A 112,647-nucleotide genomic window follows, 5' to 3' on the forward strand; every position below is an offset into this window, starting at 1 on the left:
AAGTCAAAGAAACTGCATATATTTCTTGTCTTTAAAAACGCTCTGCAGAGGGGAATAAGCACTTTAGTTTAATTTCGTCTTTCCTCCTGCTCGTCGGAGGGAAGAAGTGAAACAAAATGGTTTAACTGTGGTTCTCTCCTCTGTGGTTCAAAGTGCTGCCATAAATACAGCCGTCCTGTCCCATAGGATATGCAGTATAGTAGCTATAAGACTGTGTCCCATGAGACAGTATCAGACTCCTGCAAGAATTAATGAAAAACTTTTTGATTAAAGCTATTTCCCATAACTTCGTTAAAATATAATTAGAATGTTACTGGCTGAAGTAGTTGTGTCGTCAAAGTGTTCCAGTGTTTCTGTTCAAAATGTCTCCCTGCGATGCAGAAATCCTTCCGCAATTAAGAGGTTGAGATGTGAAGGAGGCCCAGAGGGACGAGGAAGTGTGTCTTATCCACTCCAGTGAACCTCTTTTTGGTTTTGACAGGAGTACACCTGTGGGACAGACGGCAGCGAGGATGTCGCTCTGGTCTGGTATTAATGATTCTCCCCAGGTCACGGTGGTACCTGTGTTCAACTGATTTGTCAAAGCGTCATCTTAACAGATATTAATAAAACATTTCTCTCTCTAGATCGGAAATCATAAAAATGGGGATGCTAGGAAGCTAATGAGATAGAAACAGATCGAAAAAGCGATGCAATGGTAAATCACATATGAGTTACAGCTGCAGCTAGGATTCATTGTTGTGAATGTTAAACAAATCGGCATACTTCAGTAATATTGGTTTATTTCACTCTTTTTTTAAAGGAATACTCTGACATTAGGGAACAGCTAACCTACATCATCAGCCCAGTCGCCAGGAAAAATGTTGGCATCGTACGTTTCTGCAAACCATGGTTACGTTGAAAGCTGTTTTTCCATTCGGCCAGATCAAGTGACGTAGCATATTCATCAGTTTTCATTCATTCATTCATTCATTTTTGCCACTACTTGAGTGCTTCTTTCTCTTAGTAGGCCTACTCTCCACTACTCAGGTGTAATTCATACTGTGCAATATTTTCAGGTGGAGTTTCATTTCATTCTCACTGTGCAATATAATTTTCCACTTTTCCACATAATTTTGATACTTCCTTCTATTTAAATGGTTCATATTTTGTTACACTTTGTTTAGCTCTTTTTTTTCTGTGTTAGCTGATGCCTCTTGTTTTTTGCATTATCCTCTTTGCTGCTGTACACAGCAAATTTCCCCACTGCGGGACTAGTAAAGGAATATCTTATCTTATCTTATCTTATCTTATTTCTCTCTCCGTCTCATTCATTGAAGGCCCTTTCAGCCACAATGCAACAACAGTACCACTGAACTCTGAAACTAATTATTTCCAATGGCTTGCGCCGCGACACGACAGCCGAGCAAAGCCAAACTTTAGTGTGAAAATTTGGCATAAATCAGGAGAAATACGGGAGTATTGTGACACAGGGAGGAAACCAGGTGAGGGCGATGAAAAACAGAAGTCTTCATGGGAAAATTTGAAGGGTTGGCAAGTGCGGCAATAAATCCTCCTTCATGAAGGTTAAAATGTGCAGTTTGTGTTGAAACTGTTTTAGAGAAGAGTTGATTTAATAATGTTGAAGGTACAATTTATTGCAGGACTGTTGTATTAGACTACATTAGTTTAACTATAAAGTGTAGATTTCAGCCAAATTGGTAAAAACAGTTGTATTTATGATGATGCAGTTTTTATATTCTTCAAATGCTAATATACAAAGTATAGCTAAAATAGATTGCACCTTTTGGCTGACTTTTATAGAGCATTGCATTAGTTCAGACAGTGGCTCATCCATAAGCCAGTAACATCATTCTTGTTCATACTTTTATTTTGGGTGTCTACTAGATGTTTTACATACCTTAATGTCCAAAACACATTATTTTTCTCATACTGTGTGTCTGAATATACCTGTCTTCACCCTCCGTCTGAAACGCTCTGTTTTAGAGCCTGTCTCTTTAAGAGCCCCTCCTGAAAAAGTCCAGTCTGCTAGTCTGGTAGTTCTCAAGCTGTGGGCGGTTTATTCAAATGAGCCTGCATTTGACATAGGAAGGGGAGCCAAATCTTGTTTTTCTGATCTAGGCAGCCCACAAAAACTGACTGGGTTGTCTTATTTCACAGTTTGTGGGTTGGTAGGCACTCCAGATACCAACATGTATGAGCACAAGCACTGAAAAAGTGAGTTTTTCATGATATGTCCCTCTTAACTCAGACCTTTATGCCAGTGTAGTTAGCTGTTACAGCTCCATCCACCACCCAAACCTGCTCCTATACTTTGCTAAGCTTCTGGTAGTGTTGATTTGACCAAGATTTAGTGTTGGTGCAAAATCCTCGTTGCTGCTAGGAATCTTTGAAATCTCCCTCAAAGAGCAGAGCCTGTTTGGCCAAATACCTGTACCTGTAATTTTATATCTTGTGTTGAAATCATTCATGCATTTGTATTCACTTTGTTCCTCCAAAGGGCACAGTCAGGACTAATTAGTTTGCATTCGGTGTGATTCAGCGGATGTCTGTCTATATATGTGTATAAGTGTATATATTTATAAATGCTTATGTAAGAGTGTGCGCGGGTGTGTTAATGCAGAACCAATGAAGTGAATCCCTGCATTGTTTCACACCACAGAGGTGAGCTAACCTTCTGCGAGCTAATTAGGCTTTGCAAGAGGAGAGATAATGAGAGGGAAGCACGGCACATGTGAAAAATACATGACTCTCCCATTTACCGACAAATTAGCTGCCTAGATGGTGTGTAACTCGAAACAACAACTGGTAAAGGTCAGAGAGGAGACACAGCTAGATGGATATCCTCAGGTCTTCCACCGCTGCCTGTTTCTCCTCAGACGCCTGGTAATTCCTTTACCTGTGGGGCCTAATTAGTCATCAGTGAGGATGCAGAAGGGCTGGAGGAGCACAGACATAGATGTTTTTAAGTCCTCTGCCACCTCCACTGGAGCTGCTGGATCATAGCATCGCCACCAGTGGCCGGCACTCATTACAGCCCAGGCTGTGCTTCAGGACAAGAGCTGTGACAGGACTCACATTCTCCAGAGGTGAGGAAGAAGAAACAGTCCGCTGTCATTTATTCATTTCACAAAAGTCATTATCCCGGCCTGCATAGCTGTTCCAGACTGAAGTCCGGGAGACCGCGGAGGGCGTGTTCCTGATGGAAGCGGGGTGCTGAAATAAAAGATTATTCACTGATTGTGTGAAAAGTTCATTCCTGAATAATACATCTATCTGCCTTTTGAAATGTCATTCCTCTGTGAGAAAGGATTTGATAACACAGAGAGCGACAGGTTTAAATTGATTCAAAAATGTCTCGGGAAAATGAGCTGACAACTAAAAATTTAAACTTTTAACACAAACTTAAGTAACGCCATTTCCGTAGTCATTTTAACCCAAACCAGGATCTTTTCCTAAACCTAACTAACGTGTTTTGTTGCCTAAACTTAAGTTGTTTCCTGTGCGAACAAAAATGTACACGTGTTACTGGACATTCGTAGGAAAATGCATGAAAAATGAGGAATAAGATACAATAGGAACCGTTGTATTGGGATACTTTGACAGTATCAACTGCTAGCATCTAAACATCTGTGACTCAGTAGCGGTGTAAAACGTGCAAAATCTACAGTCACAGTATCAGTACCACATGACTTATCAAAAGCCTTACAGGTCCTTTAATAGCTTACAGTATGTGAAAATTGTGTTATTTTTGTGCTCTTCACAATGAATGAAAAGTATTTTATCATTAATTGGGATTGATATTAATCAGTCTGGGCTGTAACCAGCTGCAGGAAACACTTTTACACATATATTCCACATGGATAGTACATTGAATTAAATCCAATGTGTAGTATTTTTTGTTTAAATGAATGAAAAACAACAACAAATAAAAGCATATACATGATGTTCCTAATGACTTAGTGATCAGCAGTCCGACTTTGGAGATGTTAACAGCTCCACTGTTGTTACTGTATATTAAACATCCCTGTACTGGGTTCAGAAGGGAATTTCTCTCTTTTGTGATGAGATTAGACTCCGTTCCAGTGATTACTCAGAGCTCACAACTCAACCTGCAGGTGAGAACCATGCCTGTGCATATCTTTGCATATTTAAGCCTGAATATTTAAATACAGAACATTCTAATCACTGAATATTTTTCATGTCCTTGATGTTGATACCGTGATGTTCGTGGCGGCGCCTCACTCGTGTTCCTGTGAGGCTGCCGAGAGCGACAGAGGAAGATGTGTTCCTGAAAACAGGAGGGGTTTAATGTGGACTCATCAATGCATACTCATTTATGATTATTGTATTATTCTGTAACTCAACGCTTCCTTAATGAAATAATAATTTATTAAGCGCGAGATTTACTGGTTTTCAGAACTACGTTTAATGCAGTACGTTGAAGTCTCTTTTCACTGCAGATGAAGAAGAAGATGTTTGGGGACCAATGAGATGGAAAAGTGATGATGTTAACCAAACCAAACCAGAGTCGGTACCATGGTGTGGCATTTTAATTCGCCACTGTTACTTAAATAAAGTTTAACTTCCATTATAACTTGTGTTAAAGGTTAAATCTGTGACCAAAATATAAAAAACAGAATCACTTTACCAGGATAAATCACAAAGAACCCAGCATCTCTCTCAGTTTGATTTTGAGCAGTGGTTTTTGTGTGCGTTGTAGTCAACAATGTCAATGTAAACTGTACTAAAATAGACCTATATTTCCAGTCCTTAATAATTCATGCAGGTTGCTCAGGATGTCAATAGGATTGTCCATTAATTGTAGAGTTGGTTGTTCGATGTGTCTTTGACTGTTTTATCAATGCAGTCCATTTACCACAGACTGCTGCCTTCCCATGTATAAGTGAAAGTCTTTAATCATGCATGTCTACATACATCAGATGTATGTGGTTAGAAAAAAATCCCATACTGGGTCCTCCTCTCAAACACATTCACATACTGAATATCAACAACCTGAGAAAAGCCACAGGGGCCCATCTATCAAGAAACGTCACTAAGCCGCTCAATAACCTATTTATAATGCGAGGGGGCTGTCTGTGTGAAAAAGTCAGCTCTCACCAGGGACCTCGATGCAAAGCGACGATCCACAAGCTGCTAATCAGCCTCACCAGAGCATGGTAAGAAACAGCGCCAAGATCAAGGCTCCATAAATCACCTCATACGTCACCTCCTCCTAAATTCTGAAAGTTAACCGAAGCAGTGGGAGGTTAGCCTCCAGCTCTCTCACTGTTGCTCTCTCACTGTTGAATCAAGAAGTGCAGGAAAAGGAGAAACCTCCTGATTCCAGTCGGAGCCGGCCCAACACAGGAAAGCGCCTTGTAAATATATTCTCTTTGATCCGGCCGGCCTGGCGCAGTTTGACTGAGATCCAAGCAGGCATTAGACGACAAAGGGATCCGAGTGAGGACAAGCCACATGCATACCGAGCTCTGAGGAGGCCAGCTGATCGCGCCATCTGGCCTTCCCAAGCAGGCTTGTGCTCCTTGAAGAGACACTCGACTGATCTGCTAGGACTCAAGGAAGTAAGACTTTGGAGGGATGACAGAAACCTGCAGCAGATTCTGGGTGAACTCACACAGGTTTCAGGGATTAATTCAGATGGAAAATTTTTAAAAATCAGAGCTGTTTAAGCACAATTTGTTCAACTCTGTCTTCTCCAAATTACATTCCCATACAACGAAACTGAATTCTCCATTATGCATCAAGGGAAACGTATTTTGTTGCGGATTACGGTGGCCCTTTTAAACAGTTTTAAACACGTGGTTAACAGAAATTGAAACAGAACAAAACAAAAAATGCAACAAAACAACTGGTTTAGGTTTAGTTAAAAAAAAACGCATCACGATTAAAATAAGTGAACGTTGACTTTTAGTTTCACAGGGGACACAAGTCCAGTTACAATCAGCTGTAAATTTGTGTCCCGTGTTCACAACGTTAAGTCACATTTGCACTGTACAAACGTAGTAATTTTAAGCCCAACAATGTTATTTTTCCTAAACCTAACGTAGTGGTTTTCTTCCCTAAACCTAAGCATTTGCTTTTGTTTAATTCACAACATTAAGTACGTGCATACATGCGACCGAAAAGTGACGCTGAGTGGTCTGACAGACCGTCCGTATGTGACGAGTTAGAATGAATTCCACAGACTATCATTAGAAACGTATTTCTGATATGTCAAAAAAACAAAACTAAATCCTCCACAAAATGTTTTTCCCTCGTAATTCACAATGCAGTCTCGTTGTATGGGAACGTAAATTTTAGGTGACAGGGTTGGTTTTGTTATGACACTTGAATAATGCTGATTTTTAATAATGGCAATTTAGGTGCATACAGCTTCTATGACAGTTGCGTGAAAGTGTCTTTGTTTAGGTACATGACAATGTTCAGTATGTGAATGCACAGAGCTTCCATGAAGCTTTTTGAAGATTGAAACTGGAGATTTGCAGGTCCAGGATTTCAGTCTAAAGGCTCTAGTTATTGACACGAAAATAAGGATTATTTGTTTGACTACTTTGTTGAACTATTTTTCAGCCAATTTCCTGCTTCAGCAGCAACATTACTGTGGTAAAGATTTTCCTCTGCAACAGCATGAGACTGCAGACTTTCCGGAGGTCAAACTCATTCTGAGGGGAGCACAAACTACAGGTTTTATGGTGAAGCAGCTCATGTTGGGGCCGAGGCTCCTGCAGTTTGCTGGGGATTGATTTATAAACTGAAGCCCTGCAGGAAACCTGCTGCTGTTTTGCCCCTCTTAGATCTTTTCTCAGACGGTTTTGTTTAGATTATTGGGATTCACCTCGGTCTATTACTGCTTGTGTTATTTTAAAATGACCTCAGTGCACTCTCCGAAGGCAAAAGAGCTCTTTAAACTTCTCCCTTTTTATCTTCTAGTTCCTGAAGCAGCTCACAGAAAGGCTGCAGTGTTGGACGTCGTCACTTATCAACAACACACAGTCGATTTATGCAGTCAATAATCGTTTTATTCTGTAGAGTCATTGCTGTTTCTCGGGCACTGGTGGGGGTGGTGGTAGTTTAGTATTCCCTTCATTAATCATCTTAAATTATGTGTTAGTAAGTCCAACCATCATTCGTTAAAGGTGGTATTATAAAGCCAGGACCATTTTTGGAGATCCACAGAGGTGCAAAGTGTAGATGTCTGCCCACTACCTGTAGACTGCTAGTCCGCAGGCATGTTTAAATAGGTCTGCTGTGAGAAAGTCTCATGACAACAACTTTAATTGGGAGTAATGACCAAATGAAGTTTAGATGTTTTTCTGGGAGGTCTACAGGTGTCCAAAACAGGCTTGATATCTAATAAGTCTCCATCCATCTTTTGTGCACATTTTCAGTTTGCGTATTAGAGTGGAAAAGGTACAAATTTTAAATAATGCGGGAAAAAAAATATTTTCGCTGATTTTCTGGATATTCATTTAAAATATGTGCTATATTTGGACGGAAACCTAAATAAAGTGTTTCGGAGAAAATGTGTTAAAGAAGAAGAGGATAAATAATCCACATGACATGACACAACAATTTGTGTGTAACGTAATGTGCATAAACATGGATACATATCAAGCCTGATTTGGAAAACTCTAGACCTCCAAAAAGAAGTCCCAGAAAAACGTCTTAACTTATTTTGGTCATTTTAAGTTGTCTTGAAACTTTCTGACAGTAAACTAATTTGAAATGTCTGCAGCCTTTCCGAACCAGTAGCGGGCAGACATCCATGTTTTGATCCTGTCTTGCTTGCTGTGGATCTCTAAAAATGCCCTGGCTTGACATCTTTATATTGCCTTTTCTTGTACGTACAGATGACCAAAATGAGTCATGACCAGATGTCCAGGTATTGAACCTCTGTTGGGCGAGATACAGGTCTAATCAAGATGTGAACTTTTATCACTGATTAGTAATTAGTAAGAACCCAGAAATCCTCCCACCTCCCTTTTTTTCCCCTCTGGAGCGAGTATGGTCCAAGATTTTTTATTTAATTTTTTTATCCCAGCGAGTGAGCCTTCCAAGCGTGGGCGTCTGCTGGAGGCGGAGTAATCCTCCTTGGTCTCCGAATCCAAACAGACCCAACATGAAAGGAAAGTGCAATTACCCAGCCTTATTCCACATCAATTGGACGCCACCACCAATAAATGTCTCTCCCTTCTGACTCAGTTGTCTCCTCTATATCTGCGAGGGACCATATGGGCTTTTTCTTTGTTTCTGGGACACAGTGAGAAAAGTCACAGGTGAAAAGTAGGTTTTAAATAACAGGGATGGATTGATATATCACTCTGACATACTGGTTTTAAGCCACAGTATATGCCAGAGTTTCTCCGTACCACTGAAGAAGTGAAGTGAAATTACTTCACGAATCAAATTTTGCCAGAAACATATGGGCACAAAATACGCCTCAGTGACTTCAGCATAAACAAAATACTACTTTGTCACTTTGTCAGATATTAGATAACATGTACGATACACTGTCTTTATTAAAAATGTAATGAACGGTTCATTAATTACTTTACATGCTTACATCCTATTTCAATAACTTTATTTTTAATTTAACATATTAATTTTGCGTGATGCACCAGGCATATTCAGAGTTGTATTTATTCCCTTTTTAAATACAAATAAGAATAATTTAAACTTTAAAAAACACATCTCTTAAAGATATGATTTAATAAACCAGACAGTTAACAGAAATCAGAATTTGATTGGAAATGGATATAATAATTTACAGATTTACATAATTAGATTATCTGAATATTTGAAATGAGTCAATGGATTGATTATGGGGCCCGCAATTAAATTAAATTAAAGGGGTAAGGCATGTCGTTACACTAGGGCAGAAAAAGCTATTAGAAGGGCAGCTGTTAAAAGCAGCAGATTTAATGGACTGAATGTTTAATTGTTGGGCTGAATGTTTTATAAAGCTGATTAATTGTCACCTGGACAACAAAATGCAGTGAACCAGGAAGCCTAAACAGTAGCATGTACATTCAGTAGCCAGTTTATTAGGTACACCTAGCTACTGTCACTACGACAGTACTTCAATAAATCCTGGCTTCATGAAGGTTTTAATGGACAGTTTTTGTTAAAAGGTATTGATTCAACTTTTTGATAATTTTTTTATTTTGTTTTATGATGAATGAATGTACAAATGAACGATAAAAACTGGTATGGTATATGTAGCCTACAGTATGAACAATAGACCAATATGTATACAGCACTGAATATATGTGCGGTATGAACAAAACCAAAATGTAATTTGTAATCTTTCATTTAGCATAAGCTTGTCATTTGTCCCGGGAATGAATGCCAATTGTAATCTTTCCCTCTAAAGATAAGCAAACTATAGTCACTTCACTCAGATAATCCTGGTTACAACCTTCTCTTCTCATATTGCTTGGTGTGAATTACCATTTTAAATCTAAAACCTGTCACACTGGTCAATGTGCTCTGACATTGACGGCCCATTTCCACAACTCATTCATTCTGCTCTGTCACCTTTTAGCTAAATATAGTTCCCAGTTTCTGCCCCGAAGTGTCCGTCTGACGGGTGATGAAGGAATATTCTCTGCCACTCCATCAAAGTGACATCCACTGAGAGATCACACAATGGCTGCTTTCCATTAAATATGTATCATATTCTAAATACATTCCTTTCTATATCCAAATGAAAACAGCTTCACGGTGAACCAGAGATTTCCATAAACATGTAAAAAGTCAAGGATTTTGCAGAACTATTTCATTTCACAACAAGTGTTTCACTCCAGAACAAACCCACTCTGTATTCTCCTCTCACATCTCCTGCATACGGATCCTCAAAGACATAATCCGCCTACACCCTGCACAGTTTATGACAAATCATCCTGATGCATTCATGGCAAATTCTCCCATCCTGAGAGGCCCTGAGAGAGCTGCAGTCTACCGTATATTAGCACCAGTAACATCCTGCTTTAGCTCTCGCTGAACCTTCAGTCCAACTATTTCAACATCAGTGTGTGTGATTCACTTTGTTATGTTGTTGCTAAATTGGTTGTCCTAAAATGAAAATGTAATTTGGACTGAAAGATAAAGACGACATAGCCTTAATGTCAAATGAATGTAAACACATTTGTCATATATCAGATAACATTATAAAGATACCAAAGTCTATTGTGACTCTCTATTTTAGAAAATTATATTTGTACTTACATTGTGGAGCATATTATTACATTACTGATGAAATTACATACGGTTGTAATTGTGTCAGAGGAGGCACACCTGATAATTATGATAGGTAATGATAGTTATTTCAAAGTAATAACTCTGTTCAGCTTTCCATTTGGTGAAAGGCAAAGTCTCTGACTTGGACATGATATGGGAGTTGTTGGTCTTGACTTTAGAATTACATGTGACTTGCAAAACGGGCTAAATGTGTCCCACGGTCACATGTATGCTTTGAATACAACAAAGGTTCATTCACCTCAAGTGTGCTGGGGTGCACTTTAAAGTTGCAATGTGTAAAATCTGGCCACATGCTCCAAACACATAGGGGTCAGCATTTCACCTCTACTACTGGATCCATATAATCTAAATTTGCAGTTATCAGTAATTTAATTTAGTTATTTATTTATAGAGTTTGTTTAAAAATCCAAAGTGGCAGAAATGAGAAAACAAGGGGGTGGGGTGGCTCCAAGAGACGGACTACAGCTAACACTGGCACAGCTGCAACTTAACCTCAAGACTACAAAGTAAAGCACTATACTGTATATATTGAATGTGTAGTACAAGACACAAAACACACATTTTGCAGAAAGAGTTCTACCTTATTGTTCACTGAAGCAGTGAAAACAGTGAGAAAACAGAAATTTTACCCAGTTTCAGCAAATAGACGTAAATATTCATATTATAAAATATTCAACAACATCTGTGTTAAAAAAAAATGCCTCTTCTTTTGAAGCGTTCTGCAATCACATCACATGTGAGCACACACAACTGTCATGGAGGCAGAGAGATTTACTGTGGGAGGGACGACCAGAACATCAAAGGCTTAACATGCATGCACCGCTCCGATCCCACATCTTATGCAAATCATCGTGCAGGCTTTTACATCCCCAACACAAGACACACACAGAGAGAGAATCACAGGATGCACCGGAGAAGACGTGAGGATGAGGATGATGATGTAACTGTTTGGAACATGCAGGCATATTTCTGAGAGGGGGAGAGAGAAAAAAAAGACCTCCCCAATGTGGAAAAAAACAACTGAACATTAGAGATAAAGTGAGGAGTGACCTGGTTTATTTAAAATCTAGGTAGCTGCTTTGATCAAAAATTGACACTTGGAGACGTTTTCAAGCCACGTCTGGCACTTGAGGTAGGTGATGCAAAGATATTGACTTATCAAAGCAGTGCCACATGGGCCGAAGAACCTCCCATGAAATAATTGCTCCCCAAGGCTTCTGTCATTTGCTACTGATTGTGAAATATTGTACGATCCACTGTGGATAAACAGGAAGGATTTGAAAGTGTTTTATAATATATGCTCTATTCTGGCAGGCAATTCATACAAAGCATGCCATAAAGAGATGTTATTATCTTCTGAAAGCCATCCAGTGACATTTCCCTCTTGTATTCTTCTCCGTTAGTTTTCTCTCCAGCATTTTTTTTTTTACCATCGTGAAAACTCTCACTGAATATCTATTGTTTGCTTGTTCTCTAAAATACTAAAATCCCTGTTTAATACAAATACAACTGAAAGAAAGTATAACACACGAGAGAGAAAAACTGTGATGAAATCATGGCTAAACAGAGCTGAAAATACACTTTAATTAATTTCAATTATTTAATAAATGTTAAAATAATGACCTTTCATCTTCTACTCACTGTGCATTGTGTTGGTTCATTGCATGAGGCACAATCCACAGTAATTTAATGGAACCGCTGCCGGCTAATAACCAGGAAATTATGCCCGTTTGCATTGTGTACAGTGTCATCCCACTGATGATAGTTCAGTGTTGCTCAATAGAGCTTGATTTCACTTGAGCTTCACATTCCTATTTCCAATTAATGTTTTCAGCTCTTGCTTTAAAAGTTATTTTACGAGCCTTCAAGCAATAATTATTGGTGCATCTTTTATTTAATATACTAGGAATTCCTGCACAATATTGTCTTGGAATAGAAATAGCATTTCTCCTAATGTTGACACGCAAAAAAGTTATGAAAATGTTCTGAAAGGGATCAGGTATAAAGTTTAGAAATCCTTAAAGAACCGTTATCCTCAGGGATAGAAGTACTTTGCGCTCTAATTGCTTATCCCTAATTATTTATAATTCATGTAATTTGTTTATCTTGCTTTCGAGGCCTTTGTACAAGCCTTGAGCTTCCAGCTTCTCCTACACAGGGTTATTTATGTACATGTATATGTGTGTGTATTTATATCTATATATGTAGGTGTAGACTGAATGTCTGCAGCCACAGAGTGACAGCAGCAGCAGATTCAGCCACTGAGCTGCTGGGGACTAGAAGCATTTCGCCAGAGCTCACACCTCAACACAAAGTCAAAGTATACAGTATGTACACATACTGTTTGTTGGAAGAAAATAGATGAAAACACTTCAGGTCTCACCTATATGCATAAAGGGAGTTGCAAACTCAATTTCGTTGTACCTGTACAATGACAATAAAGGAAATCTAATTTAATCTAAAGGTGGGTAAAGCGTGAGCGTGCAGACATCTGTATTAATTATAATTGAGGCATATTGTTGAAAAAAAATCATAAAAATCCATTTGCATCATAGCCCTGAATTCACCCAGAGATGTTAAAGGGATGGCTACAATATAAATCGACAAATATCACTGCAAAATTCATCAGAGCCCTATTTGTGTGTATGCACTGCATTTGTAACATATCATACCATAGACGTACGTCTTTTTTATTATTATAAATCTAAAACAAATACATAATAATAAGGGTAAACATGTACTAAAGTATGAAACATAGCTATCCAGTTTGTTGGTGTGGTCTTTAAATAATCTTTAAAACCACTATGTGTACAATTTAGGGCTGTCAAAATGAACGTGATAATAAAGCGTTAACGCAAATTTGTTTTAACGCCACTAATTTCTTTAACGCATTAACACAACTTGCGATATTTAGGTTGTAGTGGGCTCAGTTTTAAAGCCAGAGTGAAAATACTGGCATCATATGAAACTACAAAACCTAATCAATCCATTGGTACCAACCATGTCCTTGTCACGAAGGAGGTTAAATTACGCTCCAAACTTACGCTAAATTTTGGCGAGGAGAAAACTTTTCAAAGGAGTCCCTTGACCGCTGACCTCAAGATATGTGAATGTAAATGGGTTCTATGGGTACCAACGAGTCTCCCCTTTACAGACATGCCCACTTTATGATAATCACATGCAGTTTGGGGCAAGTCATAGTCAAGTCAGCACACTGACACACTGACAGCTATGAGGGTTTCTGGACAATATTTGTCATTGTTTTGTGTTTTTAATTGATTTCCAATAATAAATATATAGATACATTTCCATAAAGCAGCATATTTGCCCACTCCCATGTTAATAAGAGTATTAAATACTTGACAAATCTCCCTTTAAGGTAGATTTTCAAAAGATAAATGTGCAATTAATTTGCGATTAATTGCAATTAACTATGCACACTCATGCAATTAATCATGATTAAATATTCTAAGCGATTGACAGCCCTAGTAAAATGATTATGTAAATATATAATCTTTATAGATTTTTGCATGGGTGCACACATGGTTGTTTTAATACTACCACTGGAGGAAGTTTTTAAATTCTACACATTGTGCCTTTGGAAAAATCCCAGCACATTACATTGAGATGAGGTAGATCAGGATTTAAAACACAGGTTAGAGATAACTCTGGTCTTAGAAGTCTCATGTCGGAGAGGTTGCAGACAGAAATCCCTCTCTGACCGTGAGAACAGTTTAATTGTCTGTTTTTGTTACAGTACATCTGAGTGCCAGCTGGCTCTCAGTGTTGCATTAGATGAAGCTGAGCAGTGATCTGTTCTGAGAGGAGACATAGATGAGATAATTACAGTAATACATTACACCTAATCAGTCAAGTCCTGTTTTTACCTTCCTCACCGCCTCAGCAGGTCAAACTCATTCAATCGAAATGAAAGAGTTCACATCCTGCTGTTACTGAGGACAAGATTCAAGAAGGTTTTCTGATTGCATCTTCATTTCTTATTTGCGTCACTGTATCATATTTCTGTGCTGCTCTCTTCCATTGTTGTCTTCATTGCTGTCATCACTCTCCTCAACATTGTACGTAGCCATAAACCAGTTCATCGCAAAGACTTGTTGGGGAATGTTTTTTACCCTGAATCTAGTGTCCCAGGAGTGTTTTCTCTCCAGCTGTGCACTAAGCTTGATAACATGGAACCAATCGGTTGTAGATGGTTGTAAAAGTTTAGGATTACAGTCGTGGTTGAAGACAATGAAGTAGGATTTTTTAGATGCCTAAAGGTACGATTTGCTGGGAAGCTTTCAGGAGGGAAAAGTCCCAATAACTTCTCGTTATGGTCCCAAACAGAGCTGCCTTAAAACGTCCCAAACATTAAAACTGAGAAATAATATAAATAGTAAAAGTTTTCAAATCAGTGTTTTCTTCCTCACTATCGGATTGGAAATGAAGACTTAATATATGCTAATTAATTTCATGTTTTGAGTGTCCCATCTGAAATATTGTAACTAAGCAACATTCTGCTGATATAGCAACCTCTGCATTGTTGTATCCACCATTTCGTCAGATCTTTGACCAAGCAAATATTAACAAGCGTCTATTTATTTTCACCCCAAATGCTGTTGTGTGTAGTTTTTATGAGACTAATGTTTAGGAAAACAACGTTCAAAATAACTGTTGATTTCACGATTCAAGCCCTTTATTGTCATTGTGTAGTACAACGAAATTAGATTGTGACAATCCCATAGGTGCTAATGAAAAGATAATACAATAAAAAAAGAGATAGTGCAATATAAATATAAAAAATATAAAAGATAATACAATATAAAATAAAAAAATACAATATACAATATTGATGAGATGACAGTTTTGCCAGATTACAGTTTTGCCAGATTATTGCATAGAGTGTCCGTCAGATAATTATATTATTATTGCACAGCATCATATCATTTTTGCACAGAGTGGTCAGCATATGTTATTGCACATTCCACGGTTAGCCTACATACAGTATATGCTGTGTGTCTTTTTACTTTTTTTGCTTGTATGTTTCCATCCATCCATCCATTTTCATTCACTTATCCAGGGCAGGGTCACGAGGGCAGCAGGGTAAACAAAATACTCCAGGCATCCCTCGCCTAGCAATGTTTACCAGCTCTTCCTGGGGAACCCTGAGGCGTTCCCAGGCCAGACGAGATATCTACTGTATAATCTCTCCAGCATGTTTCTGAGTCTCCCCCGGGGCCTCTTACCAGTTGGTATATGTTTCTAGTTACTGTTTCTTACTCTCCTAGAGTCCAGTTTCCTCGTTTCTAGGCTATACTAATTACATTTTTCAATACCTTTGACCAAACTCTTGTTTAAAGTATCTCTTGTTTTTCTGATTTGTAATCTTGCTCATTGTATATTTTGTCGTCTTTATCCTTTATTGGAGGTGTGATTTTACTTATTCCTTAGCTGTGCTCCTACTGTGTTTTAAATGTATTCTTTATCTCGGAAATAATAGTCTTAACTATTAATTTCTAAAAATGTTCCCAGTTGTTTTTTGCGCTTCAGCCTTACTCAGATCACACATACGTGATAGCGTAATAGTGGCACATGCAGCTGAACTCAATTCATGTCTGTAAATAACTTAAATTCTTTCCCTTATTTCACAGTTTTCAGTCTCCTCAACATGTATTCAATTTATCATTCAGCTTGTTTACATGACCTCTCCTTATCGCACTAATGGGTTCATTTCTATTATTTGTTGTGTTTCATAAGCACATTTTATATTCCACTCATGCTGCATCATTGATCTTATCCATAAGGATCAATAAAGTTTAATCTTCTTTTACATAATTTTCTCCAAACTCATTACATAATGTGCAGAATCCCACCAAATGTCTTTCAGTGTTTTCCTAAACAACATCAACATACATTACCGGTGGATTTGTGGGAGTCGCTGCTGGCTGGTTGCAGCCTCACGATGCTCAGGTCAACTCTTTTTCCATTCCAAGTGGTTGCTATGCAACTACACGATCGGGCGCCTCAAGACCCAAAGTAAACAAGCTTTATTCTGTCTTTGCAATGATAACTCTGAGAGCTTCAATACAGCAGCAGCTTCAAATGCTGTGTCATCTCCTGTTTATTTGCTGGAGGGTATACGGTTTATACGGTAAACATCTCAGGATGTCGAGAGAATTAGTTCTCGGCTAAAAGCTCAAAGTCTGTCGGTATTCGATGATGCTTTCAGAGTGAAATTCAAAGTTCAAAACTAGAATTTCAAGTAGCTCAGCTTTAGAGTGATATTCATACAATAAGAGATGACATTCACATCAGCACGCCACCAATCTGCATACAATTACATTACGAGTCGGTGGAGGTGTCATTGTAAAATTCAGACAAATCAAAGTGGACGTTTTAATGGAACCTCCCTTTGACTTTCATCCATCTTTTAACTTTTCCTTCAATCCAAGTGACAGTTGATGCCACCACCTGTCTGCCTTTAAGTAATGACCCGAGTGAAGTCATATAATCAATTTGATTTTAAGCACTTTGATTAAGGCTAGTTCATTACTGTATATGTGCAAACATGCAATACAGCATGTGCAATAAATGAAATGAGGTGATGAGTCTGTTCTGAAGGGGCTATGAATACCCACAGGTGCTAATGAATGCATTCCATTAATAACAACAAGACACCTAATGCCTTTGAAGCATCAGAACGAGAGCGTCCTCTATTCACAGCCCATTTCCTGTCGGTGTGTTGTTTAGATGCAAAGGCTGAGAGGTCAAATGAGTCACAGTGTGCTCTGTGGCTGTAAAAGATATACTTGTGGAACCAAGAAATGGAGTACACTCATCATGAACTCTGAGTTATGATGGGCGAAGAGAATTTTAGAAAAATCTTTTCCTTGCTGTCTGCCACACAAAAAAGATCGGAGGTGAATTGAACCACACATTTTTTCAAAAAAAAGTTTAAAACTGTCTTTACGTTTTTTTTACACTGGTGCCATGCCAACAGGCTTCTGCTACCCATCAAGTCTTTAAATATAAGAGGGGCTTATAGAAGTCAGGTTAGGGCTTTTATTTGGTACAGGGTAACACATTTATAGTGAAATTTGCAATGACATTGTTATTTTAGCTGTCTTTTTTGTTATGGAAGTTATTTTGTGTTTTTCTTGAATTGTGGTGACGTGTTTTGGGATTTCAGAATTGTTTTTTCGTTTAGTTTTTGTGTTGAATGTCTTGTGCTTCGTTGTGTTTTTCTTTGTCTTCTAACATCTTGGGATCATGTTGGAAATAAGTGTTTTCACTTTAACATTTTTTGTTTTCTTTGTCTGATAATCCATAAATAAAACCAAATCAGTCAATCAATCACTTCTGACCTTTAAGGGAACTCTATCCAATTTGACCCTATTGTCCTAAAGGAGAAGCAACCCTATGTATAGTGCTCTTCTTCATATCCTTTTTGCCAAAAAATGGAGCTAACAACAGCCAATAGTAGCCACTGCAGTAGACTTATAATATGGCAGCAGGTATTTTGACATGTCGAAGCAGATACAAATAATAAGATTATGGCTGAATCCAAAGTTTTTCCAAATTCATGACTTTGGTATAGTGCATGATTCACCAGTATGGCTTCCTTGTACACATGAATGGAGCTGAGCGATCGTTAATTCTATCAGTTCCACCTGCAATCATGGGCTGATGTGACATGACAACTACAATGCATGCATGTGCTCTCGCCTAAACACATGATCTGCACCATCTTATTCTATCCAAGAGTATGAGTGTGTGTAAATTCACTGTGCATTCCCCTGAACAAAACCAAACAAAATGAATCTCCCATTTTATTGTCTATGAATGGCCACAGGTGCAACTGAATGGCTCTCAATTGACGCCAACAAAGGCCGCCATTCTCTCTGCTGCCTCAGAGTGAGAGCATCTGCCAATTACAATCCATTTCCTTCCCTTGTGTTGGCACTCCACACTCAGCTCCAGCTTCCTGCATTTAGCTCGAGTCTGTTTATGAAAAGAGAAGCTGCATTCCTGCTTGGAAATAAAAAAAATTTTAAAAAAAAGCTCCCCAGAGGCTGGAGCGCTGCGGGGCGTTGAGGCAAAGATAGCTCTCGCTGTGGAAGAGGAGCTAGAGTGAGCACTCTGGGGTGAACTCTGTTTGGGAAGATTGTGATAACGTGAGCATGTAAATGACAAATAAAACACTAGAGAGCTCAAACCACTGAAGTCCATCAGGGCCTGAGGGATCAGTCTGTGTAATCTTCAGTGGGGACTTCAGTGACATTCAGCTAATTGCTTAAAGGTCAATTTCTTTAAAACACATGTGTCAATTAATCAGTACACTTAAAGACAAGTTATTGACCTCCACCTTAAGCTGTCTGCATACAGTGGTAGCAGCAGGTGTAGACATCAGGCAGCCAGCAAGAGCATTGGACAGATTAGGAGAAGACGGGGCTATTTTATATAATAGTCTTTCATCACAGATTAACAGACTGCATGTGTTTTGGCCTAATACATTTTCAAACATGTCAAAATCAAAGACATAAGTAGTAAACATCAAAATGATTTATATGAAAAAAAAACTCAAGCATTTGTTTCCTTGAGCGTTTTATGAAAAGAACTACAACATGTGATTTGTAATTTCTTTCCTACTACAGCAGGAAAAGCACAGGTGTAAATATTGTGCATGTTTGCTCACTGTCACTCTCACCGGAACACTTAGAGCCATCGTTAGTGTTATTAGTAACTACTCTGGCAACTCAAAATGTCTGCTGTGAGAAAGGCCTGTTGTGTAGCATTTAAAAGCAGTGAAAGCAGTGAAAAAGCTGCTTTATTTAAAGGTGAAATATGTGTAAGATCTGGCCACATGCTCCAAGCAAATAAGGGGCAACATTTCACTTCCACTACTGGGTCCATACAATCTAAATTTACAGTTAAAATTTTAAAAAAGCAAGCAAAAATATAACCAAACTGATGAAACTCTGAGAGCCGGTCAAAATAACACTGCTATCTTATAATGTTCATGTGGCGTCGGCCTATAGTTTATGTTATAGCTTGCTTAGCTCAGTTTTAGCAAGACCATATAAAAAAAACAGCCATATCAAAATCATATATCGACGCCATTTAGAATGTTTTTCGGTATGGTTTGTGTTGTCATTAGTTGCACTAAAGATATGTTTTGTTGTTCGGTCCGTGTACGTTTTGGTAGTTTGTTTATTAGTAGCAGAAACAAGAAAACATTTCGTCCTCCCGCCGGTCATCCAGCGCTGAAAGTCCATCTCCCAGAGCTGCCGCATGCTCTTCTTGCAACTTTAAACCCAAATAAATATTTATTCATTATAAATGTATTATCAAAAACGTTATTCATCATATATGTTGAATTTTATGATTGCCTGTATAAAAACATCACATTTCCTTCTACATTTTTTTGTGCACTAACTAAAAGACTCTAGATTATACAAACTTTGTAATTTATTATTATTTAGCTCTTTCCAGGCAACTTTTTAGGCAATTCTAAGAAATTAAGCAGAATTATTAAAATGAAGCAACATATTCTCTTGGCTCCTTGGCGTTACGCCCCTCGGTCCCTTGGCGTCAATGGGCGTCACTTTATTTACGGCATCAAAACCACTATAGTTACCCATGGAAGCACTTTAGGTTTAGTCAACAAAACCACTATAGTTAGGTTTAGGAAAGAATTACATGACTGGACTTTAAATCTTTAAGTTTTTACAGTGAAAATGAAACTGAACATTGTGAACACGGGACACGAACGAACAGCTGATTGTAACATGACACGAAAGCACAGGACACGACCAGCGCTCTCCTGGATGAAAGCCTTGTGTTTGTTGGACCCGCCCACCCGGTGTGTCTCTTTTCACTCTTTAAACTACGTCACCCTGGTAATGAGAATGAGCTGAATAAAGTGTTACCAAGACCTCCATTAAAATACACAGTTATGCTGCTTTGCCAAAAAAATATTTTACGATGGGGTGTCTCGGTTTTAAAATGTTTGCTGTATTCAGCGACACAAAGTGAAATTCAGAAGAATGCAGACAAAGTTGATGAACGGAGGCACACAGACACTGATTGGAAGTTTTACTGTGTGCGCCACAAATTGAGGTAACGATGTGTGAAATGTTTTAACTGGAGCAAAACACTGCAGTTATGTTTCTTGACTCCATTTTATTATATACAGAGACAATGGAGCAACACTGAGAAAATACAAAAAAACACTGTGAAGCTCCTTAAGAAATCAGCGTGTCTGAGTTGTCAAATACAGACATAGAGAGGGTGTGTGTGTTGATACAGTAAAGATCTTTGCTGTCAGTTGGGGAACCTGAAGTTTAGCTTTGAATTGTATCTGAAAACATGCACATTGTGTCCTCCAGAAACATGAGATTGTTTTCTCCAGTTTGCCTCTCCGTGTTAATCAGTACAGGTGGATTCACCTGTGTGCTGCCTATTAAAAGTTCTTCAATGTGAAGCTTTTACACTTTTGCCATTCCTACACTCCAAAGGAGAGGAGGCCCTTGATTCTCTCCTATTTTCTCAGTCTGTCACATTGCACTGATGTTTTAAAGTTTTGTCTCCAGAGCCCTGGGTGTGTTGTGTTAAAACGCCTCCATGTGAGAATAAAGCTGTGGAACATCCATCTGCCTCTGTGAGCGTCTCTGCATCTGGGTTCTCACTCTGATGAAACTGTTACACAAGAACAGTCAGAAAGCTCCTGTTTTACACAGAGCAGAGTTTTCTTTTTTTAGAGGTTCACACCTGGGGCCTCATTTACAACATGCTCTGATCAAATTGCACCTTAAATAATGACTTGTTCAGAGACCTTTATTTCTAAAAACTTAATTTCCATGAAACTCGATCATCAATCTTAAAACAGAACTTGAAAACCATTACGTTATTCAGGCTGTTCTTATACACCGTTGGTAGCTATACCTACGAAAAGTAATGCAGTGTAATTCATATATATCCCACAAAATCATTTTGTATGCAATCCACGTAATCATGAACCAGAAAGCCCAATGGATGCGGAAGATCTTCATTTTTGTTTCATGCGCCACTGAGTAACTCTCATAGGAATGAACGGGATCCCGCCTCCAACACAGTATCCAGTTCTCTTTATACATCCATGTTAATTACCACGACATTAAACGGACATTCTGCGTGTAATGAATACACATTTTAGCCTTTTCGCGTGTCATTTGTGCGCCACGCAAACGTTCGCAGTTAGGTTCAGGCAAGAAAACTACTAACTTAGGTTCAAGCAAGAAAAACAATTACGGTAAGGGAAAACGTCAATGGGCTTAAAATAAGTATGTAAACTAAGTAAAATATATACGGAAACAATGTAACACTACTTGGGAAAATAAGACTCAAACGTCAATAAAAAACGTGACAATAATCATGTAACTTACAAAACAAAACGACGGTCAACAGCGGTTTTGAACACCAGTCTCCTGGTTAAAAGTCCTGTGTTTGTTGGGCCCACCCACAATAAATGGTCATTCTCACTTTTTATACTACATCACTAGCTCTGAGCGTAGCATTTATATGCGTGTGCGTTTACATTGCACTCAGTACAGACTACATGGCGTACAAATGATGCGGGAATAAAGATAAGCATACTTATTGCCAGTTAAACGGCTTATGCATTATTGTCATTGTACCGTCATCAACCTTGTTTCCAAGAGCTAGCTCTCCACCTGATGCCCAGCTCAATGGGAGGTTTGAACCAACAACCTTTGGGTCACAAGACTGTCTCTAATCTAATTACCTCCCCATCAGCAGAACAAACACAACAATATTGAAATGAAGCACATTGTTTAGTCTGTGGGCAGTGCCTCTTCCTCAACAGGGCCACACATTGAGCTCTCTGAGGTGCTCTGACTTATTTAAACTTTTTAGAAATCCCAACAGCTTCACTTTTCTGTGCACCTGGGTGATTAAAAAGCAGCTTAATGGAGCCTCGGGTGAATGCGATGTCGAGTTGAGCGGGGGCTCTTGAGAAAGTAGATAAATGCTCCTGCCTGTTATAGACTCTTGTTCTGCTCGCCACTGAAGAGGAGGAGATACTTTTCCCTGCATTCAGTGTGCATGCTTGAAAATCACAGCGAGGGCGAGATTTCCCTTGTTTTCTTCTCCACTTCAGCTCAGATTGTTTGTGCATCTCGCTCTCTAAATTGCAGTGTGGAGAAAATTGCTTCGACTGCTTTCCAAGGAAACCATTAGATCAAAACCTTGACTCGATGTGCCACAAAGGCCGGAGCGGAGAGAGTAATAGACCTGAAGCAGCTAATCCACACGATCGCAATGATTACCTTTTTATATATCAATTCAGTCTTTATTTGAAATTTTACCATTTTAACATGCTGAGCACACACAGCAGCTTCTCACAGACATCCAGAACAACCAGCCGCCTCCTGCTGGCTAAGTAACTCTAAGTAACTAACTGTAGATAGTTTACCAGCCAAATGTCTCTGATTTAAGCTAAACCTAATGTTTAATGATAGCAGAGTTGGAAGACAGGACATCCATGCTGTGTGATGAAATAAACAATGAAAAAGTATAGCAATATTGCTTAAGTAAAGTGAGCAGATACACAATGTTTATCTGAAAGTGTCATACAATGTGTTTTCTTTTCTTTTCTTTTGAAGTTACATAAGGGGAATTTTAAAGGGAACATCAGATAATGTTGGTTTGAATGTAACCAGTTGAATGCAAGTGTAGCCTATACTATTTTAATTAAATTCAATTTATTTTTAAATAGCGTCAAATCATAACAGAAGTTATCTCGAGATGCTTTTTATATTTTACATGTCTGTATGTGAGTAATTTACATGACGGTCATAATTCCGTCCTCAGACTGACATTACAGTCTGGAGGAATAGAAATGGAGAATAAGATTGAAAACAGTCTAAATCCCAGCTGAGTCTCAGAGTCACAGCTATCAGGATGTGTATCTTCATGGGTGCAGTCATTTTCTGAAATGTTGATGTCTTTCACTTCTAAATCACTCCTCCTCAAAAATCTGGAGACAGAAGAAAAAAAAAACTTACTTGGGATACTTTCTAAATTCTTTAGTGTTTGGGAAAAATCCTCCGAGCAGGTTGGTCAATCAGTCCCCGGCTGTCAAATAAATAATCAATTGTTCCCTGACCACCTGAGCAGGAGACTTTTAGAAGGTGAAGCCTAATTGGTTAAAACCAGAGGTGAGGAAGAGTATATCAGATCGATGAGGAGTTGTTAAGATCATCCGGTCAATAGAGGAAGTAGAGGAGCTGATTCTTTGCATTGATGTCTTCCACTTCATATGAAGAACCTGAGGAAGAGGAGGCCCGAGGGGATTGTGGAGTTGAAAGAGAGCGACTGGTGGGAAACGGAAAGTCTCTCTGCTCCCAAGAAACTACTGGTAGAATGTAAAGATATCTGGTTTTATATATCCTCATGTAGTCATTTTGCACTGACTGGAGGATATATAAAAGGTGGAGGTACGTTTGCATTATATAATCTATAAGGTTTTACATGTTGATAAAATAAGCATTTTGTGTGATTCCCCAAATAATCCTAATTGTAAAACAGGCCTGAGTTACCGCTGTATTTACTAATATATCTATTAATGCTTTGACTATTGATATTAGATATTATTTAATAAACAAAAATGTTGAAACCTGATTAATTATTTGTCATTTTTTCTTTATAAATGATTTAATCATTCTGTGGCTCCAGCTTCTTAAATGTAGAAATTTGCTGCTTTTCTCTGTTTACTGTTGTAAAATATCTCTTGAGGACAAAACCAGCAATTTGAAGATCTCTGATGGGCGTATTTCACTATTTTATGCCATTTTATAGCAAAACAATGAATAAAAAAACAATCAAGAATAATAATCCTTAGTTGCAGCTACAGTATGTGAACTAATTCTTAAAAATAGAGAATGTAACTTCACAACATCACAGATTGTTCTTTTTATAACACAAACTACATCTGGCTTGAAACTAATTGCTGTCGTGGCAATGATGACTTTAAATGAAGACGTGGACATTTAATAAAGTGATGTTTTTGATGGATTATTTCCAGGAGGAGACATTTTATCAAAAATGTGTACCAAAAAAACAGAGTGCAACATAAACACAATAACGTCACAGTTCAAAAGTTTCTTCATTTGTAGGATTTTTAAGTTTTTCATACGTCACAAGGATGAACCTACAGGAAATGACTTTCTCTGGGGAGCAAAATGAGCCCTGATATCTTCAACTGTGCAGGACAAACTGAAAGGAGAGAGGACAACAAGACCACAAGCAACAGGCTTAAAAAATTTTATCCTTCATATTGGAAGGAAGGTTTCTTGTACAAATCTCTGAGCTGAGAAAACATGTCTGTACCAGATAAAACTACAGTACAGTAAGACTTTATCCTTACTTGCTGCTGTTCATGTAGGTTTTGGGGTGAAGAGAGCCTATCTACAAGCTACAGGGAGCTTTAAAGGAACACTTTGAAATTTGGGTAAATACATTTATTTGCCTTTAAACTAACAGTCAAATAAGAGAATCAATTTAATCTTTGTGCATCCAGTCAGGAGAGAAGTCTGTAATGTGTTTGTTCTAAACTAGACCAAAAAAAATAAATCAGTGAACTGGTCCTTTTTTGGCTGGACCGCAGAGGGCCAGCCCTACAAACACAAAAGTCTGTCACTGAGTGACTGACTGAGTGATAAAGTTACACAATTGGTCAGCTGAGTGTTGAAGTTTCCTCATTCGCCGTTGCTCTTTCAAAGTGTAAAGATGTAAAAACATTTTCCAGCAGTTCCACTCACAGGTGCGAGTGCTCCTCTATCCGGTGACGGAGGGAATCTAAGAGCTTTCCATTCATTTTCTGTGGAAAGCAGGAGAAGCAGTCGCCCAGTGCATGGTGGGAGTGTTGCGGTGAATTGGAGAGGGTCTGTATTTGCACAAAGTTGAAAAATGTCAACTTCATGAATATGAGCCCGTCCAGCGCGACACACCCGGCTCACGAAACTTGGACCAAGCTGTCAAACTAGGCGATCTAGTTCTAAAATGAAACGAGATTAAGCAGTGGCATAATGTTTTCAGAAGAAGATTTTGGCCGGTTGTTTAGACGGAATAACAGAAAGTTTACGAGCAGGACACTGTGTTGTTTCCTGTTTGAAACGGCAAGCAGAAAATCAGGGACCAATCAGATGCATTCCACGAGCGGGTACGTCACCGCTTGAACAGCCAGTTGAGTGGAGCAGCACGTCCCTTAGTGTCCTCGCTGGACTTGGTGGACATGCACCGCTGGATTTAACATTATAGACGTGACCACTGACTAATAGTGTAACAATTTAGCCCTAAATTCACAGACTGATCATACACGGTCCAGACATACACTTGGTTTTGACCGAGTCTTGTTAACCTGCTGCCACTGAAATGAAGGTTTTAAGATTGCTGTGTACATGACAGGTTGACTGACTTTACAAAACTGAGGTTGCAATATTGTGACATACAGTATAGTGTAATAGAACACTGTGGCCTGCACAGCTGAGTGGTGAGCAGAGTTAACGAGACCATTCACACAGAAATGAGTTTGTTTAAATCTCAGAGGAGGAGAGACAGCAGAGAAACCTGCAGAGTGTTGAATTAACAGGAGTACAGTGGGAGGCCAGGTGTGTGTGTGAGAGTCTCCTTTAACAAATGCTCATAGTTTCCCTCCTATCTGCCTCCAGGGGCAGTGATAGTCTTGAGGTTAGTTCAGGACACGGTCCAGTAATAGAGAGGTTGTTCCTAAAGACTATATTTAGTATGATGATGAGGAAAAATGCCACAACATTTATTCTAATCGGTGTAAAGTCTTGAAATCACTGCGGACATACTTTGGGGAAATATCTACAGTACAACTTGGGTTTTCTTTCCAGAAAAAGTTTGTGGCATGTACGTTTCTGCAAACCAGGGGATCCGTTAAATGTTGACATTTCTGAACCAAAATTTACGCTTCATATCAGCCTCATATCACGCTTGCTGAAACGCACAATGCCGACCACGTGGTTAACGTTGTAAAACAATTGGTTAGGTTTAGGCAACAAAACTACTTGGTTATGGTTAGAAAAAATATTTAATTTTATTTGTGTTCAAATAATAAAGTAACAACATAATGTAACAACCATAAATAAATAAATAACAAATACAATTAAAATTCAACTTGTTATGAGTTCATAGATAGCAAATAGATTGAAATTAAAGCTCTGATGAAAAAAAGTGCTATCCTCTGGGATTTGTTTTGTGTCATTTTAATTCCTAATAAAATTAAATAAGAGTGTGAAACAGGGATTGTGCTCAGTCAAACTTTCTTAACCATAAACGTGCTGTAGCTACCTGCAGCGATCCATTGTTCTGGGTACAGAGTGATAAACCTCTACAGTATCTCCACCAGTCATATAGCACCCATATATATGATATACTGTAAGTGCAGTGTGCATTAGTCTCAGGGGAGGTTGTAATGTTTACACAGATTCACGCCACACTTTACCTCCTGCAAACGACTCTGTGATGCTGTTAATTGGCGCAGCGATGAATGTGGCCACCATGCTTTGTGTGTGTGAGTGTGTGTGTGTGTGTGTAGGATTTTGTCTGTGTGTAAAAGTGTGTGTGTGGGGTGGAGGTTGACAGCCGTTGCCATGGGGACGGTTAATACCAGGGCTTTGGGAGATGCTCCTCTGAGTGTCGTTACTCCCAGTTCATGACTGTTGACACCATCTGTAGGCTTAAATCCATCTGACATGGATCACACTCTGCAAATGTTGGCTCTAGAGTTCTTAAATCACCAACACACACACACACACACACATACACACTGCTGTTACTTTCTCGGTTTGCTGAAATAAGAAAAGTCAAATGTCTCTATTCATGGAAATTTGTCTTTTCTCATGCAAATTTTTGTAGAAATTCTTGTCGTTTGACAGAAACATTTGTTGTAAAAAGTGAAGTAATCTGCACGTTTTCCTCAAGAATACGTGGATTTGCAAAATGTAGAGGGTTGAAAGTTGCTGGAGGTAATTTTGATTGCCTCTTCAGATCAAACAAGTTCAAAGTAACACAAATGAAGAAGACTTGTCCACATTATTGGATGACCTAGTACAACCAAAGGAGCCCAAACACTGTTTTTGGGGTTCTGAGATGCATTTTTATGACATCTAAATTTAATCATAATTTAGAAAAGTTACATACTGCAGATTTAAGCAGCAATAAACACCCTGTGAGATAATGTGTATGACAGTGTAACTGCAATCCGGTCTCACGGGAAGATGTATAAACGACATTACACTGACATTCCACGTGTCATGAGTACAGCATTTTAGCCTTTTCGTGTGTCATCTGTACTCCAACATCAAACATCAAACATCTGCAGTTAAGTTCAGGCAAGAAAACCACTTAGGTTTAGGAATAGCATCATGGTTGGGCTTAAAATAAGTTGGTAAACTAAGTAAAACACAGACGAAACAACATAACACAACTTTGGAAAACTAACTTCACTAAAAAACATGTGACAATCGTCTCCTGGTTAAAAGTCCAGTGTTTGTTGGACCCATCCACCTCCTCACCCGCCCACTATAAGTGGTCTTTCTCGCTTTTTATACTGCGTCACTAACTCTTACCGTAGCATTTATACACGGATGCGTTTACATAGCAGTCAGTATAGGATACATGATGTACAAATGACAAGCGGAAAGCAAGAAAGGTGTACATATTGCACGTTAAACGCCTTGTGCATTATTGTAGCATTCATACACCTGTTCGTGCAAACAGGCTGCTAACAGACATGCATCTTTCTAACAGCTGCAATACTGTTACTTTGTATAATAGCAAATACAGACAATGCAAACAGTGGAGTTATGACTTGCTGCAACAAGTGCAGAACTATAAAAGCATTACTCATCGGTTAGTCTTCATCTTCAAAGACTTCTGTGAATATATGCTGTTTGAAAATACAAACAGTGAAGTATGTCTTTCTACAGTAAGCATCCAAACAGGGTTATTGTAGAACAAAATAACGGATGGATCATCAACTTGTGAGGATGCTGACATTTTTGCCTCTCTCTTTTAGCGAGCCAATAAATAGAATTTATAGAAATAATTAGAATTTCATAAAAAGGCGATATAAAATAAAGTTTTAGTTTTCTTTTGTGGCCTCCAAAAATGTCTTCCTCCTGGAGCTGAGAGACGTTTTTGTGTGTTTTGGTTGATGAATTATTGACTTTTCCTCTCTCTACGCCGGCCTCTCTGCCCTGCGTCACACAGAGCAGTAATAACCTGAAGCAACAATATTGCCAAATCCATAAAGGGAAAGGATTGAGAGTAAATGAAAAGAAATAAATAAGAAATGTTTTAAAGACAGGAAGGTAAAACTCCTGTAAGGTTTTTCATCTCTGAGGTGCAATCTTCTCAAAGGTTAAATTCACCACTGTCATATAATGATCGCTGTAATGTTCAAGCTAATTGTGATTTAATGGTGATGAGCAAAGTTGAGGTCCTGTGTTTTATGGCGCTGACATACTGACAAGGTTCAATACTAAACTGATTCACAGCAGCCATGCTAACTGTAGATGGCAGCCTTTGATTTTGCAGTCGTGGCGGACGGTTGCTGTCAAACCCAGCAGCGCTGAGGGTATCATGCAGCACAGCGCTGCTCTCGCTGTCATTCCACCATGACTGTCGAGACACATGAAGAGAATTGGTAGCTGCAGCTCTGAAAAAAAAGCTGTGACACTTGTTGATCCCTCCACTTAGCTCCTTCTACAGCATCGAACCACGTCCACTGGGTCGCCCCGTACGAGGGAAATCTAGTTCATCCTCGGTGCTGGCTCAGACTTAAACTGATCTGCTGCTGTAACCTCACAGCTGTCAGCGTGTTCAGCTGATACGGAGCTGGGACGTTTAAGGACAGTGGTACCAATTAGGATCACACTAAAAATATGGATTTGCACAGCACTGGTGGTCCCAAGAGAAAACTAAATCTAGTGCAGTGGTAGATAGATAGATAGATAGATAGCAATGCCACCGTGCAAAAGTAGAAGTCCTGCATTTTAAAATTGTATTTGCATAAAAGTAAATATTAGTATTTGCATCTTTTGAGAGTGGCTTTGCCCCTAAAATGATGAAATTCTAGGCCTGCTTACGGTAAAGTATAAGCCTGCCATTACACACTGTGATAGTCTGTCCCTCAATAGTTCTTACTGAAGACTTAAATCTTTAAGTGGGTCATACTGTAAATATATATTTTTATTTTATTTTTAGTAATTTCCTAAAACAGATGGTCACTGTAGTTTTTAGCAATCGTCACTCAAACGGGAGTAAATAGTGGATTTGTTGGGGACTATTTTCAGTGGCGGATTAATCCATTCTTGAAGCTCTACTGGCAGCAGGATGGTGTATATCAACTCGTTCTCATTCCCAGGGCGTCAAATACCGACGCTTTGTCACGGCCATCGATGTTCGATACCGCCGCACAAGGCACCGTTTAGGACCAGTATGAGACACACCAGGCGTTCCATTTTCACTGTACAAACTTAGTCATTTTAAGCCCATATATGTAGTTTTTGTTCCCTAAACCTAACTAAGTGGTTTTGTTGCCTGAACCTAAGCACTTTTTTGTTTAGATCACAACATTAAGCATGTGTTTACTGCAACCAAAAAGTGCCGCCGACGGGTCTGACAAAGCGTCAGTATGAATACATCATCCAAACAGCCTTTTTTTAGTGTCTCCTCTTGATGAACTGCCCTGAGTTTGACTCTCGGTGCTCCTGCTGCCGTAACACCGTGTGGTAAAACACCAGCGATGGAAAAATAAAATAAGATTCTGCAGTCTCCACACCATGGACTTGGTTAATGAGTCAATAATATGGTTTTCCTCTTCTCATTTCACACATCTGAGCTCTCCGCCCACAGATAGTGACTGAAATAGCTGCCATCTAATGGTCCTGAGAAAACAAACAACACATCGCAGCCTGTTGTCTTCTGAGAGTCATTTCTCCTCAAACTGCGAGCAGCGAATAATCCGTTCCTGCACCACAGGAGGGGCCATTGATACCAAATGAAGTCATATATTTACTATATCAAAATGAATAATCAAGTATGTAGCACTGTGGAGAATATCTGCTGTATTTATTTGCAAGTTTACAGAGTATCGCAACAGATTTTCATGATACTGTGTCCATCCCTGGACATCCAAAACCTCATTTAGTTTGCTCCAACTAATGGCGATGCAGGGAAATCTATCAGCTCCACAACCTGATAACAGCTGTGAAGCAGCCACAACGGTCACGCTCGAAACCAGTTATGTGTGAAATTGTGTTTGAAAATAATCCATTATTTTAATCTGCTCGGAGTAACAGATTGGCAGGATTCACCACAGCTTTAAAGAAAAACCCAATACAGTGAGTTTCATCTACTGAGGGGCAAACCTCACCAAATACATGAAACTCTCATATTACAAATCCAAGGAATTAATTGCAGCTATCAGAATCAGAAATACTTTATTGATCACGGGGGAAAATTGGGGCGATACAATTATTCTTATATAAACATAAAGAAATGTGAGAAAATAGAAATAAAGGAGTAAGTAACATGTGAATCATGTACATAATAAATTAATATAAGAAATATGAAATATGTACAAATATTTGCATTAAGATTTGCAAAGCTACTGTTTATTTGCATTTTCTCACAAACTAAATAAAATATGATGGAAGGGATGTAAAATTTCTGTATTACCCAATCAAACATATTACCTTTTGTTGTACAATATATTCCCAACCAAACAAGCGATCATTTATTGCATAAACAGGTGTGTTTTTTAGCCATGCAAGGCTCATTAAACCACTATGTCACTCTTATCTTGTAATTTTGAGTTAAACTGTTCTTGTGTAGTTTCTATTTTTATTTGTATTCTTATTATTACTTATTTTATACACTTCAAATTGTATTTATTTCTGTCCTTGTGCTGCTGCAACACCTGTATCCGCCCTCTAGGGATCAATAAAAGCTCATCTTATCTTATCATCAGAACAACATTTCTATTTGTCCAATACTTTGGTTTATGACAAATACCTGCAGAGCTAATTACATTCCTATCAGCCTCAGCTGTACTTGTGTTTAGTGCTAATTAACAAGTGTCAGTACGCTAATACACTAAACCGATTATCAAACATAAGTATTATACCGTCTTTACATCAGCATGTTAGCATTTAGCTGAAAACACCACTGTACCTTATTACAGCCTCACAGAGCTGCTAGCATGGCTGTAGACATTTATTATTCCATAAACATTTTATTCACGGTCTGTCTCAGAGAATAATTTGGATAAGGAGCACAACGTGTTCCTGCAGCACCCCGAGTCCCCCGTCTGTCACTCCAAACTGTGCTTAACAAAATGGGTGTAGTAATGGGAATGTTTTGCTAAGAAAAAACCCCCCACTGTATTCAGACTTATTCTTTTTTTTGCACATGCTCAGTACAGTTACAGATTCAAAGTGTAAACTTTCCAATTCACTTTCATTTCAGACAGAATGAAGACTAGGATGTGAACTTTGAACTTTATTCATCGTCACATACAGGAAATTTGACCTCTGCATTTAACCCATCCTGAGTGTTTTGTGAATGGCACTTGGGGCTCAGTGTCTCGCTAAAGGACACTTGGACATGCGGACAGTATAGGAGCCGGGGATCAAACCGCCAATCTTGTGATTAAAGGACAACCCGTACTACCCATTGAGCCACAGCCGCCCCACATACTGAAACCATACTGGCCACCGGCTGACTGTATCTGCAGCTGCAGTGTGAGCAGATGGAAACCTGAGGCCACTGACCGCCTGACATTTAACATCTGCCACAATTGCTGTAAGGAAGTTGTTGGTGACAAATGGTCCTTTGATTTGATGCAAACAGCATTTTTGCATCGTCCTGCCATGGGACAAAACTCACAAACAACATACTAAGAGATGCTCTGTGTTATTGTTTGCTTTCACCTGCAAGGACTACAGACAGAAATTAGCTAGTAGCTAAGCATATTTTCTGTCTTTTGAGATTGATGTCTTTTTGTACATGGTCCCTGGTGTAAATATTAAATAAACTAAACAACGGAAGAACTTGAATCATCCAAAAAATCTTCTGCAACTTACATTTCCAACAGACAGGTTTATATTTGACTGTGAAACAGGAGGTAGTTTCTTTATTTTGCCACAAGGAAACCAGACTGTAGCACCAGATACAGAGCAACATTTCAATTGCCACATGATGAATATAAAGCCCAACATCCACTCTCCTTTTAGGTCTGGTTTGGTTTTCAACTCCTCTGTAATATCTGGTTCTTTAGATGCTGAATGCTCCACTGTTCACTAGCTATAGTCACTAACTGTGTCTGACTGCTGTTTGGTGCTGGGCAGGTAGTGTTCAGTGGGCTTATCAGAGCTTGTTTGGTGAACACTGCTGCTTGCTGCTACTGGAAACACGGTCAATGAAAGCGGTGAGACTGAACCATACAGTGCAAGTGCTGTAAAACCAAAACAAAGGGGCTAAAAGAGGCAAAAAAAACTAAAGCTGCAGAGATGGTGACATCTTATTGGTTTTATCAGTACAAGTGAGCCTTTCACTTAGCACAGGCTCATTTGAGTCATTAATATAAACATAATTTTGATTAATGGTTGTTGCAGCAACATGAAATGTCAATATGTCAATATTTGTATACCTGGAGTGGGTTGTGCAATACTGTTAATCTGTTGAAGTGTGAAGATGAAGATGCACAGGTTAAACTAACAGTTGGGTTTGGTAATGGCCATATCAAACTATAATGATAAAAGGACATTTAGAGTAAAATATGCCGTACACATTAAAACAAATGAGTCACTGCAGCATCAGGAACACTTTTAAAAGGCATTTATTGATGAAATACACACTTAGGTTTTGACAAAAGCTTCTGTAGTTTTGTACGTAAGAAAATCCAGCCCCATTCTAGACCCCAAACTCCTTGAATTCAATGTGGCAATGGAAACCAGTTCAATACATGTGCAATAAATAACAATAATACAAAAGGAGGCAAGGAAAAGGACACCTGAATAAGTGCCCGTGTTAACCTGAAAATAAAAAAAGACAATTGTCACAGAAAAAAAAGAAGAAGGGGGAGGAAAGAAAAGAGAGAGAGACAAGACTAAAATAAAATCCAGTCGTTTTGTATTTCGGGTGCATTAGTGTGTGTTCTGAGATTTCCTGGTCACCCCCAGGACCAGAAGGCATTTAGTGACCTGAGGAACTGACTGGAAAAACAGTAAAAAATAAAACGCTGAAACCTGGAACCATCTGAGAACCGTATATTGCACATCTTCCTTGCAAATACAATAACCACATCGCCAGATTCACATAATTTAGTTTTTTTTTTTTTTTTTTTTTTTGCGCTTGACCTAAAAAATTAGACACCTATGTGTTTGTTATACACAAACGGAGCATTGACATGAACACACCTGGAATAATACAAATTCAATTGGAAATTCATAATTTAAGCCGGTATAGGTTCCACAACAAAACAAAAAAAAAAGAGAGAGAAATACAAATTTGTGGACAAAAAATGAGAGCAAAACTCTTTTCAAAAATTCAAAACTACTGCAGAAGTCACTTTTTCAGCATAAATAAATAACAATAATAATAATAAAAAAAAAAAAAATTGGACAGATTTATTGACGACATCTGCTATGGCTCATGGGGGGATGCAACTGTGAGGTTTGATAACCGATTTCCCAATTTATTTGGGAATTACTGAAACAAACAATCTCAATCTAGTACGCAAAAGTCAAGGGGAGTCATTTTCAACCAAAAAAGGACTTTGCAGATCCTACCACCAGTGAGCAATCTCTAGAAGCAACAGTGACGATCCCGAAGGGGTAAAACAATCCATAATTTAACCAGTCATTTGCTGCACCACCCATGGACATGATTCAGCGTACAGAGCAGCCTTTTGGAGCATCAGCTGCAGCAGAGCAGAGCAGAGCAGAGCCACCCCGGCCAGACAATACAGGTTTTTTGGAGTGTGTTTTAGTCCATGTAGCCATCCGAGTGACCCCCAAGGTCTCCTTCTCCGCCACACAAAGCCTGCCCGTGAGATTACCGCGCTTTACAGAGGACTCCGAAATAAGGGAGAGAGTGTGAGCTGGGCAACAAAGAAAGCTATCACACTCCCAGAGTGGACACTTATTACAGCAGAGTGAACATAGAAGAGCCGTTTTAAAGTTGCCAAGAATGATTCTGCTGCCAACAAGCTTGAAATGAATGTTGCTGCCGTTTAGAGCTTCTGGGATGTACAGAGACGAATAAATTGTTTAGTCGTCTTCACATCACGGTGGTGGGGTGTAATATGATCCGCTAGTACTGAAGGGGAAACCACCCCGAATCAAAATGTTCACGCCTCACACGGATCCTCGCAAGAGATGAACAAACAGGCTGACAGGTGTTCAAGGTCAAAGCAGAGAAGATGAGGCCGAGAGCTGAAGCTCCGACAGATCACTGCCTCCCCCCACGCGGGAGACCTTTCAGAGACATTACTGACCGCTATCTGCAGCGAGGCAGAGTCAAGCCTCCTGTAAGCCTCTTAGCTTGGCCGTCAAGCGTAGCAGCACTGAAGTCTCAATGTCAGTGCCGATTTTTTTTTAAAGAAGCGCGAACATCGATCCATTCTGGTGCACGGCGATGCATCCCGCAGTATTCATACATGCACTCTGGTGCTGAGAAGGTCAACTTTGGGAATTTTTGTTTTAGTTTTTGAGGCAAGTCTCAATCTGAATCTAAGGCGGCGCCTTTAACAAGTGTGAGTTTCACTTTTGAGGCAGGAAATTGCAGCTAGCACACTCAATTTCTCACCATTCTATTATTCTTCACAGCATCAACCCCGTCACAGTCTATGACTTATTAAAATTCCCTCTGTTTGCTTTCCAGAGCAAGCCGAGGCAAGTGGGTAAACCAAACCCGACAAATCAATAGCAACAAGGGGAGGGGGAAAAAACAAGCCTGTATCTGCACAGCGAGACAGCTCTGACAAGAAAAGACAACCAAGGACTCGAGCACGAACGAGTTCAGTGCAAAGACGTGTGGTGAAAAATAAAAAGGCGATAGGAGAGCTTCGCCACACAGTGCTTTTCTGTCTCTGACTGAATCTTTCTTAAAGAAGTTTGAACGAGGAGTTGTTAGCACCAAAGGAAGCACCGGCGCCAGAGACAGACGAGTTCTGACCGTCACTGTGGCAAAGACTCCCCGCACCCACCCTTTCCATCAGGTTCCCATCCGTCACACATGATCACAAGTTCAATACTCAAAAAATACACAAGGACAAAGTGAAAGGCTCTGTTCACACTGCAGCACTTTGTGTTGAATCTTTCTCACATCAGATTTTTTTTTTTTGCGGCAAAAAGATAACTGTTTTACTTTTATTCTGGTGATTACAGGAATTTTGCTGTTAATTATTAGTTCTGCAGAACTGATGGTAACTCGATTAAAATCTCTGTGTGCACATTTTCTCTTTTGCAACCGTTTTGTCACCGTGTAGGTAAAGGTGCATTGTGTAGGATTTGGCGGCATCTAGCGGTGAGGTTGCAGATTGCAACCAAGCGAAGCGTTTCCCGTGTGCCAAGCGTGTAGCAGAATTACGGTCGCCGATGCGAAAACTTGAATAGTGTTCTATCTCTAGTCATCTAGAGCCAGTGTTTGGTTTGTCCGTTATAGCTACTGTAGAAACATGGCAGCCGGCTCCGTGAAGAGGGCCCGCTGGTTGAGTCAAGGTAACACGCAAAGTGCAAACCTCTCGCGAAATGGTTAAGGTTATGCATTGACCTTAGTTTTTGCAAGTTTTCACAGAGAAAACAAACTTATTAACGACTTATTAATATTATATTCCATTTCTACCAATAGATCCCCCTAAATGCTACACACTGGTCCTTTAAGAAAAGGACAACAACATGTTTTCCTCTTCACAGCAATGAGGAAAAAATCTGATGTGAGGGGAACATTTCACACAAAAGGTGCAGCAGTGTGAACAAAACAAAATGGGTAAAAAGAAAAAAGAACATGCATACAGGTGTAACGTTTGTTTCAATGCCAGTCGTTCTAAACAGTACAACGCAGTGTTCTGCATGACACAGAAATGTGTGTGTTGATGACATCTGTTTGTGTTTGTAGTCACCGTTGTTGTAGTAGCACCTTGTGTCGGGCGCTTTACAGCTTTATCACCTGAGGAAAAAGCTTTATGTACATTTACATCATAAACAGACTGGAGGTGAGAACACGTGAACATGACGAGGCCTGAAGCGAAGGTCAAAGACTGAAGTTACAGATTGCTGAATGACAAAAATAACATTAGGATGGCTGATACCAGGCTCAGACTGCGCATTCCCCAAAAACCAGATCACTGTGACGTTGACCTCAGGTCTTTAAATTGACATGTGTATAAGCTTTTAAAACACCAAGTCTGCACTTACAAAGACATAATAGCGCACATTATAACATTACTTTTGTGGGGATTTTCACCAGGTTCTAACACAATACTCTTCCATGAGCTGACAAGCTGGTAGGGCTCATTGTTTTTGGTTTTTAATCATTCTTAAGAGTAGATCTGCTTAACTTTATGTTAAAAACACCAATTTCTGATGTTTTTTGTCTGTTTCTACTCATTAAAAGGTTCGCTGTTGCAAAATGCAATCACAATATTCACAGAAATAATCTGGAGAAATCATAACGACTCAAAAGTGATTGAAAATGCTGAATGTTTGTGCAGCAAATTATATTTTTATAACCAAATTTTCACTCTAGACCTGCAAGCAGGCAGGTATACCGACTCAGTTGCATTATTAAACCCATACGTTGCATGATTTTAGATACCAAAAATGTAAACCAAAAACAATGAACCCTTTACATACAGTAGGTTACTGGGCCTTAAACATAAAGGTTACCATAAGAAGAGGACGATCAAAGACTGCAGGAGGAGTTTTGGTTGAGCTGGTTCGGTACAGACCTGTAGGCTTTAAAAAACACACGTCATAGCTCCTTATGAGGCAGGGTTCCTACACATTTCTCCACTTCCAAATCCTAAATTCTCCAGATATCTTGGATTTAAGCATTATGATAGATATACAAATGGTGGACATAACCGACTTTGCTTTGAAGATCACGATACAAAACTGCAAATATCACAGTACTGGGTATGACCAGTGGATTTCCAACCGGCTTGTTAACCAATTTCAAGAAAATTGTCAAATTGGATATATTTTTCCAGACTGTTGGAGCCTAGTGATGCATAGGAACCCTGCATGTGAAACACACAGACAAAACAGCTTGTAGTGGGCAGATAGGGTAAATAATAGTTTAGTTACAGACAGGTCAGTGAGGTAATACTACTTGAGGTCTGACATGGCGTTCAGGGATCCAGTTGTGGTAACATTAAAGACCGTTTAGCAGTTTTCTTTGAATGCTGAGAGTTAAAGACATGTTGTTGTTGTTGTTGCTTAACAGAACAGTTTGTTTGCTGCATCACAGAGTTAAGAACAGCGTGTTTCTTGAGGAACAATCCTCCTCAAGATTAGAAACATACATGTATTATAAGCACCAAAATGACCAAAACAGTAGTCATTTTATTCAGTTTCATTATCAAAATGCTCAAAAAAACCTCCCTGTGTGAAACCTGAATTCGCGAGTTCTCAAAAATACTCGGACATTTGTGTCTTGCGGAGTCAACAACATTGAACACTGGCTATCCTGCAACAAAACAAATAATCCCAAGTTTTATACTGATTTTGTGACAAACATAATAATATCCACTTGACTTTCGGAAATGTCCTTAAACACAGTGCATATCTGCAACTCCAACTGGCAGTGAGAAGTAACTGAAAAATACCCCATAAACACAACAACGTCACGTCAGTAATCTACACTCATATCTTATCAAACCGGCCCGTCTGTCATGCTTCATACCGAGGAACAGAAAGCTTGTAGTTTATCAGATTTTGCTCTTTACTCACAAATGTTAATCCACTTCTTGTGGGAGAGAAAATGTCCATACTTTCAATTTAATTTGTCCAAATAGGATAACATGCTTTACGCTGTTGTAGCTCCACTTTGTCAATGACTGTTTACATGCACAAAATATTCAGTTTTTTTGCCCTTATTCCGAAAAAGACAATATTCCTAAACTACTGAAAATGAATATTCCACTAATATTCCTGTTTGCGTGCAGCCGTGCATTCTCTGATTAACGTAACCGATGGTGGACTTGTTTGACCGTGCCAACACAGCCTCCCTCTTTCATTCCTTCAACCACCTTCTTGAAAAGGTTGGCGTTGCGATATTTGCTTATATCCAAAATTCTGTTGATATCCAAGTCTTACATAATATTTAAAAGTAGCTGTGTTTCTCCTTCTGACCAGAAGTGTGGGCTTTTCTTTTGGGCATGCAATCTCTGCAAACTTTCGGCTAGTTGGTTTGTGTACAACCATGGATGTATAAAGAGAATACTGGATACAGCGTTTTGGAGGCGGGCTCCCGTTCATTCCTATGAAAGTTACTCAGTCGCGCGTAAAGCCAAAATGGCTCAAATGCCGAGTGATAAAGTGCCCGGATCATCCAGCGATCTTCCATATCTATCGGGCCCATAGAGCAGGCGCAGTAGCGTTTCCTTTAACGCTGTCTCCCAGCCTCGGTCTGGGTCTAATTGACATGAACGGAGGAAGAGAAATAACTCTGGATTCAGCTATTAGTGCATTTTACAACTTTTAGGACCTAATGATTTAAATAAGGGCTATTCCAGTGTTCATACTGGGAAGTTGATTTACCTCAAGCATCTCTTTCCCAATGTAAGTCTATGGGAAAAAGTATTTTTGGGCCCAATAGCATCACGTGACGGACACGGAAGTTGTAGTACCGCCGTTTGGCCACTACGAAAATTAGCTTCAAAGCCCAGCGCTCTTCCGGGGGGCATGTGTGCAACACACAGAGCTGGACGTAAACCGACCAAAGGCCGTGTGTCACAAACTGACGTAAAAAAAAAACACAATTGAGACGCATATTCTGAATGTGCTGTATACATGTCTAAAGAATGATCCTAAAACCGTAATAATATCGGCATATCCCACCTGTCTTAAAAGAAAATGCTCCATTAAAGAAGCCTAATTCAGAATATCCAAATGGAATAGGCCGTTTATAGTGGAGTATTGTCATATCTGGAATAATAGTGGAATATTAGTGTGCATGTAAACATGATCATTGAGGATGTTAAGACAAGAGAGACTGGTGTGTATTTTAAAAAGCTGCAAAAAATCAATTCTATTGCAGCCTCAGGGGAGTTTTGCAGTGAACACGTAGCAGAATGAAATGCATGGTATATGAGGGGTGCAGGGTGCAAACAACATCTGCTGCTAGCAGCTCAACCCAAAAGCTGTAAACATGTGGGAGTGTCGGTATTCGCCTGCTGCTGCTGCTGCTGAGAGACTGCAGGAACACAGGGATGGATGTTAATAAGGACTGCATGGTGTGAAACCTGTAAAAGGTTCTCTGCCCGAATATTGCATTTTTATGTCTTGCGGGCATGTTTGAGTGTTTTGTGTAGAATTATTAAGACAGAATTGGTTGATAATAATGTCCAAAAACAAAAAGACAACGTAATGACTCTGTAATGTATTCTATGGAGGCAGGTGAGATGAGGAGCATGGGGGGGTGGGGGGGGAAGCTTTCTCCTTAAAGTGTTGTAATGCTATGAGGGCAATGTAACATACACACACATGGCAGAGGATTTGATATATTTGTTTTGTGTCTTTCTCAGACATCATAAAGATGCATCTATATATTTTGATACTGATAGCGAGTCTGTCTTTAATTTATCGCCCCACATATATAGATAGCACTTCTGGGATCTACTCTCTTTTTTAACAGTCTAAAGTCTCTCTTACTCTCTTCAGTCTCTCTCTCTCTGTAATGACATTTTATGTACAATATTGGTATATAGAACATAAATTACTACACAAAATTGTTTAGCCTATTCACAATTGACAATCATCAAGAACCCAATAGCAAATTAGACAAAGCCAACGAAATGAAAATAAAAAAAGGACAATTTACTTGATAAACAGCTTAAACTTGATGCCTGTTATATAACTTTTTCCATATACTTTCTGTGCTCCCAAGACGTGTCGAGTGTATTGTTGAAGAAAAAAACCCCAAAAAAACACCTTTTATATAAAAAAAACATTCCTCCTTTTGTCTCAGTCATTGTCTCAGGAGGATGAAATCTGCATGAAGCTCAAAAAGACGGTCACGTGATTCCCGACATCTTGTTTGCGTGTAAACTGAGCACCAGTAGTGTCTTGGTTCCATGTGTCTCTTCTGTACAAAAGTATAAATATATGCTTTCTCTCCATTAGTTTTTTTTTTCTTTTTTGTTTTGTTCACATATCTAGGATGTAGCGGACAAAAAAAAGGTTGTTTTAGTTCCTAAAAACACGCCAGTGTTGCCGTATCTGTGCTGGAGGTTGCCAGTTTTTCTTGTAGTCGTCCCCGCCCTCCCCCTCTTTAGATCCCGATTTGCTGGCTTGTGTTGACTTTTACCGTCGTCGGGTGTTTGCTTGGTGTTGGTTGATCGTCTTTGCATAAATAAAAAAGGTTGCGGCACAGTCTGCGGCCACTGGGCCAAAACAAAAAACAAAAAAAAACAACCGTTGTGTCCGTTTTAGCTACAGCAGATCCATCTTGGGTCTGTAATGGAGCAGGAGGGGGGATTTCTGGAGGGGAAACAAAAACACAACCTCAGTATGAGCCGTTTGTGTGAGACCATGTTCGCTAAACCTCGCTACCACTGTATATAAAGATGTACGACGCGTCTCCGCCTCCTCCCACTGTAGAGCTGAAATGCCAACAATTCACAATTCACAACTACTAACTACCACATTACACGCATGACTTACCTTAAATCTCCATCTTGTCACAACAACAAATTTCAAAGTGTGGTCCTTTCCCAAGATTTCCTCGTTGCATAAAATGTCCAGCTGTGAAAAGACGACAAAAGAGAAAATTATTGAACAATTTCGGACCTCAAGAACGGTGAGCAACACGACTAAACTAAGATAAACACCCGTTGGAGGCCTCTGCTGTCTGATCAGCGTGAAGCAGAAATCAAAGTTGCACCACTTGACGCTGCCCTCTCTGCTCTTATGTTTTCGGTCTGAGTTATAACAATGGCTGTGGAGAGGTAGTTTATTTGGACATGTGGTTCTGGCTCTTGTGCAGCAGTGAGGCTGTTTGGGAGAACACACAAGTTCAATAGTGAACATGAGGCTGATTCCCCACATCTACCGCTCCCCCTGTGAAGTCAACATTGATATTCTGCTGAGCAGCACCTCGCATCTGCATCTGCCAATCAATACTGGAGAGGGAGAGGGAGAGAGAGAGAGAAGGCTGGGAGCGAACACTGCCACAGCGCCACCTGCTGGCTCTGACTAGATCAACACCAGCCAGCCTTTATCAGCACAGACAGAGCGGTGGAGACTGTCCAGGTCTGAGATTAGCAAGATACTAAAAATAATCCAGACGAAGAGCTGCAGAGCTGCGATTTCATCTTGAAAGGCAACGAGGGCTTTTGTGTAAAAATAAAAGAAATTTGAGGGGGAAAAAACACCCTGATCCTTTTTAATTTCCTTGTACAAACCAGAAAGTTGTTCATCACAGGAAAATAAACGCACAAAAGAAGAGTAATGACAATTTTTAAACAAAAACGCCCCCCAAAAAATCACTTATTTTAGCTTCTCAAATGTGAACGTCTGCTGGTTTTCTTTGTCTTCTGTGATAGTAAATTAAAGATCGTCAGGTTTTTGACTGTTGGTGGCACAAAACAAGAAATTCTCATTACATCCCAACAGCAATCAATAAAAGATCCAGTATCTGTGGCTGTCGCAGGACCTTAATAAACCTCCCTGCGTGCACTCATTGCAAGTCACCATCTTCCACCAGCTGCTAGATTGACAGCTGTGAGTACTAACAATAGCCATGCTTGCTGTTAACATTCACTGTGGTAATTTTGGGGGAGTGGCTTTGGAGGGAGGCCTGAAAGGACGGACTGTCAGTGTTGCCGACTTGGTGACTTACTCTCTAGATTTAGTGACTTTTGGATCTAGTGCTGATAGCAACTTTCATTGGAAAAGAGTTGGCAACACTGGGCTGGGTTTTTTGGCTGGATAATTTGTTTAAATCTAGCGTACTCTTGCTAGTTTCTCAAGATTACCGACCCTATCTTGAATCTTTTGATTGTTGTATTGAAAAAAATCAGTGGTTGCAGCCCTAAAAAGATTGATTGTATTTATATTAAGACAGAGATAGAGGCATTCTCTAGTTCCCAAACTAGGGTTCAGGATCCCCCAAGTGTGCATCAGGTGAATCTGAGGGCTCACAAGATGCTTAGCAAGAAAAGAAAGAGAAAGACAAAACATTCCTGCTACACAAAATGTAGTTAGTTTTTCTGACTTTCCAAAAATATTTGCTTGAGAGAGTTTAACCTCTTGAGGACTCTTCAAATGAATCAATGAAAGCAGGGATCATCAGTCTGTGATGTATCATAACTGTCTAAAAATATGACGGTTTTGAATTTTTCAGATAAACTTAAGGTTCCTTTATGAGTTGAGAAAATTCTTCTACATCTTAAGCTAATCAAACTTTTTAAAACTCTCGTTGATTTTCTGAAAAATTTATTTTACTGATTAGCTAAAAAGAGCCACGAGCCAAGAAGGTTGGAAACCACTGCTCCAAAATGTGAGGATCTTGCAGATCTTTACATAGTGTAGATTATAATTTTTACACTATCTCCCACACTTTACTGACATCAAGCTTTTTAAAGAGGCTGGGCGTTCCTTCTATTCATGTATTCACTTCCTGCAGAGACGTTTAGATGTGTGACAGGACGACAAACGTGTTGAATGAGTAAAAAGCGCACTGTTCTCTGACAAAGCCGAGTGTTGTAAAGCTCTGCGCTCGGCTCGCCGCTGAAAACAGAATCGGTGCGAACAACAGCTTTTAGATCGGACAACAATGGTGGTGCGATGGAGGCCGACGATATGATGGAGCCTACCCACTCATCTCTGTGACAGCCGGTAAAAAAACGGAGACGGAAAATAAAAAATAGAAGACGCGAAGGCGTCTGTGATGATTATTCACGGCGTTCTAAAAAAATCCATCTGTCAAATTTATCGCCCACCCTTCCCCCTGCTGCTCCGAACGGGGCGGCGAAGACAATAAATAGAAAAATTACCACATCTAGATATTATAAGGGCTCGTTTCCTGCTAAATATAACAAAACACAAAACGCCTTGTGTGAGTCAGTGCGGAAAAGTATAATTTATGTGATGAACTAAACTTTCTGATACACACCGGCCAGCTGGTGCGTCCAAACAAGTTAAAACAAACACCAAGAGTTACAAAGATTTGTTCCAAATTGCGACAAATACATGCAGTTTCTGTCAGGCTTTAATGAGCACAAATACGTTTGGTCACTCTCATCTTGTCCCACCGCCCACAGAGCCTTTGATTAAGAATAATTAATGATCTGAGGTGATTCTCTGATATTAAAATCATTCATTTCTTTTTGGTTAGTGAAGAAGAAACTTAAAAAATGCACTGTGCGGTTTGACCATTTCAGAATTGTAGCAGGTGTTATCTACCGGTTAATTTAAGGATTATTAACATGCACAGAACTGTAATTTAGCTGGAATATAATCCTTTAACGACAGAGGGAAAAAAACAAACATTTCCTCTTGAATAAGTTTCTTTATCTTTGTGATCTTTGTGGTTTTAAACCTTCACTAAAACTACATGCATCATGTGACGGATCTGGCCCTGGGTTTCCTGTTTCCTGCCCCGCTGTGTGTTGTTTTCTGTACCTCATTAAATGATGTCAGGTTAAGCTTTTTGGCGATGAACTTCTTGAGGTGGAGGACTGTGGCTTGTGCTGAACAGCGGATCCACTTGCGCTTCAGACCTCGTAGCTTGCTGCTGTTGCACTCCAAGCAGATGCTGACCTGTTAGAGGAAACACAAGCAGAGAGCAGACGATGAGCATCCTGCTGTGGGAAACAACAGCCCTTAAAACCAAATACAGCAGGGTTAGAGACATGAAAACACCAATAAGACTAGCGACGCACAATAAATTATCAGCTGATAATGGAAAAATAATATCATTATGTATTATTACGATAGTGAAATTACAGCAGATAAAATATCGGCTGATAATACAAGGCTAAATTGCTTTCATTGACTTAACAAGTGCAGCGTCCTCACACTCGACCCGCCAACAAACAGAGAAGAAGAACAACAACAAGCCATTGTAGTATTTGAGGATCTATGACTAGCAGTTGTCTCTCCATTTTTCATCCATTCAACACTTTTAATTTTTGATGTGTAATGAAATGTGCAGCCTCACGAGACCACTAGCTCGGCTCCCCACTTTTAGTCTCTTCTGAAACCAAAAAGTGGGGAAACAGCAGGAGCATTGCTGCTGTAGCTTGCAGCTAAACATAAGAGATGCAGTCGTCTGCTGTCAAAAATTGGCCCGAGAGTAACTTATCATTACCTCTAATCTTTCATGAAAACAGACTGAAGGATAATAAAAGTGTTATGATAGCTGGCACTGGTGCCGATTGTACCGCACGTCCCACTGAACCCCGTATTGTCTGTTTGTGTTTCGTTTATTGGCTTCTTTCATGCGGCGCTGCCATTGGCCCGTGCTCTTTGTTTTTCCCCCTGGGCTGACACGGTAGGTGGTTTTGGCAGTCGATGGTTGCAGGAGTCAGAATGCATTACTGCCACTGATCTCCTGCCCCCACATATCAAAAAACAGAAGAAGAGGACAGACGCTGTCACACTCCCTCTGTCTGTGTCTCTCTCTCTCTATTGAGACAGGAAAAACTATCACCGCCCAGGTTTCTGCTTAAACTCGGAAATCATCTTAAATAAACACCAGGTCTATAAGCAAAGAGCAGCGCCGTAATATATATGTGCTTTCCAGTGGCGCTGCCGATGAGGGAGGCTCCTAATGTGATCTGGACTCCACAGCGGCGGTTTCATTACATTACAGTACATTAGTGGTGTCTTTATGGAGCCAAAGAGTCCTGCTGCTACAGCTGATGCAATAGAGAGGCATATCAAGAAAACATCATATGTGCCTTTTTGGTGTCACGCAGAGAAAGCGTCGCTCTGCTTTACGGGCTCATTACTGAGTCCCGAAGGCTGGCAGAGGTCTGAGGCAACACGTCTACTGGTATTGTTCTTCTTAACTCTCGTGTGTAAAGGAAAAGCTTTGCGTGGGTGTTGAGTTTCGATCGCTGAATAAAATCAGGCTTTGCGAGTTCAAGACTTGAGTAATAATTTAGAGCAAAGCTGCGTTCTCCAATTTCTCCGAAGTCGGCTCTTAAACCCAAAATAGCTGTTTATTAAATTTACACAATCTGGTCTCACCACATGGAGATCTTATCAGGATTTTATAAGAGCCTGAAGGTGACCCTGTCTTGAAATTTCAAACCTCCAACTCTACTACTTCCTGCTGTGTTGATAAAGTAGCTTTCTCTGATTAATTGTGACTCTATTGTAATCCTTTTTTTGTTTGTTTTTAATGGTGTGTCGCTGCTTTCATTAGCTCTCTCTGGCACTGCCTCGCGCCCCAAGGTCACACTCCAAAAGGTCGTCCAGAAGACAGCGGGGAAGTGTCCTGGAAGTCGTCCATGCGTGCAGCTTCGCCTGCCGGTTCTTACATCCGAGTGGCTTCTACATCTCCACTGACATCATGATAGTGGAGGAGGCGGGATGCTTTCTGGGACAATTCTCTCCCTCTTCTTCATTCTTCGTCATTGCAGCCGATGCTATCGCTCCTCTGGACCATCTTGTTTTGTATTTTCCAATCTTCTCTCTTCACCAATCTCTGTTTTTCTAATAAAGTGCATAATAACATCCTCTGTTCTCTACTATCTAAACTAGACTACATTCTGGAAAATAAAATGGCTTTGAGGAGCTTAACAGCATTAAGTTATCTGTCCTCAATGGTCTGTTTACCATTTTACAGCTGAATGAAACCCACTATCAGGATATATGTCATTTGATGTTGGTGCAAATGATACAGCAACAACAAAACTCCCAACTCTACAATACCAACTCTGTGTCAGTGGCCCTCGACATCTGATACCAACACACCGAGGCATCCTTTACCGTCCATATTAGACGGTCAGAGCAACTGACGTAGTATAAAGAACAAAAAAGTCTGCGTAGGGCGGGCGGGAGGGAAGGCTGAACGGGTCAAACAAACACAGGACTTTCACCGAGGAGACCAATGACTTAGTTTCACAAGGGACACGACCAGCGTTGACTTATTTTACTGTAGTTTTGTAATGCAACTTCCATACTTTACAAACGCCAGTCACGTAAGAAACGTGCCCAAACCACAACCTTTTCCTAAGCCTACCCATGTACTTTTGTTGCCCGAACCTAACCAAGTAGTTTTGTTGCTCAAGTAAACCTAAAAACTCAGTAAATCTACGTTGGAAGTTTAATTTGAAGATAGACTGTATGCACGTAACAAGCGAAAACTGACATGCCATCCTTGATACGTCCAAAACGGACACTAGAGGGAAACCTAGAGGGTCATAGTTTGAGGCGTAGGGCCACTGACCAGGCTGCCGTATTTGACAAGTTGGGAGTGAGAATGTGTTGCTATATCGTCCGACCCTACTTGTTACCGGAGCATTTTCCTAAGTTCAAATTCTTCCAAAAAACATCTTTGTTCTGACAATAACCTGCAGCTTTAGTTTGGAGATTAAATAGTAAATGTGGGACTTCTGCAGTCGAAAAAATCTAAGGTAGTCTTCCCCTGGTACCCTGGTTTATATACGAGGTGCTGTAAACTGATGGCACCTCCACAAACCTTTTATTCTTACACAGAACGAGATGTTAATGACAGGATTTTACAACTCTGTGAGGTTTATCACAGCAGCAATCCTTTTTATGCTCCGTCTAGCTGACTGTGGGGGTGATCACACTCTTGCCCGAGGACGTTGCATTTCATTGTGGCACTTCATTCTCACTGTAATGAATGAGGACACGCAGTGCTATTGTCAGTTTCAACACAGTTTATGGAGGCTATTGTCTCCCTTTCGATCTCAAAGATCCCTTCTTTTATATGCTTTTATATCCGGCATACTGTATTGTATTCCATCACAGTCCTTTCTCTTCACCATCCTCTCATTTCAGTCATTTCCTTTCTGTCTGTTCTGATGGAACTCACCTTCTTAATGTTCACCACTCACTCCCACCTCATCACCCTGCAGTGCCTGGTGACTTTCTCCCTCTCAGTCCTGCAAATCTCTCATTTCCATCAGTCATCTTGTATTCCTCCCTCCTCCTCCTCCTCCCCCTCCTCCTCTCAGTGACATTTGACATGACTGCATTCAGCTCACACAGAGCACCGTATTAGTTATTCTGAACGCATTCTGCACCTCTGCTGAATATCCAAAGGGCAAGATCTCTACCCTCATCGGGGCAGCCTGCCTTTCACACATGGCAGTAAAGAGATGCTTGATTCAACACGACTGGCTTGTTTTTCAAATCTGCCTGTTGGGTTTTTGTCCTCTTAAAAAACGACTAAAAAACAAATTTTCTTCAGCAGCCTGTGCAACATTGCAGTGAAGACGCTTTGTGTTTCTGATCGCGTCTGTCCAGCACAACAATAACACTCGGTGCATTGTTAATATTAGTTTTCAGGGTTTGGGATTGAGCCAGAATACTAATGAAATCAAGAAAATGTCCCATTTCCATTTTAAACGTATTCAATGGACGGCAGTGGTGTGGCACTGTGTGTCTGTCACTAAGTGGATCTGTACAAATCAAACAACCACACAACACCGAAGACAAAAGACTCCAGTAATTGTAAAACAGCCTGCTTACTCACATGGGGGCCACTTTTATAAAGGCAATAATGGATGTTCAGGCTTTTAAGGCAACTGTACCCACAATTACCACCAACAGTATTTTTGTTCCTGACAGAAGGCTTTGTACCCAACAATTATTTTATCCAATTTGCTTCTTCTAATCTCTGCTGAAACACAAACCAGTGTGCACTGCCCCCCAAATCTCCTTCTATATTATAAAATTGGTTCATTATTAGAGGGTTAACCTAAATTACATAAAAAAAAACACATTCTCACTTAAATCTACCCATGCAGATAGTATTTATTTACTCTGAATAATCCTAAAACCTCACTGTCACCAGTTTTTTCATTGTAATTTTGGGAACCGTTAAAGGCACAATGAGTAGGATTTGTCAGTTGTGGTTTGTAATCACAACATTCAAAGTTGGCCCCTCCTCTCCGGCTCAACAAGTGTGACGGTGCGTGACTAAAGGGGTGGTTTTGGACGCAAGCGGTGACGTCGCTTCCCAGCATTGGACGCTTGATGGGCTGCTGTTCCCATCTTTGAAACCGGAAGCAACATGGCGGCTCGTTTCGAGACTTTTTTCTTGTAAAATTGTTCACTGAAATGTGTTTCTGAAAGCATTTGAGGCGTGAAATAAGTCATAAAGTTGCTGAATCTGTCTTCATTTTACATCAAAAATGGTTAGTTTAAAAGTTTTTTGAGAGTTTCCAGAGGCGGTGAGTTGCCGGACGCTCCCGATTTGTAGCCTAGACCTCAGCTTGACAATGAGGTGAGGTGAATATACGGTCCGTCTCTCAAAATGCAACGCTGCGCTACCAGACTGCTTACATAGACAATGAATGGGAAAAGTAGAAATGACGGATCCTATGGAAACGTACCATTAGGGTGCTCGCCAGCGGGTGAAAGCCAACCCCAGATTCTCTCTCATTTTGGAACGAGTTTTGTCTGCTTGGCATTTCGCCTCGCTATATTTGTGGGCATCCTCCTGGATGAGAGTTTACGATCTGGCACCTGGTTGCTATGTTTTTATAGAGGTTGACACTCATAAACGTCCCGAACACAGCAAAATGAGAAGAAAAGAGAAAATCCTGGCAGAGGGCTGCAGGGTCTCTGCAGATACAAACACCACCACACACTTCTAGTGGATGTTTCCTGAGGAAAATCCTACTCATTGTGCCTTTAAGCCAGGTTCAGCTTCTTTGATAAACGTTTTATATTTGCCAGAGTCCTTTTGCTTTTTTTGATTAAACACTAATGTCGGTTTGAAAACAGTTTAAGGTTCATAGGGACCTTTTTTATTTGGCAGAAAGTAGCTGCTGTTGACAGCCAGGATTAGTCAGCGTAGCGGGGAATAAAACACGCTGTTGAATTCCTTTAAAACCCAGGCAAAGAAAATCAAAACTATCTTCATGGTCACTAGGGGACGGTAATTTTTTTTGTCATCTAATTTAGGCAAACCAAGACATTTGAAGAGTCCCTCGAGAGAGGAAATGAGAAGCAGAAACTGCTGTCCATTATTAAGCGAGGGCTTACCTGCTCGTCGCTACGGTGATAGTCGTTGTCCTCTTCTGGTTTCTCCTCTCCTGCCTCCTTATTGGCCGTCTCCTCTGATTTCGCGTCACCTGTGCAGAAAACCAAAGAGAGGAGGAACGATGAGCTGCCATGTTGTAAATTCAGAATACAAATTAGTATTTGCTCCCCAGTAACAGATCTAAACATGATGCACATATACACAGTAAAAGCAAAATCACAAACAAGTCTTCAGTGTGTAGTTCAAGTGCACTTCATTAGTTTATGCTGCAGTCAGTCATGTGATCACGCAGCGTGTTTTTCTCATCGTGCTCATTAACTTAAGTCAGGAGGCTTGAGCTTAACTGACGTCCACAGTGCTGTTGAAAAAGAGACTTGTCAGATACATGTTTGTCTCTCTGCAGTATTTAAACAGCCTGTGCCTGTTGGAGCGTAAAAAACACCTCCTGCAGAGTTCCATTTATAAGGTAATTACATGTCCGAGGGTGTCACCGCATCCTTTATACGACTTATCCGCTGTCTGGGCACGTCTCTAATACGGGGCAACTTCTTACCAGAAAAAAAACAGTCATTCTCCACACTGATTACCCTACATGAGGGCTGGCATCAGCTCTGCCCTAATTGAGTTTGTCTGGTTTTGTGCCTTTTCAAGAAAATGGAGGCAGATGGAGGACATTAGAGAGAGCAGCAATCTCTGACGAACATACGTTTCTCACAGTCTCACGCTCTACTGAGGGTAATGTGTTCAGAGTAGTGCAAGAAAGGTGAGGTACTGTTTAATAATACAACACAGAGCTTCGGGGTTGGAGCTGGAATAAGCCTGAATGATGCAGTTCAGTACACCTCGAGGAGACTACTTTAAATGAGATTATGTGAAAAGAAAACAAGGTTGTGTACATTTTATAAGCCTGTTTTGCAATCTGAAAGTACCTTTAATTATTCAAGATGATCTCCAAAGCACCCCTGAGCCCCAACTACACACAGGTCACACATTATGCCCGACTTCCATTAACATACTGACTGCGCCACAAGGGGAATAAACACTCTGGATCATCACTAAACACCATTGAAAAACAACTACAGGGCAGAATTGCAGCTCTCTAATGTCAATAACGCTTCAATTTAACTGTAAGTATAAGATTTCACTTTGCTGGGTGTAATATATTTTTTTAATTAATTCAGATTTTGACTCTCACAAACCGTCGTTTTGGTCTCCAACCGGCAAAACGTAAATTACAGCTCATTGCGTCCGAATAGATGCATACGACTGTTTATTCACACAAAGTCATGTTGAACGATAGTACACATGTTGGGTATGTAGTGCATAGTAGGCAATTTTTGGACGAAGCCATTTGTGTGCAAAGGCCTTTAATATTTGAGTTTCCACAGCTGTCTCACTTTCTGCGTTAATCTGGCGTCTTGTGTGCACGTAAACGCAGTGGAAGACACCTAACCAACTTCTAAAACCCTATGAAGCAGCTGCTACAAAGTCCAGGACAAGTGTGGTTATATATATATATATATATATATATATATATATATATATATATATATATATATATATATATACGCATTTTATGGATTTTCTTGTTGGCTGTAATACTGCAGCAGTATTGAATTTTTAGATATGAAACTTAGTTATCAAAGTCCAAATTGCGGCGCTGTGACAAAATTGCGGCACAGACACGTATTGCTTTTCTGTAACCTTTAAAAACAAAGCGTCTATTCTTCCAGGATTCAGTGGATGTAATAACACGGTGTGTGTGTGTGTGTGTGTGTGTGTGTTAGTGTGTGTGTGTTAAGACTTCAGCACAGGGTACAGATGGGATTGCGTTCAGCCCTCTGTGACCATTTTCCGTTCGGGCTAACTGTCACCAATTCCACTGAGTGTTAGCGGGAGAGGTCTGGGCTCGCTCTCGTGTCTCCAGAGTCGGCCTCGCTGATTGCTTATCAAGAGGGGCTCGCTCTTATTGTCGCGGCTCACCTTCAAACAACCCTGGAGTATCTCAGCGACTCTAAACACAGATGAACACCCTGTTTGTGTTTGAGGGTAATGGGATGATTGCTCCAGTCCGGGGATTTTAAAAACTGAGCAGTCTCGTCTCCGAAAGACTTTCTTTCTGTCTCGCGATCGCATTTGGGATCTCTGACATACAAATCACAAAGGCACATACAATGACAAGTGAGGCTACATTGGGAAAGAGCTGTGTGTGGGAGTTTATATTGTCATGAAAGTGCACTCCGCAGACTCGTCGCGGCACCGTGTCCCTCCATTTTCTTGCGTTAAGTGCTCAGGAAATAAGGCAATTTAGAGGAATGAGTCTGTTGTGTGCTGGTGGAAACCTAGTTTTTGTTTTTGTAAGTGTCAAGTAGCTGGCAAGAAAACTCAGTGTATGAAAAGCAAAGTTGTTGTTGTTAATGTGATGTCACATCATTGGTTGAATGTCGGATCTAGGGTGTATTTTACTGTCTCTTTGTAACATCTTAGGGACACTCCAATCCTGTCATTTGAGTATCAAACGCTTGTAAGCCTGAAAGGTGGCTCTGAAAAGTTTGTTTGGGTGGTGATGGCTAATTTTTGCCAAAGGACTATCTAACACACATTTGATATAACTTCGCTATTATTTAAATACCATTTCAATTATTAAACATTTTCAGTTCCCTGTTGAATAAAAACAAAAGGGCTGTCCTCGGCCACCTCTTCCCAACATACAGCGAGCAAGCGAACGGAGCGTGAAAAATTGTCCAGATATACTACAAGCAATGTCACTTATATAGAGAGAGTGATATTGATTAACTGTCAGTTACTGTTAGCATCGATTTTAACCAATAAAATAGGTTACCAGAGATGTGCTAAGTCTCTTAGAAATAAGTCATTCAGCATGAAAAAATCATAATAAACAACTAATCCACTAAAGGAATCTTAGTCGTCTAAAAAGAGAGAATGCATTCTCACTAAGCTACAAGCAAAGTTGTTTGGTTTCCGTTCTTGAAAAGCACATGTTGGCATTTCTCTGCACGGAAGACTCCAGTAATTTTATCGGACTTTACATTAACAGCATTGACATTTCCGGTCCTGAACTCAGCTCTGAGGAATTAGGAGGTGCTGCTCTGTCCTGCGTGGTTAGCAATGTGCCACATGCAGATGTATTTAGAGAGGACCCAAGAGAAAGTTTCTATTTCCGAGGGATACTGGATAAATGAGACTGTAATTAAGTGTAATGAAGTTCAGCTCAGCTGGCAGGGGCAACATTAACAGAGTGCCCACTGTCGCCTGTAGTTAGTGTTGTGTGATCTCTGCTTTACCATGCGTTAACTTTAGTTTGCCGTTCTTAAATAAGACCTAATGAGGAGCATTAATTTCCTCTGACTGGAGAGCGAAAAGTTACTTAACCCCCCCGTGAGGATGCTGGATGCACAAACTCTCAATATAACCTGTCTGAAGTAATTCAATTCAAGAGATGCTTTTGGCCTGGTTAGTGAAAATCAGATCTATGTGGGAGAATATGCATTTTAGTGTCAGCTGGCATTAAACGGTCTTAGTTCCTGCAATTATGAAAGGACCGTTGTACTAAAGCGATGGTACCACATCAGCTTCGGCTCAATCTCTGAACCCAACAACTATCGGTGTGACAACGGATAAGCCTCTGGAGGCAATGGGCAATATTTCTGGGGTTCTGGTGTAGTCAGCAGATATCCGGGTTATGATTTCTCTTCCGTGCGGTGCTCATTGTTTACAGTCCGATTAGCAACTTGAGATGTGAGAGTGGAGTTGAGAGACAACGTCTTCAGCTAATTTCTATAAACTGATATCTGCATATGAATGCGGATACATTTTTAAACTACCTCCGCCAATCAGTCAAGTTGCAGTTTGTATCCAAAATGTCATCACAATGTTATTTTATCTTGTTAGACATGTGTTTGAAATTGTCATAAATAGCATATGAATTCTTGAGTTATGTCCAAAAACCTGTTTTGTGAGTCAGTGACCTTTGACCACCAAATTCTAATCAATTCATCGTTGAGTCCAAGTGGACGTTTGTGCCAAATTTGACTTGGGTCATATTATTCAGTCCAGACAGTGTCTTAAATCCTTTGGAACAAGTTATACTGCAGCTACTTTGGTCCATCTGTCATCATAAAACCAATGAAATCCTGTGATGTCTGAACAGGTGGCGTGTCACAATGCAGCAGCACCTTCAAATGAGGAGTATCATTCATTTTGAAGAAGGTCCCTCGCAATGCAAGCTTTCATCGGATGAACAACTGTGTTTTATAATGTTATTCCTACATGGATATATACTGTAGGTAAAGATAGGTGATGGTAATGTGACGTGGCATGTCATTTAGCTTCCGGTGTGAAGAGCTGGGAGGGGGAAGCCAACCCTTTAGACCAGCTTTGAGGTGGATCAGACGATTGACTTATTTTCTCAACAGCACTTGAGTTTGACGGCAGCTTTAACAACTCACAAAACACACAGAACTCAGTTATCAATACGAGTGAAATATGTCAAAAGGCTGATGGGAAAAAAAGCTTCAAATGCACAAAACTCTTTATTGATCCAGGAGAGAAAACATCCTGGTCAATGAGCCTCCAAATGAAATGAAACCACATTTTGATTTCCATACATTTTTTCTTGTGTGTCAAACATATTTGTATTGCTCCCCAAAGCTAGAGATATCTGTTTGTGTTTTAGCACACTGAACGGAAATCGACGTTGAAATGCAATCACTGGGTTTCTATTTCTGTTGGCGTCTGTGCAAAATGATCCTTAAAATGTGTGTGTGTGTGTGTGTGTGTGTGTGTGTGTGAGTGAATGTGTTTTTGTGTGTGCTGTAGCTAAACCTGACGTCAAGCATCGAGGCACGGGAAGCCGGAGAGCAGTTCCACTTCCATTTGAGCCTTAATTACCAAAATCAGAGAGGGGGATTAAGCGAGCGATTAGGCCTGCCGGCATGACAGCCCTCTGGGCACACATTTACGCCAGCCCCTTGGAAGTGAGCTGGGACGGAAAAGCCGTCGTGCACAACAAGCGAGCCAGGGACTCATTCTGATTGGCTAAATTACCTTCATTTTTACTGCTTAATGGCTTCTGCTGTTAGTTGTTGTCTAATGTGACTCATTATGATTCGGGGGCTTCAGTCCTTATATATATATAGTACAATGACGAGATGCTCACACTGTCGAGGGGACAACTTCTCCTTGAAACAAGCAGTTTTGTGACCGCACATCTACAGTGTTTAGTCCGAAAATGTGAAAATAGGATGTTTTTCCACCGGCACGGTTCAGCCAGCTTTAATCGTACCGAGCTGTGCCGAGCATGAACGCATGCGTTTCGAAATCGTACTAAGTATATTTGTGTAATTACTAGTCAAAATATTTCCTAACACTTAATATAAGACACAATCACCTAACAAGTAACCTTTCAGTGAGATATAGGGACCAGACATTACATTTGAGCATTACAGGCTTATTATGATACACAACACCTCCTAATACGAGAGAAATATAGCTCAAAATGAGGTTTCCCAGTTAATTTCTTTTTATCTTGAAAGACCTAAATATTACATCTTATTTCAAGAAATCTTACCAAGCAAATTTTTCTTGTTCCATTGGCAGATTTTTTACTTATTACAAACAAGATCTCCATCTCCCTGTGTTAATTGCTTCTTTACTTATTTTTGAAGTGGCCTTTTTTCCATTGAAAGATGGCGTTGCTGTTTGTGTTACCTTGTGAAAAAATATCAATCCCCTGGTTCACAGTCTTTGTATGAATCAAACCAAAAATCTGAGGAGGATTAAAGCAGGACGCTGATTAGAGGAAATGTTCTCCTTGAAGCCTTTTCAAAGGATCGACAAATCCATTACAGTGAGTCCGATAAATAAATCAAAACGTTCGCTGTAGATATCCACCCTTAACACTTTGCATCAAGTATAAACCAAGCTTTGGTGAGCCCACACTAAATCAGATATGAAATGTAGAAAAACAAACAAAAATGTGTGTTAAACTGTGTTCATCTCAGGAGCATTCCCTTTGTAGGACCTTAGTGTTTTCTTTTCTTCCTTGTTGGTTTGTTTGATCACCTCAGCCAAGTAGACTCCCACTGCTATTTGGAGGACCTTCAACACATAACTCATATCCCATAATAAAAGGTAAACAACACCTTTTGGCATGCTGTGGCCCACATGTCTGTTATGTACTACCTTAAGGTCATATTGAACAGCGGGACGTAAATAAATCAAGCTACTAAAGTTATTGGATCCACACAGCGGCTGTGCCTCACTGAAACAAGTATTTAATCCGATAGAACCAAGACAAAACAGCTGAAGGAGGATGTGTGTGCGGGGAGGACCGTACCATTACGTTGATCTAGATGAGTCTTCATGTTGCAGAGCTCTCCTTTAATGTCTCCAGGAACCTCCATCCCCAACTTCTGATAGAACTCCCGCTGCTTTTTTATCTCCGCTGTAGAAGAGAGAGAAACATTAGATATCATGGTGGCTTTACTCAAGGTCACTGTCACTGGGTCGTTAAAATTTAACGGTGTGTGTGCACTGAATCATGCTTCATTAGATCTCTAAGCCAAGTAATGACTGCAGGAATATATTATTCAAATGCATTTCTTTCTCAGCGATGCCAAGCCAGTTTGTGAACTCATACAGACATCAGTAGGTCACAGTGAAAGATCTCTCGTGGGTTGCATCATAAAGAGAGACGACACTTACCCTCTTGAAGTCCCGGTACCAACTTGTAGACAATGTCTTGCATTGTTCTGTCATGGCTGGAAAAGAACAAGAAATTGGTTAGTTACCTCATTAGTAGGGCTGCACAGTTAATCTAATATTACCACAATCACGATTTTGGCCTCCCACAATTAAATTAATATGATCGACTGCAAATAGTGGCATTTAAAATATGTGCTCAACTCGCTGCATATCAAATTAAGCACTTCATAAACTAAGAGCCAGCCACCAGGGTGTGATCGGGATGTGTTGGCTTCACTTTTGGGGGAGCTGTCATGCCGCTGTGCGCGCATCCTACAGCAGCAGCCTGTGAACAACTTTACTGAAAGTTGTGGCTGCAGTCCAGAGTAGAAGAGTAATAAACTGTATATAACTAACAGAATATTGCACCTATTTTTTAGATTGAAACAATGAAATGCCACCTGCTCTGAGAGGCCGGTGTGCAGCATATGCTCCGTCAGTCACAGTGTTAAATGTCTTTTCCCTGCTCGGCAGTGCAGGTGATACAGGTGCACAGTGTGGGGGCTCGGGTCTCGCCATCAACACGTTGGCGCCGTTTGACAACCGGCCAGCTAACGGACACGACACGTTGGGTTTGTTGCAATGTTATGGAAGAAAAACTCTCCTGTTTGTCTCCCCTGCTGTCCTCTGGGAGAGTCATTGTATCTGCTAGATGGTGCGGAGGCTCCAACAGGCAGCGAAACACTGACCCCTGCTGGACAGAGCTGGTAGTGTGTCCTCACAGTTTGGAGGTTTTAACACCATTACTAAGATCTGCTGTGTGCTAATGTGACACTGTTATGCTCTGTTGAATTAAGAGAAACCTTTAAACTCTGCTGGAGAGATGAACGCTGTTCCTTTTAAAGATGTTTCATTAACTGGGGTTTTAATGAAGGTGGTGGAGATCACTGTCTGACACATTGCTCCCATAGGTTTTCCTTTTTATTTGTCACCTGTCTCTAGGTTTATAGGTATAATATGGTCCTTTGTGTTACTGTTTAATTGGCATATGTGCTGTATCTGTGTTTCCTTTCTTACAATAACACTGAAAAGGAGATTTTAATCTCAGTGAGACTTTCACCAGGTTAAATAAAATGTACGACGACCTCTCCAGTCCACTAGGTGTCCCTGTGTCCCTGAGCCACACCTGGACTGGTGTGGTCCAGAGGATATAAAGCTCCCACAAAGCATCTCTCTTCTCTGGCTGACACAGCTGCTGTTTTGTTTTGTTTGTTACAGACATTTTCACACATCCATACACACTTACATGACCTGTTTGCTCTGTTCTTTTTATAAATAGATATGATTCATTTTTTAATCTCATACATTTTTAAACTTGTCTGGTCTCCAGACTTAGTTGCAGCTTTTGAGCCTGGCTGTGACAAAAACAGTCACTGTAAAGACGTGACAAGTTTACTTATAAAGCAGCTTTTAACAGTAAGGCAGTTCAATTTGCTTGCTAAAGCAAGAGTCGCTGAAATTAGTAGTCCCTTTAGGATTATAAAACAAGGAAATTACTTTTTTTTATGTATTCATCCAGCAGTGGTGCATCACTGCAGCAAAAACCCCAAACCAAAAAAATCAAGAATTAATAAAGAACTTGCTCGGTCATTTAGTTAAGTCATTAAATTAAATATTAACCATTTACAGACACCAGCTACTAGTGTTGTAGTACTCGAGATCGGTCTCAAGACTACTTTTTGAAGGTCTCTGTCTCGGAATCAACAGCATTTTTACTCGGTCTTGTCTCGGTCTCAGACAAAGAGGACTACTTCAAGACCAGTCAAGACCACAACTGTGGGGATTTCACTAAATGACCTGTTTATTGTCTGGTTTATTTGTTATCATCATTACTGTGGTTTGTTCATAGAAAACAAAGGAAAACTCCCACATAAAATTCCCCTTTGCAATGCCTTTTATCAGACATTTATCATGCTACACTTAGGCTAATACACACATATGTAGTATATATGGCAATAAAAGAGGTGAATGAAGAGGAATCTTCATTTGTGGTGTTTTTATGGGAATCTGTATTTTATCGTAAGTGTGTCATGTCTTGGTCTGAAAGAGGTCTAAATCCCTCAAAATGTCTCGTCTCTGTCTCGATCCACTCTAATCTTGGTCATGGCTTTGTCTCAATTTCGGTGGGTTTGCCTACAACACTGCCAGCTATATTAACTAATTTCCTTCCCAGAGCTAAAGAATACAAGGCTGTTCTTTGCAGAGTAACACGGAGTATGATTGTGAGGTGATTTTACTGTCTTATGTGTGTGAAGTAATAAAACGGATTAAAACCATCGAAGGAAAGCCACACTTGACAGTACGAGAAGCCGGATTAGTTCTGCTGAGCTGATTCTCTGTGAGGAGACGTCTCAGTGTGACTTTGAGTTCAATCTCAAACATCAACTTTGATCAGTCTTCCTGATGAGCAGATGGTTTTTATCTGTCATCTGACGGGTGTTTTGCCTTCAAATCACTTGTGATGTTTCCCAACAACTCCAATTTCCTACAAACAACGAGGCAATAAAAAACAAAAAACAGCTGTGCGGCGAGCTAATGTGTCTGAAATGGAGCATTTCCTGCAAAACAATGAGTGTGCAGACAGCGCAGTTTAGGCGGTAATGACTAAATTGCTGGTGCACATTAAGTTTGGGTGTCGCATTAATCAGACATTAATGCATGAGCGCTCAGAGGGGCACGAACGACAACATCAACATCCCTTAGAGAGGAGGATTCAGTCTGGAAGAGTGAACTTCACAAAAGCAATAAGAAGAAGACTTCACTTCCCAAAATGTCACATCTTCATTTCAACCTGAAATGATGAAATTCATCATTCAAAGTACAGACTGAAGTCTGTGTGGAAATTACAGGTAAGGAAACTTTTTTCATTTTAAGTGGTCAATTATTTCAAAGAGAAGGTGACATTTTTAATGTTTTTGAAGCAAAAATGTTCAAATATTTCCCAGTTGTGCTCTCTGAGGTCCACTACAGTTTCTCAATACTGTGACTGTGCTCAGTTGAAAGCTGTTTCACACCAAGCACAGATTTTTGTCTGATAAATTCACGCAAATTTATAAAAACTGATTTTGTGGGTTCTTATGAATGCTTGCACACCCCTGCAGGACATCAAATATTCAGACGGACCACAATGGGCCGTCCCCTTCTCAACAACCAATAATGTATGACAAACACTTCGACCTCAACAACCAAATTAAGGACAATATATGGCTTGAGATCGCCCAACAGCTGGGATACGATGAAGATGGTAATGTAACTGATATGCACTTGCTAATGTTTTATGTTGGTCACAGGACGAGGCTAGCCACAACAGCTAACGTTAGCATCACATTTAAGGTCCGATTAGTTTATGCATCATGTAATTAATGTTAGCCTCTTTGACATTCTCTGTCTGGACAGGTTTTTGTTGTGTGGAGTGGACACGGCACTGTTTAGGAGGAAACTCATAGACGAGTCTGGTGTGCAAAGCTGTCATGAGGAAAATATGCACTGGTGAGAAACGGCTCTTACCGTGCTCAGTACATCGAAGTGTGTTTACAGGTGTTGGGGAGTACGACCGCATATGTGAAAAAAGTTGTAAATAAAGCCTTTAGTGTCTCCGGGGGGGCGGTGTGAAAAATGCTAAATTACCTCAAGTAATGTAACTTGAGTCAGCATCGTTTGGGGCTGATGACTACACGTCTGAAAATAAAAAAAGCAATCTGGAGGTGTGAAGTTAGAAAGAAGTGAGGTTAACCAGACCTCTAGCTCATCTTCTCTACTCCAGGTTACATTAGCTACTACTAGCACAAAACACCTGAATCTCCAACCCAAACTGTCAGCAGTTGGGTTGCATTGTGGGTAGTGTAGGCACCAGGTTCAGTAAAATCCTGTTAATTAATGTTTGTTTAATAGGAAAATCTGCACACTCTCCATGATACGATCCACTATAAGATTCAATCCACGGATTGGGCAGGCCGGGTCATAAAATGAACATTTCTGATAAATAGCAGCTGGGTTGCCGGTGGGTGAAATAATACATTATTAATGAGGAAATATTAATTACATCCTCTAATATGTGGACATATTTTAAGCTTCATTTTTCGTAATGAGAATTGCTAAAAAAAGAAGAACTTTGACTTTAAATAAATGCTCATCTATTTAAAACCAGCCTACTTCAATGTAATATGTCATCACTCTTACATACATCCCACAGGGACCGGTATGGAGTGTCCATGCCGGGTGCACGTCTCTAAACTGGAGAACATTATTCCTTCGGGCGGGTGGCACATCTCTAGTGGCATTCACTTATTAATTGAACCTTCTTATGTTCATGTATCTATGCCTATAACAATACAGACACAGACACAGACCACTCTCAGCAGAGTGACCTCAGAGTGGACATAAGATGGTAAGAGGCGAGCAGCACTTTGTTCCTTGGTAGTTTATTGTTTACTGGCAGTGAACTGCTGATGCCCCCCAGAGGCAGCGAGCAGCTCCCTGCACACTGATGGAGCTCTGACAAAACCTCAGTGTGTGCGTGCATGTGTGTGCACGTATATGTTTGTGAGTGAGGAATGCAGAATGAAACCTAGAGAGAGGAGAGTGTTGTAGGTAGTGAAGGAAAATAGAAGAGGACTGAAAGACAGCAGCTCATTGTACCTGTGCGTGTGCGTGTGCGTGTGCGTGTGCGTGTGCGTGTGCGTGTGCGTGTGGTCTGCGGCGGCTCCCTCACTCACCCGATGTACTGCAGTGGATGGCTCTGATGAATAACAATCCTACACGTGGGGCACGTGTTGTTTTCTTCCAGATACTTCACTAGGCAGCTTCTACAGACTGGAGACACACACACACACACAGAGGAGATATTGTTACTCTCCATATACAGATATATTAATTAATTGGCCAACAATGCTACTGTGTATTTAGTACGTTATCAAATGTCACTGATCGCAGTCACTCTTGATGATTTCATGAATGACAATCACATATTCAGCATTTTAAAATCTCTCATCATTTCACTTTCAGCTGCAAAGAAAGCAAACTTTACCATCGATGGCTCGTAATTAGAGCCCCACTGACAAATTGGCCGGCTGATATCAGCATATCAAAGATCATATCGCGGTATATATCGGCTGATATGTAACAATAAATGTCAGTAAAGAAGAGCCAAACATATCTTTAGGGTCATTTAGAAACAATGTCTCCAATACCCTGTTTGTCCACCAGAGAGCACTGAAAGGCATGGGACGATGTGAAAATTTCATGCCAGGATTATTTTGGCCAAAATCATGGAGATTCAAGATATTATCCCAATAATCATCAAAATAAAACTCTGAAAATAGCACTTAAACATACTGGAATCATGTTACCTTACTTGTTGTTAAGAAACAAATATTTGTATTGCATCACAGCTAGGACTCATCTTCTTTTAGTGAACATACATAGTGAAAAAACAAACAATCATAAGGTCTCCCTGCACAAATAAAATAAAGGATACATTTTAAAAAAGCAACATTGTGACTCTGTTCTTTCTTACATGATAATTTCTGTATTTTTAAAACCTATTTTTCACTTCTCTACCATGATAGCGAGCTAGACAGCTTTTCCAAGTCCCTCGTGACAACATTCACGATCATCCCGACAGTGGAAATTCCCCACAATCAACTTATTGTGAGAGTTTTTTTTAATCAAAATCCGCAATAAAATCCTAGATCATCCCTTCCCTAATGACAAGTTTATTTTTACACTATATTCCAGATCATATTTTGGTCACAATTCGTTAATAAGCAAATTATCGTGCTTAAATTCTAAGCTATCTTGAGTTTTGGTGAGGATGGCTGAGCATGAGCAGCCGCAGAGGGATACAATCTGACGGGCACCCCCCTGGCTTAAAAGATTGCATATGGAAGCAACTAAGAAGTTGAAGGGAAAAGCGACGTGGACACAAGCCACACTGTGTGCTAGTTGTTATGTAATTATGGATCATTACAAATACGCTATGTTTTAGAAGTAGCAAGTAATCACACAGAGAGAAAAAATAAATCATGTATAGAAATCAAACATTTCAATGAGTCAAGATGCATCGATAATCGTTTTATAATCGCATCTTAGCCCTCTGAATTGAATCGAGATTCCCAACCTTAGTGGCGCTCTGCTTGTAATGTTGGTGATTTAAAAGTTGAATTTGAACCTATGATGATGAGAGCATCAGCTGAATTATTTAACTGTGAATGTTGCTGATAGGATCTGCGTTTCATCTTCAGGCGCCGTTTAAAAATAGTTGTATCAGGTGCAATGCTTGTTGTTTAAGAACATAGCTTTTATGTATTTACTGTACACTGATAGAACGATCACCACACACTTATTGATTAAAATGTCAACTCTTTCTCCTATTAATTAATTAATTAATCTATAAAATGCCCTTCACAATTTTCCACAGCCCAAAGTGACTCGTTCAAATTGATTGCTTTGTCTGACCAACGGTCCACACCTCAGGATATTCCACTTAAAATGATATAAAAAAGAGAAAAGCTGCGAAACTTCACATTTGAGAGGCTGGAACCAGGGAATGTTTGGGATATGGTGTTATTAAATTAATCTTCTGTCAATCAGTTAACTGATGAAACGACTACACAGTGAAAAAAAATAAAGCAATAAGAGTGTGAACGTGACAATCCTGCAGAAAAAGATGTCCACACTGATGTAATGAAAACAAACTGTTGACTGTCCAGATCACTGCTTTCAAAGCTGTTACAACATTTTGATGAATAATCTAACATCATAAATGATGTTTAAAGATAAATGACTTGACCTTTCACCTATGGAAACCTTCAAGTGTGACACATATTGAGAACCAGCACTGCCCACGTGCCTCCATTAGATCCTTCTCCACCTGACAGTCTGAGTTTTATTGCAGAGGTCTGTCTGAACAGCTGCAGTGGTGACGTGATGTGAATCTCTTTGTCTGATGGTGGAGCCCCTTTTTTCAAAGTGAGAGGGAGAATCAAAGCGTCTCGTCTACTCTGATGTTTTACAGCGAGCAGAACGGCTTCCATCTGTGGTAGAAGAGCTTCCTCTAGTGGACAGACGGGGTGTTACATCGTCTGGGCTCATCTTACACGTCTAATACAATTTGATCTTTCATAACGCTGCAGGCTCTCGTTAACCATGTAGGTGTTCGGTTCTGTATCTTGTTTAGAGCTAATTAGTGTTGATTTAATCTGCAAACAATAGCAGGAGGGAACAGCTTATTGTTTTGGTTTGTGAATCTAAAAGATGCAGTCAAATTTTCCACTTAAGTACTTGTTGTTTGGATTGATCTACAAGGTTTTTCTCACTTTAAATAAACAAAAAGGTTTCACGTTGGTCTGTTTCAGTCGGACCAGAGAGCGATTGATTGGTCCACACTCCAGTTTGATTAGATTAATCTCACCAACCCAAATTAACTGTACCAGGAGTTCGATTAAACAGCTCCCAACACAGTGATGGGTGGGGTGTAGGGGTCGTGAATGCCTTCAAGCTCAAAATCCAGACTCCGTTCATTATTTTGCAGCATTATTATTTCACAACAAGATGTTGGTTCATGGCCCAGAGCTCATATGAGCATGAAAGGGCACTTGAGGTAACAGATGAGGTAATCAGGCTGAGACTGTTAAAGCTGAAGTAGGCGACATTGGAGCAAATATGATTTAAAAAAAGATCTTTTAATAAAACGGTTGCTATATCGTGATATTAGTACATGAAACAGGTAACCTGAAAAAAATCATGTGCCTCAGGTGTCCTCAGGTGTCCTCAGGTGTCCTCCAGTGCTCCTAACGGCATCTGCAAGATTTTTCAGACCGGAGGCAGACAAGCAGTCAGAGCTGATCTGAGTACTGCTGTCCATCTGCTGTGAGAGCCGGCTGTCAATCACTCGTGAACGCCGACCAAACGGTCAAACTAGGCAGCGCAGATCAAATATGAATCAATATTATGTTACGTTAATGCCTATTTCTCGCCTCTAATGTTTTCAGAATCATCTTGTAGTGCACGGTTTAGCTCTAAAATGAGAAAGTTTGTGACGCCGCCACCATTGTGAAATCTGGTGAAGGAAGTTCCTGTCACATGACCGGAGCACAGCCAATAGGAACGCTCTCTCTCTCTCTCTCTCTCTGAAATGACCTGGGATTGGTGAAAGTCTCCCATCACAGATTTTTTAAAGCCTGAAAACAGCCATGAGGAGGTGCAGAACTGTAGTTATCTCTCAGAACACTTGCATTACAATATGCTGAAAGGTTATTATGGAATTTTTGCCCATTGATGCCAAAAACATATACTGCCTACTGAAGCTTTAACTCAGTGACGTCTTGAAAAATGCCATTAAAAGCCCTAGAAAGAGATCACATGACCACACTTGAGGCAGGGTGGTTGAAACATTCACTCCAGTCTGGAGAGGATCTGCCTCCCCTCAGGTGCAATCACTTCCACTGATGAGAGGTTATATATGCTGCCTTCCTCCTTTTGTTCTTTATTGTTGACCTCTGACATGATGTGTAAGCTAAAACCTCACACATAGACCGAAAGAACTAATAAGAAATCTGCCTCTGTAGAGTAACGTTAGATGTTCTGCATAAACTGAACCTGCTGCTGACTGCTTCTCATTCTGGTGCTCAAATCATGAAGTCAAGCCCTATTCCTGTCCAATGTGCTAATTCAAGGTCAGACTTCTGCTTTTGCACAATCTGACCAAGAAATACTGAGGCTGAAATATACGCGAGGCCTCGCTGGTTGTACAGGAAGTTTCTGGCTAGATGGGTGAGGGATCTGAAGAGGAAGCGCTGCCCTAAAACTTGTTTTGCAAGAGCAATGAAGAAAGTACCAAAATGCTGTGGTATGGTTTACATCTGCATTTTATAATGCATTTTCTACAACAAGCTGTTTTGTTTAAACCCAGATAATATGCATTATTACTCAACGGAAAACAAAAAACGTTTAAAAAGAATTAGTCATGTTCTAGATAAAATCCCTGGTTCAGTCGTGTCTTTCAACAAACAATGAAAAAGTCCTTCCTTCAAGCCTAAACCCCGAATAAAATCACCCATGCTTTTATCACATCACATCTCAACTAACTGAACTAATAACCAAACATTAAAGTTACTGCCTTTGTGAAAGCTTGTTGCTCCTTCAGATCAGTCTCTGCCAAGTGTGAAGCAAAAATCCGAGGCACATTTTTCAAATCATCTTTCCTTTGTCTTTTTCTTCATGTTAAAACGTGATATTTTTTAGTTTTGTTTCCTCTCTTTCTTTTCTCCTTTCTGTAAAGCGCTTCTGTTTTGAAAAGTGCAACATAAAGTATTCTTACTCGGTCATATTTAAAAAGGTGATTGGACACCAATACGCACGACTTCGAACAGTCTTCAATAACTTATCAGAATGCACGATCAAATTGGCTGCTGATTTAACTTTATAATCCCACTGAAAACACCTTTTAATTGTTAATTATGTTCATATTTCAAATGACGTTTCATTAAAAAAAAGGACTTTATAAGGCTTTGACATTTTAATTTGTGAACTGCTTCAACTGAAGCACAGTGAGCATTTGATTTGAATTTCTCTCTGCCTTTGAAGAATGTTGGATTTCTGTATTTGTTTGCTGAAAATCAGCAACAAAAGAAGCTATAAACTTGACTGAGAAAGAGGGTTTTACATGATAAAAACATTTTATGAATAGAATTTGTACCCTGTTGAGGATGCTTGCACAACAATTAACAGATTTTATTAAATTCATCACATTAGAAGATGAAAAGTCAGAAGTTATTTGAGGATGTAACCAAAGGAGAGTACTTGGAAGTAATTATGTGCACATTGCATTTTCTTCTAAAGTGTATTTTTAAGAGAAAATGCAATATAAAAAGCAGCTTTTAGGCTTGAGAAGTTTTATGTAGAGTGATAGCGACAGCTTTGACCAGACAGTTTAATGACTGTAATCCAAGATACAATGATGTGCCGCTGTGTGAATGAAAGATGACATCTTCTCACCTCCTATGAGGGCTAATAAATGTGCAAATTACCTGGTGGTGACAAGAATCTCATTCTGTTCACTTCAGGTTTAAGGCACTGACTTACAATATTTAAAAATGACGTTCATATAAACCATGAGTGTTTTATTTTATGGGTGAGATTGTTGTGAGCTGCGTGGATCACAGAGACATCTCTGCCTGCAGGATTCATCCCATCAGGAATAAATCCTGAAGGCAACACCTTTTAGAGCAGAAAAACCCCCTCAGAGACAAACACATCCAGCGTGTCAAATAAACAAGAGAGAATGACGAGACAGAAAGAGAAGCAGGAATAAAACAGAGAGCTGAGAAGCAGAAGTGAGAAAGTAAGAATATTGAAATCACAGACAGGAAGTGTGTGAGGAGGAGGAGGAGGGACTTACAGGTGTGTAAACACTCGGTGACGGTGGTGGCGTCGATCAGGTAGCCATCACACAGACGACATGTGATGTGGGCGTTGATGTGACACAGCTTTATCTTCCTCGTCAGCATGTCGGGGTTCTAGGGAGAAGGAAGAAAACGAAAAGTTGAAGTAAACACGGAGCTGCTGAGCGTGGAAACAAGCAAGCCTGCCTGTTAAAAGACTCTGATAAGAACCTGGAGGAGCACTGAGACTGCAAGATCCTTGAATGATCTTTTTTTTCTCCCTTTTGCTTCAAGTGGATGAGTGATAGTAGTAATACCATCGCTTATTCTCCAACCACTTTTTATACCTCGGGTTCCTGCTCCCACTTGAGATGACTTGTATAAAGAATGTATACGAAAGAAAGAAAGACTGTTGAATGCTGTTTCTGGCTCTGGGTGTCGCCCTTGCATGTTATTTGTATTGCTGATGTATTAATGTCTAATATATATTATATATATATTAATATTAATATTAATGCCTGAAAATGAACAATAAAAACTCTTAATCAGAGAAAATAAGAGAAAAAAACATTAAACTCCCACAAGCTACTGAACAACAACCAGCAGTAACTGCTGACACAAAGCAACACTGCAGCCACTGGAGAGCATAATTTTTATGATTTTAGGTCATGTTGAATCATTATGAGCATATTTTCTGTTACTGAAACTGAACATTTCAAAACATTTTTTGTGCTGCGCAAACATTTTCCTTCCTGCTATTTACGAGTATATTTCAGTGGAAAAACTACAATACCAAAACAGTTTTTACACATTAAAACATACTGTCATAATGTCTTTAGTCTGAGTAATCATTTGTTTGCCACAGAAGAACATTTAACTACATGCAACTAATACAAAAACGTCTGCAAAAATAATAAGACAGTGAAACTGCCACTTTAAAGGAAAAAGAAACAATCGGAAAAAGAAAAGATCCACAAGCAAACAAATATTAAAAAAACATACACAACATAAAAATATTTTGCCATTTGTCCTCATATATTAGCATACACTAAAGAGGTGCTACTTACATTATGTATGCACGTTCATTATTTAATTATTATTAAATTATATTATTAATATTATTAGAACTTGCATTGTGTCTTTTATACCATTGTTTTATACATTCACACCAAGAACGAAGCAAAATTTTCGCGCAGCGTGATTACATACAGTACAAAGTCAATGCAAAGGAGCGAGTAGACGTAAACTGGTGCTGGGCAACGCAAATGGTGCGACGCAAACATGTGAAACTTGCGCCATTCGCCCATTTCATGGGAGTTGAAATATTCAAGCAAGAAATACGCATAACGCTGTGTCGCAAAAGCCCTTCAGCGGTGAGATTCTACTGTCGTCACTGACGTTATTGAATCAGAAAATCGGGTATCTGTCTGTGGTCACCCAGAGCTACGATAGTACATCATATCTGTACAAAGACCGGACCAAACTCTGTGTATAAACCACAGACTGTCTATGGTATAAACAACAATGTCGCTGCTGTATTTATGCCTACATGACTTTATGTTGAGTGTTGATGGAGCAGCTGCATAGCCTGGCACTGATCCATCCAAACTCCATTCAGAAAACAAGCATTTTGCGGACGGACCTGACAAAGCATGAATTCAGACTTTTTACAAATCAACATCATTGTGTAGTTATTCCGGCTCCTCCTCCTCTCCAGTGCGTCTAGCACGAATGAACACAAATGATACCTGCAGTCCGACTTCGCTCTTGGTGTAAATGCGACATAAGAAGAAAACCCTGGAGGGTCACAGGTTCGGTCTGTTTTTCTTTAACTGGGAGGCAAACTGCCCTGCAGGTACCGAGGTGGTCCTTCACCAAAAGGTTTCAGGTTCAGTCCCTGCAGCTGCTAATCTATCCTACTAGTCTGCGGGCAACACTGCGTGCCACTTCCTGCTCACTCATCTACAATTATAGCTAAATGGTGTGAGAAAGTGTGTGTTGCATAACATCACAGATGCTCAAATAAAGAAAGTTGTAAGCGTTTTCGGAAAACACAGAGTGGCAAAGAGAGCAGACTGCAGCATGTGGGCAGGGAAATATTGAATCCTCGACGGTTTTAAACTTTAGCTGAACTTCATTTAGCCTCAATAACCAGGAAAATCATTAAGGTCATGCTCTTATTTTAAAAGAAACAAGCACACATAATGTGATTGATGCCCCGGCTGTTATCCAACTGTAGTTTCAGTCCAACCCGTGCCTTGTGTAGGCAGGTTGATATCTGTATTGCATCCATGCAATGTTACAACTCCAGGTTTTTCTTGTTATATGCATGAGTCTGTTTGATGCATTACATTTAACATTTGAGTGAGCGGGCCAGTGAGTATATCAGTCACTGATAAGCAAGTCCCATCTTTTTGTGACCAATCATTGTGTCACATTTTGGTTGATATAAACAAAACAGGGTATGCATGCTAGAGCTGCACAATTAATCAAAATGTTATCGAAATCTCAATGTGGCACACTGCAATTTTCAAATCGCAGGAGGCGCATTATTTGTTTACGGTGAAATATGTGTCAAAATACCATTTTAAATGAAATATTGTGGTGCAGCCCTAATCTATGCAAATATATAAATGCTAAATCATATAGAGGTTAATCAAACACAAAGCAGTATTAATACAATTCCTCCAAATACCCAGAATAACACCTCAGAGTACAGAAAGCTGAGCCAGTTTCACGAGATGCTTCACCACTAAAACCACTGAATAAAAGCCACTGCAAGTACAACACAGCCATAAATATATCCCACAATCACAACAAGGAACAATATGTTGGATATTACTGCAACATTTTATGTCAGCTAGCTGGGTGTCATTGTTCTCTATACCTGGTCTTATTGTACCCAATGACCTACTGTAGTTAACCATCATCCCTGCCAACCACAGCAACTGCATCTCTTGTGTTTTCATCGTCTGGTTGTCTCTTTTTTGAAGACAACTTTTAAGCATCTTTTGCAGCACTAGAGGCCTGTTTGATGCTGCTATTATAACACTGTGGTGCTCTGACACACTCTCAGGTACGGGTTCACTAGAACACTTCACAACATCTCCACAAAATACGCTATTCAAGCTGGAGGAGTCTATTTGAGAGGCAGTGCTCATCATTAATGAGGCAGGTTACATACAGATAGTGAACCAGGATCAGCTGTACTACACTACAGTCTTCAGTTCAACGTGTACCTGCAGGATCACGATGAGACGAGCAGCGCTGACAGGCAGCGACGGGGAGCTCACTTAGTGATTCATTCTTTTAAATAAGATGTAAATGAGAAGGATGTTGAAAGCAGTGATTTGTTCCACAGCAGAGTGCTGAGAAACTGAATGACTAACTGTGGTTTCACTCTGTCAGTAACATCAGCAACAAGTCACTGGGAGTCTTCACAGAGCTGAGGAAACACTCAGCTGAGGTGTGAACGGTCAACTAGTCAGCTCAGAAATATTCATCAATGGGCGCCACAGCAGATATGATTTCTGTGTCCTTATTTCAGTTATTACCAATGTGATTTTCTTTTACTAATGACATACTCCCTGATTAATTATAGTGCCCAGAAGTGGCTCCAAAAAGTGACCCCAGTTCCCCCGGTCATGTTTTCAAACTCAACACCAGCAATTTCATTTCATCAGGTGGTGTTAATGTCTCCCTCACTTATCAAAATCCCAGTTATGCAGTTTGAATGACTTGCTCATAGAAAACTGCACTTTAAAATGTATCATTTATTCTTTTTTTTTTTTAATTGGTGCTTTTTGTGTTCAGTTCAGTGTTCATTTTGTTCAATAAAATAATGTTTGAAAAAAGTTCCTTTTATTTTTTTAATTCAACAAGTCAATTTGCTGTATTTTAGCAGCATACTGAAAGCAGCAGAAAGGCAGAATCCTTTCCAATTTGTTTATTTATTGCAAGTAAAACACCTATCATTATCACGATACTCAACAATGTTATCGCATAACAAATATGTTCCTTACATCGTGCAACCCCTACCTCAAAGAGCCTGTCTGATGATGCAGCATGATATGCAGACACCAACAGCCCGGACACACCAGGAACGTCAGGAGCGCGTGGCGGCTGCGTTACCTGTTGTTTTTTATTTTGGCGTCCGTGTTAACAGATGAGAGCAGCCACACTGCCGTCTCACGCGCGTCTCAGCTGCGTCTCTTCTAGAGAATAGAGGTCTCGCCTATTTTTGACGCGTGCCGCGTGGACAGAATTCCTTAATTTTTTAACACGAGGCTTTTATTCTGAAATATGTGCCGGACAGTGTTCTAGAACATGCAGTGACTTGGGGAGCTCCATGAATGAATATAGTACGGAGTTTTAATTGTGGATTATTACTATTATTTACAAATTACCACACGTTTCTTAACCTTTCTCAGTCTAAAATAAATATAAGTGATATTTATAATGAAATGAAATGGCCATTAAAAGGCAAACTCTATGTAGAAATACAGGGCGGACAGCAGCAGCTGCAGCAGAAACGCAGCTGACACGCAGCTGAAATGCAGCTGGTGTGAATGCCCGACGTGTGAATCACGCAGCCACCACGCCACGCAGCCGCCACACGCTCCTGATGTTCCTGGTGTGTCCGGGCTGTAAGGGTTGAAAAAACATGCCCTCCTTTGGGTGTTTTTAGGGATTTACAGTTGATGTGTAGTTTTAACAAGAGACACTAGAACTGAAGATCAATCAAAGCTAAAGCAACAGAAGAATTGTCTTTCTTGGTCTTTGCATACTGTTTTTATCTTGTGTTATTGTGGCTTGTTGGTAAAGATGTGTATATACAACCTCATCTCCCAGAATAGGAGTAGCAATACACTTTTCCACTACTTACTGAACTTTTTAACTGGATAGAGTCTCTCTAAAAACTAAAAAAGTAAACGAACATGAAGGTAGGAATACCCTAACATGTCATGTCGATGGTAAATGTTAGTTTATAGAGACTCTTCAACCAAATTGCTGTTGACGGGCTAACTGACAGACTTTCCTATTAGGTTGATCCCACAGAGAATTTCTGTTCATCAACTATCAGGAATGACTTTTAAAATAACAAGAAATTCAAAGAGAATATCTGAGCTGCAGTTTTTTTTTTTTAAAAGACGTTTTCTTTTGGTGAAAGTAGACAGCCCTCTAGTAGAAGTTTGAGTATATAGAGAGAGACACCCTGAAAGAGACTGCTCAGCTGCCTGACTCTACTCGTTTTCTGACTCCTGAAGCATTAAAGATACCTTTGTGTCAGACTCAGACCATACATTAATCTTATTTGATGTTTTAGTCTATCCTACCTACGCTGAACCTGACTGATTCCGTCTCCACCATCCGTCAAATCAACCAGCAGTTAGTTTTCAGCGTACTTGTCAGCTACAACAGCTCCCCAAACAGCTGGCTTTAATAGGATAAAATGCAATTTAATGTGCAACTGCTACTATGTTTTTGTTCCAGTAAAAACACAGTGACGGATTGACCTCCTCACTGCCTTCAGTGTGTGACGGGCTGACCAACCAACAGACTACAACAGCAGGCAGTTGCAGCACAAAATCATTAGTTGTGAAATTACAGCCGGCTAGCAGTCAGATAATGGCTGGTTGTGCTGGTGAGTTAGACACCGAGACAGCTGACATCCATCATTTAGAGGCTCCAGTTGGCTCTGAAATCCTCCCTGACTGTTAAACAGTGGAAGCATCTGAACCCAGAGACAGATGTGAAGCAGATAAAGACACTGGACAAACTGAGACGTCTCCTGTGTCCAATTGTCCACTTTTTAAGAACTGAAAGAGCAACTTAGGTTTCAGATTGATGACGGTGCTTTTTGTCATCTCATGACTTTTTAAAAGGATTTCATGAACCTATAAATATGTGAAGGCATTTACACACCGGGGGCGTGACGAATAAAAGACACGAAAATGTGAAAGGTAAGAACAGAAGGAGTGGATCTGGTCTGCGCTGTCTTTGTGGAGTTGAAAGGAGTAATAGAGTTTGCCGTCCTGGTTCAGACTACGGAGCCTCCGTGTTGTTGTTTCATAAATAAAGGCGAAACTCAACCCGTTCCACACAACGTGATTGGTTGATGCCTTTATTTGCGGTGCGAAAGAAAAAGAAGTGCCGCTTTTTTCGCCACGTAATATTCACGTTCTGTGTGAAAGTATCCATGGCAAAACAATAGTTCGGAAAAAATATATTGACGTGAGAATTAATCGCATGAAAAAACACTGCCGACGTGGAAAGGCCTTTAGACAATTGTGAAGCTTTGCTACATTTTTTGTCTGTTATAGTAAATTGAATATCTTTGAGTTTTCAAGTGTTGGTCGAACAAAACCAGCAATTTGAAGACGTTGAATTGTGATGGGAATTTTTCACCATTTTCTAAGTATGTTTTACTATTTCTCCACAAAGAATTACAGAAAAGTAGCACTTTAAATCTTGTGTTTACCAGAGATGTGCTCATAAGTTTCAAGTTTCTCAGAAATAAGTCATCCAGCATGACAAAAGCATAAAAAATGGCGAATTGACTAAAGAAATCTTAGTTGACTATGACCAAAACAACCGATTAGTCAACTAATCAACTAAAAGGTGGCAGCCCTAATTTCCGGAATTTTATAAATCAAATAATAAATCAGTTACCTGAGAGAATAATCATCAAATTAATAAAAAATTAACATAACTGCTAGTTTAGAGTTAAAATCACTTTGGAGTAATACAGCTTCAGTTTCCAAGACCAGTATCTATCAAGCTATATTCAAATGTTAAACCTTTGTTTTGTCACCTATTAACTCATATATAATTCTTGAGTAACATGTTGGTACGCTACAGCATCAACATTTGGGATGCATATAAACAGGGAATTCCTCTGACTTAACAGCCAAACCTAATCGTAACCACCAGTGAGAAACTAACACAGTATTGACCCAAGATGTCCACTAAAGGTCTAAAACTGTTGGTCATCTAACTTTCATTTCTGGGACTAAGAAAACACGACAGGAACTCTCAGTACTGACAAAGACACGGGAGTAAACCAGACGATGTGGTTCTTACCCCTAATACCGCCATGCGTCGACTGTGGATGGTGCAGCAGCCACGTCTCTTCCTGCGGTTGTGCGGCCGACAGTGTTAGCTCCTCATCATGGAGAGCCTCTCATTGGAGCCTGCAACAGAGAAAGAAAGCAATAAGCTGTTAGTGAGATTCACTCTGAAATCTCAATGACGTTAAAATCAGAAACTACCTTTAACCAGGAGTAGTTCAACGATCTCGGGAAATATGCTTATTAGTTTTCTTGCTCAGAATTAGATGAGAAAATCGATACCACTCATGTCTGAAGCCTCCAGCAGCGGGTTAGCTTTGCTTATCTTAGCATAAAGACTGGACTAGCTTGGCTCTCTGTAAAAAATCTGCCAACCAGCACATCCAGAGCTCACCAATTAACACGTTAAATATAAACATCAATTCGCTGTTTTACGAGGGTAATGCGCGGGGCTATTTCTTGACTGTGCGGCCAGGCAAACAGCTGAGACTCCAAGAAGTTAGTATGTCATATAAAACGCCGGCAAAATGGCCAGTTGTTGCTTTTACAGTTCAGTTTTTGTACAAATTAAATACACAAGATATAGTGGATACTTTGGAGGTGCTCGTGGGTAGACTTTGTTACCTTTGGACAGAGCCCAGCCGGCTGTTTCCACCTGCTTCAAGTCCATTTCCCATATTTATTGTGATATGAGGCTACCATCAAGAAAGAGAACAAGGATTTCCAAACGTGTCGGACTATTCCTTTAATTAAAAGCTCTAAATCTGGTTTAACTGAGCAACCAAAGCAAAGAAAGCTACAGACAGAAACTGCAATGGAAACTCCAGGGAATCAAATATTCACTGTACCACCCACACTGTTTGATTGACGAGCCAAACGCCACAAACGCTTGGCAAGAGAGAGCAAACAAAGAGAAGATGATCTCACGTATCACCGCTTTTAACACACGCGTTTAATACTGTTGTACAGTGTTCTCCACAGAGGGCAACCACGACTTCTGTGCTGCCGTCACTTTGTGTGATTCATCGCTTAATTGTAGGAGTCGGACCACTCCAGTCACGATGGGAGAGGGAACGCCAGGCGGACACCCACCACTGTTTCATCCTCCTCCAAACACACATACACTTTAAAATAAATAAAAAACAGCGGTCAGAACAGTAAGTCTGCCAGCCTGCCTCCGTCTGTTCATCAGACTGTGAAATTAGCCCAGTTAGTCTACAGAGATGAGATGTGGCGGCGGGCTGCTGAGGACACACAGAGCCCATTAGAGAGCCGCCACGCGCCGACGGACTCCACACAGATGTTATCGTCACATGACGCTCGGCGACTCCTCTGTGATGTAATGTTTTATTTGCGCCTCGTTGGGGTTGAGCTGAGGTCATGTTCACACCGAGCACACTCAGGAGAGTTTCCTCTTTCTGTTAGGTTTACTTAGACAGGTGTGGGAACATAAATCTGTCTACACCGACAACATAAAACAACGGCAAAATGTTAAAAGGGCGAGAGGATAAGAAGACAGATGTTGACACCTGCTATCAAGCAGTTACTTATGCTTGAAAACATGCATGAAGGTCAGATGCCAAAATCAACAGAAGGTGAAATACAAGCTCTGGATCACAGTATGCCTCTAAATAAGGCAAATATCTCTGGTTTATTTATGACTTGGACAGAGTCAAAATAAAATAACATCAAACAAACATATTTGACACATTGTTAATATAAAACATAAGATATTTGTTCAGTTTCTGTCCTCTGCAGCAGCAGCAGTGGTGGATGACTAGAGGGATAACACTGGGGGCAAAAAAATATATATATAAGAGATAACAACCACCTCTGAGTTCAGTTCAGTTCAGAGCTGAGGCTGCGGCATTCTGGGTCATCTGAGGACACCAGTTCTCTGAAAGCCAGACGATACACTAAACTGACAGCCTGCATCCACCGCAATACACGGCCTGCTTTCTCCATCATACTGGAGACACTGTTATCTCTGTTCACAGTCCGACATTAGGGACGTCCTGATAGTCAAGTGGTTAAAAGAAATACCATTTAACTGTATCAGTCTAATTTCCTGCCTGTCTCACCTGTCAGCAATCTAATGAAGGCAAAAAAAACACTATAATCTATAGCAGATATTAGAACAGCAGCATATTCAAAGCACACTTTACTGCTCTGCAACTGTTCTGAAAACAGGAAAAGGTGCATTTTATAGCTGGCGGAGCAGCACATAAACACACACATATTTGTTTTCTCAGGGAGGAAGAGGCAATAACGTCCGTCGTCTCTCTCATCCACTTGTGAATATGTTCCTAAAATGATGCGATTGTTCAGCAACAACAAGCTTATTTACACTCTGTATTTGCTAGAATCATCTAGAGACATAGTCCACATTATTTCCACGTATCTATCGTCAAAACAGCTGAGAGTATGAAACAGGGTTATACCTGCATATTGTCTGGCTGGTCTATCTACTCTACTTGGCCAAGTCTGTAAACATCATTGGCTGATAATAAAGTTTAAAGACGGTGAAATGAACCCTCATTACTGTGTGTATTACTCACGTCTGCTTCCTGTTCCCTGTTAAATGACTGCACGCACATTCAAGCAGAATGTCAGATATTCATCGTGGTGGCAGCAGTACAGGGACTTTTTATCACAGTGACCAAAGTACTACACAATATACCGTCACAGAGGTACAGTTAACTACACAGTTTACTGTTTTAAGTCACACATGCGCGAATGCCGGAGTGACGATTGCCTGCCGAGGCAATATTTGACTGAAAGTTTGCCAAGATAGAACTAAACACTCAAATGCAAAGATGCACATTTGTTTGGCAACCGGAAGAGATAGTTTATTCACCCTTTCGCTCGCGATGAATGGAAGTGAATGGGAGGTGAATGTTAATTTTGCACATGCGTGACCGTGCCTTAAACAGCTCTCGCTGATACTGACAGCGGCAGTTTTTCTATAAAGACAACAAAAAAACAGTTTTAACACAGAGAAAGAAAGAAACTATCAATTATTGTCATTACAGATTGATCTGTTGATTTTTCTTTTGACTAATTACTTTATCATTTGGTCTGAACAATATCAGAAAGCAGTGAAAAGTCCAGGGTGACATCTTCAAATGTCTCGTTTTGTCCTAAACCCAAAGAATATTCAAAGTAAAATCGGTAGAAAAAGGAAACCAGCAAATATTCACATTTGAGAAACTGCAACCAGAGAGTTTTGCTTTGACTCAAACCAGACCAATCAGGTATTAAAAACTGTTGCAGATTCATTTTCTATTGATCAACTGATAAATAGTTGCAGCTGAGCTCTAAACAAATCTAAATCTAATAAAAAAGCAGAGGGAGAACAATTTAAACATCAGTCTACATTTATAAATCAAGAGCTCCAGAAGACTCTGACATTAGGTATAGCAATATCCGATGACAGTGAAGGTATCTGCTGATTTGTCATGCTGTAATAGTGTAGTGAACAGTAGCTGTAGTGATTCACTATGAAGCTGTGGGTTCATCATCACGCATCCTCCCACTCAAACCTGTCAGCCAGCAACTGTTTCCCACAAACCCACTGACAAACATTCAGAAATCAGCCTCTCTGCTTTTATCAATCATCTTCTATGACAACCGCAAATATCATATCACAGCTGCCTTATTTCCTCTTGTGTCGGTATCCTGAGCGTGGTTCACATGACATGTTACTTGATGTGAGGTTTGTTGGAGGAAACTACCATAGATAAATGCCGATGTTTAGTGTCCTTATGTCGTTCTTTTAACGGCTGCAAGAAAACACTTTAAGAAACACCAAAAATGTGCTCTGTTTCCATGTTTGATTTAGATGATTGAAGGGGTTAGAAAGAAAACAATCTGTTACAGGAAGTTTTTGCATATAGTTTTTGTGAAATAGTGGATACTTTCATCTCTTTGGACCTCTAAAAATCCACCAAATAAGACAAATATAAGAAAGAACAACTCTGTTCATTACTCGTTTAGACACTTAAGTTAACAGCAGATCCACCTGTGATGAGGCCGCGGGTCACAGAGTAGACGTGGCTTCATTTTTAAGGGTTCACAAGCCCAAAAAGTTGGGAAGCGCTGCCTTAACCCAACACCCCCAAGCTTCAAAATGTTCCTTAAGTAATCTGTGAGTGACATTGCAGATGCTATATGCATGTTTGGATAATATTTACCAGATATTATGCCCCTCTAGTCGCTTTATTAAAGTTAAGCTCATTAAGGAAATACAACAGTAGAAAGAAATCCAAACAATCACAAATGTTTCTAGCATCAGAAATGTTTCTATGACTACGAGAACTCCCCCACAGTAGGCTGAAGAGGATAACTGATAGTACTGGTGCTTATGAGTGGGACTGTACTGTCAAACACTGGAGTGATTCACTACAGTTAGTTAGCCCTGACCTAAAATATATATTTTTTTGAAGTCCACTTGAACTGAAACTGGTTTCTAGTTGTCTCTTTTATGTGATTATTCTGAGGTCAGAGCTAAATTGTCAGGACTGTGGCTCCGATCCACTCCTCAATAATAATAATAATAATAATAATAATAATAGCTTGGATTTATATAGCGCCTTTCATGAAACCCAAGGACGCTTAACAAAGACATAAATAAACACAACAAATGTAACAGTAGCTAGAGGCCATAGGCCTTGGTGAAGAGGTGGGTTTTGAGGAGTCTTTTGAAAGTGTCCAGAGATGGTGCGTTGCGGAGCTCTATGGGGAGAGAGTTCCAAAGTGTGGGGGCTGTCACACTGAAGGCTCTGTCCCCAAAAGTTCGCATTCTTGTGTGAGGGATGGAGAGCTGACCCGTGCCTGAGAATCTAAGGTTCCGGGGCTGTGTGTAAGGGTGGAGGAGGTCAGATAAATACTGAGGAGCCAGGGCATTGAGGGATTTGTAGGTGAGGAGGAGGATCTTGTAGGTGATGCAGGACTTGACCGGGAGCCAGTGGAGGTGGATGAGGGTGGGGGTGATGTGCTGCCAGGGCTTGGTGCGGGTGAGAACCCTGGCAGCCGAGTTTTGCACATACTGGAGCCTGTCCAGGGCTTTGCTGGGAACCCCGGACAGAACTCCATTGCAATAGTCCAAACGGGAGGTGACGAAAGCGTGGATGAGGGTTTCTGCCACAGAGTCAGAGAGTGATTGCCGGAGACGTGAGATGTTTTTGAGGTGGAAGAAGGCGGATTTGGTGATGGACCTGATATGAGATTGGAATGATAGTGTTGGGTCCAGGATGACACCCAGGTTGCGGACTTCCGAGGATGGGGAGAAGGAACAGCCGTCAACGTCCAGGTGGAGATCTCCAACCTTCCGGAGCAGGGCCTTGGGAGCCACAACCATGAGCTCGGTTTTGTTGCTGTTGAGTTTTAGGAAGTTTGATGACATCCAGATTTTTATTGCATGTAGGCAGTTTACAAGTGACTGTGGGGGTAGCTGGGTGGATGGTTTGGTGCTGAGATATAGTTGTGTGTCGTCAGCATATGAATGAAAGCTGAGACCGTGGTGGCGGATGATCTGACCAAGGGGGAGCATGTAGATGGTGAAGAGGAGGGGTCCCAGCACAGAGCCTTGAGGTACGCCATGGTTGACTGGGGCCGGGGTGGAACTGGAGTCTCTGATGGTGACAAACTGTTTTCTGTTTGTGAGGTAGGACTGAAACCAGGAGAGAGCTGAACCGGTGAGGCCAAGGTAGTCAGATAGGCGGGTGAGGAGGATGGTGTGGGAGACTGTGTCGAAGGCAGCTGAGAGGTCCAGGAGGACGAGGATGCTGATGTGACCAGAATCTGCAGCGATGAGGAGGTCATTTGTGATTTTGATGAGGGTGGTCTCTGTGCTGTGGTGTGGTCTGAAGCCAGATTGAAACGTTTCGTAGAGCTCATGGTTGGCCATATGTTGATGGAGTTGGGCGGCCACTGCTCTTTCCAGAATTTTGCTCAGGAAAGGGAGGTTGGAGATCGGTCGGTAGTTGTTGCTGTCATCCCGGTCCAGACCTGGCTTTTTGAGGATGGGAGTGACTGATGCCATCTTGAGGCTGTCGGGTACAAGACCAGATGCCAAGGAGGAGTTGATGATGTTCACCATAATGGGGCACAGGGCAGGTAGGCACGCCTTGACCAAGGCTGTGGGCATGGGGTCCAGAGAACAGGTGGAGGCTTTGGCCTTAGTGACCAACTTTGCGACCTGAGGAGCACATACAGGGGAGAAGAAGGAGAGAGAGCACTGAGGCAGGCGAACATCCAAGGGAGCCACGCCCAGTGGCTGAGGTGTGTGTGGAGGGAGGTGGGCAGGCACGGTTGCTTGTAATGCTGGTAATAACGGTTGCTTGTAATGCTGGTGAATGGAAGACTGTTGCACCAGTCACTCAAGATGAGAGGATCAGCTACATGTCTTAAATGTAAAACGTTTTGAGGGTCGATTTCATTACGTAACAAAGTGAAAGCAGAGCGGAGTCAGGAGGGCAGAGAGAGCAGCACGTGTGAAGGATGAGGGTTTCAGTGGTGTAACAGTTTCAGGGTCAGAGGTCAGCTGCCCTATTTGATCCCCGAGACGTGCAAACTGAGCATATCCATGACATTTCACAGCTCTTGGTTACAGTCTGCTAAGCACAATTGTATACCTCATAAGAATAAATTGTGTGCTATCATTTCACCTGGCAGCTTTCATTTCAAATGTGCTAAATAAATCAATGTAAACAGGTACAAGATGAACTGCGTAACTACGAATGGGAAGAGGAAGCTCTCCATCTGTCCACAAAGCTAAATATTTACTGGTCTATGATGAAGAAGCTATTTTATTCACAAGTAGCAATGTTTAAAATGCTGTACACACTATGTAGTTGGCAGCATTTCAGTGCTGGACAGGCTGAATCCTGTAAACTGGTTGTTGTAAACTGTGGCCTCAAAGTAACAACCTGAGCCATCAGGTACAGGAAACATTAGGCCAGAGACTCTAGTAAACACCAAAACTGACAGCTCAGTGCTTTATCAGGTTTTAGGATAGTGTAGTAGGAGCTCCAACGATTGCCATAGAGGTATGCAGACACAGCAACAGATTTAGCAGCATTGGCTTTTGGATGTCAACTTTCTTTAATGTGAGCAAATTGAAGCTGCTTGCAAAGACCTGCTATTATTGTATACAGTATACAGGAAGGGATGGACTTTGAAAACTACATTCCTGGTGACTACTAGAAGTAAGAAGTTGCTCTACTAGAGTTAACTTTTGCTGCTGTGGAAGTAGACACAACTTGTGAGACATGATACGATTTTTAAACATAATTACTGCCAGTAAAAGCCTTTATTTCATACCCAATAACAAATCAGCACACATTAGATTATGGCTGCAATTTCCAAGTCCAAAGTGATGTCTTTAAATATCTTGTTTTGTCCAAAACCAAAAGATATTCACTTTAATATGATATAAAATAGAGGAAAAACAGTAAATCTCCATATTTGAGAGGCTGAAAACAGCATTTTCTGTCATTTTTGCATGAACAGTTACTTTAACTATTAATCGATTATCAAAATAGATGATTATTTTTCTGTTGATGGACTAATCATTGCAGCTCTAAAACAGATCAAATCAAACTACAAATATGGCTGCTTCATTTTTGCATCAGATTGAGGTCCATGTAGCTATAAAACATATTGATTCTGGGTCTGAGAAGTGAAGCCAATGCTGAAGTGCCTTCAACTTGCATTCTTTCTAACAGCCAGCAGGGGGCGACTCCTCTGGTTGCAAAAAGGAAGTCTGATTGTATAGAAGTCTATGAGAAAATGATCCTACTTCTCTCTTGATTTATTACCTCAGTTAACATTGTGAACATGAGTTTATGGTCTCAACCGCAAATTTGTTTTCAGTTCATGAAAGTTAATTACATTACATTAGTAACATTTTTGCTCACCAAAAAATGTCTTATATACAGTCTATGTATAAACCCCAAGAGTGCTGGAAATGCATGTAACAGTTTAAAATATGCATTAAATCCAGGTAAAAATAATGGGGTGTGCCACAGGTGCAACATAGGAGAAACAAAAACAAAAACAAAACAAGGAAATTGAAATATTATCCGGCACTTCAGTCTTGACTACATGACCTTCCCTCTTTCTTTCACACCTCAGAATAAAATCTACATAATTTCCCCCCCACTTCTGGTAAGTCTCTAGTAACAGCCATTCGTTGTCTGAAAAAAATTCAATCTCTCTTGTAGCGCATGTTTACATATTTAAATACTGATATCAGAGGACAATGAATGCATTAGAAGCTGTTCGGCTTCCGGGTGGCAACTTTGAGCCACTAATATAATGTAATTCAAGCCATAACCAATGCAGAAACACTGATACAAGTCCTCTGGATACAGCTAAGTCTGGAGATTAACAACATTTGCAGTCAATCATGAGCTGAACAAGTCTCAGTAGCTGATAAGTACACACACAAAGACACACACACACACACACGCACACACACACTCTGGCATCATAAAGAGCCCCTGTTGGCGTGCCTGTGGGTATTGGAGTGTTTGGCCTCGGTATAAATTGGCTGCCAGCTGGAGCGACGGACACTGAAGGCCGGCATCAGTGGACGGAGCCAGGAGGAGAGGCCTCTTCTTGTTGTGGGAGCTTTTGGCTTCACTTCAAAACACACACACACACACACTCTCCTAGGCCACACACACCTCCGACACAAAAAAGTGCACAAAAATCTAAACATGCTCTTCTAGCCCAACTGTATACGTATTCACACATCCTCCGTCCGTCACACACACAGTTATTGTCTCCTCTTAATTCTGTTTGATGGCCCTCAATCCTCCAGCCAGGATTCGCTGCCTGTGGGGAAATCAGGCAGACAATAGACGCGATCCAAAGAGAAGCAGACTGCAGCGAGCCAGGAGGCCGGACGCGCTGCCAAGAAGCAGCAACACTTGAATAATTGAGCTTTGAGTTTGGGTTGTGAAGGCCAGGAGTGAAGTTAGTGAAGCTAATGTGGAATACGCCTCGCAGGTCAGACACAAACACAGAGAACAGACACAAAAACTGGAACTACTGGCTGTTTCTGCTTAAGTTCGTGTTTGGATTTACTTCTTAGGTCTAAATCAGTGGGCAACCTCCAGGGTCTGAAAAATGAAGCCAATGCAGAAGTGCCTTAAACTTGCATTCTTTCTAACAGCCAGCAGGGGGCGACTCCTCTGGTTGCAAAAAGAAGTCTGATTGTATAGAAGTCTATGAGAAAATGAGCCTACTTCTCACTTGATTTATTACATCAGTAAACATTTTAAACGTGAGTTTATGGTCTCAATCGCTGGTTTCAAGTCTTCTTCAATACAGCATGATGTTCATTTAGTAAACTATAGTCCCATTTAGAGTCAAACAGACCATAAAGCAGGGGATGCTTTAGGACGTGGCTACCTTGTGATTGACAGGTCGCTACCACGGCGTTGAACGATCTAGAAGTTGTTTGTCTTTTCGTCTTACAACTTTAACTCTTTCACAGTGTGTTTTCAGTTCATCAAAGATAACATTTTGGTCTTATTCAGCATTCAGTTGTACTTGACTCCGCTCTCTCGTGTCACTTCTTGTTGCAAAAAAACAAGATGAGATCGCCAAAAAAAACAAGATAGTGACGGCCAAAAAAAACAAGATGCCAACGGCAAAAAATGCCAAACTCGAGGCTTCATAACGATCCACAGTCCACAAACCAATGGATGATGTCACGGTGACTATATGTCCACTTCCTATATACAGTCTATGGTGTAAATGTAATTGTAGAGTAAGAAGGACATGTGGAAACCATTTAACAACAGTTTCATGTACTGTGCGATACCGAACTGGTAGCAAGTGCCAGAGATTGTGTCTCCTTCTTTGCTTCAAGCTAAGAGTGTATCAGAGTGAGCAGTGAGGAGGAAGAGTTGGTACATCGAGTACTTCTTTGTGTCACAAAGTGTCTCCCAGAGGCTGCAGACGAGAGACGCAAAGATTCAGAGATCTGATCACACTGACAAGATGACAAGGAAGTCAAACCACCAGATAAAAACTTGCATTTTATGTTAAGTTATTCTACACTCACTTTGCCAGGTAACCCGCCATCGATTGGAGGCATATTGACAACAGTTATTGACAGTGGGGGCAGCCCTCATGTCAGTCAAAATCAATTCTTTTGGAAAACAGAGAAAGTGGTTAGAAGAATTTTTTTTTTTATTCACCAGACAACGTAGGGAAACAAAACGTTTATTGTTCTGTCTTTTTTTCCACAAATGTGAAATGATCTTGGACAACGACTACACCTCGGGTGATTTTCCAGGAATAAAAACTGATTAATGTGTTCTTTGTAGCAGAATGAGTAAAGTTCCACATGTTTACTTCCTACTGGAGTTACTATTTATCTGAAGTCACGACAGCTGAAACAATTTGATTGACAGGCTAAGTGTTTTTTTCAAGCTAAACTGGCAAATATTCTCTGGTTACAGCTTCTCAAATGTGAGCATTTGCTGCTTTTCTTTGTCTTATGTTAGTCAACTAAACATATTTGGGTTTTTTGAAAAGACAAGCGATTCCAATAGGGCTGCACTAACGAACATTTTCATTGGCAATTAATTAGTTGATTATTTTCTTGATTAATCGATTAGTTGTTTGGTCTATAAAATGTAAGAAAATGTGGATGAGTGTTTCTCAAAGCCCAAGATGACGTCCTCAAATGTCTCGTTTGTCCACAACTCAAAGATATTCGGTTTACTGTCATAGAGGAGTAAAGAAACCAGAAACTATTCACATTTAAGAAGCTGGAAACAGAGAATTTTGAAACTGAGCAATTGATTATCAAAATAGTTGCCCATTATTTTAATAGTTGACAACAAATTGATTAATCAATTAATCTTTGCAGCTCTAGATTCCAATACGTCACTTTGGGCTCTGGGAAGTCACGACGGGCATTTTTCAGTATTTTCAGACATTTTATAGACAAAACTTTAATCAAGAAAACAGGGATTGTTCGTTACACACACTTTCACACGGATGTGACATAATGAGCACGATCCTTTTTGAACATTCATACGTCGTTGAAGCTTCATACAAGTTCTTTGAATGTAGTTCCAGACACATCATTTGCAAACTAACGGATGTCAAGAGTTGCTTTTTCTTTACTTGGTCACCTTAAGAGAAAGTTTTGCAACCACTATCAGTCTGCAATCAGCTTCCAGCTGTCACGACTTCAGGCAGATGATTAGGATCGATCCTAATCATTCACTTCACCTGCTCTGTGTTTAGACTAACTCTCCCCGTCATTACCGCCACTCCCTCCTGCAGTAACCTTTCCCACTGATTCCCATCACCTGACCATCTCCGCCCACTTACTCACCTGCTCCCCATTTCCCTGATTAGTGCAGCAGTTTATATACCGGCTCATCTCCACTCTCCAGTCTTTGCCAGACTGTCTAGATTGCATAAGGATTAGTTTGCCATCCTTTATTCTCCCTGTCTGACCCACAGTTTGATTTCTCTCTGCCTTGCTCCTTATTGGATTTGTCTGCCTGATCTACCTGATTTGCACCCTTTCCTGCCTTTCTTAACTGAGTAAACTTGGACTTTTATCTTAAGCCCCTTTCACACTAGACAAAAACCCACTAACACCTGGCTTTTGTCTTAAAAAGGAAAGGTTACAATCAGCATTCATTCTCAGAAAGAAATGACAGCAGTCGTCACGGGTATTTATCAGCTCCAGCTCCGATCAGCAGTGATGAAAACATGACACCCAGGTGGACACGTATTGAAGTTAAGATATAATAAATAAAGTCAACAGGGATTTGTACAATTATTCTAATTCATTAACGTACAAAACACAATTAATATGCTCTCCTCAAAGCCACCAGACTTCAGTCAGAAAACATACATTTTACCTCATTGAACATTGTAAAACACAGTTCAAACTCCACAGAAACTAAATAAAACTCATCAGAACCATCTTTGTTAGTCTTTCCACTGTTCCAACAATCACCAACTCTGGTTTGGTCAATATAAACCCCATACTTCACCGAGTTTGATGTGAAAAGAAACAGCCGTTATATGTGCTCATTAAAGCTACCAGACTCCATTCACAGAAACAGTCATTTTACCTTGCTGATAAAAATGCAAAATAAATCTCATCAAAACCATCTTTGTTAGTCTTTCCACTGTTCCAACAATCATCAACTCTGGTTTGAGAGTTTGAGAGACTGAACAGTCTATCATCTATTTTTAGCAGGCTTTCTCGTGTTTAAAAAACCTGCATACACGTACCAATTTTGGTGGGAAAACACAGGGTATTACCTGCCGTTCTGTGACTCGTGCTTCTGGGTTCAAGCTATTTTCTGAGCCTGAATTTATGTCTGAAAAGGCTAGAAGCCACTGTTAATTAAAAAACAGGGTTACTTTGGTCATTTTAGAGTTACCCATGAATTACTTTTGTAAACAGTATTCTTTCTAAAAAAGAGACACACTTTTTTTCGGAACGAAGGTCGATTTTCTGAGCTTTCACACAGCGAATAAAAGGCATCAACCAATCACGTTGAGTGGAGCGGTTTGAGTTTTGCCTATATTTATGAAACAACAACATGATGGCACTGTTGTCTGAACCAAAACGACAAACTTTATTACTCCTTTCAACCTTGACAAAGGCAGCGCAGACCAGATCCACTCCGTCTGTTCTTACCTTTCACAATAAAGGTAATAATAATTTTGTGACGTATATTTGTCATGCCCCCGGTGTGTAAAGGCCTTAAGTCCTTCAGTTTGTGCCCATCAAATGCACTGAACATTGACACCAAAAGGGTTTATGTTCTTTTCTTAATTTTATAAAAACTCAAACAAACGTTTCATGACTCAGACTCTTCGTTATCACCGACACAACCTATGTGTTCATGTTACGCATCCAAGGTCACAGCAATGACGCATCAGTTTTCGAACTACTCTGCTTGAGTGACTGTCCATGAAGGCCAGGATGATCCTGTTATTGATCTCAGGACCTGATTGTCTGATGAGAGTGGAGCAAGAAAAACAATCGCTACGCAGAATGTGGCGATCCCGTTTACCTACACGGACAAATTCAATACAGCGAGAGATTAGACGGTCAGAAAACAACCCGTTTAAAGACGACTCGGCGTGCTCATCTCTTTTGAAACATGTTATTGTGCTGCTGAAACCCAAGTGTGTCTGTCCCACATGCAACCAAGTGTGTGGACCAGTAGCGGTTTCCATCATGTACACCAGTTTGAGTCATGTGTAGCTCAAGGTGGGATGAGAAAAAAACTGAGGGGAAATTGGTCAGATTACAGCAGCAACACGGTTTCTTTCTGAGACAACAGCTCTCATGCTAAAAGGGTTGGGTATTCCCACCGGAGCCACTAGTACAAAGAAGCACATACTCCTGACACTGCAAGGAGCTTTGGATATACAGTATGTTTCCACTATTAGCATCACCAAATGGGCTTGTTATCCTTCCCGTTATTAAACACAGGCTCTGTTCTGGAGCACGGGGTGGTCCTACTGTGCAGACAGACAAAGACACAAACAGCGCCTGAACATAAGGAGAAGATATCAAAGAGTAAACAGTCCTAACAGCCAGAGGCTCAGGACACGTTGGCCACCCCGACGGCACGAAGACAAAAGAGATAAGCTTCAAATGAGGAAACGGAGGCTCTGGAGAAATCTCTTCAAACATGTTGTGCCTATTTCTTTCTATATCCCCATCTGCTAAAGAAGTACACTGAGTCCTGATAATTACATTTGCTTATAACAGCTCATAGGCTTCACTTATTTACTATTAATCCTGCCAGATATTTCTACTCTGTCTAGCTGCTAAATGCTCCACTATGTTCCCCAGCTTAGTCTTTAACTGTGTCTGTCTGCTGTCTGGTGCTGAGCAGGTAGGTTACAGTAGGTTTTTACTGCTTTTGAGAGCAGTGGGAATGAACCACAACAGTAAAGTAAGGGACCGGACGGCTATACAATGAGCTGAACTCACTATAAAGCTCCGTAAAGCCGAGGAGAGCTGCTGATTCATATGATAATTCTCTAGAGGTTCATCCCTCGGGCGACACCTCTCACATTGTGATATTGTTTCTCGAGCTTTAACGATTAATCAATTAGATGTCAACTATTAAATTAATCGCCAACTATTTTGATAATCGATTTTAATAATTCTTTCAGTAAGGAAAAAGTCTAAATTCTCTTGATTCCAGCTTCTTAAATGTGAATATTTTCTGGTTTCTTTACTCCTCTATGACAGTAAACTGAATATCTTTGAGTTGTGGACAAAACAAGACATTTGAGGACGTCATCAGGCTTTGGGAAACACTGATCTACATTTTTCAGCATTTTCTGTCATTTTATAAACAACCAATCAATTAATCAAGCAAATAATCAACGGATTAAATCGACAATGAAAATAATTAGTTGCAGCCCTAATGCCCCATTTGATATATTGTTATAAAAATAGAGAGTGGGGTGGCTGATGGGCGATATATAATGCAGATTTCTTTTTTGCATCTGATAAAATACAACAATTAAATAAATTCAACAAAATTGCTTAACTTAAATGACCATTTATTTAACATTGCATTATCTCTGTTTGCTTAAGTAGATACGCACTCTGTCTGTAGTGCACTTATTTTAAATTAGAAAAAATATAAACTAAACTAAAACTAAATTTTGTAAAATAAAAAATAGAGTTTTAGTGCACTTAACAACAGCATTCATCATCAGAGAGCATCATATCCTCGTTACTGAGTTTGAACACGCCAATTAGCTCAAAATGGCATTAACCGACTAACCGATTAATCAGTCTATCACTAATAAATATATTGATTATAGCTGCTTTAACAGCTTGTTTAAGTGACCTTTTGTTTTAATTTCAGTGACTTCTTTGGTGTTTGTAGCTGCGTTGTTTCTGCAGAACCCTTCAAAGATATCAATAGTTTGCACATGACTCCTCTTCAGTTTATTCCAAAACAAACAAGTGTTGTCAGTGGAAACATAAAATGCATCACATCCTCGGGGACGGGGTTGCTATTTTATTAGAAATATGTAGTACAACACGCTGGCCAAGAATTCACACAGCAAATGAAACAAGCTACAGCAACACTATAGAGGGATAGAAAAGACGTTTTTTCATATGAATACGGAAGATTGAGGATCTTTTTCTACACGTGATGGCCTGGACTGGTCGACATTGTTGATCATTAGAGTTCACAGCTCTGTTAAGCTCTTGATAACAGCTGGCCCTTGATCAACCACACCTACTGCAGCTACAGACATTCAACTGTAAACACTGATAACCTCTCCTGAACCCAACCAACCTTTGGTCCAGACAAGAAACCAGGAGGATTAATGTTGCTTGGCTTCATTAATACTCAGTGGTCGATTTGGCTTAAAAGCAGTCCACCAGACAGTACTGATACCAACAAAGAGTCAATCTGGACGAAGTCATTAAACACCAGTAATGAGCAGAGCTGACTGCTGCTCCCAGAGTGAAGGGAAACAAGGTGATAACGAGCATAACAGCTGTAAAAGTTGAAATTATTCAGAGAAATTCAGTGCTGGTATTAAAGGGACTGAAAATGTTCTTTGTCAACTGTCACACAATTGAAAGAAGCTGTCAAGATACCACAATACAAGGCTGTGTAATCTACAGAATATTCAGTATCACAGATATTAAAGCAGTCAGATTACACTGTATTACGACGCAGTGTGGCAGAAATATTATGAGTTTCTTGTGTTACAGTTCAGTGTTTACCGTGGCGTAGCAGATGGGTCGATAGCAGAAACTAAAAAGCTGATTGAAAAAACATAAATGAACCCGAGTCAACTACATCTCCGACCTCTAGACAGCCGATTGTGACGAGTGGATAAAATAAAAGGCTGTCAGAAGACTGAATGTGCCTGTTGTTTCCTCACAGAAATGTCAAATCCTCCCTTTCTTCTTCAGAGTCTCAGCAGTGATCCAGGCTTTGGTGCAACAGTGTAATCTCGGCTACATGTTGTCTCTTCTCTATCCCAGATAATCATCCTCAGGACCACCAGCAGTCGGCCAAATGGTGCTTTATTTTGGCGGGGGGCTGGTGCATTAGCCACGTGTAGCTCACCAGTCACACTGGAGGGGAACCAACTGGTCTCTTTTCTGTTCTAGAAAGCCTCTTGTCTGGTGAAATGTTTTGGCAGATGAAAATATGGATGAACTGGCAACTTTAGAAAGGTGAACAAATATTTCAAACCCTGACAGCTGCACGGAAGTAGTTAATTTACACTTCAAATAATGTACTTGTGTAAGTATTGCTATTAAGACAAAATATGAATATGACAACACAAATGTTTTGTAGCTCTGCGGCTTGCAGTATGATTCAGTTTGTATGTCTTTCTTATAAAATACACATACTGTTAACATTGTTTTTTTGCAACATAAGTTATATATCATTATCATTTGTGAAAACGCATTTACAAATCTTACATAAAATGAAAAATAAAGGCTTGGATTTTTGAGTTTGATTTTGCTTGTAATGAAGGAAACAGGAAATTAAACTTATTGCAGTGGCTCTGCAGACTGCATGACCGTGCTCTGCATGTCTGAGACACATTTTTGAGATCTGAGACAAAACCTCTTGGTTTCAACAATCAAACATTTCTGATTTCATTAAACAAAAACAAGATGCACCAGTAGGTGTAGCACCGAGGAGACGGGCCTGAGATGGGAGTAGTTTGTGCAACATGACACCTGTCTGGGAACAAAAATGTCTTGCAGGATTTTCTGCAGTGGTTTTTAGTAGAGATTAGAGATGGGTCATGATTTTTGATTTTTCAAATAATCGTTGTAAAAAAATCAAACAGTTTATGCAACTATTCTTCCCATCTTAAAAAATACATATTTCCCTTGTATTAACCGTTGCAGGCACTGCCTGAACGTGCCACACACGTTTTATTACCTGTAAAACGTGTGTGGCACGTTCAGTTAGGCTCTTTTCTGTCAGCACAGGGGTGTGTTCTTTCACAAACCCTCGTGCTCCCTCCGAAAGGAGAGGAGAGAGTTGGGTACCCGGAGGCGCACTTGGTTTAAGGTTCCGAATGACGGGCCAGGGATCTAGCAACCAACAACACAGGACACACTACATTTTGTTTTCCAAAGTTATTCCGGTTGTTTCACTGTCCAGGCTTATACAGGAAACCAATCTAAACGCCAATGATGTCATTACATTGTGTAATCTTCTTTTATTTACACTCGAGAGATCATTGAGGAGCTCATTTACAATGACATCGAGACAATTGCAAAAACAAAGAAAAGGAAAACAAAACAAAACAACATTGAGGTATACAAAAAGAGAAGCCATTATAAAAATGTTACTTAAAGAAAAAACTTAAAGAATTTGATAGATAAATCTGGATATTTAAGATGTAAAATACAGTATGAACTAAAGCCCTGGAATTTTGCATTACGATAATTTGACAGATTAAAATGTAAAATCAACTTTTATGTAGTAAATATACATTTACTTCCTGATGATAAGTCTATTGTCTGTTGCCACTTTAAGGCTTGAAGGGAAACAAGCAGTAGTGCTACATTAAACAGCAAAAGGCCAGGTGATTTATAGGTGGTCAGCACCTAAATTAATAATTAATAAAGAGATGAGATCCATCTGTCAGATTCAGCAGCTGATTGACGGATCAATCACTCCGTACGTCCGCTGTTAGCAGTTTATCAGAGCAGCACGTCACAATGTTGGGAACGTTATTAGAAAAAGTGGAGACAAAACAGCTCAATAAGGTGTTGATGTGTGAAGAAAAATCTCACCGCTGCACTGCAGGTGAGACAGCAGGCTATCAGCAGCGTTTTACCCAGTAGAGATTACTGGGACCAGTGGGCCAGAGACATGGACTACAAGTGTCTTTAAGCACGGCATTGAACATCCCAAATCCAGGATCACCGTTATAGCTGGATATCCCTGAGTCAGGTTGAGGAGTCGAGCAATTACAACCCAATGACACAACAAATAAAGATTGTGTTTGTGATAATGACAGCGCTGGCATTATCCAAGTCAGCGTTAGCGCGCTGCCTCTAAACTGTGGCTTGCTGGGAACATTTTTTACAGCCTCACAAACACAACTCACTTAAATTAACCGTCTGCCACGAGTTAGACTTTTACAGGCAGTTCTCTCGCTGTGACGGCGTCCTGAGGCTCAGCGCTCTTCCCCCTCCCGCCACGCTCAAAATAATCTGGATAAAAGCATGATTAGGACTCACACAAGCATTTGTCTGGTGGAGCAAAATCAAAGGATTAGCTTTTATCAGATAAAAGACAGTCTAGATATAGTTTGAAAGGCCATGCTTTTGTGACTTAATGCTGAGTATTATAATGAAATGTCATAGATTAAGTCATTATACTGTAGCAGCATGTGTGATTTAATGTAAATTAAAGAGAATTTGCTTCAGGCTGTGGTTTTATTGTTGCAATATACATTTCCTCCCCAGTTAGCCTACATGTCCGGCTCTGGTTAAAGTGACGTAGTTTCAATGTTGAAGTGTTATAATCACCGACCACATGTCACTTCAGTGTCACACTTCACCTAACGCAACCAGCCTGTCAGAAATGTCACTTCTTTAATGAACTGGGTGATGACAGCATGCAGGAGTCCACCACCTGCCACTTATCCTGACAATGCCTCAGTGATACACTATTTCAAACTTTTATTTACCCAGGGAGGGCTTGCTGAAAACACATTTTCTTTCAACATCTCTCTGCTTTATATTCTTAGTTACACCCAGTCAAACCACAGTCACCTACGTATATCTTAGCAGTTCCACTGGTGTGACTGGTGGGAGTTTTGTACTTTGCTTAAAGCCACATGAACAGTAGCAGGTCAGACAGGTGAAGGAGGGTGCTGGTCCTCTTTCCTGCCTTGGTTTTCCCAGCCAGAGGAGGAATTCACAGTAAAAGTATGACAATAACTTTTGGCCATTTAAGCCACAGCTTCTACATGCAGTATTTTATGTTTTTCAAATGAAGGCATGAATTCCCTTAAGACCTTTTACTTCCAGATATAAGGAGCATGCTGCTCTTCATTTCTCTGACACCACTGATTTTACAGCAGCAAGGAAACGATCTGATGACAGCCCGTGGTAGAGATAATGTGAAATTACAACCAGTAAGAATAGTATAATTTAGAGCTACGACTAAGGATTACTTTCAGTTTCAATTAATGTCGTTATTATTTCCATGATTAATCTTTCTTTTTTTACACCCTTATGAAATTGGTCCAATAGTCATTATTTGACTCGTGTGATTGGCTGGAGCTTAAAACACTAAATTTTGTGTATGTGCTGCACACACTTGGAGCATTTTGCAACGCACGTTAAAACTAAACACGATCGTACCTATAGTTCAATTTAAAGCCATAATTACAAACTACTCCGCTCTTGAATGTAACTGTTTTTAACTGTGTAATTATTCTGTTTTAATTGTACTCTTGATATCACTGAAAATGGGGGCATGCCCTCAATGATTCCTCGGGATTTAAATAAAGGTTGAAAGAATTAATAATCTTCTTTTTTTTCTATAAATTGCCCGAAAAACCCTGAAAAAAATGCTGATTATAATTTTCTTATAATCTTGAAATGACTTGATTTGCCGGCCAACAGTCCAAAAACTCAAAGATATTTAATTTACTATCATAGATGACAAAGATTACGATTAATTGACTATCAAAATAATTGACAATTAATTGGCTGTTGATCAACTAACAAACTCATTGACTGATAAAACTGATTCTCTTTTTTTGCTGTAGAGCAATTCAACAGATAAGCAGTGGAAAAAGAAACTTTTGCCTGTACGGTAACCTCTTGTTGGATTTCTGGGCGAATATAGTCGATGTATCGCCCACCCCTAGTATGACCTGTGAGCTTCTGTATGTGACATTTCCTCTTTTTATGTGTTCAGACATGATGGCTTTCACTCATCATGCCCACTTCACAAAACACAACAAAACTCACTTCCTGTGCACCAGAGAAAAACATACCAGGTGTTCAAACAAGGATCTGTAACCAATATATCATTAACTGGGGATATTAGCTAAAAGATGAATATACTGCAGATTATTACTAGTCCTAATACTGTAATATTGATGTTTAATCACATATTGACATGTTATCACGGAGAGTCTGACTCAGTACCTGTCACCTCTAATTAACACTTGTTACTGATGCAGAACACACACCGTTAAGAGGAAAATCCTCAGGTCAAAGTAGTCCTCTTGTGAAGCTCTTGGCCTACTGACCTCTATGATAATGACACCAGAGACCCTGAGGCCCAGAGAGGATTTGGGGGAGGGGAAAAGGTCCCAGTAACCACCGCCCTATACAGTGAGATCCGCCCTGCCAGGGGTCATTGGAGGACATTTTAAATGGTCACAGTGGCAGGAGGGAGAAGAGGAACTTAGAAAACCCCATTAGATTTCACCACCGATTTATCTGTTGACTGAATGTCTTATTTTTACATCCGAAGCTTCGATTGAGGAATTTGCTTTGAATGTCTGTCATCATCACCCTAAAAAAAAAAAAAAAATTCTCGAACAAAATCCTCAGTTTGAATAAAGTTATTCATCGGAATAAAATGAGTAAGCCTGAGTGTCCATATAGTGTTTTTTGTCTGAGCACTAGCGTCTTTTTTCAATTGTTACCAATGCGGAGAGCGTATGCAGCCGCTCTGTGCACGTAGTTGAAAATCTTTGAACTTTTCAGAAAGGCGCTGGTGTCTTCACTGTGGATGGATCGCTACCCAGCATCATGTCAGTGCTTTTCTGCCAAAAAACGCTATATGGACACTCTTTTTTTATTAAATCAAATGTCTTTTATATAACTCTTCAGTTTCGTCCACTTAAATACACGTAGGTGCGGTCTGACGACTACTGTGTGTGTGCTTGAGAGAGGGAGTGACAGGAGAAGAGAAGAAAGGCTATTACACGCACTGTTTCTGTAAGTTATTAATAAGTTAATCGGAACACGTCTTTGTCACCCGCCCACCCGAACCCGTGATGTTTAAGCTTACCCGAACCCACCCGTACCGGCTCGACCCGACCCGAGCATCACTACTACGCAGCCACCACTGGAATCTAATTCTACAAATAATATAATGGCGTACTAATACTAGTGCAGCCTCCTCTTTATCTGCAACTGTGCAGATACCGGGTTTAAACAGCATGAATAGACATGCCAAAAAAAAGCTGCACAGCATTCTAATGTCAATTTAGAATTTCAATGTCCTAATCCAATTACCTAAAACCCAAATTGAGGCCTTCAAATTGCTTCTTTTGTCCCAAATCAAACTAATTGAATTATACAACAATATAAAACGGAGAAAAGCAACAACCAAGACAAAAAAAAAAAAAAATTCAGAAGCGCACACCAGCAAATATTTGCTATTCTTTCCTTGAAAATGACTTGAATGGTGATCAATTGTCAGTTCATTTTCTGATTGATCAAGTAATCTATTAATCAACTTTCAACCTCCTCCACTGAATATCTGCGGTAAGGTAATACATCCTTATCTGTTGTCCACGTTAGACGTACATTGTGTAAAAACATGTACGGATGCATCATGTTCAATAGCTGTAAATCAAACTGTTACATTTTAGACTGAACAAATGGCAATCGTTTCCCATTTCTATTTCTCAAATGTAAACATATTCAAATGCACCATTCAATCTGCGGTGGAGAAGCTACTTGCTGCAACACGGAGGATGCAATGAGCCATTACGTGGGTTTGTTGGTTAACAGGCTTGCAGCCGTGTAGCGCTGTCTTGCTTTTCCAGTTTTAACCACAAACCGTGGGCTCCAGGCCGCAGGCAAAGACAGGGTGAGTCGCACACAGACCCAGAGATGACAGTTATTACCCATTTACTGTACAAGCTGGGCTCCAGCACGAGGCAAGCAAGTAATTAATTCCTCATTTGGCTCACCGACGTTCATTTACGATGGCTTTCTGGCCTCGTTAAACTGACAGAGATGCTAAATAGTACTGTCACTTGAGCGTCGCTGTGTTACACACTTTCATGAGATGTTGGTGTAAACGCAGACCTTCGCTGACCCTTGACCCGGTTTATCAAACAGCTGACAGACCACTAAATAAAAGCTGACCTGTGAAATTGTCTGTTTGGTTTCTTTTCATGAGAGCCTGAAATTGTGTAAATGTTGCCACACAACTGTCGTGGTGGTGGTGTGCTGATGAAATAATCAAGCATCTCAAATTCAATTTTATGAATCATATACCTCTTTCTCATGTCTTATTTGCTGGCAGTGAGAAGACGCTGAGCACTCTCTGTCCATAACACCCATCATTTGTTGGGTTTCCTGTGAATCATTCAACTGAAAGCTGAGTGGGCAGCAGGACTCTAGTAATCAGTGTTATCTAAAATGCACAATATGTATCTGGTCCGTCTTACAATTGTATCTGCACTATAAGAAGGCAGAAATGTTAAGAACGTAAAACAAAGAAAACTGTTTCAAGTTGTGTTTTTTACTTGTTAAACAACTTAATATATAATAGTAATAATAAGAGATTGTTTTCTTCTTGGAGCCATAAAGATAAGTTGAGTCATAAATGGCCACAATAACATTTACAGCATAGGAAGTGATATATCTTGGCCGTCAGTGAGAGCTGTTGGTGGAATAATGTGTAAATATAAGAAAAGTGGCCTATAAGAAGTAGGGCTGGGCAATATATCGATATTGTGATATGAAACTAGATATTGTCTTAGATTATTGGATATTGTAATATCGTAATATGGCATAAGTGTTGTCTTTTCCTGGTTTTAAAGGCTGCATTACAGTAAAGTGATGTAATTCTCTGAACTTACCAGATTCTTCTAGCTGTTCTATTATTTGCCTTTACACACTTAGTCACTATATCCACATTACTGATGATTGTCAAAAATCTCATTGTATAAATATTTGGTGAAAGCAACAAAAGACAACTCTACATATCGTTGCAATATCAATATCGAGGTATTTGGTCAAATATATCATGATATTTGAATTTCTCCATATCAGCCTTACTGAGGAGTAGGAGAAATATGACAGAAAGCCAATGTTTTAAAGATGATTAATGCATTCAGCAACATCCTTCTTGATTTTGGCTTTAGCTCTACCAACTACTCCAAAGACATGTGTCAAACAGCTGGGGGTTGGCGTTTTGGTGTGAATCATGAGGCAGAGCTGAAGTTATCGGTTACCAGTCAAGACCAGTGCAGAAAATAAACATGTGCAACTTTTGCTATTGAGATGGACAAGTCACAATTTTGAATACCTCCAATATGGCTGTTGATAGGGGTGTAACGATTCATCTACTACATCGATGTATCGATTTATATTCCTACGATCCAACTACATCGATAGGTACTCGGCAAGTTGTCCTTCATGGGAGACGTATGTCGATATAAAATCGATTTGAAATACAAAAATCGATTGTATCGATACTTACGATTTGCACCTTGTATTTAAGGATGACAAACGTTAAATTAAAGTGTTTTTTAGCACTTTTATTACTAAAGAAATGTTAAAAGTAACTCCGGTTTACTCTCCAGACATGCGCCAGCTTGCCAGCTCTGCCCTCTGCAGCACGAGAGCTCATCCATGTTGTGCATGCAGACGAACGGCTTACTATACTCCTCGCTCTCTCACCCGGTAATGGCGTGGAGGGAGGCGGGCACCGGTCTGCATGAGCTGCTGGCGCTGCGGTGCAGAGGAGCCGTCGGCAGAGTTTCATGCACCATCAATCCACTTGACGAGGGCGGCTTCACCCACAGGTGCTTTCCCCGTGTGCTGTAATTTTTTCATTCAGAGAAAATGACTTTCCTTTCCCCATTATGATATCAACTGTATGTGCATGCAGCATCAGCCTCATGTATCCAGCCGGAAAGCAGACGGTCCGCGAGGCAAATTATCAAGGGAGTAAAATGAAAAACAAAACAGAAATTCAACTAACGTTAGTCTAACATAGTTTTAAAATGTTTTTCCTTATGTTTTCATGTATGAAAAGACCCCAAATGAACCCTCTAGGTGGACTACTTGATTACTATATGCAAATTATTTAAACAACGTTAGTATAGGAATGATTCTGTCCCAAGCTTTTTGATCACTATAAGCGGTTGATCACTGTATTATTGCTCTACCGTTTATATTGAAAATGAGGACAGAAGCAGCGGGTTAAACCACTGTTCATTTAACTTGAATAGAAGTTGGTTTATTATATTTTTTGTTAGATATTGCACTGCCTTGTATCTTGAGAACTGAACCAGCAGGTCCTGCAGTTGCACTTTTTATTATTTTCAAATAAAAGGTGTATGTATTTGCCATTAATCGTTGTTTACTTGTTTATATCCATAATTAATTTATCCCCAATTCCCTTACAAGAAAAACTTTGAGGAATCCTGACCTGGGGTCTCATTTATAAAACAGTGCGTAGGATCCATACTAAAAATGTACGTGCGCACAAAAGCCGAAAATGGCGTACGCCAAAAAAAAATGAGATTTATAAACCGTGCGTACGCACACCTGCACGCAATGTTCCCTTTATAAATCACACTCCACCTGGAAATGTGCGCACGTGGATCCGCCTCATATTCCGCCCTCTACACGCCCACATTCAACCATAAATGGTCCATGCAAAACACCTAATTAATGTTTCTGCATGTGAATGAGCCTGTTTGATCTTTACGGTAAATCACGGCAACTACCGAGAGGAAGACCGAGAAAAGGGGTTTTTCTGACATAGAGATCAAGGGTGCTTGTAGTTGAAGAGGTCTCTGAACACTCGTTCCCTCTTAATTCTGTTATACACGTCATTTAGTCCTCAGTGCCGGTATATCCACCAGCACCATGCAGCATGTTACCAGTGTCACTGCAGTGTTTATATCTTTACAGCAATCGATTTCATCGATTCACAACTTGCCAAAATGATCAAGACAATCAGTGAAATCCAATCTAATAAAACATAAATAAATTAATAAGTCACGTCATCACTGCAGCGATTTTACACAACAACTTTATGAAAACGAATATGGTACTTGGTGATATCTGCACACTATTAGAAGATATTATTAAAACTATTGGCGCTCTGCTCTGCCATTCTTTAATGCTATTTGATATAATCTTGGATTTCTACAACCGATGATGAGGATTTCAACAGCTGCTCCACAGCTGACTGCGAGTGTCGGTAGTCAGCACCCTCTCCTCTGAGCTCCGGAGGTGGAGGGACTGTGATGGTGACACAGCGCTGATGAGATATTGAGCAGAATTTGATTTGAGTTGGCTGATATATTTTACATTTGTAAGGTGCTTGTAGAATAGTTATGGCTCAATAGCACAAATAACACTGCTTTTAAATGTTTATGATGAAGTGGATAGGGCCTATAAGTATGAAGTGAAGTTAAATGTGTGAGAGGCATCATTATACGTATAATGACATTTAATGTCTACAGTCTGGCTTCAATTCAACACCTCACCATCTGCGTCTCCAGTTTCCCCTGCCTCGGTGCCTCCATAATGTGCGTACGCACGGGTCAAAGTTTCCGTACCGGTGCGCACATTCTCCCGTCAAGTTTGTTTTTATAGATCACAACTATTGCGTGGGAAGTGGCGTACGCACATTTCAGGCCCCGTTTTGTGTGTACGCAACGGTTATAAATGAGACCCCTGCTCTGTCCAGTATCAGCTATTTATTTCACAGTCACACTGATTGAATCTTTGGCAAAAAAAGTTACTGTATCGATTTCAAATCATTGAATCGTATCCTATCGCTCTAAATGAGCCAAACATCATCCTTGAATCGTATCGGAACCATGAAAATCGTATCGTATCATTGTAAAAACGTATCGTTACACCCCTAGCTGTTGATGTATTCTCACACAACGGTTCGTATGATATCTTATGAAAAAGTTAGTCCTCCTTTTTCGTACGTTTTCCTACGAATGTCCAGCAACACGTGTCAATTTCCGCTCGTTACATGCATACAGTCTTTTCAAAATAAACTTCCGTCTTCACAGGAAACAACTTGGTTAGGTTTAGGAAAAGATTGTGGTTAGGTTTAAAATAACTCCGAAAGTGGCGTTACTTAAGTACGTCATTTACGTGACAAATAAATCAACGCTGACTTCTGGTTTCACACGGGACACGAACACCGGTCTCCTTGGTGAAAGTCTGGTGTTTTTAGACCCAGACATCCACCCTGACCTCCTCCCTACGCCGCTCTTTATATTTCTTGGTCTCTTGATTACATGAATTACACACAAATTGATTTTGTGGGACATACACATATTACTTTTCGTAGGAATTGCTACGAACGGTGTATGAGACCAGCCTGGATGGTTACATCATCTGAAAGCCAGAAGAGAAACCCTTCCAGAGCAGCTTTCAGCATTCATACACTTTATGTACACTGTCTTCATTAACCTGACTGAGCTAACAAGTGAGTCTGGAAGCCGCCCAGCTCCTGTTTCTTAGCCCGTCACTCCACTACATAACAAACAAGCTCAAAAATGAACCGCGGAGCACAACGTTTAAGAAAAACGTTGTTCCCCCTGAGTAAAAAAATCCTCCGGAATAAAGAGTAGCCTTCAGAAACACTTGACTGTTTTCTCTCCACCTCAACCTGTCTCAGTGTCTGTCAGCTGGTGTTTTAAATGTCAACATAAAAGCAAGTGAAACCATTTAAATTCACACATCCTGTTGGCGACCAGTTACACAAGATGTTGACATAAAACAGATAGGATCAGTGAAAGCAGAAGCAAGGCCGTGAATCTTATCTGCAGAGTCTGAACAGCCAGCGTGGCCCCACCTGACCCGAGGATATTATTCTGCTCTGATTTAATGTGTATTCTTGTGTCCTCTGTTCTTAATGCTGCTCCACATATTTATATATGCTCTGGCTACAAAGGAGTTATTCATCCCACTGCCGAAAGGACTAATTTTTCTTACCATTTTCTTCAGTGAGGGATTTCTATGTCCTCTGGTCTTAATAGTGACTCAGGAAAATGAATCATCAATATAGAGTGCTATTGCAGAACATAAGCCGTGTGTCATTTGTACGCCATGTGTCCTGTACTGACTGCAATGCTATGATAAGAGTTACTGACGTAGTATAAAAAGCAAGAAAGACCACTTTGAGGTGGATGGGTCCACCAACAAACGCCGGACTTTTACCCAGGAGAGCGGTGTTTCGAGACCGTTGTTTTGCCTTGAAAGTTGTGTTAGTGACATTTGTCGTGTAACAATTGTCACGTGTTTTCTGTAGTCGTGTTACGTTGTTTCCGTACATGTTTTACTATGTTTACTTACTTATCTTAAGCCAAACCATGACGTTTTCCCTTGCCCTAACCAAGTGGTTTTCTTGCCTAAACCTAACTGCGGACGTTTGTTTGGTGTACGTATTGCTTGTTGAATACAGCGACTGTAATCTACTTTACTTTTTCCGCAGAATTAATTCCTCAGTTCTTATCAAAGTGTTCAAAGAAACTGTGTTGAGGAGGAAGTGAGACCGAACGGTGCTGCCGAGGCTTTAAACTGCAGCCTGATTTGCAGGCGAGGGATTCTCCACAGTTGCTCAGTAGCTCATTTAGGAAGAGATAATTTCCTGTCACAAGAAAAAGACAAATGCATCTGCTGGAGGTTTTATCACTATTTTTTTCATTATCAAGCAGCCCTAAAGAGGCCACATCCTGCTTGCCTGTCCTGTAGGGCAGACAGTTTTATCTGACCGCCCAGCGGGACCATTAACAGTGTTTAAACAGAGCAGGGGACGCATGTTTCAGGGTAATGGGTCAAAATAAATGTTAATTTTTAGTCAATATGAGTTAGAAATCCTGCTATAGCTTTAAAAACAACCCATTAGATGTTATTCAATTACAGGTCAGAGGTCAGCTGTGCAGAGAAGCGGCGGGTCATTTGGGGTTTCCCTGCAAAGTGAGCAGAAACCTGACATGAGAGTTGACGCTTGGCCGGCATGTGCGGTGTTATGCAACAGCCATATCATATGGTATCGCTTGAGTAAGAGCCAAGTTACACTTGGGTGGCCAAGAAGCATCATTCAGGTCAGCGAGGTCCTTCAGGGGGTCGAGGTTCAGATTACAGCTATGAAAGGCCACATCTTTACGTAAGAATACAACAGTTTACATTAGAAAGTGAGGCTGCGGTAGAGAAGAGCATCCTTCACTTGTGATTGACGCTCTAAAAGTAAGCAAAATGAATCAAAAGAGTGAGTGAAAGCCTCATCGAGGGGACGCCGGACTCAGATCTCTTTCCTCTCTGATGGTATAAAGCATCAGAGAGCGGCTCAGCTCTTAAAACACGAGCACGCCCGGGTGCAGCTAGAAGCAGCATGTTGCAGGATTGAGGCTATTGAAGCTCAGAGAAAACACTTCTTGCACACTGTGTGTGTGTATCACAAATTGTATAATTAGCAGGTAAAACGTGAGTCAAGCGCTTTAATAATCAAGCACCCTGTTAGTCAGGTTATGGAGGTTCACGCATCTTTGTCAGTTACACTTCCACTCCTGTTTGAAGCTGCCAACGTGCACGATGACGAAGCCATGGGGGCGGCTTTAACGTCAATATACAGACGCTGCTGCCCTCGCCTGAACTCAACACAGAGATGGTTAACAATCGTAGGTTTCCCTGCTCAGTGTGAATGTCTGTGGTTCACAGTGCACGCAAGCATCGATGTGATGATGTGCAAATCACAAGATAGACGTCTATGCTACAATTAGGCTACATTTGGCTGAAAAGTCAAAGATTTTAGACATCTAGGTTGCATGTCGGGAGTTGTTTCAGCGTTTCAGTGAATACATTTAAATGTGAAGCAGGTCTTGACTACACATTGAAATTAACTCTCCATCTTATCAAGTAATTTGTGTCCTACAAACCTACCTACAAAAGTGCTGAAAGAATATTTCAACCTGATTTAGTGTCAATGAAGAAAGAATAAGGCAGGTCTCTGCACAACAATGAGGACAAATGTTCATGCGTTATAAGAAAATTAAACTTTAACAATTCCCAACATCCCTAACAAAGGTCCAAACTAGGGCTGTCCTGAATACCATTTTTTGGGCTTCGAAGCGTCGGGGAGAAATATTCAAACCTTCGGGTCAGTGTCGCTGCCGCACTACTGTACACACACACACCTCGACACATGACGAACAGCAATATCCATCTGAGAATAACCAATATTGTATATGAATAATGTTGTAGGATTAACCCTTATTTCATGGGCTATTTGGGGATTTCTACATTATTATTACATACTTCCATCTAGGGATGCACCGATACCACTTTTTTTCAAATCGAGTACGAGTACAAGTACTTACATTTGTGTACTCGCCGATACGAGTACTTCTATGTGCCAAAAAAACCTCGTTAACAGCCAGCTGGAGGGTGTGAGCGACACACAAGCTGAGGAGTCCCACATACGAGGTGGTGCGCCGCGACCGGCTCTAGGTCAGCTGGGAAAGGCTCGGGGCGAAAGTGGTTCGCGGCCACAGCTTACAGCGCTCCTCGCCCGGACCTCGCCGCGGCCCACGTAAAAGGCGCCAGGGTTCTGTGCCGTTGTCGGCAACCCACCCGACCCGTCTTGAAACATGGACCAAGGAGACTAACGCACGCGCGAGTTAGAGGGTGCAAGCAAAACCCCGTGGCGCAATGAAGGTAAGGGCCGGCGCGCGCCGAATGAGGTGGGATCCCGGCCCAGTGGAGTCGGGCGCACCACCGGCCCGTCTCGCCCGCACCGTCGGTGAGGTGGAGCGTGAGGACCCGAAAGATGGTGACAAGAGGTTAACGTCGCGCTGATGTAAAGTGGTATCGGAGCCGTTTTGCGAGTACGAGTATGAGTACATGAGCACTGGTTTCGGTATCGGTGCATCCCTACTTCCATCCATCCATTATCTGTAGCCGCTTATCCTATTCAGGGTGGCGGGGGAGCTGGAGCCTATCCCAGCTGACATAGCGCAAAAGCGGGGTACACCCTGGACAAGTTATTACATACTTATATATACATTAAGGTAGCATTCGAATACTGATTTGGAGGTCAATTACCATGGCAACGGTCAAATCTTTGAAGCATTGGGGTCAGCCCTCGTAGGAGCCATGTATTTTATTTGTGGTATTCTGTTTGTGTTTGGTGTAATATGCCTCCAAGCGCTAAAGGGGTATGGTGTAGGCAGAGGACGGCCTCAGGTAGCTCCTATAAGCCACATCATGCCATTTCCACAGGTGCAGCTGATTAGGAGAAGCAAATAGTTTTTGACTGTGCTTACTTAGGACAGAGTGTGTGTGCTCTATTGTGTTTCGTATGAGGTTATTTTGTGTGTATCAAAAGGACATCGTGTTCTGGTTTGTCTCAACCAAGAGATTAAAACTTATTAGAAGTGACGGACACGGACGGACGTGATGGGCAAATAAACGCCATGTTATAAAGTATTAGAAAACTGTATGTTCGGAGCACACATCTAAAACAACACTCACCAATCAGCAGCCAGTAGCGGCTAAAAGTATAGGAAGTTAGTCACTACAGCCGTAGACCAAACACGTTGGTCCAACATGTTTTAAAATAAAAACAAATACTCTGCTTCGAGTGATTATTTATGTCTGCCACAAAATAGTTATAATTTCCTTGATAAAAACTCTTTAAATGACATCTCCTCTTTCTCACTCATTGACCAAGATCTACGACAATGCAAGAAGTCAAATCACTGGACACAAAATGTTCCTTGTGTTTGAGCGCTGGATGCCTCAAACATCACATCACACTTTTTTGGGAACTATTTGGGATGTCACAAAAATCCTGCATTCACTTGGATCTAGTGTGAGCACACAGGGGAGAGAGTTTGCTTCTCGGATTTGTGCATACAGCATCCTGGTGTCAAAGGACTTAATGATCAGAGTGATTTTATACAGATGTGTCTGAGACCATGCATATATATATATATATATATATAGTCAACCACAACATTTAGCCCAGTTTCATCTAGTTTGACCTGCTAATCAGCCCCAACCAACCATGCTTCCTGTGTTGCAGAGTCTCTTGTTAGGAGAAGTAAGATATTTTAGCAGCAACAAACTGCACAGACTTGTTGGCTGCTCTCTGCATGCCTTTCCCCCCCCACCACAATGTCACACACAGGGCTCCTCGCTGCAGCAGCAGCAGTCTGGCGAGGGGCGACATCCACCCTGAAGAAGAAGGCAAAAATGCACCAACTTTTCTGTCTTGATTTAATCCAAACCTCATGTAGATCCTCTCTCACACACAAACACACACACAGACAGAGTGAACTTTGGACAGCAGTGAGGAAGAGAGAGGTTAATGGTGGAGACTCAATGGGGAAAGAGAGACTTGGTGTTTTGGCTGTAGAGAAACAACAGCATTTAAACATGACGAGACAGGCAGCCTCCTCCTCTCCTCTCTTCTCCTCTCCTCTCCGGCCCGGCTAACCGTGTGCATCCCGGCTACTAGCTCCACAAGCCGCCGTTCAGATGCATGTTTCCCCGTTAAAAACACCCCCATCCCCGGTGTGCTGCTGCAGGGCCCCGGCGCCGCCATCCACCACCACATAGACCCATAAAACAACACGTATATAGCAGCAGCATGCCTCCGTATAGCACCGAGCGGAAAGAGAGAGAGAGACATGCAGAGAAAAAGATATGAGGAGGAGGAGGAGAGGTGGGCAACAAACCAGAGGGTAAAAACCGGTGTTTGACCCACCGGGGACGGGACATGAAGAGGACCGAGTCCAGTTAGACGAACTAACCTGTTTGGGGAGCAGCACGGTCCGCTGGATATCGGGTTGAATCCGAGTTAAATCCACTAGCAGTACAACAAAGAGGCGAAAATGACCGAGCGGCCGCGGAACAGGCCGAAACAGCAACTCCTGGAGCAGCGAGGGCGCATGCGCAGAGCGAGGAGGAGGAGGAGGAGGAGAAGAAGAGGGGGTGAGGGGTAGATGAGTGCAACTCAGTTTAAAATTGATCCTCTGAGTGTGTCATTCATTATTCATTTTTTTTTTTTGAAGGAAATAGCTTCAGTTCGATGGTTGTTTTCATTGTGTGTGTGTGTGTGGGTGTGGGGGAAACCCAAAAGACAACACAAATACAGCTTTATTAGCCTCCCTCTGTCTGCACAAATCCAGTTATGAATGTGCCAAATATGCTCTATACATAGTCAAAAAAAAAATACAAAAATAGGAACCTATCAAACTGTGAAACGCAATGAAAATAAAAGTTGTAGATGTAGAAAGAAAATAGTGTAAAAGTCCATCCATCCACCCATTTTCATCCACTAGCCCCTCTGTCTGCACAAATACAGTCAATAAACCTTCATTCATTTAGTAAAAATCTGTATAGGACAACGAAAGTAAAACAGGTCTTATTGGAATTTCACAGGAAACAATATTTAAAAATTGATATTGTGACATATAGGTACAACACATGAGATGCTGTTAAAGAGGAAATCACATCCCGGTGATATATACACGTGTAAGAAGTTACAAACAGTCCCTTTAAAATGAATCACATAAGTCCACCTTTTTTTAACCAAGATTTTTGTTTTTACATCAGTTTCCACAATCAAGAATTAACCTTTAATCTCAACTTTAAGTGCTTAGAATAATGGAAATATGAACACGTACAATTTCCATGTCAAATGAGCAAACTCCCACCTACTGAGGAAGACAATGTGATGCGATCAAAAGCTGCAAAACAGCCACCTTGTGGTGAGACCGTCAACTAAATAAGATTAAGTCAGCTCAGCTTTATTTACCCATATTTATTAATGTGCCAAAATGCTCTGTATATAGTAAAATAAAAAAAATAGAAACCTATCAAAACGTAAATACAATGAAAATAAAAGTTGTAGAAAAAAAAAAAAAAGTGTAAAAGTCCATCCATCCACCCATTTTCATCTACTTATCACAGGGGCAGGAGGCTAAGCAGGGTATTCTAGACATCCCTCACAGCGTTTTCCAGCTCTTCCTGCATGGGAATCCAACAAATAACAAATCACTGTGCAACATAGGAAAGTGCAACAATACCAGTTTTATCATTTTTAAGCAAATCTAAAGAAAACATATAGGGTGTCTCTGTAACAGAAATGCTGCTGGCACTGCTGGAAACATCAGGGGATCATCGTTACAGCTGGGAACTAAGGACAACAAACTTGGCGTTTTTTGTCCATCTGACAAACTTTAAAAAAAAAAAAATGCAGATGAAGGTGACAAATCATTGAACTGTACCTGCAAATGTGGAGTTGTATAAAGGCTTACATGCTGGCAGCTTTTCCCCCGGGGATCAATAAAGTATTTGTGATTCTGATTCTTCAGATACAGGTAGGCAGGTGGGTCCAGGTCCAGGTCCAGGTAAAGGGGCAGTGTCAGGGTAAGGTTCCGGTTCCAGAAAAGTTCAAAGCTCATGTCGGTAGGTCTACATGAACTGAGCGGCTGATGAGGGAATGAGATGCAGGTGAGCGGTGAAGGCCAGGTAACTGATGAGGGAAGTAGGAACAGGTGTGTGGAAAATGGTAATGAATGGGGCATTCAGGGAACGTGAAATACAAACTGTGACAAAAAAAATTAACTAAAAAATCCCCGATACGAGTTGAAGACTGATGTATATGTATCATACCGTTAAAGTGCAACAGATGCAGCTTTTCAGCAGTGTTACAGTGACTTTTATTCTGTATTTTACCAGCTTATTATGCTGATGTGTTTTACCCTTTTTAATTTGCTTTTGTCACTTGTTGCATTTATGAAACGGTGGAAAATGTAAGATATAAAAGACAGAACTTTATTTATCCCGAGGGAAATTGTTGTGCAAATATAAAATATCGATAAAGGTGCAAGTATATCCAAAATATACAGGAATGAGAAGTGGATTTGCACCTTAAGTTGCCATCATCCAACTTAATATCAAATAGAAAATAACACTTTGTGTGAGTAAGTCCTTTATATGGTTAATTTAAAATCATGAACCTAAACATTACAGCTTCAAACTTATCTTTGAAGCTTTCAAAAGCTTTCTACACTCACCAATGGAGGAAACTGTAAATACTAACAGTGCAATTTCTTTCTGTGGTCGATGCACAAATAATAGATCCCAGCAGGTTTATGGCCAAAAATGCTATAATTGTCAAGGCAATTTTATTTATAGAGCACCATTTAGACACAAGACTATTCAAAGCGCCTTACAGGGGCATATCATATTAAATATATTACATTAAAGGTTCTTTATATGATATCCAGAGCATTAATATAGCAGCAAACAACTATTGTCTAAAGATAAAGAGGAGTAATGTCTACCTGAGCAGAGAAGTAGTAGCGTTTCCTTTAACTCCGCCTCCCAGCCCTCGGTCTGGGTCTCATTCACATGAACGGAGGATCTAATGATTTAAATAAGGACTATTCAAGTTGATTTACCTAAAAGAAAATTATCTGCCGAGTTACAGACGTCTCTTTCCCAATGTAAGTCTATAGGAAAAAGTATTTTTGGGCCCAATGGCATCACGTGACGGACACGGAAGTTGTAATTCCTCCTTGGGAAAAACTAGATATGCTCTGAATTTTGAACTTAGCACCTTTAAGATACATTAAAATTGCATTTAAAATAAAATAAAAACAAAAAGCAAGAAAAAGCAAATTAGTTGTTAAAGATAAAAAAGAAATTATATTTTACAAAGCAATAAAAACAAAAAGCAAGCAAATAAGATTAAAAAGTAAGTTATGTATCTAATTTACTGGAAAGCTGCAGTAAACAATAATGTTTTAAGCCAGCCGATTAGACTAATCGGGTGTTTAAGCCCTGATTTAAATGAGCTGACATTTTCAGCTGACCACAGGTTTTCAGGAAGCTTGTTCCACAGGTGGGGGAGCTTAGAAACTAAAAGCTGCTTCACCTTGTTTGGTGATGATCCTGGGAACCAACCAGGTCTCGCGGTAAGGCGTATAAATAGCATATAGGATGCATTTTAGTTTTTTTGTGTGACATTTGTAAGCTAGTAACGTCCGCAGTTAGGTTTAGGCAACAAAACCACTTAGTCAGATTTAGGAAAAACATCATGGTTGGGCTTAAAATAAGTACGTAAACTAAGTAAAATACGCACGGAAACAACGTAACATAAGTACGGAAATACATCACAAACGTCACTAATGTAAAAAAAAAACATCGGCCTCGAACGGCGGTCTCCCGTTATAAGTCCAGTCTTTCTCACTTTTTATTCTACGTCTCTAGCTCTGGGGGTAGCATATTTACACGGATGCGTTTACATTGCAGTCAGTACAGACTACATGGCGTACACATGACGCTCCAAAAGCATCCACACCCCTCAGGTCCCAGACGTATAAGTAAATCAGAGATGTATTTAGGCCCGAGACCATTTAGTGCTTTATAGACAAGTAACAGGATCCTTTAAAACACAGGAAGTCAATGCAGTGATTCAAGGAGCGGTGTAATGTGCTCCACTTTCATTGTGTTCATGCTCTGGCAGCAGAATTGGCACAATAATTAAAACTGATTATATTAAAGTTAGGTGTAAAGTTGAAACTCACCTCTGGTGAGGTTAGTGTTAGGGATGGTTGAGGTTAGGTAAAGATTTGGTGTGGATCTCATTGGGTAACAGTGTGGGTGGGACACATGCGGTTGAAACTGTTGTCATAAAATATGTCTGCACGCTCCTAACTGGAAATAATGATGTTGAAACCAAAAACAGCCACATTTGCCAAAATCTCTGTTTTTAGCATAACCACAGGCCAACATCTGCTTGACCCTCAGAGGTTTCAAATCTGTGACAGATGATTCAGCATCACGCTGCTGCATGCCATGTTTTTGTTAAAGAGTTGTAATAAAAAATGTCCCTCTTCAACTGTTCATCACAATACAGCATCTTTTTATTGTGCAGGATGTACAAGTAACTCAATTTAACCCTTCCGGGGCTGTGATTACAATAATTTAATCAAGTCTGAGTCCCTTCCAAGAGCCGGTAAGCTTTGGATAAAGAGGCTACAGTTAGTTAACGCTGACTGCAGTGACTTTAAACTAGGACTATTATGTCCTTCTTAAACACTGAATCAGCCAATAAAGGGCCTCTAAAGGGGACGAGTCATGCCTGCAGCACATTAGTCACGACGGCTTCATGTAAGACTTCCTCTCAGTGTATCAAGTATTAATATGCTTCAATACTGAAGCAATTAAGATGTTTCCCTCTAGAATTACATCGATAATATCAGATAAGCTGTTTGGGATATTGTTTATAAAAATCTTGAAGAAGTTAAAGAAGGATATATAAACCCTTTATGAGCGATAACTCTCTGCAGATTCCCTATAAAGTGAGTGTGTGAAATACATATTCCCTGTTATTGCTTTTCCCAAACAGATAACTCAGGGTTCAACCTAAAAAGTAAGAATTTCCATTAAAAAGTTTGCAGAAAATATTGACACCTCTTCACCTTTTTCTTTTTCACACTTTCTTACGTTGCAAAAATCATTAGATTTTTCCCTCTCATCAAGTCTACACTCAATACCCCATCATGACAAAGCCAAAGCAGGATTTTAGAAATCTTTTGACACAAGTATTCAGAAGTTTAGCTCAGGTGCCTCCCATTTCTCTTGATGATCTTTGAGATTTTTCACCTGGACTGGAGTCCACCTGCGGTGCATTCAACTGATTGGACATGATTTGGAGAAGCACAAACACACCTCTGTCTATATAAGGTCTCACAGCTGACTGCACATCAGAGCAAAGACTGAACCGTGAGAGACAGGATCGTATCTAGGCACAGATCTGAGGAAAGTCTACAAAATAGATTTCTGCTGCAATGACGGTTCAAACAGTACCAAACAATTTTAAATGGAAGTCAATTTAAATGTGTGTATTTAAGCTCTTCCTAGAGCATGAAAGTTTGCAAAAAGGACTCTCAGAATCAGAATCAGAATCAGAATCAGAATGGTGTTTATTGCCAGGTGTAAGGGGTATACACGAGGAATTTTCTTTGGCTTTGTTGGTGCGAGGCAAACAGTATAATAACAAAGAATAGATAAACGTTAGAATAAAATAAGAATAAAAAATGTACAATTTACAAAATAAGCTATAAAATAAACATGGTATAAACAGATAGTGCAAATATTGTGAGTAATGTGAGAAACAAGATTCTTTGGTCTGATGAAACCAAGATAATAACTTTATTTATAATGCACCCTTAAAAACAGAGTTTAAAAAGTGCTTTGACAGACAAAGCAAAGCAAAAGCAGGATACGAGCAATATAACAATAAAAAGTCAAACAGCGAGGCCAAACAAAAGCAAGACTAAAAAAAATAAGGTAAATTTAAAACACGAAGACAAAGGATACAATGACAAATGAGGATGAAAGATGAAAGAGTACAATAGATAAAAACATGTCAATGAAATTAAATTAAATTAGGGCACGGTCACACATACGCAAACGCAGGCAAATACCCATCGCTTGCCGAGAAAATATTCCTGCTGAATGTTCACCAAAGTTGAATTCCACACGAAGCAAATGTTTTTTTCAACCCTTCGCTCGCGTAGAATAGGAGTTAGCTGGGGGCGAATGTTAGTGCATGTGACCATGCCTTTTAAAAAGAAAAAAGCAATAAAAAGATGACATCACATGAACATGAACAGCAATCTCTTGGGTGAAAGTCCTGTGTTTGTTTGACCCGTATCCATGGTTTTCACAAATGTACTATGTCTACACATTTTCCTGCCGACTGGGCTGAAAAGCAAGTCTATAAAAACAGGTTTTAAAGAAGTGATTTAAAAGAGGTCAGGTTACTGATTCTGCAAGCCTTACCTCCTCAGACAGGTCGCTCCAAAGCCGAGGGGCCCTGTAAGGCTGCGAGCTGGCTCATATGGTGTCAACATTTACACTATGTAGCTTGGAGCCAGGCCCACACAAGCTTTAAAAGTGATCAGTAAAACCTAAAAATCAATTCTAAATCTAAAAGTGGGCCAGTGGAGAGAAGCCAGAATTGGGGCGATGTGATGTTGTCTGTTAAAACCAGTGAGAAGCCTAGCTGCTGCATTCTGAACCAGTTAGAAGTGAGAGAGTGACTTTTGGTTGATACCAGAAAGGAGGGAGTTCGACTGCATTCACACTAGATCCGGCGTTGCGTCGATTTGCCGCAGGGTTGTGTGGCGATGTGGGAGAGTCACTTTAATGGCTCATTGACTGTGACGATTAATGTCTTTCATTCCCTCGTGGCTTGGTTGTACAGCTTTGGATCAGCAGTTACGTGATTTGACACCGCAGCGTGTCTCCAAAAGTTGATTCTGTTTCTACTTTTCCACCACAGGCTGCAGCTTTTTTTTTTTTTTTTCAGCACCCCCTGCGGCCATCGCAGCACTACCCCCATTCAAAATGAATGGGAGGACTTGTGTTTTCGCCGCACCACAAGATCTGGTGTGAATGCAGCCTTACAGTAGTCAGGTCTCGAGAAGATGAATGCATGAATGACAATGACCCCTAAGCACACAGCCAAGACAATGCAGGAGTGGCTTAGGGTCCACTCTGTGAATGTCCTTGAGTGGCCCAGCCAAGCCAGACTTGAACCCAATCCAACATCTCT

The 112,647-nt window shown here is 40.4% G+C and overlaps 1 protein-coding gene across 2 annotated transcripts; it reads right to left on the reverse strand.

The window, feature by feature from the left end:
• Positions 1 to 33,198: 33,198 nt before the first annotated feature.
• Positions 33,199 to 107,497, reverse strand: pcgf3 (polycomb group ring finger 3). Of its 2 annotated transcripts, none has more exons than XM_074649037.1 (10): positions 107,303 to 107,497; positions 74,022 to 74,131; positions 66,956 to 67,073; positions 61,272 to 61,368; positions 56,518 to 56,573; positions 56,150 to 56,257; positions 49,794 to 49,882; positions 44,226 to 44,363; positions 41,265 to 41,345; positions 33,199 to 41,081 (listed from the first exon to the last, which is right to left on the reverse strand). In XM_074649037.1, exons 2-10 carry the CDS (start codon positions 74,034 to 74,036, stop codon positions 41,034 to 41,036), a joined length of 750 nt encoding a protein of 249 aa, XP_074505138.1. In that variant the 5' UTR covers positions 74,037 to 74,131; positions 107,303 to 107,497; the 3' UTR covers positions 33,199 to 41,033. The 2 variants fall into 2 exon arrangements, with proteins under 2 accessions (XP_074505138.1, XP_074505137.1); XM_074649036.1 differs by lacking the exon at positions 107,303 to 107,497 and adding an exon at positions 105,824 to 105,981.
• Between the last annotated feature and the right edge of the window lie 5,150 nt (positions 107,498 to 112,647).

The sequence above is a fragment of the Sebastes fasciatus genome, chromosome 10 (genome assembly GCF_043250625.1).
Source record: "Sebastes fasciatus isolate fSebFas1 chromosome 10, fSebFas1.pri, whole genome shotgun sequence".
NCBI lineage: Eukaryota > Metazoa > Chordata > Actinopteri > Perciformes > Sebastidae > Sebastes > Sebastes fasciatus.

Bases quoted from the DNA above. Each gene is read 5' to 3' on its own strand.
- pcgf3 (XM_074649037.1), bottom strand. The intron at 56,574-61,271 runs GTGAGTGAGGGA...GTTCTTTTCCAG, and splicing joins CATCCACTGCAGTACATCGG to CCATGACAGAACAATGCAAG. The intron at 41,346-44,225 runs GTACAGAAAACA...GTCTTTTCACAG, and splicing joins ACCTGACATCATTTAATGAG to CTGGACATTTTATGCAACGA.